The 123,358-nt window shown below is 45.7% G+C and overlaps 1 protein-coding gene across 3 annotated transcripts; it reads right to left on the bottom strand.

Annotated features, from left to right (window-relative positions):
• Window positions 1-13,237: 13,237 nt before the first annotated feature.
• On the bottom strand, window positions 13,238-113,545 carry DEUP1 (deuterosome assembly protein 1). Of its 3 annotated transcripts, none has more exons than XM_025182940.2 (14): window positions 113,267-113,545; window positions 112,452-112,522; window positions 108,239-108,410; window positions 102,615-102,710; window positions 92,265-92,399; window positions 90,694-90,807; window positions 84,769-84,981; window positions 75,787-75,932; window positions 74,027-74,132; window positions 69,149-69,346; window positions 65,628-65,714; window positions 45,621-45,820; window positions 16,769-16,994; window positions 13,238-13,461 (listed from the first exon to the last, which is right to left on the bottom strand). In XM_025182940.2, exons 2-14 carry the CDS (start codon window positions 112,493-112,495, stop codon window positions 13,288-13,290), a joined length of 1,911 nt encoding a protein of 636 aa, XP_025038725.2. In that variant the 5' UTR covers window positions 112,496-112,522; window positions 113,267-113,545; the 3' UTR covers window positions 13,238-13,287. The 3 variants fall into 3 exon arrangements, with proteins under 3 accessions (XP_025038725.2, XP_014427331.2, XP_075775414.1); XM_014571845.3 differs by having other exon boundaries at window positions 16,769-17,060; window positions 113,267-113,544; XM_075919299.1 differs by lacking the exon at window positions 108,239-108,410.
• Window positions 113,546-123,358: the final 9,813 nt, after the last annotated feature.

The raw sequence follows: 123,358 nt of genomic DNA, 5'->3' as shown, positions 1-123,358 counted from the left end.
GTTGGTCAAATGTCAGTTATTCTGAACTTGCCAGACAAAGGGTTAATTATATCTATGATTTTAACTGTGTGTAAATCCAAGTGTAATTAGACTTCAAAAATACTTTAGAAATAAGATTTCAAATAGTTTCCCAGCATATAGTGGCTTGCAGCAAAATTGAATGATTGATTACAAGTATTTTACCAGGAAACCATGCTGAGGTATTTCTTCCATAGTGTCTTATGATATGGTTTCCAAGAGTTCTCATTATCAGATGAAGTTGTTATAAACCTGGCACTGCCTTCTGATAAATCAAGTTATGGGAGCAATTTATTAGTAGCAGATTTTGAAAGCATAAATCAAATATAAGTAAAATACTTAAAGATCAAGGTTTTCATGCAGTTTTTATAAATGGCTTTGAAGTGTAAAGAAAATAAAGGAGTTCTATCAAACACTCATACAAAGGTGTAAATGGCTCTTTCTCAAAAAATATCTTAATCCCTATCACCAGAGCATATAAGACAACTGATACTGCAAGGGGTTTTGAGAGTAAAACTGCATATTTTTAGATGCTGGAACACTTGACCCAGTCTTTTGGGTCAATCCACACAATAGTCCTTTTGGTAAAGCTAAATAGAGGAAATATGAAATTGGCATTCATTTTTTATAAAGGAATAACGTGTGCTAGGATGCATGAATAAAAAAAAAATCTATGCAGACATGGATGAATAGAAATAGAAAAAAAGACTGAAACACAGAAAAGACAGCTGTTTCTGTAATTGGTGTTGAGATGTGTTGCTCATGTCTATTCAACATAGGTATGTGTGCTCGCCACATACACTGGTGCTGGAAGATTTTTCCCTCAGCAGTATCCACAAGGGACCGAGTCCCCCCTCGAGTGGCACACTCATGCTATATAGCAGTGGTCTCCAACCTTTTTACACCCAAGATCACTTTTTAAATGTCAGAACAAGCCAAGATCTACCATCCTTCCCCCAAACCCCGCCCTCTCTATTCTCTTCTCCATCACTTGCTATCCCCAGCCCTTATACACGCTACACTTCTGCTTTTTTTCCGATTCTTCTGTAGGAAGAGGTTTTTCCAACATTTGGCCTGTCTAGACTGGACCAAATGTCAGAATAACCCCTTCTTTCGGAAGCTCCCTTATTCCTCGTGGAACGAGGAATACAGGGGTTACCAAAAGAGCATGTTTGCTCTTTCACTAAAAAAAGCGGAAGAACAAACGTGTCCCTGGATGTGGAAGAATTTTTCCGGGATGTCTCTGGAATCCTGGAAAAACTGCAGTCTAGCTATACCCTCACTAGGTTGAGACCGGATGTGTGGGCTCTGGGGTGGGAATGAGGGATTTGGGTGTGGGAAGGGGTGAGTGGTGTAAGCTCTGGGAGGACATTTGGAAGCAGGAGAGGGTGGAGAAGTGGATACTGACTCGGGGAGGGGGCTTCAGGATGGGGAATGTTGGGGTCAGATGGAGGGTTGGAGTACTAAGTAAGTCACAGGCTTGTGTATGTGAGGGTGAAGGAAGTTGGGTTGGGGTATGTCAGGGGCTATGGGCAGGAGGTTCCAGTGTATGATAGGCTGAGATCGGGGTGGGGGGGGGAGAGGAAGGGGCATGTGCAGGAATGTTATGATGCTGTGGCCAGATGGGGGCTTGGTCCCAATTGGGGACTTGTTGGCCAGGCTTAATTTTTAAATAAATACTATGTCAAACACAAAAAGTTTCTGCATTGTCTTTATTTATGAGAAGAGCAGGGAACCTGTTTTGAATCAGGGTCACTGACCCACAGAAAAGTAATTTTGAGGCCACACAAGTGAGATGCAATAACCCTCCAAAACCTCCCCAAGCCTCACTAATGGGGCCCAACTGTGCTGGTGGGAGCAGAGGACATGGTACTGGGGAAGGGTGCTAGTGGGTGCTGGGGCAGGGGACAGGGTGCTGGGGTGGGGGCAGGGTGCCAGTAGGGGACAGGGGCAAGGTTTTTCAGCAGTGGACAAGGTGCCAGTGAGGACAGGGTTTGGCATCAAGGGATAGGGTGTTACTGGGGGCAGGGAGTCCCCCGCACCCACCTCCTGCCGGGACTCCTCCGGGGACAACTCCTCCCTCCCCCTTGCAGAGGAGGGAAAGCCCCAGTGTGTGCCTCCTCCAGGGATGACTCTCCCTTCCCCCCGCAGAGGAGGGAAAGCCCCAGTGTGCACCTCCTCTGGGGACTCCCCCAGGGACTCCCCCCCCCCCTCCACTCCACCCCACAAGTTCCCGGCACACCACAGACCTGGGGGAGGGGAACAGCCAGCACACTTCCGGAACCTCCAGAAGTGGCGCACAGCTACTGGAATTCTGTCCAGCCTGCAGGAAGCCAGCACTACCCCCATTGTTGCTGGAGGTAGGGAGTGGGGCTTCTTGGGAGAGGGGGGAAATTGAGGGGCCCCCGAACGTCTTGTGATCGACTGGTCAAGCCCTCATGATCGACCTGTCGATCGCTATCAATGGGTTGGTAACCACGGCTATATAGGACACTCCTGGGCACCCACCCTCTCCAATTCCTTTTTGCTAGAAACTCTGAGTGATGTTGAATGGAGATGAGCAACAAATCTCGAACACCAGTTATGGAAATAGGTTACTGTCTTTTCTTCAAGTGATTGCTCACGTCCATTCAGCATGGGTGACTGAGCAGTATCTGCAGCGGTGGGTAGGAGCTTACTTCAGTTCTCTCTCTTATCTCCTGTTTATAGACATACAGAAAAGAGGACGGCACTACCAAATGCCGTGTTTCTTCTGGCATGCTGCATAATAGCATTATGGGACATAAAAGTGTGGACTGAAGACCATGTTGCAGTCCTAGAGATATCTGTGATGGGGACATTCACCAAGAAGGCAATTGAAGAGACTTGCGCCCTGGTGGAATGCAATCACTTGAAGAAAATGCTTTGTGGCAGGTTTGATCCTGCTATTTTTACATATGTACATGTTTTTGTCATGAGGAACTACCGGTACACTGGAGCAAATAGGCTCCTTGAAGGTGCTGTAGTCTTCCATGCACGACAGACTGCAGGATTTAGCTCAGGGGTGGGCATTGGGCAATAACTTTTGAATGGGGGTCACTTAAAATTTTTTTGAAGTGGTTATTGGCCGCACCAGAAGGGGTGGGGCCTTTAAATAGCAGAAGATGAAAGGGTTTGTGACTCCACTGTGGTCCCAGGCATCACGTTAGGGATGAGAGCTTTAAGCCCTTTCAATTCCTGCTATTTAGAAGGGCTCGCTGCTCCCAGACTCACTGCCAGGGATGCTAGAGTGTTTCGTCTAAGATTTTCCATCCTTGGGTGGATTGAAATTTCTTATTTACAACACCAATATTGAGGTAGTGTGTAGAAGTGCACCCACTAGTACAAAAAAAACCCTAGATATATATTTTAAGTAGTCCATAGTTGTGGAAGAAAATATATTAAAACAAGGGATAATTAACAAGGAACAGTGCTTATGATTATTTAATATGAAATCAAATAAAAAGAAAATTAACACTAACTGTGGCTGAAGAAGTGGACTGTGCCCAGGAAAGCTCATGATATTATTTATATATTTTTGTTAGTCTCTATGGTGCTACAGGACCATTGTTGTTTTTAAAGTTTTTTTAGTTACAGACTAACAGGGCTACCCCTCTGACACCTTGCAGTGTATGTTTCATAATTCTTTCTAATAGACAGATGCATGTTCCAAAGAGCTTGCAAATAAGGTTTCATCACACAAAACAGCATCAGTTGCTACTTCATAAGAGCCAAAAATCGACCATATAGCAAAGATCTGGCCTTAATGCAATACAATTTACCATGTATTAATTAGTAACACAGGATTTTTTTAAAAAATCATTAAGATCAGAGTTTTAAGATAACTGCAATAGTAAAATAATTCTGTTAAAAGAATCTTTTTTTTCTTATCTTAAGCTATTAACACCTCTTTAAACTTTTCTTGAACTGTCATCATGCAAATGTGACACACATACCACATAGCAGGAGAGTGTAACACAGGGGATCCCAGCCCACCCAATTCCCCAACAGGAGGACAAGGGAAGAAGCAGGAAGCGGGGGCGTGGGGTGGAGGACTGCTACATTGTTAGCAGTTCACAGGGCAGGGGAGAGTTTGGGCAAGCAGAGAGAAGTTGAGCCCATCTGGCAGTGCTTGTAACTTACCCAGCTTTTCCCACATGACCAGTAGCAAGCAATGAAGCAAAGTTCCCTCCTCCCCTTCAGCTGAAGCTTCCATGCCTGCCAGGGGAGCTCTGAACCTTTCTACAGGCTCAGAAAAGGGCTGGGCAGCCACGCCAGGGCATAGCTTATAGCAGTGGTTCCCAAACTTTTCAGCATCATGCCCCCTATTTGATTTTTGAAAAACTTTCACACACCCTCAACAGCAAAACTTGTTGAGCAAAAAAAAGGAACGGACTAGGGCAGCAAAACTTGATGGGAGCACGGGGGAGCGGGGCAGGGTTGCCTTGCGTCCCCCCCTCGAATTTCTTCACGCCCCCCAGTTTGGAAACCCATGGCTTATAGGAAATCTTGCGCTATAGCCCTTTCAACTGCTTCTATTTAAAGTGCTCACGCCTTCCCGTGGCTTTTGCCTGACAGGTGTGGGAAAGGTGCAAGCCCTTTAAATAAAATTAATTAAAAGGCCTTGTGAAGCTCCGGCTCCTAGGCAATGCGCTAGGGGATGGAGCCTGAAACAGCTGCATGGGCCAGATCAAAGCCCAATGTGGGCTGGATCTGGCCCATTGAGAGGCTTTTGCCCACTCCTGATTTAGCGCCATAATATTCTTCATTGAATGTAGCTCATCTAGGGTCCCCACGAGCTACACTGTCAACTGACATCAGATTCTGGAACCAACTCAGCTTTTACTGACAACAACAACAAAAGTTTGTAGCCTTCATGGTGCAGCAAAAAGCTTGAAAATATGAAGCCTGAAAGTTCAAAAGCCAGAAGGTAAATTGAAAAAAAAGTATTTCTTTTTAAATTTCATTATATTTAAGCTGAATGTTTGAAAGTGGCAATATACAACTAGAGTAATTGCGCTGCAATCAGTGAAGTGACACTGTTGCATAATGTATAAATGATCGTCCAAATTAGGCTCTGTATGTTTACAGCACTCTAGCCTGAAGTTGGCTTGTAAATAGCACTTATAAAATAGCAAGGAATAGTTAAACCCTCATAATGAATGACTTGTTATTCATGAGAGGCAAAGTCGATGAGGTAATGTCTTTTATTGGACCAACTTGTGTTGGTGAAAGAGACAAGTGTACCTAGAGCTCTTCTGTTGCTGAAGCAACAAGCTTTTGAGTTTACACAGAAGTTGGTCCAATAAAAGATGTTACCTCTCTCGCTCACTTTGTGTCTCGAACATTCTGGGACCAACATGACTATAACAATAATGCAAAGAAAAGTTATTTCATTTTTTCCCCTTAGTCCTCAGAGTCTATGTAAATTTCAAATTGTTTTCCTTTCCCCAATCCCAAAAAACAGGCACCATTGGTTGTCTGCATGGTGTGAGAAGAGGGAGCTAGAATGACCATGGGTTACATTTTTTTAAAATGGTTTCTAATGTCTCTTGGCAAAGGAAAAATCAATCCCTCTTCATCTGCTCAAAGACATCATGCAGCCTTTCCCTCTCATGCAGAAAGGCTCATCATAGATCTCACCATGACCAGTAATGAGGAGCCCAACAAGCAACTCAGAATTAGGAGCAATGCAAGGGACATCCTTTGTTTCCCCAGAGAGCTGAGCACACTGCATCTCCAGAGATCACAAACACGGAAGGCCAAGGAGATGGCAATCAAAGTCCTGATCCTCCGACTGAATCTCTGATTAAGCTTGTATTTTGTATAGAATATGTAAAGGAAAATCTTGAAAATTTACATATTTACCAAATGATTTGAGAAAAGTACATTGGTCCTCATAAAGTTAAGTGTCTCTCAATTCTAAATGCATTTTCCCTTACTGTTAATTTTTTTTACATTTATTTTATTTTGCCTCAATGCAAATATTATACCCTTAAAGGCCTCATGGGACTTGGAAATATTGCTTACTGTGTCCATTTAGTGGTAAATACAGTAAAGCCCTTATCTCTATCTATTTTGGTTCTTCTTTTCCATTACTATACTGTGATATCTGAGTACCTTTAAGCAGATAAAATGCAAGTCAGTGATATTTAAGCATCTGGGGCTCTGACCTGCCTAATCTACACTGGGAGTTTAGGTTGAACTTAGTTACATTAGGTCGATTTTCTAAACAGTTAGTCCATACCACCAAGCTCATACCAATCACTTTAAGAGCCATTAAAGTTGATCTTAGTACTCCTGCTTTCATGAGAAGTAATGCTAAATTTGACCTCACATGGTCAACTTACTGTAGTGCAGTCCAATGCTGCACTGCTGCTTTGAAATGCAAAAGAGCTCCCGCTGGGGACATTTGTGCAGTTCAAAGCTGGCACCCACGTGCAGCCCGGAGTCAGCAGGACTTTCCACTGGCCCTGGGCTGCATGCGGAGTTCCACATTCCTCCTTTGAAATGTACAAGAGCCCCTAGTCAGTTAACCATTACTTAACATCCATAGCTCCTGCTGTATCGCCCACACCAAAGGTTGAATCCCTTGAGTGGTACTCTGTGATGCACTATGGGTAGGTGGCTAGGCAAAGTATCTTTGGGTATGTCTACACTACCCCGCTAGTTCGAACTAGCGGGGTAATGTAGGCATAGCGCACTTGCAAATGAAGCCCGGGATTTGAATTTCCCGGGCTTCATTTGCATAAGCCGGCCGGCGCCATTTTTAAATGCCGGCTTGTTCGAACCCCGTGCCGCGCGGCTACACCCTTCTGTGACGTAGTGGGGGTACTTGCTGGGCTGTGGTGACCTCTGCTGTCTGGAGCAAGACCCAGCAGGGAAAACCTCACTATGCAAAGGTGATGCCAAACTGGTTGAACCAGATACCCCCCCATGGAGAGGAACAAAGGAAGGTGGAGGCTGCCCTGGCTGGGGGGCAGGGCTGGAAGAGAGTGAGTTGAGTTGCGGGCTGGGAGCATGGAGGAGACAGCCTAGGGAAAGGGGCTGGAGTTTAGAGGCCCAGTCTCCCCCATCTCAAGGGGGCCTGAGGCATCCTAGCCCAGCTCTGTGACCAGATTCCATCTGTGCTGTGCTGTATCCTGGAGAGGCAATAAACTTCCTCTATTCCACCGGCTGGTGCAGTCTGTTTGTGCCATTTCGGGGTGCAGGAGACGGGGGACCCCCAACGCGCCGTCACACCTTCATACTCACCCTCTGCTTTGTGGGTGCCTGCTCCTCCAGTGCCAAGTGTATGGCAAATGGGGAAAGAATGGAAAGGAGAACAAGTGGCCAGGAGACATGCAATGATAAGGGGTTTCTGTCTTGTCCATAGATTCACTGTTTATACTAGCTTGTGCACTTCCTTTGTTTTTGGTGTGGTAATGGCAACTGGCCTGACTAATGTACTTTTCTAATGCATGTTTATAACTAACATTTATTGCTATTAATGGATCACAGCATAAAATGGTGTATTTAAATTAAAGTTAAACACATGATTATGGACAATTAGGAATTAATATGCAAACACTATTCTTCAATACAGTTATCTATATCAGTTCATACTTCCATTGCTTCTTTACATCAGTGCATATTGTGAATCATCCCTCTCCCCATTCCAGAAATCATCAGGCCATTCATAAGTATAATGCCTAGTACTCAACCCCCCACTTCCCCACCCCCCCCCACACAAACAATGAGTCCTATCTCCATTGCCCCCAAGTATATTCTTTCGTGGGGTCATTCAGTCCATAATGTAGGATCACATAGCATCTCAGACTTCTCTTGCCCAGGTCCATCCAGTTAGGTGCACTTGCTGATTGAGGGTAGCAATTTAGTGGCCCATTTCTGGGAGGTCCAGTCAGGAGAAACAGCTCATCTCTGGGTTCACAAAGATGGTGCAGAGCACAGGAAGCCACAGACAATACTGATATCCAAATTGTGTAGCCTATTTTGAGGTAAAGGTGCAGTGTAGACACTCTTGGGATAATTATGACTCACCAACACTGGTTGGTAATAGATGTTAGTAGTGTGGAGTAGGCAGCATTCTGCTGGTTATAGCAACCCACTTCTGGATGGGTAAGGCTGACCTCTGTTGTGTCTCTTTACAATGGAGGATCAGGGCAAACTACATAAATCTCCAATGTAGTTTTCTTCATGCAAATTTGTAGACTCAAGGTCTGACAAGCACTGGCCTACATAAGGATTATCAGCGGCTGTTCTGAGTGTTCAGCAGCATTGTACAGTTTGAGTTGGCCATGTCTGTGTTCTCCTCCTTCAGCTCCATCCTAAACTGAGTCCTAACCTTTGGAAGGTCAGAACACGCTGCTGCTATCCACCAGCATCATATGGAAGTGCTGTTTCTTTCCTGACATAGGAGTGGAAGTGCAAGCAAAAGAAGTTCTTCAAAAGGTGCCTCCTCCATATTGCTGTCTCTAATAGCTGGGAGTGCACAGACCAGAATGAATGTGGGATGGGATATGTTAATAATTAGTAGGCTGTTGAAGCTGCCCGTCACATGCAGGGTGAACGATCAAAGGGATAGAGTGGTCATGCTTCAGGAGGGAGCTATGATGAAATATAGTGAGTTTTACTCAGGCGTGCATGCTGCCGTGTGGACACCAGAGCCCTAGGTTCAAACTTTTGTTAGAAAATTCCTAATGTAGGGTTAACACTTACTGTAATATAGATGCTCAAGCCCTGGGTTCTTAAATCCGGGGTCAGCTGACTCAAGTCCCACTAACTCTGGGTTTATATTGCAGTCTAGATATGTCCTCAGAATCACCAGTACCTCTGTTCATAGCAGTGATGTACTAACTTTTCACTGGATAAACCAAAGTCAATGTTAAAGTCCAACATTCAGAGGTTTATAAAAAACGAGAAAGCTGCGATACGATTTTTTCATATTTATTTCATATTTGTTTGAGTTGGTAGGATTTTTGCAGCTCCTCCCTGAATGGCTTGCTAATCACTGAGACATAAGTGTCTGACTTGTTCTTGCATTCCTAGTAGGAGCCAGCTGCTTTTTACTTCCTGCCCTTAGAGTGGAATGGAATGTGGGGACAGAGCATTTCTAGCTTTAAATTAGCTCACATGACAAGTTAATTCTGTCACTTTACAGAGCTGGCCTTTGGGCCACATGCTCTTTAGGAATCTATAAAGAAAAGGCCCCTCTCACTTAAATGAAAGATGAATTTCATTTTGTTGCAAAGCTAACCTTCACATTGCAAGCCTATCACTGAGGGTTTTTTCTTGGTTCTCAAAATGGTTGTGTATGCCTGACCTTTGGAACAAAGTTTGTGGACTACCCAGGTTTTTGGAAGCTGTTGGACTGACTTGTAGGTGATTGTGTGGGTTAAATAGTCCCACCAATAGCACTAGGGAAGAGATGAGACAGAAACATAAATTTAAAAAAAAAATCCACAAAGGAGAAAATTGGGTAGGAAATGGAAGGTAAGAAAAAGAGGCTAAAGACAGAAGAGAAAAAAGAAAATACATACAAAGCTTTCAGGTGAGTGATTTTAATATATTTATACTCCATTGTTATTTCACTGACAGCTCTCACTTCCAATGTAAGGTCTTGGAAAAATAGATAGAATGGGCTAGCAGCCCCTATGTCATCATCTGTTTCAAAAGTATCCCTTAATAAAACAAGTTGATAACAGTAGACAATCTGGCAGCAGTCTAAAGCACCCTCATGTTTATTTAAAATGAGCCTTTCATCTGGGAATCTAAAAAATAGTTTGGAAGGCTTTTAAAAATGTTAAAATCAGTATTACTGCTTAGAAGTTCCATTGCCAATTTCCAGTTGCTCATACTCAAGTTTTTCTAGCATCAGGTCTCTGCTCCTGGTCCTAGCAACTTCTGAATGAATTTATGAATAATGCTTCTCTTTTTAATGTATATTGTTATCTTCAGGTATATATAGCCTCTGATCCATGTCCCCTTTTGAGTTTCCTTTTCTTGACTATTAAAATTTTTCTCCTGCTGTTGGTCATCACACATATTATATCTCAATCCTCATTATATTTGCTGGCCACCATAAACTTTCCTTATTTTTTCCAATAGCTTTCCTAAAATGTAGCAATTGGAGCACAAAATATTGTATTGTACCCAGCAATATATTCTCCTTTTCTTGCATCTCCGAATCAATCTGATCCTGGTTGAATGTTCATATTTTTATATACTTAATATTAAATGTATTTTGGTTTTTTAAATGGATCCATCCATAGTTTGTTGGTTCAGGTATCTGTACCTATCTCTTTTGACCCTTCTTGCATTTTCAAATGTTATCAAGTATAGCTGTGAACTCCTCACCGATTCACAGTATTTCCTTACCACTCCCTGATCCTCTCCTTCAGGGAATGGAAAGTAAATAGGCTTTACAGTGAGATAGCAGATTCAGAGTCAAGGTTCCTCTGATGAAATTGCTCTACCAGTAACCCCCTCATGTTTAAACTCGAGGATTGTTAAATCAGCAACCACAGCTGATTTCATCTGGGAAGTCATTACAAAAGGAAAAAGATCATATTTCAGATAACTGAGCCAAAACCATCACTTGGATTTATATGTAGAAATTAGAGGATGACTGGTGCATATCAGATGTAATGTGACCGGTGCAGAAAATATTGGTTAGAACAGGAGTGGGCAATAATTGTTGCAGGTGGGCCATTTCAATGTTGGTAGTGATTGTGGGCTGTCCCTGGAAGAGGCAGGGCCTCGAGTGGACGGGGAGGTTCTCTGTAGGCACTGCATGCAGGGGAAGAGGAGACTTTATGTGCTCACCTGTGGGATGTGGAAGCACGGGAGCTCTACTCTTAGCCCTCACCCTGCCTTGCAGCGGCACACAGCACCCAGGGAACTGCCAACTGTTTTGAACAGCTGGGTTTTCTCTTGTGCTCTGTGCCCCTGTCAGGGGGAGGGTGCTTCCCACACCCCCAGGTCTCAATTGGCCTGGGGTGGGGGAGCAGCAGGGTAAACACAGGCTGGATCAAATGGCTTGGCGGGCTGAATCCGGCCTCCGTGGCCATATCTTGCCCACCCCTCGGTTAGAAAGTAGGTTTTTATATACACTACCTGAAGTTTCCAAATGACATTCTGGTGCACTGTGTACCAAGAGTTCATTATATTGCACTGTAAGAAGGCAATGTTGAAGCTGAATAAGTATTTGTAGCAAACAAGGTGGGTTTTTTTAAATAAACGTGTTTGACAGCTTTCTTCTAAGTAGTCACATAGGCCCAGATATCCAAAGACATTTAGGGTATGTCTACACTACAGCGTTATTTCGAAATATCTTATTTCAAAATAGTTATTTTGAAATAGCTCATTTCGAAATAACGCATCTACACACAAAATTCATTTCAAAATAGCTTTTTGCTATTTCGACATAGTGCATCCACACTGAGTGGATGTTGAATCACATTTAAGGCCAGCTGGAACCAGGTCTGGCAGGGCATCAGGTCAGAAGTTACTTTGTGTGGCTGCTGCCTGAGGCTATCTGAAGCCTGTGCTTAAAGAGACCCCCCCCCACCCCGGACAGCCAATTCTCAGGTTTCCCTGCTTCCTTGCCTACCTTGATGAGGGACAGCAAAGCATTTTGTCTCTATGTGCTCTGGTTGCCCTCACTCAGGACACCACAGCACTCTACAACATGGAGCCAGAGCTGCCCCTGGGCACTCTGGTGCTTCTCTTGGACGTGTTGCGGCGAGCCTGGCTGCACTTTCCTCAGGCTGCCATCTGGGAGGTCCATCGGGGGGGAGGGGGTTGTCAGTATCCAGGAGGCCCTGTGGGAAAGCTTCCACCCTGAGGAGCACTAAGAGCCTCCCCGGTCTGCCCCACTGGGGGCTTGTGCCTCATTCCTCCCTCACGTCCTTCCACTTACCCCTCCCTAGCCCCCCTTCCTGATGTCAAATAAGATACATGTATTTTCATGAACACAAACGCTCTTTATTTAACAAAACTGGGGGGGGGGGATGAAACTCTGGTGAGACTAGGGAAAGGAGGCGGGAGAGGGGAGAAGAGAGGATGGGAAAGGGGAGGGGGGAACCTGGGAGGAGGGAGCTGGAAGGGGGAAGCAAGGTGAAGAAGGGAGAGGGGACGCTCAGGGCTCAGGGTTGGGGAGTCTCGCCGGACCGACTTGATTTTCATGTAAACCTGCTCCTAGGTTCGCATGTGGCCTTTGATGGCCAGGCTGGCAGCTATCCTGCCATTGATGGCTGCGTTCCTCCATCTAGTGCGGAGATCATGGACATTGGGGGCATCCCCCCCCAAACCTGAATAAGGTCCATGATCTCCACCCTGGACCAGGAAGACGCCTGCCTTCTCCGGGCCCTAGCAGGGTCCTGCGAGCTGGCAGACTGTTACTGGAGAGCGGTGGAGGGCTGGCTGCCAGTGGCTTGCTGGCTCATGTTTTGAGGCCACTGGATCAAGGGCAGTGACTGCTGGCTCTGGGCTGGCAGGCTTGGAGTTGGCACAGGCACTGGGGCCAGAGTCAACCCCTTTAAGGGCTTCAGGGAGAGGGGAGAGAGAGGAGTGTTCTTGGTTGAGGCTGGAGTGGCCACCAGAGCACCCTTGGAAGGCTGGAGGCTCCCTATTTCGATATAAATGTCTACATAGCACTTATTTCAAAATAGCTCTTTTGAATTTGGTGTTATTCCTCGTGGAATGAAGTTTACCAAATTCGAAATAAGCACTCCGCTATTTCAAATTAATTTCGAAATAGCAGTTTGGCTGTGTAGACACTAGTAAAGTTATTTTGAAATAATGGCTGTTATTTCGAAATAACTGCTGTGTAGACATCCCCTTAGATGCCTAGCTACCTAGCAATTGCTTATCGGATAGTCGACTAATCATTCACATCCATACTCCATACCCCATCAATTTTCATGTATCTTCATTTAATTTAAAGTGGTCAGCCAAATGGGTTTCTGGAGCACACAATTCAAATAGACAAAACAAAGTACATATTTATTATCTAGATATGACTTAGATTGCAAATAGACACTGTAACTAAAGCCATAACAGAATAATGTGTCATGTTAGTATAGGATTGTAAACTCCCTCCCCGCCCCCCCCCCCCCATTTTATTAGACGTTAGCTTCATTCTGTATAAATTCAAGAAAATGATAGCAGATTTTAGTTTTGAGAATCAGAAGGGTAACTATTTGGTAATATTTTTATTTTTTTTAAACTGCGTATAAAAATCTGAAAGGCTCATAAATGTCTGTTTTGCTTTAACTGGGCATATTTTTTTACAGTATTTTCAGAATGCCTTTGCAGTTCTTCAATGTGTGAATTTAAAATCTCTTCAAACTCTTTTTCTCTTTTTTCTTCTTCTTGAAAGAACTTATCTGTTGCAGTTGTAGTTAAGGACATCTCTGGGGGAATCTGAGCAAAACAGAGCAGGCACAGATAGTATAGTATTGAAAGTACAGCAATCATTTAATATTATTGAAGAATCAAAATTTATCTTAAGTTTTATGGTAACATTGTATATTTTCTATCTTTTAGCAAAACATAGACTTAGTTCTTAGGTGTGTCACTACATACTTAGATGTACTACAGGACATAATTTGGTTCATCTGCCACCCTCAAGACCCCTGGTCCAGTCACAGGTCACCTCAATCCCTTGTGCAATTTAGGGTAGCCTCTGGGAAAATACTGAAATGGTGGGATATATTGAATAAAAATACTTTTTTCATCTGAAGATGTTAGATACAATGTTAGATAAAAGATTAGATGTAATGTTAGAGACAAGGTTAGATACAAGGTCCTCTAAAAGAATGTTAATTCAGTAATACTAGCATCCAAGAAATTCAAACAAATCATTAGTATTAGCCTCAACATCGTGTAGATTACTTGTAGCAGTGAACTTTTATTTTCGGATCTCCATGTCAGATAGTCTTCACAGAGGGATGTTGCCCATATCCATGGCAACTGGAGCAGACCAGATCTTTGGTCTGAATCTGGACTTAGGGCTGCCTCTCAGGAAGAACTCCCCTGAAGAAACAGTTACAGGCTGGACCTCCCTGGTTCAGCACTCTTGGGACCTGACTGGTCCTGGATGAGGGACTTTGCTGGATCAGGGAAGGTCATTTCTGGCCTCCCTCCCAACACTGGTCCCCCCAGCCAAGGCCTGTCTAACAGCCTCCCAGCCAGCCCCCTGCTGCCACCAGCCCCTCCACACACAGGACTTCTGGTCCCACTGTGGCAGCCCCCCTGCTGGGGGTCCAGCTGTGCTGCCAGATGGCAGCTCTGCTTGAACTTCAGCCTGGCTGGGCAACCCCATTGCCTCCCGGCCTCACCAGGCAGCTCTGCTGAGTGATAGTGGGGCTGTCGGGCTCTTTGCTGTGCCACCGGGCAGCCCAACTTCCATGTTCCTGACCCCACCAGCAGGCAGCCCTCAGCCCTATGGGGTAGTCCTGCTGCCTCCCAGTTCCGCCACACAGCTGGGAGCCCTGCATCCATATGTGGATATATAGCAAATCAGTCAGGTGAAGCAACATTCCTGAAAAAGCTGCTAGGGAAGCCTAGTTTAAAGTAAATTTTATGTTTGTTTTTTTGTGCACACACACAGTGACCTCCCAGGTAAGCATAAACATCCCACATTAAGAGACTGCAGCCCATACTATCAATCCTGAGGCAGCAGTACCCAAGATTTGTTTGATTTTATTTTCCTGTCTGTATATTTGGCAGGAATGCTCCCTCAGTTAGTATAACTATGTCCTTTAATAAGGATGCAGCAGGTTTAATATGAGGCAGAATACTGCAATGAAGAAGTTGTAGTCCTTAGGTACGAGTAGGTCTCAAAAGAGAATTCTCACTCCACCTTAATCACACCTTTATAAGCCATCTGAGGAAGAATCACAAGCCTCTTCATTAACTTTCCAACTTTTATTTATCTATTTATTTAATTTTTTAATGTATTTAATTTTTTTAAAAAATAAGCACTTATGAAATTAAATTCCATTTGTGCTTAATTCTGGAAAACTTAAGTTGGGAGTCTGATGTACCTTGCTCAGAGCCTAAGTTTTAGAGATTTGTCTTCTTTATAAGATCTAAATGAGAGACTCTCTCTCAGTAGAGGATTTAAGATTTTATGCTGACCTTGTAAATGCTAAGATCCATCTCCAGTCCTTGGGCCAAAAATCTCTGAGAAAAGGAGGGAGGAATCCTGTGAAGGGAAGAGTGCTATTCCAGGGTAATTGTGAAGAAAGTCTACAAGCACGTATCCTGCATTTCTCCTTAAGGAAAATAATGACCATTTTCTGACCTCCTATAGAACTCTTGGAAGCTGGAAGGAGAGAGGAGGAAAACTAATCTACCAGGGTAGTGGATCTGAATCACTTCACTCCATGCTCCTGGCTGCTGGATGTGTGCTGACTTGGGACTGGCTGCATAAAATGAGGAATGAGCTGCAGCCATTGGAGACAAATTACTCCTTGGTATAAGAAAGGTCACAGGAACTGGCATAGAACTATAAGATTAGACAGGATCACAAGTGTCATTTAATCAAACTGTTCGAGGCAGTTGAGGCCTTACAGGTAAAATTGATTGTAGGAAGAGGGAATGTTTTGTGATCTTCTCAAGCACCTTGGAATAGATCTTTCTTATAGGTAGGCTGGGAGCAGAAATTATTCCTCCTGGTTACTGTGGGAACAACTTACCCTCCTACAAGATTTAGGAGGCTCCTTTCCTTCTATGACTGGGTGAGGATGGAAAGTGGAGCTGGGGTGGATTTGAAAAATTTACTTTAGGATCCATGCCACAGATACTGGCCTGATCTCAATGAAGGCAGCTTCCAAGCAGTCTGCTCAATTGTCACAACATGGACCTAGTGCTTACTGGAAGCTGGTTTTCCTTTAGACTGCTGTCTATGTCTGCTGTTTACTGGGAGAGGGGAAACAGGGAGGAGAGGTGCTGTACTTCAAACCCATTTCAGAGAGCCAAAAGAAGATATATTTTTTTCTGTTTTAACAATGTTGAGGACAAAAGCTAAAGCCAGTGAAAAAACCAACATGCGTGCATGTAGATGTGTGCGACGCGCACACACAGTTAAAAATTCTGCCAAAGTTCTGCTACAAAGGGAACCCTGAATGTGCAGTTTGGAGACAGGGAATTCTGGGCAGTTCTTCTTGATTGGCAGTCCTAAAGCCAGGCTTGCAGCAAAGAAGTGGTCTGCCCCCAGTTGCTATGGAGATGGGTAACACCCCACTGTGAAAAGTGTCAAGGAGAGGACTGAGAATGCTATAATTTTATTCTTTTCCTTTAAGAAAAATAGAAATTACAACATTCAGGTTTTTCTCTTTCATGTTTGGATACAATAGTTTACACCTAGAATAATAGGTACACACATTCATTAAATTTTATCCATAAATCTACTTTTAAATAATTTTTTCTAACAGCACGTTAGGATACTTATTAGCATAGTTATGAGAGTTTTAAACTGTGAGAGTGTTAAAGCAGGACGCCCCAGCTGAAAGCCATATTAGCAACTTGCTAAAAGCCTGATGGTCACACCTTATTTTCATAACAACAGTCGACAGCCCCCATCTTCATTAACACTGAAGTATGGCCTAACATCAAATAAATCATAAAAGCAAGTGTAAACTATATTGTAGGAATCCATGAATCACATTTGACCTGTAGACTGAACTTCATTCACCTCTGTGTTACAAGTAAAATAACTACTCACCACTGGGTTGACTTCAGCCACACTGTACACATGGCTCAGTAAAACATCACACCTGTGCTTTTCAGGAAATGGGCTCTTGTAGTGTGAAGGATGTAACATTGGTGGTGATGCAGATTTGCCATGCAGTTTCTGGTCATGATCTCTGCTAAGTCTCTGAGACGGTAAACTGTTGTCACTTTTAGTACCAATGATATCACCTTGACCATGTAGAGTAAGATTTTGGTTTCTGTAGTATTCAAAGATAGTGGGTTGCATCAATTTCATTTGCCATTCAATTTCATTTTGGAAAGTTCTAAAATAATAAAAAATAATGTTTTCAAAATATGAAGGCCAGTTAAAATTATGAAATAAGTCATGTGTTCTATTAATATAATTTTGTCCTTTTTGCTTCTTTATGTATGAGTCCCATCATGGATAATTTTAATCAATTTTAAACAGTAGTGAGTGTGGCACTTCCAGATTTTTCACTCTAATCTCTGAAATTTATTCCCCACCTTGATCTGACAGTCGAATGTAGCTGACCTGCGGGCCTGCTAACACATCTATTTCCTTATGCTTTCCTGAGCTACAATATGAGCCAGAAGGGGATACCTTATTTTTGATTAATTAGATTAAATCATTAGCATGTGGACTCCCTGATTCTGCACCATTAAACTCAATAGGAGCTTTGCCTTTGACTTCAATGAATGCAGGGTCAGAACAAGAATGAGAAAATTAGAAACATTAATTATGTATTTCAACAGAATAGGGCTATTTCTTTCTCTAACAATAACTGAAGAACTTCAGGCTGATTCAAGAATCTTTAAAGTACAATAATATGGTGCGCCATAATCTTTGGGCCCTATTGACAGTGTGAAATCATATTTTTTTATCCACCTGAAGCTCAGTCAAGTAAGAGCTCTTGTAATTAACTATTGAATGTGAAAAGAAATAAAATGCTTCCTAGTTCTCATAACTACTGTTCTTCAAGATGCATTGCTCATGTCCTTTCCAATAAGTGAGTGATGATGTTGTATGCACAATCTGTGGAAAGCTTTTCCTTAGCTGTACCCATTGGGTTGGCTGCGGGGCCCTTTACAGTGGTGCCTTCATGGCAGAGTATATAGAACACTGCTACCCTGCTGCCCCTTCAGTTCCTTCTTGTTGCAGTACTCTTGACAGACAGTAGGTGGATGGAATTAGGAAAGGACAAGAGCAACACGGAAGTCAGATACCGGGAAGAAACACAAGGAGGAATGAGCAACAAAGGAGATCCCCTGGTTCAAATGGAAAAGGTGGGGCCATCAACTGGTTATATAAGGTGTTTGTACACAAATGCAAGAAGCCTGGGAAACAAACAGGAAGAATTAGAAGCTCTGGCTCAGTCAAAGAATTATGATTTGATTGGAATAACGGAGACTTGGTGGGATGACTCACATGACTGGAGCACTGTTATGGAAGGGTATAAACTGTTCAGGAAGAACAGGCAGGGGAAAAAAGGAGAAGAAGTTGCACTTTATGTAAGAGAGCAGTATGATTGCTCAGAGCTCCAGTATATAGTGGGAGAAAAGCCTGTTGAGAGTCTATGGGTTAAGTTTAGAGGTGGAATCAACAGGGGTGATGTTGTGGTTGGGGTCTGCTACAGACCACCAGATCAGGTGGATGAGGTAGACAAGGCTTTCTTCAGACAACTGAGAGAAGTTTCCAGATCACAGGCCCTGGTTCTCATGGGGGACTTTAATCACCCTGACATCTGTTGGGAGACCAATACAGCAGTACACAGACAATCCAGGAAGTTTTTGGAGAATGTTGGGGATAACTTTTTGGTACAAGTACTGAAGGAACTGACCAGGGGCCTTCCGCACCTTGACCTGCTGCTTGACAGCAGTTGCAGCACCGGGGTGCCCAGGCCCGGTTCCGGCTGAGTCGCCAGCAATCGCGGCACCGGGGTGCCCAGGCCTGATGCCGGTTGAGATGCCAGCAGTTGCGGTACTGGGGTGCTGAGCCCCGGTGCCGGTCGAGTTGTCGCCAGCACTTGTGGCACTGGGGCACCGAGGCCCGGTGCTGGTTGAGATGCCAGCAGTTGTGGCACCGAGGTGCTTAGGCTCGGTGCTGGTTGAGTTGCTGCCATTGGCTGCGGCACCGGGTGCTCAGGCCCGGTGCCGGAAGAGACCACTACGTCGATGCCAGTACAGATGAAGGCACGGAGACGGACGCCGGCTCTTGGGTGTCCGCCATGGAGGAGAGAGGTGTCTGAGTGGACGTCACATGGCTACGGAGATACGGCACCGGTACTGCCAGGCGGGGGGCTGGCAAGGAGCTCAGCTGCAGCGAAGTTCGAGCACGGCTCGAAGCTACCTGAGACTGATGACTCGGCGTCGATAAGGGTGCCGTAGTAGCGATCAGTACTGACCCCACATGGGGTGGTCCCGACACATAAGCCACCTTAGCATGCCAACCTGGGCCATGCGGGGGCAAAGTCGTAGCCAGCTGAGCCTCCGACGAGGGTGACCTCGACCCTTCTGAGTCAACCGACGATGGAGGGGAGGTTGTGAGGCTAATAAGGTCCTGCACCACTTGAAACGTATCCGGCGTGGACGGGTGGTGTGAAGGCAAGCAACCAGAACTATCGAGGCCTCCTCGGCTCCAACGGTGCGCCGGAGGAGATACATGCACTGGTGAGCCCGCGCCGCGGTGCCCAACCGAAGTTGACTTCTTTGAAGGGGACCTTCCGCGGGACTTCTTCACCCTCTTGGATGGAGGTGAGTAAGGCTGGTGCCGAGACCTCGACGCCAACGCACGGTGCCGGTGTGGAGCCTCCCACGTGGAAGCCGGTGCGCTGCGCACCGCAGGTTGCTCCGGCGGCACTGGTTGAAGTGCTGTCTCCATGAGGAGAAGCTTCAGGCGGGAAACCCTTTCTTTTTTCGTACGGGGCTTAAAGGACTTACAGATCTTACAGGCAATTGCCAGATGGGCCTCACCCAAACAATTAAGGCAACTGTCGTGTGGGTCGCCCCTGGGCATAAACTTCCCGCAGTCAGCGCACGTCTTGAAGCCTTGTGGCCCTGGCATTCCTTACTCCCAAGGGGGAAGGAACAAAACAAAGAACCTAACTATCTAACTACAAGAACTATTTATAGACAAATGTGAGAACGGGAACTATTAACTAACTAAGAGACTAAGAGAAATAGAGACGCTCCAATGACCGTCACGGTGGTAAGAAGGAACTGAGGTGGGGCAGCGCCGGCAGGGGTACTTATGCACTCCAGGGGGTGCCCTGCCGGTGCTACGGGTACCGCTAGGGAAAACGCTCCGGAAGACGCGGTGCACGCAGTGCGCACACCTACTTCGAATGGACATGAGCAACCACTAGAAGAAGAAAAGCCTGTTGAGAGTCTATGGGTTAAGTTTAGAGGTGGAATCAACAGGGGTGATGTTGTGGTCGGAGTCTGCTATATCAGGTAGATGAGGTAGACGAGGCTTTCTTCAGACAACTGAGAGAAGCTTCCAGATCACAGGCCCTGGTTCTCATGGGGGACTTTAATCACCCTGACGTCTGTTGGGAGACCAATACAGCAGTACACAGACAATCCAGGAAGTTTTTGGAGAATGTTGAGGATAACTTTTTGGTACAAGTACTGAAGGAACTGACCAGGGGCCTTCCGTACCTTGACCTGCTGCTTACAAACAGGGAGGAACTAGTAGGGGAAATAGAGGTGGGTGACAACCTGGGAAGCAGTGATCATGAGATGGTAGATGATGGGCAGGATTCCCTGGGACGCTAACATGAAGGGGAAAGGAGTCCAGGTGAGCTGGCAGTATTTTAAAGAAGCCTTATTAAAGGCACAGGAAGAAACCATCCCGATATGCAGTAAGAAAAGCAAATATGGTAGGTGACCAGATTGGCTTACTGGGGAAATCCTTGATGAGCTTAAACAAAAAAAGGAAGCTTACAAGAAGTGGAAAGTTGGACAGATGACTAGGGAGGAGTATAAATATATTGCTCGAGAATTCAGGGGAGTTATCAGGAAGGTGAAAGCACAATTGGAATTGCAGCTAGTAAGAGATATGAAGGGTAACAAGAAAGGTTTCTACAGGCATGTTAGCAATAAGAGGGTGATCAGAGACAGTGTGGAGCCCTTACTGGATGAGGGATGTAACCTAGTGACAGATGATGTGTGAAAAGCTGAATTACTCAGTGCTTTCTTTGCCTTTGTCTTCACAGACAAAGTCAGCTCCCAGACTACTGCACTAGGCAACACACTATGGGAAAGAGGTGGGTGGAAAAAGATCAGGTTAGGAACTATTTTCAAAAGCTAGACATACACAAATCCATGGGTCCGGATTTAATGCAACCGAGGGTACTGAGGGAGTTGGCAAATGTCATTTTAGAGCCTTTGGCCATTATCTTTGAAAACTTGTGGAGATCGGGAGAGATCCTGGATGATTGGAAAAAGGCAAATACATTGCCCATCTTTAAAAAAGGGAAGAAGGACAATCCAGGGAACTACAGACCAGTCAGCCTTACCTCAGTCCCCAGAAAAATCATGGAGGGGATCCTCAAGGAATCCATTTTGAAGCTCTTGGAAGAGGGGAAAGTGATCAGGAATAATCAACATGGATTCACCAATGGCAAGTTGTGCCTGACCAATCTGATTAGCTTCCATAATAAGGTAACTGGCTTGAGGGACATGGGAAAGTCAGTGGATGTGATATATGTTGACTTTAGCAAAGCTTTTGATATGGTCTCCAACAATATTCTTGCCAGCAAGTTAAGGAACTATGGATTGGATAAATGGATTGTACAATGGATAGAAAGCTGGCTAGACTGTCAGGCCCAACGGGTAGCGATTAATGGCTCGATGTCAGGTTGGCAGTCGGTTTCTAGCGGAGTGCACCAAGAATCTGTTCTTGGACCGATTTTGTTCAACATCTTTATTAATGACCTGGATGAGGGGATGGATTGCACTCTCAGCAAGTTTGCAGATGACACTAAGCTAGGGGGAGAGGTAGATATGCTAGAGGGCAGGGATAGGGTCCAGAGTTACCTAGACAGATTAGAGGATTGGGCCAAAAGAAATCTGATGAGATTCAACAAGGACAAGTGTAGAGTCCTGCACTTGGGACGGAAGAATCCCAAGCATTGTTACAAGCTGGGGACTGAATGGCTAAGTAGCAGTTCTGCAGAATAGGACCTGTGGATTACAGTGGATAAGAAGGTGGATATGAGTCAACAGTGTGCCCTTGTAGCCAAGAAGGCGAATGGCATATTAGATTGCATTAGGAGGAGCATTGCCAGCAGATCTAGAGAAGTGATTATTCCCCTTTATTGGGCTCTGGTGAGGCCACATCTGGAGTATTGTGTCCAGTTCTGGGCCCCTCACTATAGAAAGGATGTGGACACATTGGAGAGGGTCCAGCGGAGGGCAACCAAAACGATTAGGGGGCTGGAGCACATTACCCATGAGGAGAGACTGAGGGATTTGGTTTTGTTTAGTCTGCAGAAGAGAAGAGTGAGGGGGGATTTGATAGCAGCCTTCAACTTCCTGAAGGGAGGTTCCAAAGGGGATAGAGAGAGGCTGTTCTCAGTAGGGACGGATGGCAGAACAAGTTGCAATGGGCCCAAGTTACAGTGGGGGAGGTCTAGGTTGGATATTAGGAAAAACTATTTTAGTAGGAGGGTGGTAAAGTACTGGAATGGGTTACCTAGGGAGGTGGTGGAATCTCCATCCCTAGAGGTTTTTAAGTCTCAGCTTGACAAAGCTCTGACTCGGTTGATTTAGTTGGGATTGGTCCTGCCTTGGGCAAGGGGCTGGACTTGATGACCTCCTGAGGTCTGTTCCAACTGTGTGATTCTATAATACATCTTGAAGAAAACACTTATGTGAGTTAGATCACAGTCTTTTCTTCTTCGAGTTCATGTGCATTCCAATAGGTGAGTCACCAGCAGTTTCCTTAGAGGAGAGTTGGAGTTCACCTGGTTGCTGACTGCAGAACTGACCTATAGGATGCTGCATTGTCTGTGGCCTGCTGAGTTATGGTATAGTGAGATGTGAAGGTGTGAACTGATGATCATGTTGCACCCCTATATATGTGCTGCATAGAAACTTGCACAAGGAATGCTGCTGAGGAAGCCTGTGTTCTCATGGAGTGGGCCATCAAAGCCAGGGCTGGAATCTTGGCCAGGTCATAACATATCCTGATGCGGGATGTGATCCACAGTGACAGGCACTGGGCCAACATAGGGAGGCCCTTATTCTCTCCGTTATTGCAATAAAAAGCTGTGTTGATTGGTGAAATGGCTTTGTGCATTCAGTACAGAAAGCTAGGGTGTGCCTGATATCCAGGGAGTGGAGTACCCACTCCTTATTGTTGACATGAGGTTTTGGGAAGAAAACTGGCAAAAAGATATTTATATGGAAATGAGAGACCACCTTAGGATGGAATACAGGATGAAAGCGTAGTTGCACCGTGTCCCTATAGAAAATTGTGTTCAGAGGTGAGGGCTCAAAGCATGGAGACCAGTCCAGCCGAGATTATGGCTTCCAGGAAGGCTACCTTCCAGGAAAGGTGGGATAAGAAGCAAGTCACTAGGAGCTCAAATGCAAATCCCAAGAGCTTAAAGAGGGTCAGGTTCAAATTGCACTGAGGGACCTAGTCTTTCACCCGAGGGTATAGTCTGTCCAAGCCTTTAAGAAACACCCCACAATGAAGTTTCCAAATATGGACCTAACTCCCTTTCCCTTTGTGGAAGACTGAGATGGCTGCTAGGTGGAATCTGCTGGATGAAATGGCAAGACCTTGCTGTTTTACGTAAAGGAGATAGTTGAGGACAGTGAAAATGGGGGATTACTGTGGGGGAATACCTTTTTGGTGGGACCAAAACAAAAAGTGCTTCCACTTCACCAGATATGTTGCTTGAGTGGAGGGTTTTAGGCTACTCAAAAGGACTTCCCAGATTGAGTCCAGGCACTATAGTTCAAGCTGAATTATTCACAGAGTTTCCACACCATGAAGTGGAAGGACTCCAGATTAGGGTGTTGCAACTGGCCATGAACATGAGCAAGGTTTCCTCTAAGCTGCACGGTAGCATGGCCCTGCAGCTACTTAATGAGCCCCGCCTAGCCAGGGGCTCAGAGCTCCACACACGGAGCTGCCTGGCTTGGGGAGAGGCACATGGGCAATCACCCGAAGAAAAACTACTTGCTACACATTAGTAACAAATTCTCCTCCTGGTAGCTGTATCAGCAAATGCTAAAACCATATTGAGAAATAGCATGCATTTCTGATTTCTTTTTACTTATACACACATGCTTTCTTAATTAGAAAAAATTCCAGTTTTCTATAAATTTCCATAAAATTCCATTCTTATTTCTAAAATGTACCAAAGTATGAAAAAGAGAAAAATCTGATAAACTCATTTTTTCTTATATAACAATTTTTCTGTTAGAATACTTTTTGTGGTGGTAAAAGTTTCCATTATATTAAAGTCTGACCTTATTACAAAGCAGGATTCTGCTTTTGTAGGTAAACTCAATACCTATTTTAAATAAAGACTTTATCAATCTTTAATTTGTATACCAACTTAAAGCCCAAAGGATCCCAAAGCATTTTACTAATATAATATACAAGTATAGAACATTTGACAATGATTATGTTATCTGTCACTGAAATACAAACACATTTTGTGGTAAAATCTGACAAGTGTTCAAAATATCTCAACAGTTTCCAGTACAAGGGAAATTGTCTTTAAAAATAATATGTAGGCATGGAGTGAAAGTGCCAGTTCCCATAACTATGTGCAGAAAGGAAAGAATTGAGACAGTTAAAAACCACATAGTCCTTGAATAATCTAATTTTTGTACTATGAAGGGATGTCTACACAGTAATACTAGACACTTTTAAAACAGAAGTTGACTGGTGCTGGAATAGAGAGGGTGGGGAGGATCCAACAAGTGGGAATATGTAGAGGTCACCTCAAAGAGGTAAAGATGAATATTTTCTTTAATTAAATGAAGCAGGGATTAAAATAAGCATAACATTATACTCAAGTCTAGAGCACCTGGGATGCTGTAATGTTATCCATTCCATGATGGGACATATTTGCAGAGCCATTTCATATTTACTCTTTCTTTAGCAGATTTTTCCACTTTACTCCATACCTCACATTGAATAGATACAGTTTGCTCTTTTGGACACAGAATAAATCTTCCCCATCCCACCATTTTTAAACCCATTTAGTCCACTGTTAGATTAAGGCCACAGTGAAGAAGCTGCCATGGTAAACAGAGCTGGCATGAATAATAACAATATGGAATTGCTCATTTTGTGTTTTGACCTTTTTAAAAGTAATTTCCACTAAAAGCTCTCAGCAAAGGTCTCTTTGATATGTTTTTTTTCAAACCTGATTATTTATGTATTTAATAATAGTTATTACTGATTTATATTGAAATTGACTTCACAAAGGCCAACATTTTCAAACCTGCATGTCTGCAGTTATGATATTTTTAGAGAGTAAAAACAAAAAAACATTTATATACCTAAATATAGATGGCTAATTTGTCCAAAGATGCTTTGCAAACCCAGTCTCTACTGAAGTCAATCGACCTGTGCTGCTCATTATCTTTGAGAAACAGACCACCTAAATTTTTTAGGATTTTGTAGCTTAACTTTAGATTGGGGTCTCAAACTTCATTGCACTGTGACCCCCTTTGGACCACCATAATTACTACATGACCTTATGAGGAAGGACTAAAGTGTAAGACCACCCAACCCCAGCTGCTCTGAGGGAGGACAGGGTGAGTAAAGTCCAAGAGCTTCATACTCAGGCAGGAACCTGTAAGCTGAGCCTTGCCATGTATGAGTATAGCTCTCAAGCATTGGCCTTGGCTCCAGATAGTGGGGCTCGAGCTTTGGCTTCAGCCTCAGAGTTGGGACTCGGGCTTCATCTTCAGCCCAGACCCCAGAAAATCTAAGGCTATGTCTATACTGCCTGAAAAAATGAGGAAGAACAGCTCTTGCGCAAGAGGGGGTTTTTGTGCAAAAAGGACCTGTCTACACAACTCCTTTTTGTGCAAAAGCCTCTTGCGAAAAACGGCCCCTAATTAATTATGTAAATAAAGCATGTCAATATGCTAATCTGTGCTTCATTTGCATAGGCTTTTGCGCAAGAAGGAAGCAGTATAGACATAGCCTAAGAGAGCCCTGGTGACCTCATTACAACAGGCTCATGATCCACTTGGGATCCTGACCCACAGTTTGAGAACCATTGCTTTACATATTCATGTTTGATCATTTTGAAGTTAAATTTCTGCCAAGTCAATCTATCATAAGATGTAAAAACAGAGTTATAATTTTAATACAAGATTAAATATATGAAAACATATGAAAATGTGTGAAAACATGACCATTTGTTTATATAGGCTAGTCAAATTCTCAAAAGATGCAGGTTAACCATGTATTAAATTGTTGCATTTTACTTTGTATTTTTATTACCATTTGGCCTAGGATAGAATCATTAATATATAAACACTAGAAGATTTACCCAGCATTCCTTGGGTTCTTAAGTCAAGTAATTTTTGGCTTTTGGAAAATAAAATGAAAATGTACGAGCTTTATTTAAATCATTGCTCTGTAGTGGGGCTGAGAATGAGAGTTTCAGTGTGCAGGCTTCCCCAGGGAGAGAGAACTACCCCAAACCTCTCTCACTGCAGCAGCTTGTGAGAAGTGCCCCTCCATAACTGCTGTAGCTCCTACAGGCTCAGCTGAGGGAGAGGTATATGTCTCAGAGCTGGGGAAGGTCTGCCCCTTACCTTCCCCAGCCAGAGTGAGGAAGGCAGCAAACTGTGCACTTTCCCCTCGTTTCCTCATGAAAGGGAACAGCCAGCAATGTTCTAGTATAAATTTTGGGGGTAGGAGGAGTAGAAGCTTCAGCCTGCCCTCCTCTCCTCCCCAGCTTCTTAAAGGGTGCCTAAGGAGTGGGAGGCTCAAGGTTGGGGCAGTCGCAAATAGGGAGAAGGGGTTGCCTGCCTGGTGATTCTGTATGGCTGTGTCTACATTGGCAAGATTTTGCGCAAAAGCGGCCGCTTTTGTGCAAAAACTTCTTGCCTGTCTATACTGGCCGCGAGTTCTTGTGCAAGAACACTGACGTTCTAATATATGAAATCAGTGCTTCTTGCGCAAATACTCTGACGTTCCCGCTCAGGAAGAAGCCGTCTTGCACAACTGTTCTTGCGCAAAAGGCCAGTGTAGACAGGCAGCCAAGACATTTTGCGCAAAAGCAGTCTAAACGGAAAAAAGACCTTGTGGCCGCTTGGACACTCCATACCTGCAGGCAGCTCCGGACTTCCTGGTAACCCAAGCCCCCTTAAAGGCAGACGCAACCTGCAGAGGCCACGAGGCAGAAGCAGCTTTACCACCTCTGCCCAGACCTCTGCCACGCGGCTCTGCTCCCTGCAACAGCCACCAGACCACCGAGGATGGCTGCTCCAGGGAGGGACAACCCGCACCCCCAGCGCAGGAGGCCCCAAGGGGCACAAAGCACTGTGCCCCTTCCTGGTCCGCAGGGGAGTTCGAGGCTCTCCTGGACCTCTGGGCCAAGGAAGAGGCCCTCCATGACCCATGGTCCCATTGGTGCAACGCGGACATTTTCTGCCGCATGGCCCAGGCACTCCCTGACCAGGGTCATCCAGCCCGGACCCTGGAACAGGTCAGGGCTAAGGTCAAAGAGCTGTGCCTGGGCTATGTCTGGGCCAGTGAGGGCCAGGGGGCAGGAGCCGACACCTGACCCCACTACCAACAGCTCCACGCCATCCTGGGCCAGGCGCCACCACCCCACGGACCCTCAGTGCTGGTGGACGCCTGCAGGCGCCCCCTGTTACCAGGCCCAGTGAGGTGGAGGAGGGACACAGCTGCCTAGTGGGTCAGAGGACGAGGCGGAGCAGGAGAGCAGCAGAACCCTCCAGCGGAACCCACCACTGATTAGCCCAAAGCCTCACAGCCTCCACTAGCAGGGAGTTCCACAGGTTAACACAACATGTGCCCTCCCACCCCCAAAGGGGCCAGGACACAGACTGGTGGTTACAATACATGGAGGAGATTCCTACTCCAGAGGCGATCCTGTATGCAAACATACAACACGGGAGAAGGGGGGTAACCGAGTGGGCCCAAGCCACACTACTGTGGTATCACTTGGGCTCAGGGGTGGAGGGCATGGGGTGTGGGGACAGTGGCCGGGCTGCCTGACTGATCCATCCTTTCTTCTGTTCCTTGCAGCAGGACCAAGCAGGAGCGGGGGACCAATTGATTCGGCGGCACGTGCAGGCCATTGAGCACGTGGAGGCAGCCATCACGTGCCGGGTGGAGGCGGAGCTGCAGAGGCGCCAGCCGGCCTGGGGCCCCTTCCAGGCCCATTGTGTGCTCATGGCAGATGCCATCTCTGCCCTCTCCGCACACATTGGCCATGCCATTCATTATGGCTTAGCATTGCCCCATGCACCTGCCATCCCTCCCATAGCAATGCCCGTGCCCCCTCCTGCTCCTATCCCTCCTGCTCCCGCAATGCCCACTCCTGCTCCTGTACCTCCTGCTCCCGCAATGCCCCCTCTTGCTCCTGCTCCTCCTGCCCACCTCCCCGTGCTGCCTGCCCCGACGCGGCCTGACCCCCATGTGCAGGTCCGCCCCCGCAGAAGCAGTTGCTGGGGCCACCCCTCTCAGCAGTAGCTCCCCCCTCCCAATTAAGAGCCTCCTCCCCCTCCCACCCTACATCTCCCCCATCCAAAATTGTAAATAAAAAGTTCCAAATGTAATGTTGTGTTCCCAAAAAAACTGTTGGTTGTTTATTGGGAGGAGAGGGGAGGGGAGGGGAAGGGAGGGAGATGTAAAGGGAGACAGAGGTGACCCTACTGTGGGGCCTGGGAGACCATCTCTGTCAGGGCCTCCCGGATGCGCACACCATCACGGTGAGCCTGGCGGACGGCAGCTGTGCAGGGCTGTTGAAAGGCCTGGCCCTCGCCTGCCATCCATGCCAGGAGGAAGGCCTCCCCGCTCCGCTCCACGATGTTGTGGAGCACACAGCACGCGGCCACTACCTCGGGGACATTCCGCTCACCCATCTGTAGACGGGTGAGCAAACACTGAAACCGGGCTTTCAGACGGCTGAAAGCGCACTCGACTTGGTTGCGGGCCCGGTTGAGGCAGTTGTTGAACCGTGCCTGGTTGTGGTCTGTCAGTCCCGTGTAGGGCCGCATTAACCAGGGCAGCAGGGGGTAGGCTGCGTCCCCCACAACACATGTGGGCATGGGCATGTCACCAACAGTAAATTCCCAAACAGGCTGGAGTTGCGTAGGATGTGGGAGTCATGTGCCCTGCCAGACCAACCCGCATAAATGTCCAGGAAGCGGCCACAGTGGTCCACGAGGGCCTGGAGTACGATTGAGAAATACCCCTTTCTGTTTATAAAATGGGCACGGACAGGGATATGGGTTGCATCCAGGGCTCCCCCGCAGTTGGGGAACCCCAGGGCAGTGAAGCCGGCCACCATAGCCTCCACGTCCCACAGGCGGATGACTCGCTGGAGCAGGACGTTGTTGATGGCATGGACAACCTGCAGAAGGGTGCACAGAAACACAGGAGAACGCATCACATAAGGCAGGGTGAGTGCATGCTCCCTTGGGGGCTTCCCACCCCCCCGTGATGCCCTCTGCCCTCACACTCACACACACCCAGGGCCCCCTTCCCCCCACGGTTTCCCCTCCACTAGCAGGCCTGTGCAAGGGAGGGATGGCCCAAATCCCTGGGTGACAGGGCATTCCCCATTGGCCCAACCTGGAGTCTTGCCTGCCCCTGGGCATAGAGTGCAGCACCCGCCTCTGCCCCCCCCCCCCCCCCCGTCCCCTCCCAGGACTTACCTGCATGACGACAGCACCAACGGTCGATCTGCCAACCCCGAACTGGTGTGCCACGGATCGGTAGCTGTCCAGGGTGGCCAGCTTCCATACTGCAATGGTGACCCTCTTGTCGACAGGGATGGGTGCCCGCAGCCTGGTGATGGTTCTATGGAGCGCAGGGGCGAGCCAGGCACATAGCTCCAGAAACGTCTGCTTTCGCATCCGAAAGTTCCGGAGCCATTGCTGGTCGTCCCATTGCCCCAGGACCAGCCGGTCCCACCAGACGGTACTGGTGTCCAGTCTCCACAAGGGCCTCTTTATGGTGGGGTGTGGATGCCACAGGTATGCCATGGCCTCCCTGGTGAGGGAGTCCAGAGTGACCTGCGCCTCGATGTCCAGGAGGAGGAGTGCAGCAGCCTGGAGCAGCAGCTGCAGGCACTCCAAAATGACTGGAAAGGTCCAGAGCAGTCACAAAGCTACCCCTGGCTCCGTGGCACAAAAAGAGAGCTGAGGTCCAAAAATAGCTAATGGCACTAAGGCACAAGGCAGTGGTGTCCAACAAGGCAGAGGGCAACCACAAGTAGAACTGCTACGGCTGTCAGTCCGTGCAAGAGGTCCTAAAGCTTATAGCAGGAGAGAAACGGCTGTCCGGGGAGATCCCTTTAAGCACGTGTCTCAAAGGAGCTCCAGCCCCTATCCCCGGAAAGGGATGGTGCCCTTTTGCCCTCTTCAAAATGGTTCTGGACTTCTGCTTTTGTGCAAAAGCGTCCTGTCAATGTAGATGCGCTTTTGCGCAAAAGCGCATCGTTCTTACGATGAGTCCCGGACCAATATAGACGCTCTCTTACGCAAATACTCTAATGCAAAAACACTTGTGTTAAAGAGTATTTGCACAAAATCATGCCAATGTAGATTTAGCCTATGGGTTTTTTTTAGAAGCAATCCCATTCCACGCACACCCCATTTTCCTGGCACAAGCAAACCCTTACCTTGCTTTAAGTTATGATAAGAGGAAGCTGTATACAGAATTTGGTGACCCTAGCTCTTACTGTCTAGGAGAAGCTCTTGAACAAACATATAAACAAACAGACAGACACAAATACAGACAAACTATCTCAAATATATAATAGATACAGCACAGGAATAATTTAATTATCATGGTGGACACAAAGTAACCCACATCCAACTGAAACTGCAAGGGAAATTTACACAAACAAAATGTAATAATTCAAACTGTAATTTGTAGCTTGATCCATTCCCACTAAAAGCAATTGCAAGATTCCTAGTAACTTCAATAATACAGGATCAAGCAGAGTTCTTCCATCCATTGGATGGCTTAGGGTGGTCATCCTGAGGCCCACACTTTGCGATACAGATGGCATGGGCCTTAGGGCACTGCAACTGGCTCCGCTTCCCCCACTTCACGGGCTCCTGGCATCAATCAGGAGAAGAGGAGTTTGGGGTTTTAGGGAAGGTGCAGAATGGGAACATGAAGAAATGGGGCAGAACAAGGGCCAGAGCGTGGAGGAAAGGGGGGAGAGAGGGTGGGTTGGGGATTGGGGTGGTGGTGGATTGGCTCAGGCTCCTCACCCCCTTAGGGATATCCCTGAGATCAAGCCCCTCCACAGTTTGTCAGGATTAATGAGTTGGGTACGTATACACTCCGCCACATACAGGAAATACATTTGCTCTTCTGCTTTTTTTTGCAGAAGTGCAAACACGCTCTTTTGGAAGCCCTGTCTTCCTCATTCGAGAAGGAAGCAGGGATCTTCTGAAAGAGGGAGATTTTCTGAAATTTGGCCCTGTGTAGATGGGCCAAATTTTGGAAAAGCCTCTTCCAAAAAAAATTGGAAAAAGGTACGCAAAATGCAGAACACATTTTGTGTAGCTTCCCCCTCTCTGCAAAAAGCTGTAGTGTAGACCTAGCAGACACTAAAGAAACAGAACCAAGGGATCTTTAATTCCCACAAATGGTCATACTTTGTTTTTATGTCTCAGTTGAAAGACAGTAGCATAATGCCCTTCACATTCCGAGACTAGTTAAAAGTTCACAGAGAAGAATGCCACTCCTAATTCATTAATATTACTTCTGTAATATCCTGGATTTCTTTGAGGGTTTCCCATTTAGCTACTGACCAAGCTCTTTCCTGGGGTTCTGGTGGAAATATAGAATATGGTGGAAAGTTTTAAAGAACACACTTGATTGAAGGCTCTTTTTTCCATTATGCAAACATTTCCAGAATATGAATGCAAATACTAAAAACAAACAAACCTCCCAAACCAAACCAAAAATACACAGCATGGCATCTGGAAATTACTACTTAAAAATAAGAATCTCACTAACAGGACCGCATGTTTCTATTTTTATTATATAAAAAATATCTTTTTGCCCTTTCCCCAATGCCATAATTACCATGGAAACAGAACAGCAAATTAAAAGAAAAATAACACAGTCATATGCACAATAAAATAAAACATGTCCTACCATCAAAATAAACCAGCAACAATTGTCTGATTTATCTGCATACATCTTAGACTGAAAATTTAACTGTAGATACCTGTGAAAATGTTGATGTAGTTCCTTCTTTGGGAATACAGAATTAGACGCATACAATGGACCTGATTTTCAAAAAGTCTGGTATGTTAATGTGCATACAAAATACATATGGTATTTGCATATTTGATCTGCATGGACAATTTGTAAACACAAATACGCAGATTTTACATGCATTTATGGCAACTGATTATGTAAATTAGACTTTAATCTGGAATATGTAGCTCCTTTACTTCTTGAAAACCAGATAAAATATTTATCAGATAAAAGCCTGCATATCCGAGTAGCTTCATGATCTAATCAGAAAATGTTCATCTGTCACAGAAGCCTGGCAGCTCTCAGCTCATGCAAATATGTTCTCTACTTTCATGTTCAACTACAAATTCCTGGCTCCTTTAACCTTGACAATGCACTGCTCCAACACAGAGGTATAAACAGGAGCTAATTCAGGATTCCCTCCTCCCCCTTTCTTGGAGTGCTACCTGAAGTGACCTCAGTTACAAACTTATCAGGCGGAAGTTGCTCATGTCACCCATTGGCCATTTCCTTTGCATTTTGAAATTCTAGTGAAAGTGAGGCACAAAGAATGATTCTGTTCTAAAACTATTCTATAATGTCAAAATTGATTATCCTTCTAAGTACTTAACATTGTTAATTAGAATTAGTTCTGTTTTATTCAGCACTATTTGTTCAGATTTCTGTTCTGAGATGGTAGGAGTATAAAAACCACAGGTCTATATGCCCACTGTGTTCTTCCATTGCTTCTAACACTTCAAAAGTGTCTAAAAGCCATATTTCAAAGGTGTGTTTGGCTCCTAAAGATGCAGATGTTTAGTGAGATTTTTAGAAGTGCTTAATGCCGCACTCCCATTGGGTGCCTAGGTATTAAAATATTATGAGTATGTCTACATTGCACGGCTATTTTGGGATACTGGAAGTATCCCAAAATAGCTACCCCACATCTACATAAGTCAAAGTTTAAGGGTTGGCTTGAAATATCACGTTATTGCAAAATTTGGTGCTGTGTAAACATGCCAAATTTCAAAATAAGCTATTTTAAAATAGATTCAAAATAAGATACGCAATTTGCATAGCACAAATTCCGTATCTTATTTTGAGTTTAGGGTGCTTTGAAGATGCACCCTATGTGACTATATACATTTATGGTGTGTGCACACCTTGAATACTCTGTGCAGGTCTTCTCATCTCAAAAAGAACATAGTGGAACTCGAAAGAGTTCAGAGAAGGGACACAAAATGATCAGGGCAATGGAATGGTTTCCATAAAAGGACAGACTAAAAAGATTAGTGCTGTTCAGCATAGAAAAGAGTTGATTGAGGGGAGCAAAGTCAATAAAATCATGAATTGTGTGTAAAAAGTGAATAGAAAAGTACTATTAATCCTTTCCCATTATAAGTGCTAGATTTAGAGGTATTAGAGGTGCCACCCACGCTCCCTGGCTTCAAATGGTTTCCATCATATATAAGGTTTAGTTGGTTCAGTGGCTCTTAGCACCTCTCTGTACAAATTACTCCAGTGCACCTGTTTCTCACAATACAAAAAAATCGGGTCTTCTGATGAAATTAAAAGACAGCAGGTTTAATACAAACAAGAGGAAATACTTTTTCATGCAATATCTGTGGGATTCTCTGCCAAAAGTGATGGCCAAAAAAGACTTAGATTCATTCATGGGGGATAGTTCCAGTATAAGTTCCTGTGCTGAAATAGAGAAATTACCAGCTGGCACAGCAAAGATTAAAGAAAACTTTGGGTTCAGCTAGCCCTGCCACAGTAGTCCTGCTGCTGAGGGGAATTCCTATTCTTCAGAGCCAGTCCAGCAAGATCAGATTCTGTCCCAACTTGATAAGGGACCCAGGCAGACAACACAATAAGCTGAACATATACACCGAGGTGGGGACAATGAACAGGGTGTCTGTCGAACCCCATCATTTTGAGATTCAGGGTGACCATCTCTATTGCATAGACAGAGCCTGAGAAACTGAGACAGTTTGGAATCAGCTGTTGGTGCCCTGATTTTACTGGAAGGTAGGTATGTGAATGACTCACGATACCCTTTGCTGTGCACTTTGAAAGGGCTCTCGCCTGGATTCTGGCCTGGTATTTTTGGCTTGAGGGTCTACAAAGACATGGTGGATTTCTATGCTTTATGCCTGAAGTGTCAGCTCACTGTATCTTGAATGAGAAAGCCTTCTTTATTCACCTCTTGCTTATGGGTGTACCATTTGTGTGGACTGGAATCAACATAGTCAGCCATTGAAGAAGAGCACTACAGGATACTAGTTTATTTTAGTTGTGGTAGACTATGCAACCTGGTGCCTGGAATCAGTATTATTACACTCCATGAACACCAAAACAGTTGCCATAACATAACTTTTGAAAATCTTCACTTGAGTTGGGATGCTTCAGGAGATCTTAACAGATCAAGGGACAAACTTTGTCGCAGAAAATGAAGCAACTTTACTGTTTACTGAAAATCATGATCCTAAGGGTGTCCGTATACTATCTCCAAACAGACAGTTTGGTGGAGTGCTTTAGCAAAACACTAAAAGATACTTCAAAGGTTCATCCTTATAGATGTCTGAGATAGGAACCATTTACTTTCTCCTCTTTTGTTTGTAGTGTGAGAAGCTACCTACCCTTCCTCTGGCTTCCCACCATTTGAGTTGTTATATGGATGGCAACCCTGAGGGGTTTTAGACCTCATTTGGTCAGAAGAACAGTCAGCTTGAGCTAACAATATAGTCCAATATATCTTGAAACTACAGAAGAAACTTGAAGCTCATTTGCCAGGGAGAATCTCCTATGTGCCAAAGGAACTAAGGAGAGTGTAATAAATAGGCTCATCTCGGGAAGTTTCAATCCAGTGATCAGGTACTTTTATTATTACCCAGCTTTGACTCTGCTCCTAGCCCTCTGGCAGGAGCTATATGAAGTGATCTGACACATAGGACAGGTGAACTAAAAAATCAGACAACCCAACAAGCAGAAGGTACAACAAATCTACTATGTGGACCTTTTAAAACCATGGAAAAGCCAGGAAAATCTACTAATAAATCCTTTCCCATCAGAACTCAAATTAGGCCTGCAGGCTGCCAAGGTCTGAGAGCTGGAAGTTGGTCAAGATTGAGAACAGTCTAATATCAGAATAGAGAATCCATGCTCAGAAATTGATTACTGCCTTCTCCTCAAAATTTGCTGCCCAACCAGAGAGAGCCCACCTGATAACCTTCAATATTCAGATTGAATCATGATGTAAAATCAAGGAAAATCCTCACACCTGTTCCCAGAAGTTAAGCAAAATGATGAAGTAAGAACTCAAATCAATGCTAGATTGGGAAGTGATAGAAGAATCATTTTTAACCAGAAAAGCCCTGCAGTGCTGGTCCCTATGTCTGATGATGCTGGTCCTTAAGCCTATTTTGCATCAGTTTCCAAAAAGTCAACACAGTATCAAAATCTGATGTGTACCTGATGCCGCATGTTGATGAACTGCTTGACTAGCTTAGGAAGGCAGAGTACATCACCATTCTGGATTTAACAAAAGAGTGTTGGTCAATCTCCCTCAAGCCTGACTTCAGATAAAAGACAGTTTTTTTTTATCACATTTGGGCTCTTCAGTTGCAGATAATGGCCTTCAGATTGTATGAGGCCCCAGCAACATTCCAAAGGCTAATGGAGGGAAGCCTCCAACTCCGTAGTCAGTATGCTGCCACATTGTAATGTGACAGTCAGGTCAGCCAGAGGGAATTAGAAGGCCCATATGCTAGTTGTAGAATGCTAAAGATCCATGAGAAGGAATTACGGCAGGTCAATTAGGATCAGCTGAATCCAATTAAGGTCTGAAACCTTCTTAAAGCAATTCCCTGTCGAGATAAGATTGAAGGGTGGGGGGTGGGGGAGAGGAGACAAGCTGCTACTAGACTAGTGGCAGCACAGGAATATGCATCTCTGGAAGGAGAGGCTGTGCTTCTTCCCAATAGGAGAAACAAAACAAGCCGGAGTGCATGTTAGAGGAAAAGCTTCAGAGGGGTAGCCGAGTTAGTCTGTAACAGGAAAAACTTAAAAAACAACAAATAGTCTAGAAGCACCTTAAAGACTAACAAAACATGTAGATGGTATCATGAGCTTTTGTGGACACAATTCACTTCTTCAGATGACCGGAGTGTAGGAAGTCCAGGTCCAAGAATAAATAAGGGAAGGGGGGAGAGGAGGCGGAGAAGGAAAAAAGTGTTCTCCAACAGGTTATTGTGTGTTGCCTTTTCCGATATCTGATTTGTGTCTATTAATTCTTTCCTATAGAGATTGTTCAGTTTGGCCAATATACATTCCAGTGGGGCATTGCTGGCATTTGATGGCATAGATCACACGGCTCCTACCTGTTGGAGAATACTTTAATCTTCCTGGACACTCATTAATGGATCTCCAAGTCACTGATTTGTTTCAGACCAATTCCACAAGCCAAACATACAGAGAAGGATTGAAACTTAACTTCGTTCACAAATTTAATTCTCATGCAAATGGTATGAATCATGATATCATATGGCTCGCACATTATCAACCAACCAAACAATGAAGATGGTAATGGTTCTTGATCTCTGTGTAGAATCTAGTATTGGTCATCTTCCTTTCCAAGTGCAATCTAACGGTTCTTATCAGCCTCTTGTAACTATTTAGTCTTTAAGGCGCTACTGGACTATTTGTTGTTTTTAAGTATTTCCTATTACAGACTAACTCGGCTATCCCTCTGAGGCTTATCTACACACTGTCTCCTTTTTCTTCCTCTCCTCCATTTTTTTTCCTTTCCCCTCCCCCCCCTTATTTATTCTTGGATCTGGACTTCCTACACTCCAGTCATCTGAAGAAGTGGGTTGTGCTCACGAAAGCTCATGATAGTATCTACATGTTTTTTTAGTCTTTAAGGTGCTACTATACTATTTGTTGTGGTTTAAGTTTTTCCTGTTAGAGAAAAGACTGACTGCCCAGTGTGGCAGATAGAAGTTGATTTCCCCAAGGCCTATCTTGCCAAAGGGTAAAGCACTCAAGCTAGTGAGGCAAAGAAGGAGCCTAGTCATGATAAACAACATTGTGATCTATAGTCAAGACTGGCAGACCATCTAAAACACATGACAACTGTGTTACTATCTGTCAAGCAGGTCAGTCTGAGGCTGAACACAGCTAAATGCCACCTCGGCAAAGATGAGATCACCTAGCTCAGGTTTACTTTGCAAAAAAGCACAGTATGACCTGAATTTTAGGACCCGTTGGAGGCTTGTCAAATCCCCAAAGCCCAGTTCTGCCAAGAACCTGTCTTTAACAGCCCTGACTTTTCCAAGGACTTCTTACTAGATGCCAATGCTTTAGTTATGGGCAGAGGAGCTGTTTTATCCTAAATAGTAGGTGTCAAATACCGCATTCTGTACATTATCTGGAAGCTGTTCCCAAGGGGCAAGACTTAATTTGTAATTGAAAAAGGTATTAGCAGTAAAGTGGACTATGAACTATCATCTTCTGGGTGCTCACTTCACTTTAGTCACTGTCCATGCGCCTCTCCAATGGCCATGAGGATATGATCCCCCAAATCATGAGGTAGTACTTCTCTCTCCAGCCCTTATCTTTCCACCTTAAACACTGGACTAGAAGAGCCCATCTGAATGTCAACTTCTTGTTGTGGGACGAAGGAGAGTATTGGAGTGGCCTGTAGGAATTATCCCAGGACAGCAGGTTCTGACTCTCACCAGAAGAGATATCAACTCCCTGACCCCACTTCAGGGGCTGATATACACAAGGCCCTAAGCTAGGAGAGGGAGGGAATGGATCCACCGATTCACCCTTAAGGATTAAGACTACTCAGCCCAACAGGGTGCTGAGAGCCTGGCAGTCTAACAACTAGGAAAACGGGCCACCCAAGCCCTGCTTGGACTGGAGTCCAGGTTCTAAGACCCTACCATCTTCCTCTGCTATTTTGAATTAATTTTGAAATAGTTTGGTTGTGTAGACGCTAGTAAAGTTATTTCAAAATAACGGCTGTTATTTTAAAATAACTTTGCTGTGTAGTCGTACCATTTGATTCTTATCTGCTTCATTTTAACTACCCAATCTTCAGATACTTACTGATTCCCTCTAGCTCACTGTCTCCTTCCCCCCCACATTTCCCCCCGCCCCTTCTCTCCTATTTATTTTGGGTCTGCGCATCCTAAACTCAAAACTCTGGTCATCTGAAGAAGTTGGCTGTGCCCACAAAAGCTCATGATACCATCTACATGTTTTGTTAGTCTATAAAGTGCTACCAGACCATTTGTTGTTTTTTCTGTACAGACTAACTTGGCTACCCCCTGAAGCTGATATAGCAAATGTTATGCTTAAAAATAGCCACAACAATACATTCACTTTGCAAAGGAAATTTTCGGCTGAAGAATATCAGAAGATAATTAAATATGTTTATTATTAGATTGCACCAGAATAACTTTTAGAAAGGAGACATGGTAAAGGATTCAATATACAGGTTCTGAAAATCTAAACCTTATATAATATGTGGCTGCAAATTATTCAGATCTTTGCTTCATGGAATTTTGCTGTTGTACATGTTCTTCAAATTGGTGATCACAATTTTTATCTTTCCATTCATTTTTACTTTGATACAGTACATAAAATATGCTAATAAATAGCTTATTTATCTTTTAATTAAGTTAATGTTCTTTTAGTTTTTAATTTAATATTATACTTTTTATGTTCTTCACTGGCTAAAATGAGTTGAGAACTATACCTGTATCTACAATATGCTTTTTTCTGAGTCTGAATTCACAATATCCTTGCATTTCTCATTATTTTCCCTGAGCAAAGAGTTTAACTTGATAATAATTTATTCAGGTAATCTGAAATGCTCTTTCTTTTAAAATCAGGTCACTGAAGAGCACCTAAATCAGACACGTCATTAAAGTGCATTTAATGAAACTTACAATAAATGAAACTGGCAGGACACAAGGCTCTGCAGCAGGAGTTGTAGTTCTAACTGCTTATTAAGATAATCTCCTGTAGAGCAGTTTACCTCTCCTGTTGGTTAGTATATCACCACACTGTATTATCAGGCAATATTAATAAAACCTGTATTATTTTGAAAAATGAATAGCAAAATAATACAGCAGAATACCAAACAAGGTTTTAAAATAACCATTAAAATATGTTATATTCAACTTTTTCTGTAAATAATACAAAACACTATTAGGAAGTTTCTAGGACATTATTTCTTATCAAATTTTTCCAGTAATCAAGAAAGAGGTAACAATTTGACTCAGACGTATTGAATGGGGTAACTGATATTGAGAAATGAAAAAAGGTAAGATAAAAGGTAATTTCTGTGGATTTAATGGGAAACTATTAATATGACAATAAAGAAACTTATCCATGCATAACTAGAGTTTAATTCCATAACTGACATTGTGTAATGAAGGAAGTTATGCAGCAAAAAATTTCTGAGGCCTTTTGAGCTCTGCAGGCTGCAAAAGGCTATGGGTACTTCTGGTGATGTAACAGTAATAAAACCTGACATCCCACAAGAGTTATTATGTATGTGAAGGGAGCCAGATAGCTCATATAAATGTGCCTCTGGCTCAGGAACCCTCTGGTGCCCACTGATAAAGGGCACAGGGTTGCATAGGCTTACAGGGATTCCCTGGGTCCGGTTTCTAAATAAGAGTTTGTCAAAAGGTGTCATGTAATGTCTATATTGAAAGTCTGTGTCACACCTTGAAAAATCTATGTACGGATTATATGTAAGGAGTTATAGTATGTTTATACTGAAAATTATATTCTTAAAGTGATAAATATCCTTTAGGCAGGGAATATATAAACTGAGTATGAAGGAGTTAATCACTCTGTGCAGTAATGATGGTTTTTTGAGATGTGTGTCCCTGTGGGCGCTCCACTCAGTTGTCAGTACTTCCTTGCACCGGCGACGGGAGATTTTTAGCCTAGTAATGCCTTCCCGTGCCATGCATGCACAGCAGCCATCTCATGCTGTTTTTGTCCATTAGCTGCACGTGCAGCATGAATGTCCCTCTGTTCCTTTTCTACCAGAAATCCTGTAATGGACTCCAAAGTAGAGGGAACATAGTGGAGCACCCCCAGAGACACACATCTTGAAAAATCATCATTACTGCACAGGGCGAGTAACTTCTTTTCTCCTTTGAGTGATGTCCCTGTGGGTGCTCCACTCAGGTGAGTAAAAAGCAGGAACCACTGTTGTGGAGGTGGGACTTTGGAGTCTTACTCTGTGGGGCAGAGGCAAGGACTGTGTCACCCACGGAGAAGGTAGGTATTGGTCCTCACAGTAATGCATAATGTTGTACAAAAGTATGTGTGGAGGACCATGTAGCCACCCTGCAGATGTCAGCTAGCAGGGCATTATGTAGAAAGGTGGTAAATGCAGCCATCATTTGGGTGGAGTGTGCGGCAACCACTTGTGGTAGTTTCTTGTTTCTGAATCTAAAGCAAGTATTTATGCAACTTGCTATCCACCTGGATATGTGCTGTGCAGAATTGGCTGTTCCCTTGGCAGTACTGGACATGTTCTTCTTCCATTGAATGTATGCTGTGCTGCCTCCTTAGGGAGGCATGTGGCTTAAGGTAGTAGGTGGGCAGATAAATGGGCTAATTCAGGTGAAAATTGGAAATAATCTTTGGGAAAATCTTTGAATGGAATCTGAGAATAATGTTATCTGTAGAGAAGAGCATATATGGTGGGTCGGCCATCAGGGCAGTGATTTTGCTTATTCTTATTGCTGATGTGATTGTGACAAGGAAGGGAGATGGGTCAGAAATAGGAGGGAGCGTAGGCTATAATGGCAGAGAGAAAGGAGGGTCAGGGCAAAACTGGGAGGCAAGGTCAAATCAGTATCTTAGATGCCTATCTACAAATGCGAGAAGTATGGGTAATAAGCAGGAAGAACTGGAAATGCTAATAAATAACTACAATTATGACACTGTTAGCATCACAAAAACTTAGTGGGATAATACATGATTCGAATGTTTGTAAAGAAGGGTACAGCTTGCTCAGGAAGGATAGACAAGGAAAAAGGGAGGAGGTGTTGCCTTATACATTAAAAATGAATACACTTGGAGTGAGGTGGAGATGGACATAGGAGACGGAAGTGTTGAGAGTCTCTGGGTTGGGCTAAAAGGGGTTAAAAACAAGGGTGATGTCATGCTTGGAGTCTATTACAGGTCACCTACGCAGGTGGAAGAAGTGGATGAGGCTTTTTTTAAACAACTAACAATATCATCCAAAGCCCAAGATTTGGTTGTGATGGGGGACTTCAACTATCCAGATATATGTTGGGAAAATAACGCAGCGGGGCACAGACTATCCAATAAGTTCTTGGACTACATTGGAGAAAACTTTTTATTTCAGAAGGTTGAAAAAGCTACCATGGGGGAAGCTGTTCTAGATTTGATCCTAACAAATAGGGAGGAACTGGTTGAGAATTTGAAAGTGGAAGGCAGCTTGGGTGAAAGCGATCATGAAATCATAGAGTTCACAATTCTAAGGAAGGATAGAAGGGAGAACAGCAAAATAGACACAATGGATTTCAGGAAGGTGGATTTTGGTAAGCTCAGAGAGCTGATAGGTAAGGTCCCATGGGAATCAAGACTGAGGGGAAAAACAACTGAGGAGAGTTGGCAGTTTTTCAAAGGGACATTATTAAGGGCCCAAAAACAAGCTATTCCACTGCGTCAGAAAGATAGAAAATATGGCAAAAGACCGCCTTGGCTTAGGCACGAGATCTTACATGATCTAAAAATAAAAAAGGAGTCATATAAAAAATGGAAAGTAGGACAAATTACAAAGGATGAATATAGGCAAACAACACAGGAATGCAGGGACAAGATTAGAAAGGCAAAGGCACAAAATAAGCTCGTAGAGGGGGCGGGGGAGTGCCGACTCCTCGCAGAACCCCTACTTTCACTTTGCGGAACCCCAGGGTTCTGAGGAGCACCAATTGGGAAACACTCATCTACAGCCTCTCTTTCATGACCAGCTTCCCAGCCATGATGAGCAGACCAGACCCTCCCGAATCTACATGCCATGGCTCCTTCTGCAACCCATATGCCTGTGTAAGTGCCTGAGGGCAGGAATGAATGTGTGTGAATGAGTGAATGAATGGAGGGGTGTGTGTTCTTCTTTGTGTGTGTGTGAGAGAGATAGCTGGTTCCCTCTTTAGTTTAAACCTTTGGTGGCAGCTCTATTTTTGTTGTGCATACAGTGGAGTGCTAATTCCTCAAACAATAAACCCATACTAGTGTAACCCTGGGTGGTCTCCAGTGGGAATTTTTGGGGGTAACAGTTATTTTGAAATAATGTCAGTTATTCCAAAATAACAGTGCTGTGTAGAAATACCACAGTAACCTCCAAGTAACCCCTAAGTAGACACTCCACCACCATATGCATGGGTTTGGAGGTTTTGTTGTTGTTGTTGTTGTTGTGTTTGTTTTTGTCGTTTTTGTTGGGCAAACTGTTTGGTATAAAAGGTATGGGTCCCAAGTAGCCTGAACTCAATAATATTCAGGATATTCTGAAAAGCTTTTTTCACAGAAATTCAAAATTTGGGGGAAGAAATGTCACAGTGAGGAATTGTTAGAGGGAGATTTAAGCTTTTGAATTCCTTCATTTGCTAGTGGTGGGCCATACTAAATCATACTGTTGCACTTTAGCAATGTTTCAGTATTTTATATATATTTATAGATAGGTTAGAAGATTTACAGTGTTGCTTGGGTCCTTCAGGACAGAGGTCTGGGAATGTGGGGAGTACAGCAGCCAGGGCAGAGGCTTGGGGATGTGGGGCCTCAGAGCAGGGGGCTGGAGGTCTAGGGGATGTAGGAGTCAGGGTGAAGGGTGAGTAGGGACTCAGGGCAGAGGGTGGGGTGCAGGAGTTAGAGCAGGGGGTGGGGAATTCTGAGAAGATATGTGGGGGGTGTAGGAGTCACGGTAAGAGGTTGGGTGTGGGGACTCAGAAGAGGGTGAGGATGTGGGGGTACAGAAGTCAGGGATGGGGTTTGGGAGATATGGGGGGCTCAGGGCAGGGTGTGAGTGTGCAGGAATCAGGGCACAGAGTGTGGGGGGGTTCTGGGCAGGAGGTGGAAGTGACCAGGGTTGCTCCTGGGGTTGGTCATGGTGGTGGGGGCTGTGTGCCCAGCTGGTGGCTGCTCCCCAGGGCTGACGGGGGGTGGCAGAAGTCATACTGCCCAGCTGGCGGCTGCTCCCTGGGTCTGGGGTGCTTGCTGCCCTATGTATCTGGGGCATAACTGCCCCCTGAACTTGCTGCCCCCTTTGGTCATTCTGGAGTATAACTAGCCCTGGTATCAGACCCCCTCCCTTTCTGGATGATGAGGAACAATCGGATTCCAGGCACATCCCATGGTTTTGGCACAACCAAACCCTTATCTTGCTTTAAGTTATGATAAGAGGAAGCTGCATACTAGTTTTACTGTTTAGGACAGGGGTGGCCAACCCGTGACTTGCGAGCCACATGCGGCTTTTCTCCCCCAAAAGTGCGGCTTGTGAAGCCGCTCCTGCGCTCTCCCCAAATCACCCCCGCCCTCAGGATCCCTCATGCTCACCAGGGCGGCGATTCAAAACAGTACCCAAGATGGCAGCTGTCAACAGGAGCCTTATAAGGCCAAAAAGCCTAAGCTTGTCTCTTAAAGGGGCAACGTTCTTTTTTTTTTTCTCCTCGACAATTCTCTTTGCATTTTTTCTGCCGCTGTTTCGGTTCTCTTTGTTAAATGGGTTGGCCACCCCTGGTTTAGGAGTTCTTGACTAAACGGACTCACAGACAGACAGACACACAAGCTTTCTAAAATACATAGTGGAAGATATAAATTTCAGTTATGATCGGGGTCCTCATAACAAATGGATAGTTGTTTAGTGTATATACATATCTAAACACATATATAACTAATGAAACCATAATTTCCCTCATATTTGAACAACCTAAGATGTACAGGTTATGCATCCCCTGGAGTCATAAAAATGTGTTCCTGACTAACCTATCTCTGTGACTTCAGGATGACAAAAAAGCTGATGAAATGCCAACTTTTATTGCTTAGAACAAACAAAATAGTTTCTACTATTATATTATCAAAGAAGATTGAAGTACAAACACAAGTTATGGTTGTGTAAATTTTGATAATAAAGTTCATATAAATGTCTAAGAAAATTAAGTTTAGTACTTAATTGGCTTGTAAATTGCCTCTGTTCTCTTCAGTTAGGTACCCTAGAACAGAATGAAGTTCCTGTGGACAAACAAAAATGACATTTTTTTGTATAAGAGCAGATATCCCAACCCTAACATTATAATTATAGTCCTGATTTATTGCTAAACTTATTGTACCAGATTTTTAATCTACTATATATTTGAGAGCATCTGCCAGTCTATCCTTCCATCTGTCTGTGAGTCTCTGTTCAAGAACTCCTAAACAGTAAGAGCTAGGGCCACCAAAGTTGGTATGCAGCTTCCTCTTATCATAATTTAAAGCAACATAATGATTTGTCAGGACAGGTGCAGGGACAATGGGATTTTCCTGGAATTCAATTGTTTCTCATAAAATGGAAAAGGAGGGCTCTGCTAAAAGGCACATTTATATTGCATAATAATCATAAGGGGGCAGCAAGGAGGCAGAGATAGGGACTGAGGCAGCTATAGCCCCATTGAGGCAGCAGAGGGTAGAGGACGGGGGTAACTATCTACTATATATTTGAGAGAGTTTGTCTGTGTGTTTGTCTGTCCTCCCAACCAGGGGACATGCACCCTCCCCCACCAGTGCCCATTGCAGCTGCAGCAGCCATGGACATGTGCTTCTCACATGGCCCCCAGGATGCTGCGGTGACAGAGGGTTGGGGTTGTCCTTTCTCCCCAGGGAAGCTTGCATACTGAACTCCTCAACCACAGCCACACCCCAGAGTAATGATTTAAATGAAGAAAAACAAAAATTACGTTAGTTAAGGACCTCAGCAACACCGGGCAAATACTCTACTGTTGTTATATTGTAATATTGGCTTCAAGTCATAAATGAGGGTTTATACCTGGGTACAATTCTGCAATATTAAATAGTTGCAGATTTCCATTGGCTTTCATGGCTTTCAGGTGCTAGTGTACTTTGTTTTCTTCAAAATTTTTACTGAATTGAGATAAAACAGCACAAAAATAATCTATAAATAATACACAGATATTTTAATCATTTAAATTCGGGCCTAATTATGCAGCCTTCCTTGCTTTCTAATTGGCTAAATATCTAATGAGGTAGTGGGAGTTTAAAATGAAAAATAATTGAGTAAGGACTTCAGGATTTGATTCTTTGAGAAGACTTACAAAATGCATATGGAAATAATAATGTATCTTTGTAGCTTATATTTTACCTGTCTTCTTTTTCTTGCATTTCTAATTGGGTTTCCTTAGTGTGCCTTTTTTCTTCATATGTACCCAGAGCATCCAGTATTGATGTTTCTGAATCACTCTGCAATTTATCAAGATCATTTTGTAACCTTTCATCCTCACACTCCAATTCATGAACAGAAGCTATGTAACACTCATGTTCTGTGTCCGATAAAGCTGTGGTCTGTGGAAGAAAATAAAATCACCATTGAATGGGCATTTTGTCCACTGTAACTAGAATTAATATTTTTAACATGAAACACAAGTCAACATTGTTTGCTAGATACTTAGTTACTGCATGTCAAAGGGTTCTCAAATGTCATTGCACTATGACCCTGCTTCTGACAACAAAAATTACTTCATGGTCCCAGAAGAGGGGACTGAAGTCTGAACCCAACCAAGCCCCACCTCTTCAGGTGCAGGAGAGCAAAGTCAAAGACTTCAGTGCCATGTGGGGAGCCTGTAACCTGAGCCCCCCAGGACTGATATAAGTTCTGGGTAAGGCTGTCAATTAGTGGGCGTTAATGCCTGTGATTAACGCAGAGCAGAATTAACGCGTTAAAAATATTAACGCACAAAAATCACAGAGGGCAGCAAAACAGCATTAGCTGCTCTCTCTGGTAAGGCGCAGTAATGCAAACTGCCACCAGAGGGTGCATGAAAAAAAGAAGCTGCCAGAAAGAAAAACAGCAACTATGAAGTCCCAACTCCAACAGAGAAATAAACAAGAAGCAAAGACCCGGACACCCTTCCCTCTCCCCTCCCAGGTGACCATATTTTTAAAAATAAAACAGGCGCCCAAGCCGACCTCCTTCCCCCGCAGGGCTCAATCTCCCTTCCCAAACTCTGCACTGCCCATGGCAGTGTCTACCCCCCTCCTGCCCTGTGCCACCCGCAACTGAGGCTTAGCTAAAAAAGGACTCTTTTGAATGGGACGCAAATACATTGATTATACAGAAGAATTTAAGTTCAGCTTTCATGATAGAATTTGCACTACAATACTTAGTGAGGTGAACTGAAGTTTTTTTTACAATGTAAATGTTTTGTAATAAAAAATAAATATAAAGTGAGCACTATATACTTTGTATTCTGTGATATAATTGAAATCAATATATTAGAAGATGTAGAAAACATCCAAAATATTTAAATAGATAGTATTCTAATTATTGTTTTACGGTGTGATTAATTATGTGATTAATCATTATTATTATTTTTTAATCACTTGACAGCCCTAGTTCTGGGCTTTGGCTGGCTTAGACTTTGGTTTCTGCCCAGAATGGTGGGGTATGGGCTTGGGCTTTGGCACCAGAAAGCTAGCTTTGGGGAACCTATTAAAATAAGGTCATGACACATTTTGGGGTCCTGAGTCACAGTTAGAGAACTGCTGCCATATGTAATCACACAGCATTCATAGTTAAGGCTAGGATTGTGTCATGGAAGCCCTGATCTGCCCCTGAATTTTACTAAAAATATCTGGGACAAAATGGGGATCTGCGAGTCCCCACACTGCCTGCAATGGGGCAGCTGCGCAGGGGCTAGGATCTACCTGCAGCAGCTGGGGTCTGTGGGTTACCTCTGCTATCTGCAGATCTGGCAGTTCTCCAGCTGCCCATGGGGGACAGAAGCAGTTGGGTGCCCCCACCTCCTCTGTCAGCCAGGAGCTGTGAGATACTCCTGCCACCAAAACCTCCAGCAACCTACAGACACTGAGAGCTTAGGGGTTCCCCTAAGTCCACGGCATCAGAAGCTGTGGGAAATCTCTGTTATCTGCAGGGGTTGGGAGCTGCAAGGTAACCTTGCTTTCATAGCCGCAGAGGCCCATCTGGGACATTGGGGGTTCCCCCGCAACAGCCGGGAGTTTAGGGATTACCCAGCTGCCCGTGGCAGCTGCAGGTTTGGGGTTTACCATGCTGCCCTGGGCCTTTAGGAGCTTTAGGTGTCCTTTTTTATAGTTTTGAATATTTTCAACCTCCATTAACTTCCACAGACATTGAGGAAGCTCAGAATCCTACCAAAGGTGTTTAGTTCATCGAAGAATTGGACTCTTATTTAACACAAATGAAAATCCATGATGGAAACATTTCAAAATAAGCATCTTTTTATGCATAATTCATCATAATCATGGTAATTAAAGTTGCAAATAATGTTTGTTTTCTGCTAATGAATAAATTCATCTAGTTCTTAAAGGGGGTAAGGCCTATAAATACCACGGATAAATGTATAAAATAAGTGTGTGCATGAGAAACAAATTTATTACTAGAAGATTTACCTGGCATTGCTTGGGTTCTTAACTCAAATATTTTTTGTTTTTCCACATTTAAATCATTGCTCTGGGGTAGAGCTGTGGATGAGGGGTTCAGTATGCAGGCTACTCCGGAGAGAGATGACAACCCCACTGCAGCACCGCAGGCGCTTCGTGCCAAGTGAGGAGCAACTGTCCATGGCAGCTGCAGCTGGCACAGCCAAGAGAGGGTGCCTGTCCCCTGGCTGGGAGACAGACAAACACACAGACAGACAAAAACAGGCGCACACTCTCTAGTTCTTTTTTGAATCCTGTACTTGGCTTTCACATGATTCTCTGTCAAGGAGTCCTACAGGTTGACTATGCATTGTGTGAAGAATCACTTCCTTTTGTTTGTATTAAATTGCCTATTAATTTAATTTTGTGACCCCTTGATCTTGTGTTATGAGAAAGTGGGAATCACAGAATACTAGAACTGGAAGAGACCTCGAGAGATCAAGTCCAGTCCCCTGCCCACATGGCAAGACCAACCACCGTCTAGATCATCCCTGATAGATATCTATCCAAACTGCTCTTAAATATCTCCAGTGATGGAGATTCCACAACCTCCCTAGGCAACTTATTCCAATATTTAACCACCCTGACAATCAGGAAGATTTTCCTAATGTCCAGACTAAACCTCCCTTGCTGCAGTTTAAGCCCATATATTCTTGTTCTATCATTAGAGGCCAAGAACAATTTTTCCTCCCTCCTCCTTGTGACACCCTGAAAACTGCTATCATCAGGGCTCACCGAACCGCGGCGAGCCCCGCTCGCCAGCCGTGCTGTCCGGCGATCTGCGCATGTGCAGATAGTTCTGTGCATGTGCAGATTGCCTGAACCCGGCTCTTTCGGGTTGCAATCTACTCGCCCCGGGCGAGTAGATTGCATTATTTGTCAGGCCCTGACTATCATGTCCCCTCTCAGTCTTCTCTTTTCTAAACCAAACAAGCCCTATTTTTTTCAGCCTTCCCTCATAGCTCATGTTTTCTAGGGCTTCAATCATATCTGTTGCTCTTCTCTGGACCTTCTCCAATTTATCTACATCTTTCTTCAAATATGGTGCTCAGAACTGGACACAATACTCCAATTGAGGCCTAATCAGTACAGAGTAGAGTAGAAGAATGACTTCTCATGTCTTGCTCACCACACTCCTGTTAATGTATCCCAGAATCATGTTTGCTTCTTTTGCAATAGTGTCACACTGTTGATGCGTATTTAACTTGTCCACTCTGACCCCTAAATCCTTTTCAGCAGTACTCCTTCCTAGACAATCACTTCTCATTCTGTATGCGTGAAACTGACTGTTTCTTCGTAAGTGGAGTACTTTGCATTTGTCCTTATTAAACTTCATTCTGTTTACCTCAGACCATTTTTCTCGTTTGTCCAGACCTTTTTGAATTTTGATCCTATCCTCCAAAGCACTTGCAACCCATTCCATATTGGTATCACCTGCAAACTTAATAATCATACTCTCTATGCCATCATCTAAATCACTGATGAAGATATTGAATAGAACCGGCCCAAAGCAGATGCCTGCAGAACCCCACTTGTTCTGCCTTCTAGCAAGATTGTGAACTACTCTTTGAGAACAATTATCTAGCCATTTATGCACCCACCTTATAGTAGCCCCATCTAGATTATACTTCCCTAATTTATTGATAAGGTCAAGCGAGACCATATCAAATACTTTATTAAAGTCTAGGTATCCTATGTCCAGTACTTCTCCCTTATCCATAAGACTTGTTACTCTATCAAAGAAAGCTATCAGATTGGTTTGACATGATTTGTTCTTTACAAATCCATGCTGGCTATTACATATCGCCTTATTATCTTACAGCTGTTTACAGATGAATTCCTTAATTATTTGCTCCATTATCTTCCCTGGCACAAAAGTTAAACTGACTGGTTTGTAGTTTCCTGGGTTGTTCTTATTTCCCTTTTTATAGATGGGCACTATATTTGCTTTTTTCCAGACTTCTGGAATCTCTCCCAACTTCCATGACTTATCAAACATGATAGCTAAAGGCTCAGATACCTCCTCTATCAGCTCCTTGAGTATTCTAGGATGCATTTCATCAGGCCCTGGTGACGTGAAGACATCTAACTTTTCTAAGTAATTTTTAACTTGTTCTTTTTTTATGTTATCTTCTAAACCTACCCCATTTCCACTAGCATTCACTATGCTAGGCATCTCATCATCATCAATCTTCTTTGACCAAAAATCAAAACAAAGAAGTTGTACCTCTGCCATTTCCAAGTTTTCTGTTATTGTTTCTCTGACTTCATTGAGCAATGGGCCAACTCTGTTGTTGGTCTTCCTCTTGCTTCTAATATATTTGTAGAAAGTCTTCTTGTTACCGTTTATGTCTCAAGCTAGATTGAACTCGTTCTGTGCCTTCGTCTTTCTAATCTTGCCTCTGTATACTTGCATTATTTGTTTATATTCATCCTTTGTAATTTTACCTAGTTTCCATGTTTTAAACAACTCCTTTTTGATTTCTAGATCATGTAAGATCTCCTGGTTAAGCCAAAATTGTCTCTTGCCATAGCACTTCCCTATCTACTTTCTTTACATCAATCATGATTTTACAGAACTCAATCATATTTAGTTGTCTCTTTTCCAAGATGAAAAGTCCCAGTCTAATTAGTCTCTCCTCAAACAGAAGATGTTCCCCTAATCATTTTTTTTCCTATTTCTGAAAATTTTCCAATTCCAATATATCTTTTTTTCAGATGGAGCAACCACAGCTGCACACAGTATTCAATGTATGGGCATACGATGCATTTATATAGAGGCAATATGATATTTTCTGTTTTATAATCTATCCCTTTCTCAATGATTCACAACATTCTGTTCATTTTTTTGACTGTCACTGCACACTTAAGTTTATGTTTTCAGAGAACTATCCAAAAGGACTCCAAGACGTTTTTCTTAGGTGGTAACAGCAGTTTAACCACCATCATTTTATATGTATATTTGGGATTATTTTTTCCAATATGCATTACTTTGCATTTATCAAGATTAAATTTCATCTTCCATTTTGTTGCCCTGTCAGCCAGTTGTCTGAGATTCTTTTGTAGCTCTTTGTCGTTGGCCTTGGAATTAACTCCTGAATAGTTTTGTATCAACTGCAAATTTTGCCACCTCACTGTTTACCCCTTTTGCTATATCATTTATAAATATGTTGAATAAGACTCTTCCCCAGACAGAATCCCAGGGGATTCTCCATTCTGAAAACTGACCTTCTATACCTACCCTTTGTTTCCTATATGTTAACAAATTTCCAGTCCATGAAAGGACTTCCCCCTTATCTCAAGACAACTTATTTTGGATAAGAGCTTTTGTGAGGGAGCTTGTCAAAGGCTTTCTGAAAATCTAAGGATCCTATATCCACTGAATCCGCCTAGTCCACATGCTTAATGACCTTTTTTTTTAATGAATTCTAGTAGATTAGTGAGGCATGATTTCCCTTTACAAAAACCATATTCACTCTTCCCCCTACAAATCACGTTCATCTATATGTTTAACAATATTGTTCTCTATGGTAGTTTCAACTGGTTTGCCTGGCACTGGAGTCATACTAACCAGCCTGCAATTGCTGGTATCACCTCTGGAGTGTTTTTTAAAATTGGCGTCACATTAGCTATCTTCCAGTCATTTGGTATAGAAGCTGATTTAAAGTGCAGGTTACAAACTAGGGTTGGGAGTTCTGCAATTTCATAACTGAGTTCCTTCAGAACTCTTGGATAAATACCATATGGTTCTGGTGACTTATTGCTGTTTAGTTTACCAATATGTTCCAAAAAACCTCATCTTATCACACCTCACAGTTGCTCAGATTTGTCACCTAAAAAGAATGGCTCAGGTTTGGAAATCTCCCTCACATTTTCAGCTAATGCAAAGAATTAATTTCATTTCTCTGCAGTGACTTTATCATCTTTGAGTGTTCCTTGAGCATCTTGATTGTCCAGTGGCCCAACTGTTTGTTTAGCAGGCTTTGTGCTTCTGATGTTCTTTAAAAAATTGCTATTACTTTGAGTTTTTGGCAATCTGTTCTTCAAATTCTTTTTATGGTCCTTGTAATTATATTTTTATACTCCATTTGTCAGAGTTTATGCTTCTTTCTATTTTCCTTACTAGGATTTAACTTTCACTTTTAAAAAGATGCCTTTTTGTCTCTAGTGGCTTCTTTTACTTTGTTGTTGAGCCACAGTGCCACTTTTTTGTTCTCTTTTTATGTTTTTAAATTTGGAGTACACAGTTTAGTTGAGCCTCGAGTATGGTGTCTTTAAAAAGTTTCTATGAAGCTTGCAAATATTTCACTTTTGGCACAGTGCCTTTTAATTTCTGTTTAAATAACTTCCTAACTTTTGTATAGTTTCCTTTCCCAAATTAAATGTTACTGTGTTACCAGTGTCAAAATAAAAAATCTTTGTTATGCGTTTTCTGAAAAATGCTTACAGTCTAAAATTAATAATAACTTGACATATTCTGGAGGATATGTTTTAATTGCTAAAAAGAGGGATTAACTGCTTGCTGTAAAGTCAAGAACCTTACTACTAACTACTGTCTCTTTATTCCTAAATTGATAATGGAAACAATCAAAATAGTGTCTTTCAAGTGCATAAAGATTTATAAAATTACCTGTGGCTCAAACCTTTGTAACTTCTAATCAGACAAGGTCCTAATCTATATTCATAACTGTAAAAATATATTTATGTAAGATGGGGTATGTCTACACTACAAAGTTAATTCGAACTAATAGCCGTTAGTTTGAATTAACTTTCATAGGCGCTACACATACAAACCGCTAGTTCAAACTTAATTTGAACTAGCGGAGCACTTAATTCGAACTAGGTAAACCTCATTCTAGGAGGACTAACGCCTAGTTCGAATTAAGTAGTTTGAATTAAGAGCTGAGTAGCCACTTAATTCGATCTAGTGGAAGGCTAGCTCTTCCCAGCTTGCCCTGGTGGCCACTCTGGGCCAATCCAGGGAAACTCTTCTGCCCCCCTCCCGGTCCCAGAGTCCTTAAAGGACCACGGTCTGGCTACGGTGCCCATGCCAGGTGCAAGCCTGCCAGCATCCAGCCAGCAGACCCTGAACCTGGCACGGCATGAGCCAGCCACCTGCTGCCACCCAGCCCTGTGCCTCTTCCCAGGACCAGGCTGACGGCTCCCAGGAGCTTGCCCAGGGCCATAAGAGGCGGGTGCCCGCCTGGTCTAGTGTGGAGATCGTGGACTTCATCCTGGTTTGTGGGGGAAGCCTCCAATATCCACAATCTCCGCACTAGGCACAGGAAAGTGGCCGTTTAGGGCAGGATAGCTGCCAGCCCGGCCACCAAAGGCCAACCCAGGAGCAGGATTGCATGAAAATCAAGTTGGTCCAGTGAGACCCCCGACCCTGAGCCCTGAGCTAGGAACATAAGAATATAAGAATGGCCGTACTGGGTCAGACCAAAGGTCCATCTAGCCCAGTAGCCTGTCTGCCGACAGCGGCCAACACCAGCTACCCTGGAGGGGATGGACTGAAGACAATGACCAAGCCATTTGTCTCGTGCCATCCATCTCCAGCCTTCCACAAACAGAGGCCAGGGACACCATTCCTACCCCCAGGCTAATAGCACTCCATGGACCCAACCTCCATAACTTTATCTAACTTCTTTTTAAACTCTGTTATAGTTCTAGCCTTCACAGCCTCATGTGGCTAGGAGTTCCACAGGTTGACTATTTGCTTTGTGAAGAAGAACTTTCGCTTATTAGTTTGAAGCCTGCTACCCATTGATTTCATTTAGTGTCCTCTAGTCCTTCTATTATGGGAACTAATGAAGAACTTTTCTGTATGTACCCTCTCCACACCACTCATGCTTTTATATACCTCTATCATGTCGCCCCTCAGTCTCCTCTTTTCTAAGCTGAAAAGTCCCAGTCTCTTTAGCCTCTCTTCATATGGGACCTGTTCCAAAGCCCTCATCATTTTAGTTGCCCTTTTCTGAACCCTTTCCAAGGCCAAAACAAAACATCTTTTTTGAGGTGAGGAGACCACATCTGTACACTGTACTGAAGATATGGCGTACCATAGTTTTATACTTCCCCTCCTCCTCCTTCCCCTGGCTTCCCCCTTCCAGCTCCCTCCTCCCAGTTTCCCCCTCCCCTCTCCCACACTTTCTCTTCCCCTCTCCCACCACCTTTTCCCAGTCACCCCAGACGTTAATGCCCCCCACCCCCAGTTTTGTTAAATAAAGAGAGTTTCTATTTTTGAACACACGTGTCCTTTATTTTTTACATCAGGAAGGGGGGCTAGGGAGAGGTAAATGGAAGGAGGTGAGGGAGAAATGGGGCATGAGCCCCCGATGGAGAGAACTGGGGTGGCTCCTCAGGGTGGAAGCTCTCCTGCAGGGCCTCCTGGATCCTGACAGCCCCCCCGACTGTTCCCCGCCCCCAGATGGCAGCCTGTGGCAAGTGCAGCCAGGCTGATGGCCGAGTGCTGTGATGTGCCGAGTGTGGGTACTCAGGGCACTCCGGGTATGTCCACACTACAAAGTTAATTCGAACTAACAGACGTTAGTTCGAAATAACTTTGGGTATGTCTACACTACAAAGTTAGTTTGAACTAACGGATGTTAGTTCGAACTAACTTTCATAGGCGCAACACTAGCGCTCCGTTAGTTTGAATTTAATTCGAACTAACGGAGCTCTTAGTTCGAACTAGCTAATCCTCATTCCACGAGGATTAAGCCTAGTTCGAACTAGCTAGTTTGAATTAAGGGGTGTGTAGCCCCTTAATTCGAACTAGTGGGAGGCTAGCCCTCCCCAGGTTTCCCTGGTGGCCACTCTGGCCAACACCAGGGAAATTCTTCTGCCCCCCTCCCGGCCCCGGACCCCTTAAAGGGGCATGGGCTGGCTACGGTGCCCGTGCCAGGTGCAAGCCTGCCAGCACCCAGCCAGCAGACCCTGCACCTGGCACGGATCGAGCCACCCACCCGATGCCCCCCAGCCCTCCTCCTCTTCCCGGGACCAGGCTAGCGACTCCCAGGAGCTTGCCCAGGACCGCAAGAGGCGGGCACCCGCCTGGGCTAGTGCGGACATCGTGGACCTCGTCCACGATCTCCGCACTAGGCACAGGAAAGTGGCTGGCTTGGGCAGGATAGCTGCCAGCCTGGCCACCCAGGGGCAGGTGTGCAAGAGAATCAAGGGGGTTCACTGAGACCTCTGACCCTGAAGCCTGAGCTTACAATGGCCGTCCTGGGTCAGACCAAAGGTCCATCTAGCCCAGTAGCCTGTCTGCCGACAGCGGCCAACCCTAGGTACCCTGGAGGGGATGGACCGAAGACAGTGAACAAGCCATTTGTCTCGTGCCATCCCTCTCCAGCCTTCCACAAACCTTGGGCAGGGACACCACTCCTACCCCCTGGCTAATACCACTCCATGGACCCAACCTCCATGACTTGATCTCACTTCCCTTTAAACTCTGTTCCAGTTCTAGCCTTCACAGCCTCCTGCAGCAAGGAGTTCCACAGGTTGACTCTTTGCTTTGTGAAGAACAACTTTCTGTTACTAGTTTGAAGCCTGCTACCCATTCCTTTCCTTTGGTGTCCTCTAGTCCTTCTTTATGGGAACTAATGAAGAACTTTTCTGTATGCACCGTCTCCACCCAACTCCTGCTTTTAGAGACCTCTATCCTGTCCCCCCTCCGTCTCCTCTTTTCTAAGCTGAAAAGTCCCAGTCTCTTTAGCCTCTCTTCATATGGGACCTGTTCCCAACCCCGGATCATTTTAGTTGCCCTCCCCTCTCCCAGCTAGGGAGGACTAGGGAAGGAGGTAGGGAAGGGTAAGTGGAAGGAGGTGAGAGAGGAATGGGGCACGAGCCGGCGATGGGGAGGACTGGGCTGGCTCTGCGGGCTTCTGGGGGTGGAAGCTCTCCTGCAGCCTCCCCAATTGCCCCCTCTCCCCAGATGGCAGCCTGCAGCAAGTGCAGCCGGGCTGATGGCCGAGTGCTGTGATGTGCCCAGTGTGGGTAGTCCGGGCACTCCAAGCCAGGACTGCTTTGCAAGCGGGGCACCCTGAGAACTGTCTGTCCGGGGTGGGGGTCGGGACCCTTTAAGCACAGCCCTCGGCTAGCCTGAGACAGCAGCTCCACGCTCTAAGTCCTCCTCTGATGCCCTGCCGGCACTGCTTCCGGCCATCCTTAACCCCGCTTCAGGGTCCACTCAGTGTGGACGCGCTAGTTCGAATTAGCAAAATGCTAATTTGAACTAGTTTTTAGTTCTAGATGCGTTAGTCCGAATTAGCTTAGTTCGAATGAACTAATTCGGACTAAGTTAGTTCGAATTAGCGCTGTAGTGTAGACGTACCCTTTGATAGGCGCTACACTAGCAAACTGCTAGTTCGAACTTAATTCGAACTAATGGAGCACTTAATTCGAACTAGGTAAACCTCATTCCACGAGGACTAACGCCTAGTTCGAATTAACTAGTTCGAATTAACGGCTGTGTAGCCATTTAATTCGAACTAGTGGGAGGCTAGCCCTCCCCAGCTTTCCCTGGTGGCCACTCTGGGCACCACCAGGGAAACTCATCTGCCCCCCGCCCAGCCCCGGAACCCCTAAAGGGGCACGGGCTGGCTACGGTGCCCGTGCCAGGTGCAAGCCTGCCAGCACCCAGCCAGCAGACCCTGCAACTGGCACGGCTCGAGCCAGCCACCCGCTGCCACCCAGCCCTCCGCCTCTTCCCGGGACCAGGCTGGTGGCTCCCGTGAGCCTGCCCGGATCCACAAGAGGCGGGCGCCCGCCTGCCTAATGCGGACATCGTGGCCCACAGGAAAGTGGCCATCTAGGGCAGGATAGCTGCCAGCCTGGCCACCCAGGAGCTGGTGTGCATGAAAATCAAGTTGGTCCAGTGAGATCCCCGACCCTGAGCCCTGAGCTTAGAATAGCCGTACTGGGTCAGACCAAAGGTCCATCTAGCCCAGTAGCCTGTCTGCCGACAGCGGTCAACACCAGCTACCCTGGAGGGGATGGACCGAAGACAATGACCAAGCCACTTGTCTCGTGCCATCCATCTCCAGCCTTCCACAAACAGAGGCCAGGGACACCATTCCTACCCCCTGGCTAATAGCACTCCATGGACCCAACCTCCATGACTTTATCTAACTTCTCTTTAAACTCTGTTATAGTTCTAGCCTTCACAGCCTCCTGCGGCAAGGAGTTCCACAGGTTGACTATTTGCTTTGTGAAGAAGAACTTTCGCTTATTAGTTTGAAGTCTGCTACCCATTCATTTCATTTGGTGTCCTCTAGTCCTTCTATTATTGGAACTAATGAAGAACTTTTCTTTATGCACCCTCTCCACACCACTCATGATTCTATAGATCTCTATCATATCCCCCCTCAGTCTCCTCTTTTCTAAGCTGAAAAGTCCCAGTCTCTTTAGCCTCCCTTTATATGGGACCTGTTCCAAACCCCTGATCATGTTAGTTGCCCTCCCCTTTCCCACCCTCTCTCTTCCCCTCTTCCACCTTCTTTTCCCAGTCTCCCCGAGTTTTGTTCAATAAAGAGAGTTTCTATTTTTGAACACACGTGTCCTTTATTTTGTACATCAGGAAGGGGGGCAAGGAAGGGGTAAGTGGAAGGAGGTGAGGGAGGAATGGGGTATGAGCCCCCAATGGGGAGGACTGGGGTGGTTCTGCGGGCTCCTCACGGTGGAAGCTGTCCTGCAGTCCTCCTATTGATACCCCCACCCCAGATGGCAGCCTGCGGCAAGTACAGCCAGGCTGATGGCCGAGTGCTGTGATGTGCAGAGTGTGGGCATTCAGGGCACTCCAAGCCAGGACTGCTTTGCTGTCCCTCATCGAATTAGACAAGTGAGTGGGGAACCCCTGAGAACTGTCTGTCCGGGGTGGGGGTCGGGTCCCTTTAAGCACAGCCCTCGGCTAGCCTGAGACAGCAGCTCCACACTCTAAGTCCTAATCTGATGCCCTGCCTGCACTGCTTCCGGCCAGCCTTAATCCCGGTTCAGGGTCCACTCAATGTGGACATGCTAGTTCGAATTAGCAAAATGCTAATTTGAATTAGTTTTTAGGTCTAGATGCACTAGTTCGAATTAGCTTAGTTTGAATTAACTAATTCGAATTAAGTTAGTTCGAATTAGTGCTGTAGTGTAGACATACCCATGTTTTTTGGAGATATTTCCTCATAATAGACTGTTCTGTGATAGACAGGGTAATTTTCAAGGTCAACAAGGTTGTAATTTCAATGAACCTCTGGAAAGACATGCTACTGAAGATCCATGAGGGCCATTTAGGAATTGAGAAATGCAAATGAGCACAAGAAATGCTGTTTTGGCTGTGGATAAATCACAACATTGGTAATGTAATAGGAAACTTCTTTTATGCTTGAAATATAGGTTGAACCTCTTTAGTCTGGCTCCCTTAGGACCTGACCGATGCCAAACCAGAGAATTTTCCAAACCACAGGAGGCTAATATTGTCTAGCAGCATTACTAGCACTTCCATTGCTTACTGAGCTCTTAGAATAGATTTAGGGGGTAAATTAGAGCTAAATAACAGTAAAGAACACCGAGAGCCAGGACTGTTGACTATAAACAAACTTTATGGGATCATGGGTAACTTGGCCAAATCCATGATAAGTGGACACCTGGCTAACGAAAATCATGGCGGCTCCTGGATGTTGCTGGACCAGAGAGTGCCGGACTAGAGAGGTTCAACTTATACAAGTCATGCCAACAGACAGAGCCACTCATCCAGTTCCACAAAGGCCTTATAAGATAAGTACTGACTTATTTACCTGGCAATCAGAGGATTATTTAGTAATTTTAGATTATTATTCCCTGTATCCATAAATTTGCACCCTCTACAGTACTAACTTAATGATAGCTGGCACAAAGATAATCTTTTCCAGATATGTAATGCCAGATGAAGTCTTTAGCAATAATGGCCTGCGATTTTCCAATGTAGATTTTAGGCAATTTGCCATAAATTGGGATTTTCATCATAAAATATCAAATCCAAATAACCCCCAATCAAATGGACTTGTGGAAAGGTCTATATGAACAGTAAATAATCGTATTAAAAAGACTTCTGACAATACAATGATTTGTATAAAGAGTTACTGGTTTACTGAACAACATCCCTGGAGAATGGCTTTGCTCCAGCTCAGCTGTTAAGAGGAAGAAGGATCAGCTATAATTTACCAATTACTGATAATCTGTTGAAATTTTATAACAATGAACTATATAGAAAATGAAAGAAAATCAGAAATAGAAGCAGATATATTTTTTACAGAAGTGCCCATCATCTTCCATCACTTAATCCGGGTGATAGAGTGTGTCTGAGGATCAACACTTCTAATATTTGGGGCTAAATGGATACTATTAAAGAACAGCAGGATCCAAGGTCTTGTGTAGCCCAGCAAGATCAAGAGGACAAGTTTTGATATAATCAAAAGGATCTATGAGTAATCACATTGACAACTGAGGTAGGCTATGGCATTTCTCATCTGGGTGATCCTTTACCATTAATGTACAAAGGAGAAACTGTTAAGGAACAAATGAACAGTTCAACAAATGAAGGTTGGGTGGTGTCTCAGGATAACATTGTCCTTGTTGAAGACAGTGTACAGAGGCGATGCCATCAGTGCAGAGATCTCGCTTTCTCGGCACGCCGATATGATGGCGATCGGGAAAACCAGCTTCTGGGTGAGGGTCTGGAGAGGTATGGTAGCCAGAGGTTCGAATGGTCGTGTAGTCAAGGTGGAGAGTACCAAGTCCAAATTCCACAACGGCATGGAGGAATGTACAGCAGGGTTGAGATTCATTAAACCTTTAAGAAATCGCTTTGTTAGAGGGTGAGCGAAGAGCGAGGTTCCCCCTATTGGCTGTCTAAATGCAGTTGGTGCCACGAGATGGACCCTTAAAGATGCTAAAGCCAGTCCGTTTTCTTGTAGATGCATCATATAGTCCCAGATGAGAGGGATTGGGACAATTTGAGGATCAAGGTTGCGGTCAGAACACCACGAAGTGAAGCAATGCCATTTTGACAGGTAAGTGACTCGTGTGTTTTGTTTTCTGCTACGTATAAGAACATTCTGAACACTATCAGAGCAGAGGGCTTCTGAAGCATTCAGACAGCTAGGTACCAGGCTGACAGATGCAGCGTGTGTGGTTGAGGATGAAGGAGGGAACCTCGCGTCTGTGTTAGGAGGTTGTCCATTAGTGGTAGCCGATATGGTTGATGTTGTGCCAGGCGCAACAGAATCGGGTACCAATGCTGGCGAGGCCATTAGGATGCTATGAGGATGACCGAGGCTTTGTCGGACTTGATCTTCTGAAGGACTCTGAAGATAAGTGAGATATGGGAAAAGCGTACATGAGGGGACCATTCCAGTCCAGTAGAAAGGCATCCCCTAGTGAGTGGTGCCCTAGGCCTGCCCTGGAACAGAAGCGGTGACACTTCCTGTTGGCGGCCATGGCGAAAAGGTCTATTTGAGGAAATTCCCAGTGGTGAAATACAGAGTGAAGTACACGGCGGTCGATCTCCCACTCATGTTGTGTAGCAAAATTCCTGCTGAGGGAATCGGCCATCGTGTTGTTGGCGCCAGGTAAGTAGGAGGCCATGAGTGTGATGCCTTTGGCAATGCACCAATTCCATAGTCGGGTTGCTTCCGCACAAAGAGAACGGGATCGCACACCCCCTTGGCGGTTGATACAGAACATGGTGGCTACATTGTCCATGAAAACGGCCATGGTGGAATTGCGGAAGTTTGTATGGAAGTGTCTGCAAGCATTGGCAACGGCCCTCAGATCAAGAAGGTTTATGTGTAAAAGCGATTCCTGAGGAGACCAGCGACCTTGCACGGCTAGGTTGCCCATGTGAGCACCCCAGCTGATGAGAGAGGCATCAGTGGTGATATGGACACGCGGTGACGGGTACCGGAAAGGTGTGCCAGAGAGTAGAATGTCATCTACGGTCCACCACTGGAGGGAAGACTTGATGGTGGTAGGAACGGATACCCATTTGCCCACATTGTGTGTTATAGGATCGTATATTGTGGTTAGCCAATGCTGTAGAGCACAAAAGTGGAGCCTGGCGTGAGGAACGACGTAAGTAGTGAAGGCCATGTAACCCATTAACTTGAGAACTGTTGCTACTTGCACTGAGCGACTGTAGAGAAGCTGATCCAGTAAGTTCTGCAGTGTTTGAATGCTGGGTAGAGGTAAGTATGCCCTTGCTGTGACTGAATCAAGGTGCGCACCTATGAACTCGACTCTCTGGGTAGGTACTACAGTGGATTTGTCCTTGTTGAAAAGAAGATCCAACAAGAGGAAAGTGTCAATCGTGATCCGTACCATGTGCGAGGCCTCCAAAGAGGAGCGTCCTTTTATCAGGCAATCGTTGAGGTAAGGATAGATGATGACCGACATGTGTCACAGTTAAGAGGCCACAACTATGAATGTTTTAATAAAAACTCATGGTGCGGTGACGAGACTGAATGGGAGTACTCGATATTGGTAGTGGTCCTCCCCTATTGTGAAACAAATAAATTTCCTGTGAGCAGGATGGATTGTCACGTGGAAATAGGTGTCCTTGAGGTCGAGAGCAGCAAACCAATCTCCGTGCTCTAGCGCAGGCAGAATCATGGTTAAAGTCACCATCTTGAAGCGTAGTTTCTGAATGTGTTTGTTTAACTGACGAAGATCCAATATGGGCCTCCATCCACCGGTCTTTTTCTCAACAAGGAAATAACGGGAATATAATCATTTCCCTTGAAACTGAGGTGGCACTTCCTCTATTGCTCCTGTGTGGAAGAGATGAGAGATTTCAACCCAAAGCAGATCCTTGTGAGAAGGGTTTCTGAAAAGGAACAGGGATGGGAGGGTTGTGGGGTGGGGAGAGTCTGGAATGGAATGACATAACCGGAGCAGATAATTTCCAAGACCCACGCGTCTGTGGTGATCTTTGCCCATTGGTTGTAAAGATCCAGCAGGAGGAGATTGCTGACTCTCGAACAACGCGACAAACATGTTGCTTATTGGTGGATTGAGCTTGCGCCCGGTTACTTTGGTTTTGGCGCCTTATGGGTCTCTGTCTCTGAAATTGGCGTGGTTGGTCAAACTGACTGTGTTGTGGTTGCCAGTGTTGTCTGGGATGGTAGTAGTTGTTACGCCTCTGAAAGGGGGAGTAACGTTTCCTCCTATAGGGAGGGATGTACATCCCCAGTGATCTCAGGGTTGTTCTCGTGTCCTTGTTGGAATGTAGGACTGAGTCCATTTTGTCGCCAAAGAGAGAATCTTTCTCAAATGGTAAGTCCTCTACTTTGGACTGAAGCTCTTTAGGTACTCCTGCGGACTGGAGGAGCGAGGCCCTGAGCATAACAACTGTGATGGCTGTGGTATGCGCTGCAGTATCTGCCATGTCCATAGCGATCTGGAGGCTAGTACGAGTGGCAGCATAGCCCTTCTGGACTATTGACTTAAGAAGGGGTCTCTTAGCCTCTGGGAGTACCTCCATAAGATCTGTAAGTTTCGCGTAATTATCAAAATTATGGTTTGACAAGTGCGCCAGATAATTTGAGATCCAGAAGAGTAAAGTTGAAGAGGTGTATACTTTCCTCCCAAATAAATCGAGCCTCTTTGAATCCTTGTCAGCGGTGGCAGACTTATATTGAGGTGTCTTTGTGTGCTGCTGGGCTGCATGGAGCACCAGATAATTTGAGTGTGAATGAGAAAACAAGAATTCAGAACTTTTTGGGGGCACAAAGTATTTCTTATCAGCCCACTTGTTAGTGGGGGTAACAGAGGCAGGAGTCTGCCAGAGCTCACTAGTCACCTCCAAGATCGCCTCATCCAGAGGTATGGCTAATTTAGTAGAGTGAGCAGACTGTAAATTCTTTAAGAGATGATGTTGTTTGTCCTTAACTTCTGTTAGTTGGATCTCCTGAGAGACTGCTACTCTCTTGAAAAGGTCTTGAAACTGCCTCAAGTTGTCTGGTGGTGAGGTGTCTCCAGGGATAACAGCATCGTCGGGAGAAGAGGATTGGTCTGTGGGAGAAACCTCGGGAGGTTGGGACTGAGTGGAAGGTTGTTCTTGGAGAAGAGGAGACAGACGAGTGGATGGCAAGGCTTGGCCGGCAGATGGAATAGAAGGAGAATATCTGGAAGGAGAGCAAACCGTTATCAAACATGGAGGCAATCCAGGTGAGTAATGACTCGTGCGGTAGTGAGGCGATGGATCTCTGTGATAACGGGAATGGTGGTTATGGTCCCGGTAGTAATGGGAGGAGTGGGATGGGGAGCGAGTATAACAACGATGAGCCATGTAGTCATAGTGCGAAGAAGACCTTCTCGATTGAATAGCTGGAGAAGGGGAGTATGATCTGTGCTGTAATGGTGAAGGCGAGGCTGAAAAATAATGGAAGGAACCTCGATGATGTCTAGGAGGCGTCAAAAAGGAAGGTGACAGTCTGTCTGGTGAGGAGAACCTCGTAGATCACCATGGTGATCTCCTGCTCGATGGAGAAGGAGGAGATGGAGACGGTGCAGGCAAGAATACAGGTACTGGAGAGGCCGGAGGGGGGCTACGGATGTGATGCGTCTTAGTACGTGCTTTGGTAGCTGTGCGTTCCAGTGCCGAGGCCGGTGCCGTATGCGTCGGTGCCGAGGCTGGTGCCGAGCGATGTTTCTTGGCACGGGAATCACATGCCGGGTGCGTGGAAAGTGGCGCCGTTTGGATTTGAGTCGGTGCCGGCGTGTCCCGAGGCGATGCTATAGGTTGTCGGTCCTGAGAATGTGGGACCGGTGCCGGAGTCTAATCTCGAGCTCATGAAGGTAGAGAATGGTCCCCCACGGAGCTCAGTGCCGGTTGCTCCTGCACCGGAGTTATCAAGTCCCCTGAAGAGGACGATGAAGTAGATGTGGCGCGTAACGGTACCGAGGGTGGCCTCGGTGACAGTGAAATAGCCAGAGTCGACGGATTCGGTGCCGGGAGAGCTTTTCATGCCGGAAAAGTGTCAGTGGCATGACGGGGTGCTGAGGATACCGTTTCAGGACGAGCGCTTGAAACTGCCATATAAGACTTAGATCTCTGAGTAGCTCTGCCCTGAGACGTTAGAGGGAGAGATCTACTTGGCGACGGTCGGGGCCTCTTAGAGGGAGCCCTTGATGGAGAGGAGGTGCTTCGTTTCTGAGGCTGGTGCGTGTCCCAAGTTGGGGAGGCTGGCGCAGGTGGTTGAAGGGCCTTATCAAATAAAATCATACGGAGCTTCATTTCACGGTCTCAGCAGTCCCTTGCCGTGAGCTTGGAGCAATGTGCGCATTTTTGCGGAACTTGACTCTCGCTGAGACATCATATACACACCGCATGGCCGTCAGAGACAGGCATGGGGTCTTTGCACGAGGAGCGTTTTTTGAATCCGGGAGAGCCCGGCATCTTGAGGGTTCTAATACCCGCGGCTACGAAGTTTATGCCACTGGTCCGTGCTTTCTTATTTTGTTCTTTTATTTATCTCTTTCTTTTCTTTTCTCTCTTTTTTTTAAACTATGTACTTGGTAAAAGGAGAAGGGAGAACTTGGAGCTAACAACGAACAGTTTTTTTGGTTTTTTTTAGTAGTAACAAAGAACTTAATAAGGAACTTCGTATAACACTAAAAACTGAAAGTAAAGCTGAAATTTTTTTCTCACAAAGGTTGGACAAGAAGGAGAGATGATTCTTCCATCTGCAGCCTGAGGCAGTTGAAGAGGAAGTGCTTGAGACCGGATCGCGCAGTGCGGAAGAGCACGAATGCCGCGAGACGCCCCTCCCCGTGCATGCGCGTTCTAGCTGACTACGGCTTTAAAGATCTCCATCTTCCAGCGCCAGGGCAAGTCCAGCACCTAATGTGGAGCACCCACAGGGACATCACTAGAAGAAGAACCTCTCTTCATTAGGTAGTTGAACATTGGATTTATGGAAATTTACTAATTGGGTAGAGAATGTATATGTATTATTAGAAGCTTCTGGGGGCAGCTGAGTTAGTCTATACAAGATAAACTTAAAAAACAAAAACTGGTCTGATAGCACTTTATAGACTAACAAAACACGTAGATGGTATCATGAGCTTTCGTGGGCACAGCCCACTTCTTCAGATGACTGGAGTTTTGAGTTTAGGATATGCGGACCGAAAATAAATAGGGGAGAAGGGAGTAGGGGGAAGAAAAAAAAAGAGGAGGGGCAGGAAACAAGTTTTTCCCTTTGATTTTTTCATAACATCTGCTCATTTCCCACCTCCCTTCCTTTTTTTTCCTTCCCTCCTCTCCCCTATTTATTTTGGGTCTGCACATCCAAAATTCAAAACTCAACCAGTTTTTGTTTTTTAAGTTTATGTATTATTAGATAGTTGCTAAATGTTTATATATAAAAGAGTTGATTAAAAAAAAGATATAGAAATATATGTATGAAAGATTGATTGTGATTTGGAGATATTACCACATAAGGGATAATGTTGTGAGTATAGGAATTTAGAGATGTGTCTCAAAGGCCAGGATTGGAAACATTTCATGGCTGTGTGCAGCACCTCACTATAGAAGCTCTCCAGTTTCTTTTATTAATGTTTTATTTCTTTCTCATTCACTGGTTTGTTATTTAATGAACCCTGAGATCATTACAACAACCAAATATCAATAACTATTTAGATATTTCACAGCTACAAAAATTACCATGTATCTTCCAGACTCGAAATTTTCCATCATCTTCTTCAAATGCATGTTTTCTGATAAGATAGCTTCATATCTTATCTCTGACAACTGGGGAATTGGAGAAAAACTAAATTACTTGTTGAACTTAACAATATTAGCTACAAAATACTGAGTATAATTCTTTATAAGTTTAATTTATGCTTTACTGAAAACATTCATAAAGAACCATGACACTAGTATAATGGACATTTTTCTTTAACACAAGAAACTAATTTTTTCAATGTACAGGCAGTCCCCGACTTACACGGAGCTGACTTACGTCGGATCCGCAGTTACGAACGGGGCTTTTCTCGCCCCTGAGGACACGGACTGCGGGACCTCGCGGTCCCGCCGCCCGTGTACTCCGGGGCGAGAAAAGCTGCTCCGCGTCTCCCTGGTCTGCAGACCAGGAAGACACGGAGCAAAGCCGCGGAGGGGCTCGGGCAGTGGGGCAGCCCAGGCGCTCCCGGGCTGTCCCGCTGCCGGCTTCCCCCGATGCTTTGCAAAGCCTCGGGGGAAGCCAGCAGCGGGACAGCCCGGGTGCGCCTGGGCTGCCCCGCTGCCCGAGCCCCTCCGCGGCTTTGCAAAGTCTTGGGGGAAGCCGGCAGCGCGACAGCTCAGGCGCGCCTGGGCTGTCCCACTGTGGGCGTGCTCCAAGGCTTTGCTCCCCGTCTCCCTGCAGACCAGGGAGACGGGGAGCAAAGCCGCGGAACACGTCCGCAGGGGGACAGCTCAAGCGCGCCTGGGCTGTCCCGCTGCGGGCGTGCTACAAGGGTTTGCTCCCCGTTTCCCTGGTCTGACTTGTAGATCAGGGAGACGGGGAGCAAAGCCTCGGAGCACGCCAGCAGTGGGACAGCCGCAGCGTGCCTGGACTGTCCCGCTGCCCGCGTGCTCTGCGGCTTTGCTCCGCGTCTCCCAGGTCAGCAGACCAGGGAGACGGAGTAAAGCCGTGGAGGACTTGGGCGGTCCCGCCACCGCCGTCTCCCTGGTCTGTGGGGGGGAGGGGTGCAGCTAGTGCCCCTCCCCCAGCAGACCAGGCTTTTCTTGCCTACCCCTGGGGTAGAGCAGCTGGGGGCTGCCGGGTTGGTCCCGCAGCGCCACTCCGGACCAACCCGGCAGCACTCCAGCTGCTCCGCCCCAGGCGTCCTGATTCAGCCGCTGCTGGTCAGTTTCAGCAGCGGCTGAATCAGGATGCCTGGGGCAGAGCAGCTGGGGTGCTGCTGGGTTGCTCCAGTAGCGCTGGAGCCGCGCTACTGAAGCAACCCAGCAGCACCCCAGCTGCTCTGCCCCAGGCGTCCCCAAGTCAGCCGCTGCTGAAACTGACCAGCGGCTGACTACAGAAAGCCCCAGGCAGAGTTGCTCTGCCCCAGGCTTCCTGGAATCAGCCGCTGATCAGTTTCAGCAGCAGCTGACTTGGGAACGCCTGGGTTTCTTAAGTTGAATCTGTATGTAAGTCAGAACTGGCGTCCAGATTCAGCCGCGGTTGAAACTGATCAGTTTCAGCAGCGGCTGACGCCAGTTCCGACTTACATACAGATTCAATTTAAGAACAAACCTACAGTCCCTATCTTGTACGTAACCCGGGGACTGCCTGTATACAGAAAGGAGCATCTCTAAATTTCAAGGGTTTTGGTAAATTCTGTTTCTGCTCTCCAGACATTTTCAAATATATAAGGAAGGGATGGAGCTTTTTTGTTTTTAAAACTGAAGTTTACAATTATTTACAATTCTGCAAGATTAACAATCCATCTTTACAACTGACTGACTTCTTGACTTCTCCAAGCAGTTTCATAAAAGGTTAAAAGAAGCTGTCAAAATTAGATAAAGTTTCTAGATATAATGAATAATTTTAATTATGTAATAGGTATAATAAGATAACTCCTCACTTAACATTGTCCTGGTTAATGCTGTTTCATTGATACATCCCTGGTCTATTTGAATATGTTTACACTATGGGACAAAGTCAAACTAAAATATGGAACTTCAGCTACGTTAATTGCATAGTTGAAGTCAAAGTAGTTTAACTTGGCTTTTGGTGATGTCTACACTGCAGGAAGTCCAAAGAACAGCATTCTTCCTTCAAATTCCCCTACTCATTGTGAAAGCAGGGATACCAGCACTGACCGGAATGCCCCTCTCACTTCGAATCTTCGCTAGACCCGCTACTTCGAACCCTGGAAGATTGACAGCGGCAGCTTCAATCTTCCTCTGTTGTGTAGACATACCCTTAGAGAACATATTTGTTTAAAGCTTCACAACGTTTGCTTATAACATTGCTTGGCCTCCTGTTAGCATGTGGAGGCTTGAAACCAGGGTGGGCCAGTGGTCTCATCATCTCCTCACCCACAGCAATCAACTGTTTGGCAAGTGTTCAGGAAACTCTGGGGGAAGAGAGGGAGGAAGTGGCACACAGCCTCCTCCTCCTCCCTCTCCAGAATGCCCTAAAAGAGCTGATTTCTGCAGATGGGAGGCATGGAAAGGAGGGATGTCTGAAAGCCTCATCCTTGTTACTCTCCCCTGCCTTCCCTGACTGCTGCAGGAGGGAAGCATGCAGCTTCTCTTTTATCTTTCAGCTCCTCCTACCCACAGCAATCAGCTGTTTTATCACATTCAGTCAGCTAAGAAGAGGGGAGGTACTAGGATACTCTGGAGTGGAGGAGTGGGAGCAGGCCTGGGGCAGAGCTGGGGGTTTGAGTACCCACAGCACTTTAGCAAGTCAGCAACCATGTAGAAAGGCATGCCCTAGGAAATATCCCACTTGAAATAAACACCAATCCTCTGATTAGAAGTTGTTTTATACACATATACATATACATATACACAGGGCTCGACAAATTAGTCAATCTACTCACCCGGGGCAAGTAGATTTTAAGCTGGCACGGTGCCGCAGTGTGATCAGCGCATGAGCAGCACAGTCTGTGAATGCACAGTGTGCCAAACCGTGTGGCTGGCGAGCAAGGCTCACTGCCGCTTGTCAAGCCTTGCATATACATGTCAAGGGTTTTGGTAAACTGTGTTTCTGCTCTGTATACACACAGTATAATTTTTAATGTCTTTTGTCTGGTGAAAAAAATTCTCTTCAATTTAACATTATTTACATGAATTCTTTTGGGAAATTGCATTTGCTTAACATTAATACGCTTAAAGGAAATTTTTTCAAGAACATAACTACAACATGAACTGAGGAATTACTGTAAAAATAACCTTGAATTTTTATATGCTTAAATGAAACTACAGTACTGATGATCAGAATGGACTGTACGTTAAAGTTGGATGTTGCACAATTTACATTTACTGGTTCTTTATTGTTCTGATACAAAACTAAAGGCAAAATAAATGGTATTATTATTTCATTAAATATAATAGCAAGCTGATTACAAACAAAAGCACAAGATGCAATCCTTTTTTATTTTTAATCAGAGAATGTATGTCATTATCAGTATTGATCTAGAGAATGAGCTTGTCTTTTATTTCTTTTTTATTCATTTTTTTTGCTTGCATACCTGTTGTTTTGCTAACAATTTTTCTTTTATCTCCAACTCCATTTTTAACTTTCTTTCCAGAAGAGTAGCTTTCTCCATGATAGTTGCTATAGTGATCTCCTTCTGATGAAGCTCTTCTGTCAGGTCAGAGATTTCTGTCCTCATTCTTTCCTGCTCAGAGCTATGGGACTGCTCCTCGTGATAAAGATGATCCCTTATCTATAGCAAATGTGTTCCAAAAAGACAATGTTTATGAAGTATATTAGATCACATCACTTATCACCTACTAGTGGCTTTTCTCTCCCCTGTTCCATCCTACCAAACCTTCTAACCATATTAGTAATTTTAATGCAATTTTAAAATAAAATGTCTTTATGATTCAACACAATTAGCTTTTTTCTTTATTTAGTATTTTTCACAAATTATTATTCTTTAGTTAATTTTCTATTTAACTGGTGTCAAAGGAGGTAATAATATTTAGATTCACAACAACAAACCAACAATAAGAACAAGTTTTGTAATTATTAATTTTAATAATTATAACAAGACGAAATATATCTATTGAAAGGTGTTATTTACTAAGATGTATTTACCTTACCTCTAAATTAGTTTAGGCTGTCTTAAAAGCATTCATTTCACTTAAAATGAATTCACAGAAGCTCTTTGTTTGTGACTGTTTCTCATTAAAGAGCGTATACAGCATTATGGAACAAAGCTTTATTAGTACTAAGTATTACAGAATACAAAATATGCCATTAAATCACTTTATGACAGTAACTGCTGCTATAATACATAACATTTAAGGGCATATTTTCTGCAAAATCTTCCTTTCTCTGGTACTCCAGAAGTCTCACAATGCCAGTAACAAATAATGTAGCACCAGAGATCATCATATTACTTAAAAGCAAGAACAAAAGCCAGCCAAACTATGTCTGAATTTATTTTAATAAGTTTCCCATAAAAATGCACATGGTGGACAGCTAATGATATTTTCATTTTATTAGAAACTAGCAGATTAACCTGGCATTGGTTGAGTCTTTAACTCAGGTAAGAGGGGTTTTTTTTAAATAAAAGGAAAATATACATGATAGTATTTTTCAAAAACACAGTATTATTTTTATGAAGTTATTTTTTATTTCAGATTTCTTTAAAAAAGGGATTATTAACATTTTCCAATACATTTTTAGTCATTTTTAAAAAATGGGAATTCCATCAAGTGTATTTGTTTTACTTCAGCACTACAAACTCTTATAGTTTGCTATATTTTAACAAAGGGCTATAGTTAATGTGATTTGCAATAACATTTTCTTATAGTTTTCAAACTTAAAGCATGTATCTGAGCCAAAATAGGGCACTATTCCAAATTTCGTTTTTATCTCTTTTCTGTGAGGTTAACTGAGAAGCAATCCTATTTTGGGTCCATCCTATTTTTCTGGTTTATTGTGGTTCAGTCATTTGCTCAGTTATGTCAGTTTTGAAGACTGTACTTGATTTGGTGAGTGTGTCTCTTTTCTGTTGGGTTTTAAGAAAAGCAATCCTATTCCAGACATATCGTCTGTGTCTAGACTGCATCCCTTGTCCGTAAAAGGGATGCAAATTAGACACATCGCAATTGCAAATGAAGCGGGGATTTAAATCCCCCCGCTTCATTTGCATAAACATGGCTGCCGCTTTTTTCCGGTTTGGGGCTTTGCCGGAAAAAAGCACCAGTCTAGACAGGGATCTTTCGGAAAATAAAGCCTTTTCCGAAAGATCCCTTAGTCCTCTTAAAAAAAGGAATAAGGGATCTTTCGGAAAAGGGTTTATTTTCCAAAAGATCCCTGTCTAGACTGGCGCTTTTTTCCGGTAAAGCTCCAAGCCGGAAAAAAGCGGCAGCCATGTTTATGCAAATGAAGCGGGGGGGATTTAAATCCCTGCTTCATTTGCAATTGCGATGTGTCTAATTTGCATCCCTTTTACGGAAAAGGGATGCAGTCTAGACACAGCCATCCTGTTTGCCTTGCACAACCAAACCCTTACATTGCTTTAATTAATGATAAGAGGAAGCTGTGTACCAAATTTGGTGGTCCTAGTTATCATTTATGAGCAGTTTTCAGTCCATAAGCATTCATTTAGCAGTGCCAAAACAGAGCGCTATTCCAAATTTCTCTTTTATCTCTTTTCTGTAAGGTTTACTGAGAAGCAATCCTATTCCACATTCATCTTCTTTTTCTGGCTCATATTGTTTCAGTTCAAGAGTGAAAATAGTTTTCATTCCTTACACTGGGATGGAGGTTTTTTGGGGAGTGGGGACAGTTGTGATAAAACAGTACCTGTACGAAATTTAAGCATGAGATGGAGTGAAGGGGGCTCAAGGCAGGGGACTGGAGAGTGTTAGTCAGGCATGAGGGTGAGAGAGGGTTGTGGGGGATGCAGAAGTCAGGGCAGGGGCTTGGAGATAAGGAGGATGGTGGTGTGGGTGATGTAGGAGTAAGGTTCGGGGGGTGAAGATGGGCGCAGAACAGGAGGCTGGGGGTGTGCAGGAGTCAGGTTTAGGAATGAGGAGGGGCTCAGGGCAGGGGGCTGAAGGTAGGGGATGCAGAAGTCAGGGTTGGGGGATGAGAGGAGGTTCAGGGTATGGTGTGTGGGGGTACCAGAGTAAGAAATGGGGGTGAAGAGAAACTCAGGCTAGGGGATTGGTGTCGGGGGGGCATGCAGGATTCAGGGAGAGAAGGTGAGAAAGAGCTCAGGGCACAGGATTGGGGGGTGAGGTGCAGAGGTCAAGGTTGGGGGTGAGGAAAGGTTCAAGAGGTATAAGGGGTGCAGAAGTCAGGGTTGGGGGGATGAGTAGGGGTTTAGGGCAGGGTGCATGGGGATGCCAGAGTAAGGGTTGGAGGGCAGGGCATGTGGATGATGTGTATGTGTGTGTGGGGGGGTAGAAGTGTATGTTGGAAGGCGAGTGACTCAGGGCAGAGAACTGGGGGGAGGGGCTGCGTCTAGACTGACGCTCTCTTGCTCAAATACTTTTAAAGCAAGAGTTCTTGCTTTAAAGTATTTGAGCAAGAGAGCAGCTATACTGGCCAATGTAGACACAGCCGGGGTGTGTTGGGTGCAGGAGTCAGAGTTGGGGGATGAGAAAGGGCTCAGAGCAGGCGGGTGGAGGATGTAGGAGTCAGGGTTGGGAGTGAGAAGCTTAGGGCAAGTGAGTAAGTGTGTGTATAGGAGGTAGGAGGGGGGTAAAGCCCCCTCCCCCTGAGATTTGTGCTAAGGTTGTTTGCTCTTCCCCTTCCTGTCCCTGTCAGGGAGCAAGAACAAAGTGCACAGCCCAACCAGAGTGAAGAATGCAGCAAACTGTGCACTTTCCCCTCGCTCCCTGACAAAGGGGAACAGCCAGTGGGACTCCCTGTACCAACTTGAGGAGAAACAGCTTCAGTCTCTCCACCCTCATTAAAGGGTGTCTGGAGGGTAGGAGGCTTGGGGTTGTGGCAATGCTGGTCAGCAGGGGAAGGGGGAGACAGGAGGATGATTCTGCCTGCCTAGTGATTCTGTTTCCTTTCTATATGATTTTATGAGAAGCAATCCCATTCTGGGCACATCCCATTTTTCTGGCACAACCAAACCCTTATGTTGCTTTAAGTAATGATTAGAAGAAGCTGTACACTGAATTTGGTGGTCCTACCTTTTACCATTTAGGAATAATCCTTGAACAGAGAAACAGATAGACAAAGAGACAAATATATACTGCATCTCAAATATATAGGAGATATAAACTAGGGCTGTCAAGCAATTAAAAAAAATTTAATCACACAATTCAACATGTAAACTGCCCCCTTTGAAATGCTGTGGCAGCGTTTCAAAGGGGCAACACTGTAGAAGCGTGGGATCAGCTGATCCCCAGCTCCTAATGCACTGCCCCTTTGAAGCTCCAGACTGGCACTTCAAAAGGGCAGTGTAACACGGAGCTGGGCACTCCAGCTGATCCCTGGCTCCACATTACACTGCCCCTTTGAAGCGTTGGACCGGCACTTAAAAGGGGAAGTTCTGCATGGAGCCCAGGGTCAGCTGGGGACTCTAGCTGATGCCAGCTTTCTAATGCGCTGCCCCATTGAAGCACCGGAGCGGTGCTTAAAAGGGGCAGTGCAGCGTAAACGCTTGCTATTAACATGTTTATAAAATTGTGTTAATCTTTCCCTGTGTTAATCACAGGCATTAACATCAATTGACACATAAACATTTGAAAGCAATTAAATTTAGATATAACCATTTAAGGGACAGGCCATGACCTCATGACAAAGTTAAATCTGCTTCAGCAACCTTTTAGGCTTCTCCCAGTTGCACATGATGCTGTTCACATGCCTGGTCAATAGTATAAGGTTTGTGTGTGGAGAAAGAGCTGGGCAGAACCTACACACCAAAAATAACATGGCCATATTTGATACCAAGTTATAGGTCACCTCATTCCACTGCTATATTGCCTTCACCAGGGGCCTATATGAGCAGTATGGCACACAGGTAACCCGAAGAACTTCCGCACTGAGCCATGCATTATATTCCAAGGTGCCCAGGATAACCTGTTCCAGTTGTTCATCCATCACAGGTTATGTCTTGTGTGTGTGTGTGTGTGTGTGTGTGTCAAGGGGGGGAGGTATTTTCATGACTATGCCCCTCGGCCTCTAGTTGCATGTTTCACCCAATTCTGTTTGCCCAGTTCACTTTAGTATTGAGTGTACAACTATCCTATTCTTTCTGGGAACACAGTATACAGATAAGCCTCCTTCCAACATGTAAAAATGCAGCTACTCTCTTATGTGCGTTTTTGCAGTTCTGTAAGTAAGGTCACGTTTTGCCTTAATTCCTTTTTCTTTAAAAAAAAATCTCTATTACAATTAAGATTTCAAAATATTTATAAATGTGAAATACCTTGTTTAGCTCTTTTTGCTGACTTTCCTGGTGTTGTTCCAACTTTAATAGTTCAGCATTTTTATTTTCGAGTTCCTCAACACATTGTGCATATGCTGATTGAAGCCTTTAAGTAAAAAATTATTAATAATAATAATAATTTCTGAGGATCAAATTGTTCCCTGCATGAGTAAAAAACAAACATGAATTGGGCAGAGAATGCCGTGAGCCACAGTTTATAGAATTTTCACCTCACCATTCAGTCAGGGAATTTTGCCTCACCATTCCACTTAGGAAGGAACAATCAGCTTCACACATACAGAATGGGAAACGACTGTCTAGGAAGGAGTACGGCAGAAAGGGATCTAGGGGTTATAGTGGCCACAAGCTGAATATGAGTCAGCAGTGTGATGCTGTTGCAAAAAAAGCAAACATGATTCTGGGATGCATTAACAGGTGTGTTGTGAGAAAGACATGAGAAGTCATTCTTCCGCTGGTTAGGCCTCAGTTGGAGTATTGTGTCCAGTACTGGGCAACGCATTTCAAGAAAGATGTGGAGAAATGGGCGAGGGTCCAGAGAAGAGCAACAAGAATGATTAAAGGTCTAGAGAACATGACCTATGAAAGAAGGCTGAAAGAATTGAGTTTGTTTAGTTTAGAAAAGAGAAGATTGAGAGGGGACATGATAGCAGTTTTCAGGTATCTAAAGGGTGTCATAAGGAGAAGGGAGAAAACTTGTTCATCTTGGCCTCTGAGGATAGAACAAGAAGCAATGGGCTTACACTGCAGCAAGGGAGGTTTAGGTTGGACATTAGGAAAAAGTTCCTAACTGTCAGGGTGGTGAAACACTGGAATAAGTTGCCTAGGGAGGTTCATCTCTGGAGATATTTAAGAGTAGGTTAGATAATATCAGGGATGGTCTAGACAGTATTTGGTCCTGCCATGAGCGCAGGGGACTGGACTTGATGACCTCTCGAGGTCCCTTCCAGTCCTAGTATTCTATGATTCTATGATTCATTCTTATGGAAAAGGTAGGAGCTTTGGTAACCTAAACCAAGGTGGAATTTGATTGATCTATGGATCATCTGTCTACATTAAGAATCCTGAGATCACTTGTGAAACCTTATGCCATATAACATCACATGGCTACAGCAAAACACATTTTACCAACGTAACTGTAAAAATTATACAACTTGTTGTCATGGGGTGTAGTGGTGTTAGAGCGGAGGTGTGCCATGGAGAACAGAGTTCAAAATGGCTGCCCTTAAAGGGGCAGGCGACTTTTTTTTTTCCTCAATAACTTTCCCCCCCGACCCTTTTTAGTTTTGGTCATTAACTTTTCCCCACCCCCTCCTCTTTTTTTTTTGCTCAACAAAAAATCCCTGGTGTTCCTCAAAAAAAATTTATTGTTTGGTGTTCCTTGGTTTAAAAAGTTTAATAAACACTGTGTTAGAGGCTTGTTTTTTAACCAGTGTATTTTTAAAATGTGTTAGAATACCTAGACCAAAGGAAAGGCATTCTTTTTATCAAATAAGCACGTAAAGTCAAATAAAATAAAATATTTTAAAAGAATTGGGCTTCATGAAAACTGTTTCATAGAATGTGTATCTAATGATTATAATCTTATAATATAAAATTACTAAAATATTAATTCAAACATGAATTTGATTTTTCTAAACTATATTATCTATTAAAAACAAACAATATAAACCAAAAGAAAGAGAAAAGTTATTCAGCTTGCAATTTTTTTACAATGTAAACGATGTCTTTCAAATACATACTTCATTTGATTTTCTTGGATGCTTTTACATTCTGCAGTTTTCAAGAATTCTTTACGCAGCTGCTGGAATTCAACTTCCATCCCTCTCCAGAGGGCATTATGTGACTGCAGTTCATTTTTCATCCCTGAAAGTTCTGCCTCCATGCTCTAAATAAATGAATAAATTAATTAAATAAAATGACTCAATAGTGCCTTAAATTCCATGGTTTTGTAGCATATATATTGTCATATCCTTTATTTTACATATTTAATATGAATTTAAGAGGCAATTTGTATTGTAAAAAATGCTTTTATTCTGAGGCCAGTTGCTACTTTGGAAAAGGTATTGCTTTTGTAAGGTTTTCTATAGTTAGTCTCTCCCAGGGTATGTCTACACTACAAAGTTAGTTTGAACTAACGGACGTTAGTTCGAACTAACTTTAATAGGCGCTACACTAGCGCTCCGCTAGTTTGAATTTGAATCGAACTAGCGGAGCGCTTAGTTCGAACTAGGGTAAACCTCATTTTACGAGGTTTAAGCCTAGTTCGAACTAGCTAGTTCGAATTAAGGGGTGTGTAGCCCCTTAATTCGAACTAGTGGGAGGCTAGCCCTCCCCAGGTTTCCCTGGTGGCCACTCTGGCCAACACCAGGGAAACTCTATGCCCCCTTCCCGGCCCCGGACCCTTTAAAGGGGCACGGGCTGGCTACGGTACCCGTGCCAGGTGCAAGCCTGCCAGCACCCAGCCAGCAGACCCTGCACCTGGCACGGCACAGAGCCACCCATCCGATGTCCCCCAGCCCTCCCCCTCTTCCCGGGACCAGGCTGGCGGCTCCCGGGAGCTTGCCCTGGACCGCAAGAGGCGGGCACCTTCCTGGGCTAGTGCGGACATCGTGGACCTCGTCCACGATCTCCGCACTAGGCACAGGAAAGTGGCCGTCTAGGGCAGGAGAGCTGCCAGGCTGGCCACCCAGGAGCAGGTGTGCATGAAAATCAAGGGGGTCCACTGAGACTCCCGACCCTGAGCCCTGAGCTTACAATGGCCGTCCTGGGTCAGACCAAAGGTCCATCTAGCCCAGTAGCCTGTCTGCCAACAGCGGCCAACCCTAGGGACCCTGGAGGGGATGGACCGACAACAGTGACCAAGTCATTGGTCTCGTGCCATCCCTCTCCAGCCTTCCACAAACTTTGGGCAGGGACACCACTCCTACCCCCTGGCTAATACCACACCATGGACCCAATCTCCATGACTTGATCTCACTTCCCTTTAAACTCTGTTCTAGTTGTAGCCTTCACAGCCTCCTGCAGCAAGGAGTTCCGCAGGTTAACTATTTGCTTTCTCAAGAACAACTGTCTCTTACTAGTTTGAAGCCTGCTACCCATTCCTTTCCTTTGGTGTCCTCTAGTCCTTCTTTATGGGAACTCAGGAAGAACTTTTATGAATGCACCCTCTTCACCCAACCCCTGCTTTTAGAGACCTCTATCCTGTCCCCCCTCCGTCTCCTCTTTTCTAAGTTGAACAGTCCCAGTTTCTGTAGTCTTTCTTCATCTGGGACCTGTTCCCAACCCCTGATCATGTTAGTTGCCCTCCCCTCTCCCAGCCTTTCTCTTCCCCTCTCCCACCTCCTTTTCCCAGTCTCCCCCAGTTTTGTTCAATAAAGACAGAGTCAATGTTGGAAGAAACGTTATCTTTATTTTGTACATCAATAAGAAGGGGGGCTAGGGAAGGATAAGTGGAAGGAGGTGAGGGAGGAATGGGGTACGAGCACCCGATGGGGAGGACTTGGCTGACTCTGCGGGCTTCTGGGGATGGAAGCTCTCCTGCAGCCCCCCGATTACTCTCTCTCCACAGATGGCAGCCTGCGGCAAGTGCAGCCGGGCTGATGGCCGAGTGGTGTGATGTGCCCAGTGTGGGTACTCCGGGCACTCCAAGCCAGAACTTCTTTGCAAGCGGGGCACCCCTTAGAACTGTCTGTCCGGGGTGGGGGTCAGGACCCTTTAAGCGCAGCCCTCGGCTAGCCTGAGACAGCATCTCCACGCTCTAAGTCCTCCTCTGATGCCCTGCCGGCACTGCTTCCGGCCATCCTTAAGCCCTGTTCAGAGTCCACTCCATGTGGACTTGCTAGTTCGAATTAGCAAAACGCTAATTCGAACTAGTTTTTAGTTCTAGACGCGTTAGTTCGAATTAGCTTAGTTCGAATTAACGTTGTAGTGTAGACGTACCCCCTGTCTCTAGAAATGTTACTCAACTATAAGAGTACATCTATACTGCTACACTATTTCAGGATACCGGAGTATCCTGAAATAGCTAACACGCATCTTCACAGCAAGCCCATTAAATCAGGCTTGCTATTCCGATGTCCCTGTTTCTATGAGGAGTAAGGGACATTTTGGAATAGTGCTTTATTTAAAAAAATTGGCATTGTGTGGACACCGCCAAATGACAATATAAGCTATTTCAAACTAGGGGGGCAAAATCAAATCAGTTTCTTAGATGCCTATATACACATGCAAGAAGTATGGGGAATAAGCAAGAAGAACTTTAAGTGCTAGTAAATAAACACAACTATGACATAATTAGTATCAGAGACTTGGTGTGATAAAACACACAATGGGTATGTCTAGACTATATGCCTCTGCCGACAGAGGCATGTAAACTAGGCTACCCGACATAGTCAAAGAAGCCAGGATTTAAATATCCTCAGCTTCATTAAAATAAATATGGCTGCCGCGCTCTACTGGCTCATCTGATCATCGGCACAGTGTGCGAGTCAAGACGCGGATTGGTCGACAGGGAAGCCTTTGTCGACCGCTCCTGTAAACCTTGTTTCATAAGGCATAAGGGAGTGGTCGACAAAGGCGTCCCCTGTTGACCGATCTGCATCTTGACTCATGTGCTATGCCGATGATCAGCTGAACCGGCACAGCATGGCGGCCATGTTTATTTTAATGAAGCTGGGGATATTTAAATCCCGGCTTCTCTGACTATGTTGGGTAGCCTAGTTTACATGCCTCTGTCGGCAGAGGCATGTAGTCTAGACATACCCAACTGAAATACTGAATGTATAGAACAGTGTTTCTTAAACTATGTTCTGTGGAACACTGGTGTACTGTGAACAACTCGCAGGTGTGCCGCGACCTCTTCTTTGTTTTTGTTACTTCTTTGTTTTTGTCTTTTTTTGTCTGACGACAATTTTTGTTTTTGTTAAGAAAATTTTCATAGGTGTTCCACATCAAAAAATATTATTGTTTGGTGTACTGTGGTCTCAAAAAGTTTAAGAAACACTGGTATAGAAGGTGTGCCTATTGGAGTCCAGGAGGTGGGCAGGCATTAGCCTGTCCACACCTAAAGGAGCTCCCCCCAGCCTATGGGGAGGGTCCACTGAGCCTAGAAAACCAAGTAATTACTTAGGAAAAATAAAGATAAAACAGGGACGGGTGTGAGGGTCAAAGGGCTAAAACTAGGGAATCGGATGGGGACACCGAGCAGAGAACCCCGGACAGCATCCATTGCCCCTTGAAGGTCTTGAGAGAGAGCCAGTGGATGCCGCCAAGTGGAACTCTGCCCGGATGCATGAGCGGATGCAAGAACGGAAATAGGCCCCACAGTCGCAGGCCCCTCCCTCGGCCAATCTCTGCTCCCTGATCTTATAAATAGCTTGGCGATAGCTAGGAGGAGGTTGATCAGGAGGTCCGCAAATTTGTGGGGCCACGGATGGGGTGTGCATAGATTAGTAGGTGAGGGGAGAAGTGCAGCCAGAGCCTCCACAAGAGGTTCTGGAGGAGCTGAAAGCGGGGCTGTAACCTGGTGCACTTGTAGACGTGCACCAGGGTCTCCCTCTCGTCACTGAAAGGACAAGTGTCAGGAATGGGGGTGAACTGCACCAAGTACATGCTCGTGCTCACAGCTCTGTGCAGGATTCTCCAGCTAATGTCCCTGGTGGGCCGTGGAATCAAGGTGGAATAGAGACTGGCCCACTGGGGCTCCTCACCCTCTACTGGTGGTAGGTGGTCCCGCCGCTTGGTATCTGGGTGTGACACAAGGGTGGGGAAATGGAATGTGTGAAGCATGAGCGTGTACAGATGGCTCTTTGGCATGGTTCAGAAGGGGAGCAGCTACAATGTATGCAGCCAGTTCGGGAGACAAGGGAGAGGTGGTCGGGAAGGTATGTGAACCTTGGGGCTGATGGATAGATCAGGCATGCCAGGGGTGAAGGGTGGGCGGGGTGCACCCTCTCACAGGACCTTGTTAAGATAAACTTGAGCAGTAGGCAGCAAAGCGTCCTTCACCTCCTGAAGTATGTGCCGCAGAGTACATAGGGTGGAGAGTCCCATGCACTGGGCAAGAGCCCGAGGATCCGCCCAGTCTCCCTAGTCATAGTCCAGGAGGTCTCTGATCCTTGTGACTTCTACCAGGACCAGTCTTTGGCACACTGAGGGGGACTCTGCCACCTGCACACATAGATGGGGATTGTGTAGCAGGGGCTCTGTGAGGAGGTCTACCCCCACGGTGGCTCCTAAGGACCCGGTCACTGCAAGTAGCTTCCAGGCCCAGAGGAGGTCCCGGTAGAAGGCCAGCAGCTCGAAGAGGTCTTGCGGAAGACCTCTCAAAGGAGCTGCCGATCATATCGGAACCCTCAGAAACAGTGAAGGAAAGTGTGCGCCAGCATGCTCGACACCAGACTACCTGAATCATATAGGAGCCTCTGCAGGGCCTGGAGGCGGAGGACATGGACCTGTGTGCACAAACACGTCAGACCCTGCCCTCCCTCCTCAAGGGGAAGATGGAGAACCCCTGCAGAGACCAAATGCAGTCCTGGCTAGAAGAGCCACAGCATCAGCTGCTGGATCTGATCCAGAAAACCCAGGATTGGGACCAGGGTGCTGAGACGGTGCCAGAGCATGGACAGGACCAGTTGGTTAAGCACCAGTGCCCTCCCACGCAGGGAAAGGCACTGGAGCAGTCGCGTACATCTCCACAACCGCTCAGCCACCCTGGACTCTAAACCTTGCCAGTTTTCCAGTGGAGAGGTATGCGTGGCAGAGAGAAAAATGCCAAGATAGAGCAGTGGACCCGTGCTCCACCTAATGGCCTGAAGCACGGTTGGGAAGGAGCTCGCCTACCACCCGGCCCTACCACCAGGCCAGAGCTTTTTACCCAGTTGACCTGGGTTGAGGAGGCCACCAAGTAGACAGTTTGGCAGGCCTCCACCTGCACCAGGTCATCCGGGTCCTGGACCATGAGAAGCATGTCATCGGCGTACGCTGATGGGACCAGCTGCAACTCCGGCTCACAGAGCACTAACACCGTCAACCTCTTGAGAGGGAGATGGAGGAAGGGCTCAATGGCCAGAGTATACAACTGGCCCGACAGCAGGCAGCCTTGACGTACTTCCCGCCCGAAACTGACAGGTGCAGTCAGGGTCCAGCTGAGCTTGACCATACACTCTGAGGAAGCGTACAGCACCTGGAAAAACCCCACAAAGTGGGGCCCAAAGCCGAAGGTCTGCAGAGTGCCCAGGAGGTACCTGGTGTGAATAACACACCAACCCTATCCCCTAGCTCTAGGAGATCCTGGACCAAATAAAGGTTGTCGAAGATGGTATGGCCTGGGACAGTGTAGGTCTGGCCTGGATGGACCACATCCGCCAGCACAGACTTCAGTCTCAGGGAGATAGCTTTGGCGATGATTTTATAGTCCATGCTGAGGAGCGAGATGGGATGCCAATTCCTCAGATCACGGAGGTCTTCCTTCTTGGGCAGCAAGGTGAGCACAGTTCGCCTGCACAATAAAGGGAGGACCCCGCTCTCCAAGGACTCAGCCCAGACACTGGCAAGGTCTGGGCTGAGGACATCCCAGAACACATGGTAGAACTCCACGGTCAGCCCGTCCATGTCCGGGGACTTGTTGGTGGGCATGATATGGAGGGGTTCCAAGAACTTGGCCAGAGAGAGATGCAGCTCTAGCCGGTTCCAGTTGCCCGTGCTGACCGTCCATTCCAGAGAACTCTGCGGGCATCGGTCAGATCCAGCAAGAAAAGGGAGGCATAGAAGGCACAAGCCCTCTCACGCATCTCCACCAGATCCGTGAGGGGGGTGCCATCCTCTGCCAGAAAGCAGACAATGTGCTTTTTAGCTCCCTTCTTTTTTTCCAGGATGTAGAAGACGCGGGAGCCATGATCCATCTCCCTGAGGAGGTGGATGCGAGAACAAACAAAGGTACCCCGGGCCCGAAGGTTGTTGAGGGCCCAGAGTTCCTCCCACTTCTCCCGGTATGTTCTGTAGAGGGGTGGATCTCTGAGGCCAGTGGCCAGCCGCCTCTCTAGCTCTAAAACCTCCCGTTCCAGCTGCTCTATCACTGCATCCCTCCGCCAGCTGGCCACCCGGGTGTAGTCGCGGCAGAAGAGCCACATGCGCATCTTCCCTACATCCCACCACCGCCGCACCAAGGGAAAGGCACACTGCCACCTGCACCAGGCTAGCCAGAACTCCTGGAAGGATGCTACAGAGCCCACTTTCTCCATCAAGCTATTGTTGAAATGCCAGGAGGTCGGCCCTGGCCTCTCCAAGGAGAGAGAGGCTGTCACAGCCACCAAGTGGTGATCTGAGAACAGAGCCGGACAAATGTTGGAGGAGTGGGCTCAAAAGAGATGATGACATGAGAGAGAAATGCAGTTCAATCGGGAGTGAAATGACGGTTGACCCTCCACCTGAACAAAGGTAAACGCTGCATCCTCGCCCGGGTGGAGGTCACACCAGACGTCCACCAGGGAGTGTTGGTCTATTATCTCCCTGAGGATGTCCGCGGCGGCTGGGCATCACTTGGTCCCCGTGTGGTCTCATTCCTCGAGGGTGCAGTTGAAATCCCTGCCCAGGACCAGGCATTCGTGACGATCCAAAGGGCCAAGGAAGGCAGACGCCTGCTGGTAGAAGTGAAGCCTCTCTGAGCCGGACATCGAGGCATAGATGTTAATAAGATTTAATGTCAGCCCCTCCACCCGGACCCTGAGATGCAGAAGGCAGCCCTGCACAACCTCGGCAGTCTCCAGCACCTCAGGCTGCAGGTTCAGGGAGAATAGGGTCGCCACCCTGGTTTGATTTGCCAAAAGGTGGCTGAACTACACCCTGTCCCCCCACTCCAGCTGCCAGCTAGCTTCCGTGGCCAGAGCAGTGTAGGTCTCCCACAGGAAGATGACAAAGTACCCCTTCTCCTGGAGGAAGGCGAGTACCTAACACCTACAAAGACCCAGCCTGCAGCCCCGGTGTTCAGAGTGGCAACGACAAATGGCAGCATTGAGAGGGCTGGGGAAGATCCTCGCTGGCAGGTGTGCTGGCAGTCCTCATTTGGCCCTGCAGAAAACTGAGACTGTACCCAAATATAAGCAAGGCATCATGGAAGCTGCAGGCCCACCAGTAGGCCACAGCCTCCTGCCACCCAGTCCCTTTACCCTCCCCCCAAAATGGCCCTTATGGTCTGGAGAATGAGATGGAAATCCCACCAGCGCTGAAGGGCGAGAGCCACTTGGTTCCTGGAGCCACAAATGTCCTCCAAGAAGTCATGCATCTCGCCCCTCAGCGTGTCGAGTGTCGGGGCTTCGGGCCAGACCCCTCCGTGTGCCCTGCGACCGATTGATGTGGGAAAGCAGAGACTCTGAAGTCCTTGCTGGGATGACAGCAGGGGTAGTGGCAGAAGAAGAACAGCCCCAGATGTGCTGGGAGCGGGAGAAACAAAAACCGCCTCCCAGGGCTTAACTTCTGAACTGAACGTGGCAGCCCCAGGGGCGGCAGTAACAGTATAAGGGGAGGAAAAGATGTCAGGGAAGGGATCAGGGAAAGGAGGAAAAGGAGGAAGAGGAGTAGGGGGAGGAAAGGATGGGGGATTAGGAAAAAGATAAGGAGGAGGGGGAGCAGAAAGAGGAGTGGGAAATTCAGTTGGGAGAGGGGCTGAACAAGGAACAGGAGTGGGGCAGAGGACAGGAGTAGAAGCAGGGTCAGAAGCCTCAGCGGAACAGGCACCAGGATGCGGTGTCTCCTCCGAGGGCTGGGGATCGGTGGCAGTGGTGGGGGAAGTTAATATCTCCCTATAGCCAGCCTCCAGCACTGCCGAGAGTGCAGCAACAGAGGCCCCAGCACCAAGGGGGATGGGGAATGATGGGAACTCCCGCCTGCTAAGATTCCCCCAGGGGTTTGGTGGCCAAAGTGTTGCTGATGGCTGGGCAGTTGGTCGCACCCTGGGGCTCCCCGCTTATGCAAATGAAGCCCGGGAAATTCAAATCCCGGGCTTCATTTGCAAGTGTGGTATGCCTACATTACCCTCCTAGTTCGAACTAGGAGGGTAGTGTAGACATACCCATAGTGACTATGAAATGCCAAGGGAGATTAGAGAGGCTATCAAAATAAAGAACTCAGTAATAGTGGGGGATTTCAACTATCCCCATATTGATTGGGTACATGTCACCTCAGGACAAGATGCAGACACAAAATTTCTTGATACCTTAAACAACTGCTTCTTGGAGCAGCTGGTACAGGAACCCACAAGGGGAAAGGAAATTCTTGATTTAGTCCTGAGTGGCGTGCAGGATCTGGTCCAAGAGGTAACTGTAACAGGACCGCTTGGAAATAGTGACCATAATATAATAACATTTAACATTCCTGTGGTGGGAAGAACACCTCAGCAGCCCAACACTGTGGCATGTAATTTCAAAAAGGGGAACTATGCAAAAATAAGGAGGTTAGTTAAACAGAAATTAAAAGGTATAGTAAAAGTATATATATAGGAAATAGTGACCATAATATAATAACATTTAACTTGCATTTCATTTGAAAGACGGCACATGTGTCAGCACATTATGGTTTGGTAAAGGATGTATTTTACATAAGTCATCCGCAAAAGCATTCCAAAGGAATTTTGAAAATGTATTCCTAAATAATTAATGCTTCAACATTTACTCCTTTAGCTTTATTCCAAATAACTACAGAGAAGAAATACTGTTACTAGTCATTACCTGGCATTGTTTTTGGTACACTTTTAGTTCCTGTTGGAGTTTTAGATTTTCCTCTTGTAACTTATTCCTGTTTGTTGCTATTTCATTCACAGTTGACTTTAGTTTTTCAATAATGTACTCATCCCTCTCAGTGCTGGATTGGCTGGAAGTAGCTGCAGCTTCCTGTTTCTGGTTCTTACTGCTGATTTGGAATTGATAATTCTGTGTCTGTTTCTATAGAACAAGGAAATCTTCAATAAAATTCAAGAACTATATTTCATCCTCTTGGATTAAATTCTCTACCATTACAATCAGTCGTGGTCTTTTCATTAACTACAATGGAATATGGACAGAGCACCACAGAGACGCTGGTGCACGCTTGATGATTTCCTTGCTGTTTCTCCAAAGGATATTTTACTTATTGGGCCTCAGATCCCTTGTCCTCAATAGAAAAATGTGGCAGAAACTCTGACAATTTAAGTTTGCAGAATTTCTCAATAAGTTTTCCCTTCTTGTGCCTATTTTCCTAGATATATGCTATAATGTGAGTAAACATGAACATGAATGTAATGACATATTTGGCCCACATAGCTATAAAAAATAGTTAATGGAGGGAAATTTCATCCTCCAATACAATGACCTCGATAAGAGCTGTGTAAATGCATTTCAGGGCAGAAATTTGCCCTTGAATTTTAAGCTAACACCACACAATCCATATATTAAAAAAAAAACCAAAACAGTTACATAATAACTGTACTTCTTTGAGATGATTGCTTACATGGATCCACTTGACTACGGGATAACTGCTAGAAAACACTATTATACAGGGATCTGAGTCAAGGGTATAAAAGGATTGGCCTCCAACCATCTTGTAGTTCCTTTTACTAATTAAGAAATCCTTGAACTGATTGTTGGTGAAGGTGGACAATATTTATTGGATCCATAGTCACCTTGGAAAATCAGTTACTACAGCAACCACTTTTACTGTTTCCAGAATTGCCCATGTGGATCCCCACTCCTGTGATATTAACAAGCAGCAGTCATTATCCAAAAGATGGTTCTAAATTAGCTGAAAAATGACAGCAGGACTGCTCTTTCAAATTAGACAGCAGGTCTAGAGCTCACTGGAAGGAGTAATGCTGCATTAAAAAGTATTCAAAGCTACAAGTAGCATATTTCATTGATGGATATAGTGAGAAGGCATGCTATGGATTATCTTAGGCTCTATTTTTAGAGCCCTGCAAATTTGCAGATATATGTTTTATATCCTCAGGTATCTGCATCCGTTGATATGGATGCAGGTATCTGGAAATCATTTTTGCAGACACAGGTGCAGATACCAATTTTATATTCACGCAGGGCTCTACCTATTTTGTATGTTTTCATATTTTTTGGTGGCTCAACATTGATCTAAGATGAGATAAACTGATCCATGGTTTTATCCCCATATTACACAAAGTGCTAGATCAACAAAAGTATTTATATGCCTGTTTTTATATGCCCTGAACAGCATGCCCACTTATAGAATTGATTGGTGCAGCACTGACTCTGCCTCTGTTTCTCTCAGGGTCTTCAGCTGATGTATCCAGCTTCCAATACCTTTCAGGTCATTTAACCCTCCAGTTAGGTCACATGACAGTTCCACCCCTTTGAACTCAAAGTTCAAAATAAACACAAAGAAATGTAAACTATTCCCTTCTCTTAGGGAGGCCCTGACAGCGAACAGTCCACTCTAGATCCTGGTCCCAGCAAGGCTTTTCCCCAGGACTTACAGAATGAAGCCTATCTCTAGGATGGCATAGAATCTCTCTTTAGGCAAGAAGGCTTTTACAGTTGGATAGGCTATCAAGGCTCCAAGAAATCTACCTTTTGTGCTGGGATTAAAGTGGATTAAAAACTAATAACTGATTGACCAAATAACTAACCAGGAACTCCCAACGCCAGTTAGGAGAATACAGAGGACAATGTTCACAGTCTTTGGTGGTCAAGGGGACCGGACAGTGTGTCAAACCACTTGAACTGTTATAATTCCAGAAATCAGTGCAACAGGAGAAGGATGAGTGGACACATCAGACATTACTTTCTAAAGGATTTTTGAGCTTTCATTCTGGGGGTGCACTGTTCTCATGAATGGGGCTCAATATAAACAATTATTGAATGAACACTAATAGTTTGCACAATTTACTTTGCAATTTTTCTTGCATTATGGATTATCCTAATGAATTATCATTAATAAATAAGGGTATGTCTACACTACAGCGCTAGTTCGAACTAACTTAGTTCGAATTAGTTAATTCAAACTAAGCTAATTCGAACTAACGCGTCTAGAACTAAAAACTAGTTCGAATTAGCGTTTTGCTAATTCGAACTAGCAAGTCCACATTGAGTGGACTCTGAACAGGGCTTAAGGATGGCCGGAAGCAGTGCCGGCAGAGTATCAGAGGAGGACTTAGAGCGTGGAGATGCTGTCTCAGGCTAGCCGAGGGCTGCGCTTAAAGGGTCCCAACCCCCACCCCGGACAGACAGTTCTAAGGGGTGCCCCGCTTGAAAACCAGTCCTGGCTTGGATTGCCCGGAGTACCCACACTGGGCACATCACACCACTCGGCCATCAGCCCGGCTGCACTTGCCGCAGGCTGCCATCTGGGAAGAGGGGGCAATCGGGGGGCTGCAGGAGAGCTTCCACCCCCAGAAGCCCGCAGAGCCAGCCCAGTCATCTCCATCGGGGGCTCGTACCCCATTCCTCCCTCACCTCCTTCCACTTATCCTTCCCTAGCCCCCCTTCTTATTGATGTACAAAATAAAGATAACGTTTCTTCCAACATTGACTCTGTCTTTATTGAACAAAACTGGGGGAGACTGGGAAAAGGAGGTGGGAGAGGGGAAGAGAAAGGCTGGGAGAGGGGAGGGCAACTAACATGATCAGGGGTTGGGAACAGGTCCCAGATGAAGAGAGGCTACAGAGACTGGGACTGTTCAGCTTAGAAAAGAGGAGACGGAGGGGGGACAGGATAGAGGTCTCTAAAAGCAGGGGTTGGGTGGAGAGGGTGCATTCATAAAAGTTCTTCCTGAGTTCCCATAAAGAAGGACTAGAGGACACCAAAGGAAAGGAATGGGTAGCAGGCTTCAAACTAGTAAGAGACAGTTGTTCTTGAGAAAGCAAATAGTTAACCTGTGGAACTCCTTGCTGCAGGAGGCTGTGAAGGCTAGAACTGGAACAGAGTTTAAAGAGAAGTGAGATCAAGCCATGGAGGTTGGGTCCATGGAGTAGTCTTAGCCAGGGGGTAGGAGTGGTGTCCCTGCCCAAAGTTTGTGGAAGGCTGGAGAGGGATGGCACGAGACAAATGGCCCAAGAGTCACTGTTTTTGGTCCATCCCCTCCAGGGTCCCTAGGGTTGGCCGCTGTCTGCAGACAGGCTACTGGGCTAGATGGACCTTTGGTCTGACCCAGGACGGCCATTGTAAGCTCAGGGCTCAGGGTCAGGGGTCTCAGTGGACCCCCTTGATTTTCATGCACACCTGCTCCAGGGTGGCCAGGCTGGCAGCTCTCCTGCCCTAGACAGCCACTTTCCTGTGCCTAGTGCAGAGATCGTGGACGAGGTCCACGATGTCCGCACTAGCCCAGGAAGGTGCCCACCTCTTGCGGTCCAGGGCAAGCTCCCGGGAGCCGCCAGCCTGGTCCTGGGAAGAGGGGGTGGGCTGGGGGACATCGGGTGGGTGGCTCTGTGCCGTGCCAGGTGCAGGGTCTGCTGGCTGGGTGCTGGCAGGCTTGCACCTGGCACGGGCACCGTAGCCAGCCCGTGCCCCTTTAAGGGGTCCGGGGCCGGGAGGGGGGCATAGAGTTTCCCTGGTGTTGGCCAGAGTGGCCACCAGGGAAACCTGGGAAGGGCTAGCCTCCCACTAGTTCGAATTAAGGGGCTACACACCCCTTAATTCGAACTAGCTAGTTCGAACTAGGCTTAAGCCTCGTAAAATGAGGTTTTCCTAGTTCGAACTAAGCGCTCCGCTAGTTCGATTCAAATTAGAACTAGCGGAGCGCTAGTGTAGCGGCTATGAATGTTAGTTCGAACTAACGTCCGTTAGTTCGAACTAACATTGTAGTGTAGACATACCCTGCCATAGAAGAGCTACTAGCTAAACTAGAACCTAAAGAATGCTCTATATGCATCACGGTTTTTTTCAAAGCTTTTATACTTATTGATACTATATGGGTACGTCTATACTACATGCCTCCGTCGATGGAGGCATGTAGATTAGACAGATCAGCAGAGGGAAATGAAGCCGCGATTAAAATAATCGCGGCTTCATTTAAATTTAAATGGCTGCCCCGCTCTGCCGATCAGCTGTTTGTCAGCAGATCGGGGCAGTCTGGACGCGCCGCGTCGATAATGAAGCCTTTCTTGATCGGCACAGGTATGCCTCGTGAAACCAGGTTTACCTGTGCCGATCAAGAAAGACTTCTTTGTCGACGCGGCACGTCCAGACTGCCCCGATCTGCCGACAAACAGCTGATCGGCAGAGCGGGGCAGCCATTTAAATTTAAATGAAGCCGCGATTATTTTAATCGCGGCTTCATTTCCCTCTGCCGATCTGTCTAATCTACATGCCTCCGTCGACGGAGGCATGTAGTTTAGACGTACCCTATAGGAAAAACTTAAAATCCACTCCAAGTATCAAGTATTAGTTGTTTTAGAGAGGATTCTTCTCATGGATTAACAGAAATATGTGCATATTAATTCTTCTTTAGAGTTACTATAAATTTAGCAATGTTTTAGAGAAATAAGATGGGGAGGTAATATCTTTAATTGGACCAATTTCTGTTGGAGATGCAAACAAGCTTTTGAGCTTCCACTAAGTAAAGAGCTCTGAGAAGAGTTCACAGCTACATAGAAAGTGGTACAGATTGTTTAGTATAAAGAGTTCACCTTGAATTGTCTCTTACATGTTAAGAGGGCAATTAATATCTCTGCAGTCATTGAACAAAGGAGGTTAGTGGGTTATAGACTGTTGTAATGAGCCATATGGCCAATGTCTTTATTGAGTCTATGATATTTATGTCTAACAAAGTTATGAATTTAAGCTCTCAGGCTCATCTTTTTAAGATGATGAGGATTCTGCTGAGGACTTGCAAAGTATGGATTGATCATTTTCTGAAAAGTGGTCACCCAAGGGCAATATGATGCTTTTTTCTTTTAAAATTTTTTCTGTGTAAATTCGTTTGAGAGTATAGTCTTATTTCACCCACATAGTTTTATTAGTGCACTGGGATGACAGATACTGCATGTTGTGATAGGCATATGTAGGAACTTTTGACAAACAGAAATTAGTCCTATAAAAGATAACACATTACCTAGAGTGTCTCTGCAACACTCTGCGTATGTCTACACTACAGAGTTTTGTCGTAAAAACGGCCATTTTTCTTACAAAACTTGAGGAACATCCACACTGCAATTGTGTTCTTCTGAAAGAAAATTGAAAGAACAGAGGGTTTTTTCTGGCACTGGTAATCCTCATTCTACGAGGAAGAAGCTTTTTTGTAAAACAGCTCTTTCGCAAAAAGGTGTGTGTAGATGGGGGAGAGGGAGTTCTTTCGGAAGAAGAGGAAAGAAGAAAAAGCACAGGTGCCCTGGAGGCCATTCTGTCCATAGGAATCACAGCTTACATGAAAGAGAGGTCCATTCAGTCTGGATGCTCTCTTTCAAAAAAGCAGATCATTTTTTCAATGCACTTTTGTAGTGTGGATGTTCTCTTTTGGAAGAAGTTTTTTCAGAAGATCTTTTCCGAAAAAAGTTTATTCCGAAAGAAGTCTGTAGTCTAGATGTAGCCAACATGGTTACAACACCACTGCAAACAACAGGGTTTTAGAAACATTTTAGCATTAGTTAAACCAACTCTTTAGTTGAGCTTGTGCTTTATTTTTTTCTGAAACAGGAAGGTAGGAAATATACCTGAAACAAATTATACTTCTCAGATAGTAATTTTTGTTGAGCATCTAAAGAAACAAGATGGTTTTGGTATAGTATCTCCTTCTCATCCCATTCTCTTGATTTTTGTTCAAATTCCTGGGGGGGGGGGGGGGGGAGAAAGGAACACAAGGTCACTAAGACTTGAAATAGTTTTTCTCCACTTAGAACTAGTATACTCATAATAATGAATGCTTATTTGTTTATGTTTCTAAGAAAAATCATACGTGTAATTAATTATATTCATTATTAATAACAAGGGACAACCAAATCCGTGGAAAGAAAAGAATCAGCAAATATAAAACCAGATTTTTCATTTTTTCCAACAAAAGAAAATTCTTTCTTTTGGAAAAAGCTATTCTTCTGAGCAAGCTGAATAATGTGGACAATAACTGAAGTAAAATGTTTGAAATATTTTTAAAGTTTCATACTTCTTCAGTTGTAGATCTTAGTGGCCTGATTCACCACTGTGTTATTCTAGTTGTATACAGTGTAACTCTTTTGATTTCAATGAAGTTACACAGTTATAGTGCTGGAATTATATTTTTTCTTAAGAATGTGAGAGAGCAGCTACGCTGCATCTATGTCCTATGATTGATCATTTTTCTACATTTTTACTACTGTCTGTTTTTAAATTCTAAGCAAATATAAACTTTTATTTTCTTCTTTGCCACATCAGATAGACTGCTTATTCATCTGACTACCAAGTGAAGACTACAGATTCAAGGCCCTAGTAAAGTATTGCTGAACTTTAACAGATTTTCAATACAGTAGTTATTTTCTTAAAACTAAACTATGCTGAACACATTCCAAACATTCATTTTTCATATTGCATAATTTACCAACTGGTAGCACTGTGTTACATTATATTCATGTTCAAACCTTGGATAAGATTGTGTACAGATTAGCAGGTTCTGAGATTGTCCCGGAAAAGATATATTTAGCCCTAGGTGAATGCATAAATCATACATTACTGTAATAGTAACAATTGTTAGCTACTCTGGTGGGCTCCAAGGCTTGACGAATTTTATAACATTGTGGGCTTTTCCATGTGGAAGAGATAACCGCACGTCTACTGGAGAGTAGGTGTTTTGCCCTATCAAGCTGGAACAATCCTCTGTAGGTGGGAAGAGTTAATTCTATGCACTGTTATGCAAAAAGTCAAACGAGAGAATGAGAATGGTCCCATCTAGTCTTGAAATCCATTAAAACAAATTAATAGTGATCATGATATGAAAATCCTAGAACTTTCTCCTATATGCAAAAATTCTCCTAAATCACTGGCTTATTGAACAATGTGTCCCTCAGTGATTAGGATCAGAGTAATTGTCTCTTTCAAATTTAAATTTATGAACTGGCTGATCTGTATTAACAGATCTAAACAGCATTAATACAATTAATGCCTCTGAAGAACAGAAAACATTGTCAATACTCAGTTCTTTCTGTATTGTACTCAGAACACTGTACATGCTTATGGGATTTAAAGCCTGAAACTGTAAACCAGGTATGAATCCTGAAGATGTGCTAGGTGTACTATAATAGTAAAATATACTTACTTCCAATTTCTGGTTTAAATTGCTCAGTTCAAATGGAGCTTCCAGCTTTTCTGCACATATTTCTTTACTGTAAACCTTATCTTGTTTAATCTGGTATAATTGTAGTTTTTCATAACTATGTGTCAGTTTACAAAACTGGAAATGAAAGGAGATAGAATGTTAAGAATGTGTGATACTTTTCTATGTCAGGTAATTATTTATTTGAGTCATAATTGGCAAATGCATTGAAGCTTAAACATTTTAATTAGCATATCTCTGTAACAAATTACTAGTTACTAAAACTAAATTATTAAAGATGAACAGGACCAAGATTTCATATAACCCTGAGTGTTGCCCAGTTAAAAACAGATTTACTTTATGGTTGTTGGTTTTTTTCTGTTGAAAATTTGTATGGCACTTGAGTTTTTAACCATGTAAAGTAAATTTTTGTACCGTGTTTATATGAAATGTTTTACATTTGTTTAGTGCCATCTTGTGTTGACAATATTTAAAAGTACTTCAATAACAAGAATAACAGATTAACAGATGGAAACAGGTAAACCAGACTAACACGGCTACATTTCTATCACTAAGCAGTAGAAGGCATTGGTGACAGGGTAGAGGGAGGGAATCAGGCAATCGGAGGAGGATTCTTGGAGGTATTGAAGTGGAATGAACTGGACCATACTTAAAATGGCCATTGTCACCACATTTATCAACATTTCACAATTTTTACCAAGGACAATTCTCCAAATAATCTGGGAGTGTAGTATCTGCTAGTTCCTCTGACACTGTTTACATTCCAGTGAATTTTAGCCTTGAGTTACTGGTAATCTTAATTGGCAGGACCTCAAGACTAATACCTTATGGCCTGGTCTACACTAAAGGGGAAAGTCGACTTAATATATGCAACTTCAACTATGTTAATTATGTAGTTGGAGTCAAAGTACCTTAAATCTGGTGTCATCCAGACAGGAGGGGTTGATGGGAGCACATTCTCTTGTTGACTTCCCTTACTTCTCATAGGAGCAGGACAACCAGTGCTAATGGGTTTCAGTTTCAGGCTTCACTAGACTCACTAATTTGAACTACAGAAGATTGACGGCACCAGCTTCGATCTTCTTTGTAGTGTAAAAAAGCCCTATATTATTATATGTTATTTTTCAGTGCTCAAAAGTATGCTAGACCCCATGCAGAATAAAAATCATGTTTCAAACCTGAAGAATACACAGTATAGTTTAGGTATGAAACATAAGTGAGGGTAATAAACAAAGGAGAGAAGGGGAACAGATGAGGTAGGACAAAGATTACACTAATCAGACCATATGGTTTGGGCATGTGTAGAAAATGATACATCTGGGTAGAGAGTCTTTATACTCATCTACTTCAGACAGAACTGTGCTTTTAGGAGGGATCTGAATGAGCCAAGAGTGAGCAGAAACTTAGTCAAATAAGAATTTGAAGGATGTTCCATAGAAAAAGATGCACGAAAAAAGCAAAGAAGCAGAACGAGAATGTAATGAAGGGGGCATCAAAGCAGGCATGTATGGTAGAACAAAAGAGGTTTCAGGAAGCAAAAAGGGCAGGTGGCAAGTGAAGCCAGGAAAGAGTGATGCACAGCTTTACAAAACAGAACACAAAATTTGCACTCCATACATATAGAGCAGTAAGAAATCAACGAGGAGATTCAAAAAGGGGTTGAAATGGTCTGAGTACCAGGTAGCAAAGAGAATTTTGGCAAGGTGGGTCCCTAGACCAGACAGACTGAAATTATGGTATTCAGTGTGGAAGATGTGCAGAATGTAGACAAATGATGTAACTGTTAAGATGGATAGGTATGGTCAGATTTAAAAATATATATATATAATGAATGGAAAAGATATGATTTGCTCATGGCCTGGATATGCAGAAGAAAGAAAAACACTCACGAGCACTATTGTCATGAAAGATTGCATATCTTATTCTTATTTTCTTCTATGGCCTATTTTATATAGGAGGTCACACTAGATAATCACAACAGTCCCTTCTGGCCTTAGAATCTATGCATCTATGAACACCAAGTTGTGAGTTTCAGTAACAGTGAGGATGGTGAAGTTGTTAGCAGCAACAGAAAATGAAGGCAGCAGAGAATTTTGGAGAAAAAATTAGATCATGTTTAACTTGAGAAGACAGCAAGCCAGAATGATAACAGCAAATGTGAGAACGTGAGGCAGGATTTAGATCTGATTAAATGTATGAACTATTTAATTGTACAAAAATCCACCCCAAAACTAGGTTAAAACCATTTACTTACTGGTACAGTAACTATTGTTCTTCAAGATGTATTGTTCACATATATATTCTGTTGTAGATGTAAGTGCACCGAATGCAGTTGAGCCAAAGACTTTTGGCAGCACTCTCACCAGGAAGCATAACAGGCAGCATTTGCTCTTGTGCTCAGAACAATGGCATAAAAAGGGTATGATCACAGCTTCCTTTTCTGTTCCTTTACAGCATGGCCTATCTAATATATGAAAGAGTGGAGCAAGCAGGAGGGTTGTAGAATGTATATGTACACAAAACATCTTGAAGAACTACAGTTGCTGTACAAGTAAGTAACTTTTCTTCCTTCTGTGTGATTGTACACATATGCAATCCATTGTAGGTAGTAGCCATGTGGGGCAAATTTCAGGAAATGGGGTGTCTTTCAGAGATCATGGCCAAGGACTATTCTTTGTATTCTTCATCCAATTTTGTCCCCCAATTTAGAAACTATTCACCAATTAATAAACACATATTGTAACAATAGCACCTCTAGCACCTGATAATTCAACACCTTCCTTTGATAGGCTGATTGATAGTGCTGGAAAGGCACTCTGCTCTAGATCAAGTCTTTTAACCTCATCTTTTGGAGCAGCCTTAGGATGAGACTGTTTCAAACCCGCTCATTGGCTACCATAACCGCAAGGTTTTCTGGGACAGGATGGGTGAAGACATAATCAAATTCCTGCTAGGGAATCTAATATCACCTGTCCACAAGTTTAGGAATGAGGGGGACACAGGCCAACATCTGCCAGAGATTCTTCACAGGTTCCAGAAAGGTTTCATTAATGGGTTGGGTAACCCTTCTTGTGGCAGGTATTTGTAAGATATCAAAAAAATTGTGTGGGCCGTCTTGCACAAGCTCTATCTGCAATCCTAGAGGTGTGGCCATGAGGTCCTGAAACAGTTTAAAGCCTTTCACTGGGGATGGGGTAAGGAGGAAGGTGATGGCCTTATGCAGGGAAGGAGTTGAAATATGATGGTGACATCAAGGTGTTCTTCTCTTGCCTCTTCTTCTGTGGACTCCAGCAAAAGAGGGGACTACAAATGGTAGGGGGATCCTCCTTTGAAGTCTCCAGAAAGGGAGAAAGCAACTTTCTCCTGCACTGAGAATCCATAAGTGGTCTAGACACTCTTGGGGTAGCCTAAGATGCACAAGAAAGCCAAGGGGACTGCTACTCTTTTAACTGCCCATGAGGATGATGGGCATAATACAAAAGCTTCCTTGTAAGAATTCTAATCTTGCCCCTTGATTCTGGCATCACTGAAGTGTGACTTAAGAGAAGATGTGAAAGACTGTGGAAGAAATAAAGGCCGATCATGGCGCAAGTGTGAAGAAGAGGTATAACTCTCCTTATTGAATGAATGAGCATTCCAGTTGGCATTTGAGGGGTTTTTGATATCAGCAAAACTTGGTGCTGTCCTAAAAGTACTGACAGAAGTATCGAACAGAGCTGATAGAAGCAGGTAAAATGATCAGAAGACAAAAGAACCAATCAGTGCTAGGGATACTGACAGTGCCATCATTCAGAGTTGTGACGAAGAAACCAGTGGGAATGAGGAATCTCAGACTGTAAGGGTAAGTTTACACTGTACACTTATTTCAGAATAATCTATTCAGAAGAAATACTCCAAAATAGCTTAGGGTATGTCTACACTACCCCGCTAGTTCGAACTAGCGGGGTAATGTATGCATACCGCACTTGCTAATGAAGCCCGGGATTTGAATTTCCCGGGCTTCATTAGCATAAGCGGGGAGCCGCCATTTTTAAATCCCCGCTGCTTCGAACCCCGTGTAGCGCGGCTACACGGGGCTCGAACTAGGTAGTTCGTACTAGGGTCCTATTCCGAACTACCGTTACTCCTCGTGAAACGAGGTGTACCGGTAGTTCGGAATAGGCACCCTAGTCCGAACTACCTAGTTCGAGCCCCGTGTAGCCGCGCTACACGGGGTTCGAAGCAGCGGGGATTTAAAAATGGCGGCTCCCCGCTTATGCTAATGAAGCCCGGGAAATTCAAATCCCGGGCTTCATTAGCAAGTGCGGTATGCATACATTACCCCGCTAGTTCGAACTAGCGGGGTAGTGTAGACATACCCTTATTTCAAAATAGCATGTCTACATTACAGGGAAGCTTTGAAATTAGTCCGAGGCAGGCTCCCCTAATGTGGATATGCTACTGTGATTTAGAGCCCCGGGAAGCATTAGGGTGTAATTACTTTGAATGGCCCTGGGGAGGAGCTATTTCTAAATAGCAGCAGTGGAACATCCACATTACAGTTATTTTGAAATAGCAATTTCGGAACAGGCATTGCTTGTGGACTGAGGTTTACAGAAGTCGGAATAAGCTTTGCTGTGTAGATGCTTGCATTGTTATTTCAGAATAACAGCCGTTATTCTGAAATAATGTTTCTGTGTAGATACACCCTTAATGATGCTGGTGGCACTGACTTGCTGGAGACTGCTATTGGCGCACAACAGTAAAATTTCTGGATACCTTAAATCACAGCTTCTTGGGACAGCTAGTGCTGGAACCCACAAAAAGAGAAGCAATGCTTGATTTATTCCTAAGTGTAATACAAGATATGGTCCAAGAGGTGAATATAGCTTTGTAATTGTGACCATTATATAACTAAACTTAACATCCCTTTGCCAGGGAAAACCCCACAGCAGCTCAAAACCCCAGCTCCCACCCAGTCGTCCACTGTGCCTCTTTCTTCCCTGCTGAGATGATGCTGGGTGGAAACCGGCTTTTAATCTGGCTCCCCCCCAGCACCAGTTCCTGCTGCCCTCCACCCTTGCTGCCTCTCTCTGAAAGAGGCAGCAAGTGAGGGAGTGGGGAAGCAACTAGTTGACTAGTCACTTCCATCCCTAATACCTACTTACACTTACAGGCAGTCCCCGACTTACGCGGATCCGACTTACGTCGGATCCGCACTTACGAACGGGGCTTTCTCGCCCCGGAGGTCGAGGTAGCGGATTGCTACCTGCGAGCTCCGGGGCGAGAAAGCCCCGTTCGTAAGCTGCTCCGGTGCCCCTGGTCTGCTGGAGACCGTCTCCAGCAGACCAGGGGCACCGGGCAGGTTCCCGCGCTTCTGAGGCTTTGCCAGAGCAAAGCCTCAGAAGCGCGGGAACCCGCCGCTGCTGCCGCTTCAGTCGGGGTGCCTGTGGCCTGCTGGGGACGGTCCCCAGCAGACCACAGGCACCGGGACTGAAGCCGCAGCCGCGGGGGGTCCCGCGCCTCTGAGGCTTTGCCAGAGCAAAGCCTCAGAGGCGCGGCACCCCGCTGCCGCTGCGGCTCTGCTCCCGTATTCCTGGTCTGCTGGGGGGGGGTGGCGCGGCTAGTGTGCCCCCCCCCCCCAGCAGACCAGGCTTTTGTTTTGGACCCTGGAGCAGAGCAGCTGGGGCGCTGCCGATTGGTCCTGCAGCGCCTTCTGGGCACTACTGGACCAACCTGGCAGCACCCCAGCTGCTCTGCCCCAGGTCCTGATTCAGCCGCTGCTGGTCAGTTTCAGCAGTGGCTGAATCAGGACGCCTGGGGCAGAGCAGCTGGGGTGCTGCTGGGTTGGTCCAGTAGCGCCAAGGAGCGGTGCTACTGGAGCAACCCAGCAGCACCCCAGCTGCTCTGCCCCAGGCGTCCCCAAGTCAGCCGCTGCTGAAACTGACCAGCGCTGACTACAGGAAGCCCGAGGCAGAGTTGCTCTGCCCCAGGCTTCCTGGAATCAGCTGCTGATCAGTTTCAGCAGCAGCTGACTTGGGGAAGCTTGGGGTTCTTAAATTGAATCTGTATGTAAGTCAGAACTGGCGGTCAGTTTCAGCAGCGGCTGAATCTGGACGCCAGTTCCGACTTACATACAGATTCAACTTAAGAACAAACCTACAGTCCCTATCTTGTACGTAACCCGGGGACTGCCTGTACATATCGCGGAATATATGTGTACAGAATCACTCAAAGGAAAACTAGAATTATTTATTCACTGTCAAATGCTTAACTTCTCAATTACAACAAGATGTCAATCTTCTAGCTATATTAGGGTACGTCTACACTACAGCGCTAGTTCGAACTAACTTAGTTCGAATTAGTTAATTCGAACTAAGCTAGTTCGAACTAACGCATCTAGAACTAAAAACTAGTTCGAACTAGCGTTTTGCTAGTTCGAACTAGTAAGTCCACATTGAGTGGACTCTGAACAGGGCTTAAGGATGGCCGGAAGCAGTGCCGGCAGGGCATAAAAGGAGGACTTAGAGCATGGAGATGCTGTCTCAGGCTAGCCGAGGGCTGCGCTTAAAGGGTCCCGACCCCCACCCCGGACACACAGTTCTAAGGGGTGCCCCGCTTGCAAAGAAGTTCTGGCTTGGAGTGCCCTGAGTGCCCACACTGGGCACATCACACCACTCGGCCATCAGCCCGGCTGCACTTGCCGCAGGCTGCCATCTGGGGAGAGGGAGTAATTGGGGGGCTGCAGGAGAGCTTCCACCCCCAGAAGCCCGCAGAGCCAGCCCAGTCCTCCCCATCGGGGGCTCGTACCCCATTCCTCCCTCACCTCCTTCCACTTACCCTTCCCTAGCCCCCCTTCTTATTGATGTACAAAATAAAGATAACGTTTCTTCCAACATTGACTCTGTCTTTATTGAAAAAAACTGGGGGAGACTGGGAAAAGGAGGTGGGAGAGGGGAAGAGAGAGGCTGGGAGAGGGGAGGGCAACTAACATGATCAGGGGTTGGGAACAGGTCCCAGATGAAGAAAGGCTACAGAGACTGGGACTGTTCAGCTTAGAAAAGAGGAGACGGAGAGGGGACAGGATAGAGGTCTCTAAAAGCAGGGGTTGGGTGGAGAGGGTGCATTCAGAAAAGTTCTTCCTGAGTTCCCATAAAGAAGGACTAGAGGACACCAAAGGAAAGGAATGGGTAGCAGGCTTGAAACTAGTAAGAGAAAGTTGTTGTTCTTGACAAAGCAAATAGTTAACCTGTGGAACTCCTTGCTGCAGGAGGCTGTGAAGGCTAGAACTAGAACAGAGTTTAAAGGGAAGTGAGATAAAGTCATGGAGGTTGGGGCCATGGAGTCCTATTAGCCAGAGGGTAGGAGTGGTGTCCCTGCCCAAAGTTTGTGGAAGGCTGGAGAGGGATGGCACAAGACAAATGGCTTGGTCACTGTCTTCAGTCCATCCCCTCCAGGGTCCCTAGGGTTGGCCGCTGTCGGCAGACAGGCTACTGGGCTAGATGGACCTTTGGTCTGACCCAGGACGGCCATTGTAAGCTCAGGGCTCAGTGTCGGGGGTCTCAGTGGACCCCCTTGATTTTCATGCACACCTGGTCCTGGGTGGCCAGGCTGGCAGCTCTCCTGCCCTAGACGGCCACTTTCCTGTGCCTAGTGCGGAGATCGTGGACGAGGTCCACGATGTCCGCACTAGCCCAGGAAGGTGCCCGCCTCTTGCGGTCCAGGGCAAGCTCCCGGGAGCCGCCAGCCAGGTCCTGGGAAGAGGGGGAGGGCTGGGGGGCATCGGGTGGGTGGCTCTGTGCCGTGCCAGGTGCAGGGTCTGCTAGCTGGGTGCTGGCAGGCTTGCACCTGGCACGGGCACCGTAGCCAGCCCGTGCCCCTTTAAGGGATCCGGGGCCGGGAGGGGGGCATAGAGTTTCCCTGGTGTTGGCCAGAGTGGCCACCAGGGAAACCTGGGGAGGGCTAGCCTCCCACTAGTTCGAACTAAAGGGCTACACAGCCCTTAGTTCGAACTAGCTAGTTCGAACTAGGCGTTAGTCCTCGTAAAATGAGGTTTACCTAGTTCGAACTAAGCGCTCCGCTAGTTCGATTCAAATTCGAACTAGCGGAGCGCTAGTGTAGCACCTATTAAAGTTAGTTCGAACTAACGTCCGTTAGTTCGAACTAACTTTGTAGTGTAGACATACCCTTAGGGAAACACTGCAAGTTACAAAAACAGCTTCTATTTCATAATTGTTTTCTTAAATGAAAATGGTAAAGGGAGTAAGGGAAATGAAAGTTTAAAAAAGTTCATTTTATGAACTGGTGAGGAATGTTGTCACCAAAATTATAATTCTTAACCAGGCCAAATCTGAGGTCCAGATGAGGTATGACTAGAATTCTGATTTGGTGAAGAAGTCTGGTTGTTGGACAAACTATGTCTACATTACAGATCGTATATAGGCATAGATGAAGATGCATCTTGCACTGACAGTTTTTCTGCTGGTGTAGGAATACTACGTCCTCAAATTACATTATCTGTACTATCAGATAAACAAGAAAAGATTAAATCCAGGACTGTCCAGACTACTTTGTTAAAATCTGAGAAACATTATGGACTGAAGTTCAGAAAACCTGATACCCATTAGTTTTGTAGCTTGGAGTGGAAAACAGAGAAAAACTAAGAAAAAGGACAGACACAGAGCACAAACAAACAAACAAACAAAAAACAGGTTGAACCTCTCTAATCTGGCACTTTCTGGTCTGGCAACATCCGTGGTCCAGTATGATTTTAGTTAGCTGGATGTCCACTTATCACTGGTGTGGCCAACTTTCCCACAGTCCCAAAAAAATTGTTTACACTCCCTGTCCTGGCTCTCAGTGCTCTATGCTGCTATTTAGCTCTAATTTACCCCTAAATGTCTTCTAAGAGCCCAGTAAGCAGCTGAAGTGGTAGACAATATTGACCTCTTGTGGTTTGGCAAACTCTATGGTTAGCACCGGTCAGGTACCGAGAGTGCTGGATTAGAGAGGTTCAACCTAGGGGTGTGAAAGTGTAAATGTTTACATGGTTAATCAATGAGCCTGGGTTCATCAGTTAACAGGCAGGGTTACACACAGGACTCCCCCCACTTCCTTCATGCTGTTGCCTCCATGCAGAATGCAGTGGGGTAGGAAGCAGCTTTATGGAAAATTTTCAATGGTTACAAATTTCCTACAGTTACACATTTACTTGAATAAACACATTTTAACAAATTCAGACTTCAACCTGTAGTCACAAAGCAAAAAATGAATCCAATCTGATGCCTCCTCCTTCCAGGTTCCTCTTGTTTTTATACCTCCTGTCTCATGGAAAATCATCAACCTATTCAGAGCTGGAACTATGAACGTAAAAACTATGAGACTGTTTCCAGAACTTTCCAGTAGTCTTCATAACACAAATAATCTTAACTTAAAAACAAGACAACCTTGAGCCATCTAAAACATGTCAACAGAAAGACAGTTCTTAAATCAATATTTCCTGTGTGCATCAGCTTCTAATTATCATGACTCTGATTAAGTGATTTTAGCCATTTATTGTACAATAAAACCTGTGTTATCCAGCCCGCTCAGGGATTAGGGTGTTCCGGTTATCTAAAAATTCTGGTTATCTGAGGGTCCCATCAACCTAGGAAAAACCAGAAAGGACAAGCACAGTGGTGCACAACCTTTTTGGATCTGCGACCCCTGTGCTGCAGGGGCTGCCAGCTGCCCGGCCCAGCCTCACGCAAGCTGGATCAAAGCATCACGCCGCATGGCCGTGCCCAGCCTCACACCAACAGGATCAAAGCGCCATGCAGCTGCACACAGCCCCTGGCTGGCTGGATCAAAAGCGCTGCGCTGCACTGCACGGCCATGCCCAGCCCCCGGCCGGCCGGCCGGCCAGATCAAAGTGCCGCGACATGTAGTCTCACCAAGCCCCTACGAAATTTGCCGGTTTCTAAAGTTTTCCGGATAGTTAAGTGCCAGATAGCGCGGGTTATACTGTACCTAGTCCATAACCCACAAGTCTGACAGAGGCTCTCTCCATGTCCTTTGGTCGCATTTTGTCACAATAAGTCCAATGCGGAGAAGTAGATTCAGAGTTCTCCTTATAGAAATAATAACTACACCCATGAAAGCAGATATGGTTACCAAAGTTTAAAAGTGTGACATAAATTACCATTCATAAATCCATAAAGACACATCTATTAAATTATACATTAGAAACATTTTTAGAAAATAGCTATGGAAAGATAAAATGATAAAGTAAGTTTGGAAAACAGTTCAAAATCTACTAAACTAACCTGAAAATACTGAACCAGTGTAAAATACGGAATCTGACTTTGTCCTTACTTGAGACTTCAGTGCTTGAAGTTGAGCTTCAAAATCCTGAGCCATCTCATATTTAGTCTTCTGCAAGGTGTCTAATTTCTGTCGAAGTATCCCTACCTACATTTAGAATAAATATTCATTTTTACAACAAATAGTCCTGTGGCATCTTAGAGACTAACAAAAATGTATAAGATCATGAGGATACGTCTATACTGCAACCTTTTTCCATAAAAGCTTACGCAAATGATGCGCGGAGTAGAATATCACCACACTTCATTTGCATAATTAATTAGGGGCCATTTTTGCACAAGAAGCTTTTGCGCAAAAAGGAGCTGTGTAGACGGTTCCTTTTTGCTCAAAAAACCCCCTCTTGCACAAGAACCATTCTTCCTCATTTTTTCAGCTGTGTAGATGCCTCATCAGCATCTACACAGCTCCTTTTTTGCGCAAAAGCCTCTTGCACAAAAATGGCTGCTAATTAATTATGCAAATGAAGCATGGTGATATTCTACTCCGCGCTTCATTTGCATAAGCTTTTGCGGAAAAAGGCTGCAGTCTAGACATAGCGGATGCAGAGGGATGCAGATTAGGCAGGTCGACATTGCAAATGAAGCGGGGATTTAAATATCCCATGCTTAATTTGCATAAAAAGGGCCGCCGTTTTTGCTGACTCAGCACTTTGTTGGCAAAAAGCGGCAGTCTAGAGGGGGATCTGTTAAGAAAGAAAGCCTTTTTCCACAGATCCCTTATGCCTCCTGCAAGGAGGTTTATAGGATCTGTGGAAAAAGGCTTTCTTTCTCAACAGATCCCCCTCTAGATTGCCACTTTTTGCTGACAAAGTGCTGAGTCGGCAAAAACAGCAGCCATTTTTATGCAAATTAAGCACAGGATATTTAAATCCCTGCTTCATTTGCAATGTCGACCTGCCTAATCTGCATCCCTCTGCCGACAGAGGGATGCACTCTAGACATACACTAAGTGTCCTATTCATAGCTTTTGATGTAAAAATGCAAATGTCAAAGACGGAGAAAATCGGCTTTGTATCCACCTTTATTCAAAGGTGATAGTGTCAAATTTGTAAATGAATTCTAGTTGAGCAGTCTCTCTCTGTAGTTGGGTAGTAAAATTCCTTTGTAGAATGGCTACTCTTAAATCCATGATTGAGTGTCCAAATAGGTAAAAATGTTCCCCTACAGATTTATGTGTATTACCATTCTTAATGTCTGATTTGTGCCCATTTGCTTGGCTGTAGACAATGAATTCTGTGATGTTCCCTGGATGGCAGCTAGAGGCATGTAGGTAAGAATAGTGGTCAGTTATTTTCTGGTATAGGGTGGTGTTTATCTGACTGTAGTGTCAAGGAAGTGGATCTCTTTTGTTGACTGGTCCGGGCTGAGATTGATAGTGGGGTGAAAATTGTTGCTGAGGTAGGTTGGTGTTATGTGACTGTAGAGTCAAGAAAGTGTATCTCTTGTGTGGATTGATTTATTTTTACTGTTTTCAATTAATTTCTACGTCCCTCTTACGTGCTTCCAGGTAAGGAAGGCAACCATTGTTATATTTCATGTTAATATTTTAGAAAGACAAAATTGTAAATAGGACTGTTGCAACTTAAGATATGTTTTATTGTAATTATTTTAACTAAGGTTGTGAATTAACTCACGTGATTAACTAAAAAAAAGAAATGTTATTAATCATAGTTTTAATCACACTGTTAAAATATATATAAAATTTTTTTTAAAAGACAATCTTTCTAAAAGCGCACCAAAAGAGTAAAAATAAAGTTTTCAGCTACCAATTTAGGAGAAAGATTAGATAGCTAACAGTTAGCAACTACCTTGAATCATACTTAGCCATCTAATCTTTCTCCTAAATTGGCAGCTGAAAACTTTATTTTTACTCTTTTGGTGCGCTTTTAGAAAGATGGTCTTTTAAAAACATTTTTATATATATATTTTTTTCTTTTTGGTCTTTCTCCTCCATACACACTGTGGGATTATTGGCTCCCCTCCCATACACACATACTCTGGGGATGCTGCCCTTCCCCCAACTCTGGGGCTTTTGCCCTCTTGGCTCTGGGGCTGCTGCCCCCCCTTGGTATTGGACTTCTGCCGGTGGGCTGGAAGCCGGAGCCGTCGGGTATGGCCCACCTTGTTGGCGGCCTGCCAGGGGGGCCGGGAGCCGAAGCTGCCAGCACAAAGGCACTTAGGCCGCCTGGAGGAGCTGGTGGGGGTGGCCTGGTGGGGGATCAGGGAGCCGGAGCTGTCGGGGGCAGCCTGCCGAGGGAGCTGGAGCTGGTGGGGACAGCCTGCCAGGGGGGTAGGGATGTGGAGCTGGTGGGGGCAACTTGCTGCGTCATCCACAGCTGAGCCAGGTGACAGAGCATGCCTGCGAGAGCTTGTGCGGGCAGCTGGTGTGTGCGAGGAGGGATAAATTGAAAATCCCATGACAGACAGACAAGAACGGTGATGGCTTAATAGAAAGATTGTCTAAAAAGATTGTCTAATAAAAATATAATATACAGGCAGTCCCCGGGTTACATGGATCCGACTTACATCGGATCCCTACTTACAAACGGGTTGAGGCAGCCCCGCACTAGCTGATTTCCCCCAGTAGACCACGGAGACGCGAAGCTAGCGCGCCCCCCAGCAGACCAGGGAGACGCGGAGCGGCTTTTCTCAGCAGACACCTCAGCTTGAGAATAAAGGACTGAGGGAAGTGAGGTGTGGGAGAATAAAACTGAGCTCTGGAGAAATGTTTGGCTAGAGTTTCCCCTACAAGATGTACCAGTTCCGACTTACATACAAATTCAACTTAAGAACAAACCTACAGTCCCTATCTTGTACGTAACCCGGGGACTGCCTGTACTTCGAAATTTATTAAATATTTTGGATGTTCTTCTAAATTTCCACATATATTGATTTAAATTATAACACAGAATACAAACTTTATAGTGTTCTGTGGCCAGGTCTCTGGCGGCTGAGTAGCCTCGTGACTAGGTTATTAAATAAGCAAGTGGAAGAGGGGGTGGATGCTGGCCCTCTGCACCCTATGATCCTGGCTTAGGAACACTGAGTCACTCCCTGTTCAAGTCCTTAAGTTTGGGGCATGGCACCAAGAGTCCAGATTCCTCTTAGTTGGGGCTTTTTAGTAGTTTCCCCCCTTTTCCCAGAAAGTAGGGTGGGGTCTTACTTGCTCCCATGGCTGCTGAGTGGACAGGCTCTGGTTCATGTCCTTAGACCACTGAACTGGGTTTCTGCCTTCTTGTTAGTTAGCTTCAAACTGAGTCAAGCTCCTCCCTTTTCTCCACCTATCCATGCCTGGCATTGGTTGCAGGTAAAGCAGGGTGAAAGTAGCTGAGCCCAGAGGCTTTCTTTAATCCTTTGGACACTAGGCCCTCCTTTCTCTGCTCTCCTACATGCTCACTTTATATTATTTTTATTACAAATATTTGCACTGTAAAATGATAAAACAAATAGTATGTTTCAATTCACTTCATACAAGCACTGTATTGCGATCTCTTTATCATGAAAGTGAAACTTAGAAATGCAGACTTCTTTACATAACTGCACTCAAAACAAAACAATATCAAACTTTAGCATCTACAAGTCCACTCAGTCCTACTTTTTGTAAGTTTGATTACATTTATGGGAAAGAATGCTTCTTGCTTCTTATTTACATTGTCACCTGAAAGTGAAAACAAATGTTCACAAGGCACGTTTGTAGCTGGCATTGCAAGGCATTTACATGCCAGATATGCTAAATATTCGTATGCCCCTTCATGCTTTAGCCATCATTCCAGAGGATATACTTCAATGCTGATGACACTCGTTAAAAGAAAAATTGCATTAATTAAATCTATGACTGAACTCCTTGGGGGAGAATTGTATGTCTCCTGCTTTTTTACCCACATCATCATCATCATCATTATCATCAACAACCATGGGCTCAATGCCTGTTGGGGTCCGATACCTCCCTCACTATTTCCTTTCATCTTTCCCTGTCCAGTGCACAGTAGCTTAGTTTCTGTAGACTAGCTCCGCACCAATCTACTATATCATCTACCCATTCTCTGTGGGGTCTGCCTCTCCTATTCGGACCATCCATTATGCCGAATACCAGGGTCTTAACTTTTCGCTCGTCATTCATTCTGCAGATATGCCTGAATAGCTGTAACTTCCATTGTATAACCTTCTGCAGTAGGTTCTCTTTCAGATGTTTCTTCCTATATAATTCCTCGTTGGTGACCTTCTGCATCTATCCTATTCTCAGGTTATTTCTATAACAACTCCTCTTGAATGCCAATATCCTTCTCTTTGAATTTTTTGTTATCACCCATGTCTCACATCCATGCAACATGCTGCTAAATACACACGTTTTCAAGATGCTCAGCTTCGTTCCTAGCTAATTGCTTTACTTACCCATCGCCTTCAAACTCACTCTTGCTTTCACTATTCTAGTCACTATTTCCTTCTTACAGTCTAGATCATATGTCATGCTGCTCCCCAAATACGTGAACTTCTCTATGTTCTCTGCATGCTGCCATATATTTCATGTTATAGCAGTTTTGGATAATGACCCCATTACGTTTGTTTAAAGAACACTTTCACTGCACATTTGACAAAACACAAAGAAGATGCCATTGTAAAATTTTTAAAGATAGCTCTAGCACTCAACTCAAGGTTTAAGAATCTGACATTACTTCCAAAATTGTAGAGAGATAAGTTCTCTCAGAAGGTTTAAAAGAGCAACACTCTAATGCAGAAATTACAGAACCTGGACCACCAGAAAAGAAAATCAGACTTCTGCTGGTGGCATCTGAATCAGATGATGAAAATGAACATGTGTTGATCTACACTGCTTTGGACCATTATCAAGTAGAACTCATCATCAAAATGGATGCATGTCTTCTGAAATGGCAATTGAAGCACTAAGGCACATATGAATCCTGACTGCGTCTGATACATAAATATGACAATGGCTACAACAATGCAATGTAAACACATGCTTTAACTTCCATGTGACATTATAAACAAAGGACAGACAGCATTATCTCCTACAAATGTAAACAAACTTGTTTGTCTGAGCAATTGGCTGAACAGGAAGTGTAGGACTGAGTAGTCTTGTAGGCTCAAAAGTTGCATATTGTGTTGTTTTTGAATGAAGTCATTTTTGTGTACATATTCTACATTTGTAGGTTGAACTTTCATGATAAAGAGATTGCACTACAGTACCTGAAATGAAGGAACTGAAAAATACTAAAAGCAAAGCAAAACAAAAGCAAACAAACAAAAATTCCAGTAAAATTAAACTCATAAACATTGTGGCAACAAAATGTAAGTAAGTAAGTATCCCACCCTGGGCCTGTCTAAATGACAGGCGGCATTTTAATTGTGGATAGTGAAAAAGGTAAAATTGCACCTTACTGCACAAATCATCTTTCATGTATGTATAGAAAAATCACATCTTTTCATTAGTGACAAAAATAATTTTTTGTTAATTTTTACTCCTATTAATTCTGCAGAGCTAACATAGCCAAGAGTTTGCGGGTTTGTATTCTGATGTGATAAACTGAACATTTGTAAAGCATGCTATTAACTAACTCATACCGTTAAATGCTTTCTTATAGGAGATGGTGTTATTACCTCTTGACCTTTCAGATCCAACTTGCTTTGGGCATTTGCTAATTCTTTATCCCGGATATCCATTCTTGCCTCTAAAGATTGCACCTTCCTTTCCCATTCAAGTTTCTTGTTGTTTACCATGATGTCAATTTGATGAATTAATTCCTGAAGCTCAGCTTCACATGGAGAAGCTCTAATAATATAAGCATACATATTTTTCAAATACAGATTTAGAGAGAAAAATATTTTTATTCCAATTACTGTAACTTGTTATTTAGTATCCTATAAAACATCAGGTCTTTAGGGTTAGGGGCAGGAGAGGAAGAGCCTTAAAGCTAAAGGGTTACTTCAAACAGACAGAAACCCAGTTTATGATTCTTGCCTTAGCTTCAAGTTAGAGTTGGAAGCCACAGTATTTTTTTTAAAAGCCCTAATGCATGGCAGTTCCAACATTTATTTTGGACCTCATTCCAAGTCCACCATCAATTTGGCATGTTATTTGAACATAGACATATGTTATTTGGACTACTGTCAAAAAATCAGTGCAACAATACTAGCCACACAATAGCTCTGCCGTATGAAAAAAATAGTTAAATTAAAATTGCAATTTTGTCAGTGTGATTAAAATTATTTTTGTCAGAGTGATATTTTACCCTGCATATCTGATAGTAGGTCAAAAAATAATATACTTTGGTAAATAGTAAACTTTCATTTCCACCGAATTCCAGCTCTCAAAATCCCAAATGTGGAGACTGCCAAACTAGATCCTATCAGTCCAGGCTTTGATTATACAACCATGATAGCGGTTTTCAAATATCTAAAAGGGTGTCACAAGGAGGAAGGAGAAAATTTGTTCCTCTTGGTTACTGAGGACAGGACAAGGAGTAATGGGCTTAAAGTGCAGCAGGGGAGGTTTAGATTGGACATTAGGAAAACGTTCCTAACTGTCAGGGTGGTCAAATATTGGAATAAATTGCCAAGGGAGGTGGTGGAATCTCCCTCTCTGGAGATATTTAAGAAGAGGTTAGATAGACATCTGTCAGGGATGGTGTAGACGGAGCTTGGTCCTGCCTTGAGGGCGGGGGGCTGGACTCGATGACCTCTCAAGGTCCCTTCCAGTCCTATTATTCTATTATTATTATTCTATTATTAACCTATAGCTAATATAATGGTTCCCAACCTTTATTTGCTGGAGCTCTGAGGACTCTGAGGGTATGTCTACACTACCCTCCTAATTCGAACTAGGAGGGTAATGTAGGCATACCGCACTTGCAAATGAAGCCCGGGATTTGAATTTTACAATCAATCTTACAATTTGAAATCCCTTCTCGTTCGAACCCTGTGCCGCGCTACACGCAGCACGGACTAGGTAGTTCGGACTAGGCTTCCTAGTCCGAACTACCGTTACTCCTCATTCCACGAGCCTAGTCCGAACTTCTGAACTACCGTTACTCCTCATTCCATGAGAAGTAATGGTAGTTCGGACTAGGAAGCCTAGTCCGAACTACCTAGTCCGTGCCACGTGTAGCCGCGCAGCACGGGGTTCAAACAAGCAGGGATTTAAAAATGGCGGCACCCAATTTATGCAAATGAAGCCCGGGAAATTCAAATCCCGGGCTTCATTTGCAAGTGCGGTATGCCTACATTACCCTCCTAGTTCGAATTAGGAGGGTAGTGTAGACATACCCTCAGATAGTGCTCCCTGCTGCTCCCATTGGCTGGCATTCCAGTCCTCCCCACCACTATCCCACCCTGGGGCTGGAGCACACAAAATCTACTAGCCTGGGGCCCCCAAAGCTTTGGTGTGCAAGGAGAATGTGGGGAGTGGCTTTGTCTTTCTCAGTCAGGGGCCACATCAGGGAGGGTTTGGTTTTTCTTTTTTGTTTCTCTCTTGTACACGGCTCCTAACTGATTTTTATGTGGGTCAGCGGCCCCAATCCAAAAAAAGGCCCCCATCCCTGTTCCAGAAGTTTGCAAATGGGGCCCTTAATTATTTGCTCCACTATCTTGCCAGGTACAGAGGTTAAGCTGACTGGTCTGTATTTTCCTGAGTTGTCCTTATTTCCCTTTTTTTAATAGATGGGCACTATATTTGCCCTTTTCCAGTCTTCTGGAATCTCTCCCTTCTCACTCATTGCGCTACAATTTCCCAGAAATTGAAAATCTAAATTGATTGTAAAATGCTTAAAACACATAAGTTTGTATAATCATGAAAATGTAAATAGATACAAATGAAATGTTTTAAAATAAACAACAGCATTATCTGTCAAACTATAAAAATCATGAATTCTCAAAAACCTAATTACATTAGTCAGAGCTCAGTTATTTAACAGTTACACTCCTTCCATTATCAATATACATATGTGAATAGGTGATTTGTGTATTTTGAGTGATTGTAGCAGTGAAATAATCTTCATTATTTTGCTAACTCTTATATAATTTGTCTTGCTAATGTTGAGGGAATATTTTTCCCTAAGATATTAATGGCTAAATGTATGCAGTGCTAGTCACAGTAACTATACATATTAAAATCTTTAAGAAAGAGTAGTATCTATTTATTAAACCAGCAATATTTTGGCTGACTGATTTTTTTTATTGCCAAAGGAATTAGTCTATCATATGGCTAAAAATTTACAAACTTCCAACTTTTAAATCAAAACTGCTTTTGATGCAATGTGAATAACTGCAAACATGTCTGAAATCTCATTCAAAGCTGTTAAACCACCAGTTGATAAAATAAAGTAAAAAATTACGGATATGAATGAGAACAAATTTGACCCTTAAAATATCCTTTCAATTAATTTTAAAATACAGTCTAAAACAATATATTTGATTTAAAAAAAGTTGAGGTTGTTGTGTGACATCACTATACTTGCCTATCAGATCATTTACAAAATCTAAGCATATATAAGCAAAGAACAATAATTCAAGATATATGGAACCACATATGTAACTTAACGGATTTTAAATATATTCTATAAAAACATAAATGTTATTCTTTTCAACCATAAACAATCACTTATTTCAATACAACAAAGCAATGTTTATTCTTATCTATGTCATTTTTAATGTGTAATATTTGTATATTTTTTTACATTTAAAATACTATCAATTATATTTGTAGATAGAATATTTTTATAAAATACCTATACATATTTGAGATTAACAATGCTATATATGTTGCTTTATGGGTAATCATATAGCTTTTTTATTTATAAATTATCAGCCAGATCATTAGTTTGTTCTCTAACCCATAATAAAGGAAAGTCAAAATCTCTTTCTTGGTTTTCCTGTTGCTTTGGAAGGGAGTAAACTATACCAGGTCTCTATATTTGTCATAATGTATTTTTCCTGATGCATCAACAATACTACTCCATGTTTGGAAACAAGTTTATATGCACTTTGAGGACAGGGACAGAGTAGTTTTGTGAAGCCTGCTTCCCTTGCATACAGAAAGCAGAGATAAATGGCACTGTAGAAAAGAGAGCAAGGATGCCTTACAACCCCTCTGCTCTCTTCTAGCAGTGAGCAGGATGAGGCATAATCTGACTGTATGTATGTAGATTTGTATTTGAATGTGATGAATATCTCATTAATGTGTACATATTCAAAGCCAGATTTTGCCAACCTTATGTTAAGTAGTACAGTGCTTTGCAACAAATCTTATTGTTTTAAATGGTACTATTTGTGTCAGTAACTAAGGGGCTCACGATCTAACACATTTATATTTCTTCTTTAGAAAGGTTGTGTACTGAGATTAGAGATGAAAGAATGCTATTTATTTTGTGTCAGAGGTAAGACTGTTCTATGTGATGAAAAGTGCATTTCTTAATACTTGATAAAAATGTGTTTATATTTATTAAGAGTTTGGATTTTGTGAGCAATTAATTGGATATCTATACTTTAAAAAGCAACTTTAACTGCTCTTTTAAAAAAAAATTTCAGAAAATTTGTAGGTCTTCAAAAAAATAGCTCACACATCTCTCTTTTGTCCATATAAATTAAAACAGTTTTAAAAATCGAAATAAATGACAGACAGGAAGTAGATTATTAAATTACCATGGAGTGATCTGTGCTGCCCTACCTAATAGTGACTACTAAACCATAACAGACATCGAAAAAAAAAAAAGAAAGGCACAGGAAAATAATCATCTTAAAACTTTACCACTGTAAGTTCTACATTCTTAAAAAAAAAAAAACAATTCTAACCCCCAAAACGGAAGTCAGTGCTTACCGAACCACAGATTGTTCCTGCAACACTTGCAATTTCTGTTCCATTTTTCCCTCTGTATTATTTTTTTTAATCTGCCAAAAACAAACATGAAATACAATAATTTAGGCTTGTATGTGTATAATTATACAGCCATTCACTTCATGTGGAGTCCTTCAACTTCTTTTAGATTTTGTAACTTTTAAGTTACAAATATCCCATGCACACTGAATTGTGGAGTAGCTCTGTGGAATAGCTCATATTGAACATGGCATTGGAATTTGAAGTAACACAAATTCAGTTGACAGCAGCTGTGGGAGTTGATGAAATATTGGGATTTAGAGGAGCACTGGCTCTGTTGGGTCAGGTGAGGAAACTGTAGGGATAGAGCAGTCACCTCTCTATGGAAGAGAGGGCATGTCAGTTGGGGTTGAAAGCTACTCAATCATGTGGTGGCAATAAGTGGAGAAAGTGTGAAATAGGGGCTTGGAGGAGTCCTAGCTCTGTACTAATCAGTTGGAGAAATCCTGTCAATAGGGGTCAAAGCATCCATGGATTCACAGGACACCCAGGTTCACAGAGGTTCTGGATTGATGGTGAGGACATTAATGGGGGGACAGGCACCAGTCAGGGCGGGATGGCACTGCCATGGGAGGAAGCCCCAGGTCTATGGTGGCAAGGCCGAATAAAGGTGATGGAGGCACTGCCTGGCAAGCGGCCCTGGCTCTGTGGGAGCAGGGGCTAGTGGAGGGGAGTCTGGCGTGGACACAGGGGCAGCCTGGCTCTGTTGGGGCCAGGGCCGGTGGAGGTGAGGCTGGCACCGACGTGGGGGCGGATACCTGGACTGTGGCAGTATCGGGCGGGACATTCACGCCGGGCGGTTGAGTCACCTCCAGCCCCGCAGCCTTCCTGCGCTGCTTCCGACCCAGCGCGGACCAGCTCTCCGCTCTGCCTGATGCGCTCTGCTCCCGCGGGCGGGTAGGCGCCGGCCTCAGCCCAGCCCCAAAGCCCGGCGCTCCCCACCCACCCGCGCCGTCCCGCCCCGGCTCCCGCCACCCCGCACCCCGCGGCGGTTACAGGACAGGCCCGGCGGCTTCTCCCGTTACCAGGGAGACGCGGAAGGCGGCAAGAGGCGCGTGAGCGGGAAGGGGAGGGGGGGGGGGGGTCCAAAGGGGCGGGCGGAACTGGGCTGAGGAAAGAAGCTGCGACGGGATGGGGAGAGGGTCGGGCTCAAGGTCAGAGAGGCGGGGCCGGGGCCGGAGCCGGTTCAAAGAGTGAGGGCACCGGGCGGTGACAGACCGAGCACGCTGGGGATGAGACAGGCCCAGAGCATCCGTACCCGGCGTGGGGAGCAGCCGGCTTCATCAATGAACATCTAGGGGGCCACTTGACTCATTTAGAGGTGCACGTGCCCCCCTCATGCCACCCCTCCAACATGCCTCACCAATGAGCAGGGCTGTGAGAGGACGGGGAAGGGATGGGCTGAGTGTGAGGGGACGGGGCAGGCAATGGCAGGGTTGGGATGGGGAAGGGATGGGCTGGGTGTGAGGGGATGGGGCAGGCAATGGCAGGGTTGGGATGGGGAAGGGATGGGCTGAGTGTGAGGGGACGGGGCAGGTAATGGCAGGGTTGGGATGGGGAAGGGATGGGCTGAGTGTGAGGGGACGGGGCAGGCAATGGCAGGGTTGGGATGGGGAAGGGATGGGCTGAGTGTGAGGGGACGGGGCAGGCAATGGCAGGGTTGGGATGGGGAAGGGATGGGCTGAGTGTGAGGGGACGGAGCAGGTAATGGCAGGGTTGGGACGGGGAAGGGATGGGCTGAGTGTGAGGGGACGGGGCAGGCAATGGCAGGGTTGGGACGGGGAAGGGATGGGCTGAGTGTGAGGGGACGGGGCAGGCAATGGCAGGGTTGGGATGGGGAAGGGATGGGCTGGGTGTGAGGGGATGGGGCAGGCAATGGCAGGGTTGGGATGGGGAAGGGATGGGCTGAGTGTGAGGGGACGGGGCAGGTAATGGCAGGGTTGGGATGGGGAAGGGATGGGCTGAGTGTGAGGGGACGGGGCAGGCAATGGCAGGGTTGGGATGGGGAAGGGATGGGCTGAGTGTGAGGGGACGGGGCAGGCAATGGCAGGGTTGGGATGGGGAAGGGATGGGCTGAGTGTGAGGGGACGGAGCAGGTAATGGCAGGGTTGGGACGGGGAAGGGATGGGCTGAGTGTGAGGGGACGGGGCAGGCAATGGCAGGGTTGGGACGGGGAAGGGATGGGCTGAGTGTGAGGGGACGGGGCAGGCAATGGCAGGGTTGGGAAGGGGAAGGGATGGGCTGAGTGTGAGGGGACGGGGCAGGCAATGGCAGGGTTGGGATGGGAAAGGGATGGGCAGAGTGTGACGGGACGGGGCAGGCAATGGCAGGGTTGGGATGGGGAAGGGATGGGCTGAGTGTGAGGGGGCGGGGCAGGCAATGGCAGGGTTGGAATGGGGAAGGGATGGGCTGGGTGTGAGGGGACGGGGCAGGCAATGGCAGGGTTGGGATGGGGAAGGGATGGGCTGGGTGTGAGGGGATGGGGCAGGCAATGGCAGGGTTGGGATGGGGAAGGGATGGGCTGAGTGTGAGGGGACGGGGCAGGTAATGGCAGGGTTGGGATGGGGAAGGGATGGGCTGAGTGAGAGGGGACGGGGCAGGCAATGGCAGGGTTCGGATGGGGAAGGGATGGGCTTAGTGTGAGGGGACGGGGCAGGCAATGGCAGGGTTGGGATGGGGAAGGGATGGGCTTAGTGTGACGGGACGGGGCAGGTAATGGCAGGGTTGGGATGGGGAAGGGATGGGCTGAGTGTGAGGGGACGGGGCAGGCAATGGCAGAGTTGGGATGGGGAAGGGATGGGCTGAGTGTGACGGGACGGGGCAGGCAATGGCAGGGTTGGAATGGGGAAGGGATGGGCTTAGTGTGACGGGACGGGGCAGGCAATGGCAGGGTTGGGATGGGGAAGGGATGGGCTGAGTGTGAGGGGACGGGGCAGGCAATGGCAGGGTTGGGATGGGGAAGGGATGGGCTGAGTGTGAGGGGACGGGGCAGGTAATGGCAGGGTTGGGATGGGGAAGGGATGGGCTGAGTGTGAGGGGACGGGGCAGGCAATGGCAGGGTTGGGATGGGGAAGGGATGGGCTGAGTGTGACGGGACGGGGCAGGCAATGGCAGGGTTGGAATGGGGAAGGGATGGGCTGAGTGTGAGGGGACGGGGCAGGTAATGGCAGGGTTGGGATGGGGAAGGGATGGGCTGAGTGTGACGGGACGGGGCAGGCAATGGCAGGGTTGGGATGGGGAAGGGATGGGCTGAGTGTGACGGGACGGGGCAGGCAATGGCAGGGTTGGGATGGGGAAGGGATGGGCTGAGTGTGACGGGACGGGGCAGGCAATGGCAGGGTTGGAATGGGGAAGGGATGGGCTTAGTGTGACGGGACGGGGCAGGCAATGGCAGGGTTGGGATGGGGAAGGGATGGGCTGAGTGTGATGGGACGGGGCAGGCAATGGCAGGGTTGGGATGGGGTAGGGATGGGCTGAGTGTGAGGGGACGGGGCAGGTAATGGCAGGGTTGGGATGGGGAAGGGATGGGCTGAGTGTGAGGGGACGGGGCAGGCAATGGCAGGGTTGGGACGGGGAAGGGATGGGCTGAGTGTGAGGGGACGGGGCAGGCAATGGCAGGGTTGGGATGGGGAAGGGATGGGCTGAGTGTGATGGGACGGGGCAGGCAATGGCAGGTTTGGGATGGGGAAGGGATGGGCTGGGTGTGAGGGGACGGGGCAGGCAATGGCAGGGTTGGGATGGGAAAGGGATGGGCTGAGTGTGACGGGACGGGGCAGGCAATGGCAGAGTTGGGATGGGGAAGGGATGGGCTGAGTGTGAGGGGACGGGGCAGGCAATGGCAGGGTTGGGATGGGGAAGGGATGGGCTGAGTGTGAGGGGACGGGGCAGGCAATGGCAGGGTTGGGATGGGGAAGGGATGGGCTGAGTGTGAGGGGACGGGGCAGGCAATGGCAGGGTTGGGACGGGGAAGGGATGGGCTGAGTGTGAGGGGACGGGGCAGGCAATGGCAGGGTTGGGATGGGGAAGGGATGGGCTGAGTGTGAGGGGACGGGGCAGGCAATGGCAGGTTTGGGATGGGGAAGGGATGGGCTGAGTGTGAGGGGACGGGGCAGGCAATGGCAGGGTTGGGATGGGGAAGGGATGGGCTGAGTGTGACGGGGCGGGGCAGCCAATGGCAGGGTTGGGATGGGGAAGGGATGGGCTGAGTGTGAGGGGACGGGGCAGGCTATGGCAGGGTTCGGATGGGGAAGGGATGGGCTGAGTGTGAGGGGACGGGGCAGGCAATGGCAGGGTTGGGATGGGGAAGGGATGGGCTGAGTGTGAGGGGACAGGGCAGGTAATGGCAGGGTTGGGATGGGGAAGGGATGGGCTGAGTGTGATGGGACAGGGCAGGCAATGGCAGGGTTGGGATGGGGAAGGGATGGGCTGAGTGTGAGGGGACGGGTCAGGCAATGGCAGGGTTGGGATGGGGAAGGGATGGGCTGAGTGTGAGGGGACAGGGCAGGTAATGGCAGGGTTGGGATGGGGAAGGGATGGGCTGAGTGTGATGGGACGGGGCAGGCAATGGCAGGGTTGGGATGGGGAAGGGATGGGCTGAGTGTGAGGGGACGGGGCAGGTAATGGCAGGGTTGGGATGGGGAAGGGATGGGCTGAGTGTGAGGGGACGGGGCAGGCAATGGCAGGGTTGGGACGGGGAAGGGATGGGCTGAGTGTGAGGGGACGGGGCAGGCAATGGCAGGGTTGGGATGGGGAAGGGATGGGCTGAGTGTGATGGGACGGGGCAGGCAATGGCAGGTTTGGGATGGGGAAGGGATGGGCTGGGTGTGAGGGGACGGGGCAGGCAATGGCAGGGTTGGGATGGGAAAGGGATGGACTGAGTGTGACGGGACGGGGCAGGCAATGGCAGAGTTGGGATGGGGAAGGGATGGGCTGAGTGTGAGGGGACGGGGCAGGCAATGGCAGGGTTGGGATGGGGAAGGGATGGGCTGAGTGTGACGGGACGGGGCAGGCAATGGCAGGGTTGGGATGGGGAAGGGATGGGCTGAGTGTGAGGGGACGGGGCAGGCAATGGCAGGGTTGGGATGGGGAAGGGATGGGCTGAGTGTGATGGGACGGGACAGGCAATGGCAGGGTTGGGACGGGGAAGGGATGGGCTGAGTGTGAGGGGACGGGGCAGGCAATGGCAGGGTTGGGATGGGGAAGGGATGGGCTGAGTGTGAGGGGACGGGGCAGGCAATGGCAGGTTTGGGATGGGGAAGGGATGGGCTGAGTGTGAGGGGACGGGGCAGGCAATGGCAGGGTTGGGATGGGGAAGGGATGGGCTGAGTGTGACGGGACGGGGCAGGTAATGGCAGGGTAGGGATGGGGAAGGGATGGGCTGAGTGTGACGGGGCGGGGCAGCCAATGGCAGGGTTCGGATGGGGAAGGGATGGGCTGAGTGTGAGGGGACGGGGCAGGCAATGGCAGGGTTGGGATGGGGAAGGGATGGGCTGAGTGTGAGGGGACAGGGCAGGTAATGGCAGGGTTGGGATGGGGAAGGGATGGGCTGAGTGTGATGGGACGGGGCAGGCAATGGCAGGTTTGGGATGGGGAAGGGATGGGCTGGGTGTGAGGGGACGGGGCAGGCAATGGCAGGGTTGGGATGGGGAAGGGATGGGCTGAGTGTGAGGGGACAGGGCAGGTAATGGCAGGGTTGGGATGGGGAAGGGATGGGCTGAGTGTGATGGGACGGGGCAGGCAATGGCAGGTTTGGGATGGGGAAGGGATGGGCTGAGTGTGAGGGGACGGGGCAGGCAATGGCAGGGTTGGGATGGGGAAGGGATGGGCTGAGTGTGACGGGACGGGGCAGGCAATGGCAGGGTTGGGATGGGGAAGGGATGGGCTGAGTGTGACGGGACGGGGCAGGCAATGGCAGGGTTGGGATGGGAAAGGGATGGGCTGAGTGTGAGGGGACGGGGCAGGTAATGGCAGGGTTGGGATGGGGAAGGGATGGGCTGAGTGTGACGGGACGGGGCAGGCAATGGCAGGGTTGGGATGGGGAAGGGATGGGCTGAGTGTGACGGGACGGGGCAGGCAATGGCAGAGTTGGGATGGGGAAGGGATGGGCTGAGTGTGAGGGGACGGGGCAGGCAATGGCAGGGTTGGGATGGGGAAGGGATGGCTGAGTGTGACGGGACGGGGCAGGCAATGGCAGGGTTGGGATGGGGAAGGGATGGGCTGAGTGTGACGGGACGGGGCAGGCAATGGCAGGGTTGGGATGGGGAAGGGATGGGCTGAGTGTGAGGGGACGGGGCAGGCAATGGCAGGGTTGGGATGGGGAAGGGATGGGCTGAGTGTGACGGGACGGGGCAGGCAATGGCAGGGTTGGGATGGGGAAGGGATGGGCTGAGTGTGAGGGGACGGGGCAGGCAATGGCAGGGTTGGGATGGGGAAGGGATGGGCTGAGTGTGAGGGGACGGGGCAGGCAATGGCAGGGTTGGGATGGGGATGGGATGGGCTGAGTGTGATGGGACGGGGCAGGCAATGGCAGGGTTGGAATGGGGAAGGGATGGGCTGAGTGTGACGGGACGGGGCAGGCAATGGCAGGGTTGGGATGGGGAAGGGATGGGCTGAGTGTGAGGGGACGGGGCAGGCAATGGCAGGGTTGGGATGGGGAAGGGATGGGCTGAGTGTGAGGGGACGGGGCAGGCAATGGCAGGGTTGGGATGGGGAAGGGATGGGCTGAGTGTGACGGGACGGGGCAGGCAATGGCAGGGTTGGGATGGGGAAGGGATGGGCTGAGTGTGAGGGGACGGGGCAGGCAATGGCAGGGTTGGGATGGGGAAGGGATGGGCTGAGTGTGAGGGGACGGGGCAGGCAATGGCAGGGTTGGGATGGGGAAGGGATGGGCTGAGTGTGAGGGGACGGGGCAGGCAATGGCAGGGTTGGGATGGGGAAGGGATGGGCTGAGTGTGAGGGGACGGGGCAAGTAATGGCAGGGTTGGGATGGGGAAGGGATGGGCTGAGTGTGAGGGGACGGGGCAGGCAATGGCAGGGTTGGGATGGGGAAGGGATGGGCTGAGTGTGAGGGGATGGGGCAGGCAATGGCAGGGTTGGGATGGGGAAGGGATGGGCTGAGTGTGATGGGACGGGGCAGGCAATGGCAGGGTTGGGATGGGGAAGGGATGGGCTGAGTGTGACGGGACGGGGCAGGCAATGGCAGGGTTGGGATGGGAAAGGGATGGGCTGAGTGTGAGGGGACGGGGCAGGTAATGGCAGGGTTGGGATGGGGAAGGGATGGGCTGAGTGTGAGGGGACGGGGCAGGCAATGGCATGGTTGGGATGGGGAAGGGATGGGCTGAGTGTGAGGGGACGGGGCAGGTAATGGCAGGGTTGGGATGGGGAAGGGATGGGCTGAGTGTGACGGGACGGGGCAGGCAATGGCAGGGTTGGGATGGGGAAGGGATGGGCTGAGTGTGACGGGACAGGGCAGGCAATGGCAGGGTTGGGATGGGGAAGGGATGGGCAGAGTGTGACGGGATGGGGCAGGCAATGGCAGGGTTGGGATGGGGAAGGTTAATGGAGGGATGATAGGAGTTACTATAGAGAACTTTCTGGGTGTCTGGCTGGTGAGTCTTGCCCACATGCTCAGGGTTTAGCTGATCGCCATATTTGGGTTTGGGAAGGAATTTTCCTCCAGGGTAGATTGTCAGAGACCCTGGAGGTTTTTCGCCTTCGTCTGTAGTATGGGGTACAGATCACAGCTGGAGGATTCTCTGCATCTTGGGGCCTTCAAAGTATTTGAAGGCTTCAATATCTGAGGCATAGGTGAGAGGATTATTCTAAGAGGGGTGGGTGAGATTCTGTGGCCTGCACTGTGCAGGGGGTCAGACTAGATGATCATAATGGTCCCTTCTGACCTTAAAGTCTATGAGTCTATGAGTCTAAGAGATGGGCTGACTGTGAGGGGACAGGGCACGCAATGACAGGGTTGGGATGGGGAAGAAAGCGGCTGTGTGCGGGGACGGCAACAGGATTCCTGGTCTCCTGGGTAATATTGGGGGAGGCTGATACCCTGTTCCCAGAAGAAGTGGGATCTTGATCTGAAGGGGCAGAGCTGGGGCAGCCAGCCTCTAGTGCCTCCTGGACAATGTGACACCTCATCCCCATACTTACTCTCAGAACTTGCAAGATGGCATGGCATGGGGTTTTGCTGCACACTACGTGGTGCTGCAGCGGCAATTCTAAAGGGGCTACTGCTCCAGCCACCATCTCTGCCACCCCAGGCCATTTAGAAATGTTTGGGCCCAGGGCCATTTCCCCCTTGACATCCACACGGCAGGCCTGTCTGAATGTGAGGTGATAAAGCAGGCAATGACAGAGTTGTGATGAGGAGAAGAAGGGGTTGAGTGTGAAGAGACAGAGCAGAGTTGGGATGGGGAGGAAAAGGGACTGAGTCTGAGGGGATGGGAAGGATTCTGACAAGGTTGGAAAGGGGAAGAGAGGGCTTGAGTGTGAGGATACATGAAGGCAATGACAAGATTGGGATGAGAAAGGAAGGGGCCGAGTGTGAGGGAACGGGATTGGCAATGAAAGATTTGGGATCGGAAAGAAAGGGGCTGAGCATGGGGGTCGGGGCAGGCAATGGCAGGGTTGTAATGGGGAAAGAAGGGACTGAGTGTATGGGGAGTGGGAAGGAAATGTCAGGATTAGAAAGGGACCGAGTTGTGATGTGACAGGGAAGTGAATGACAGGGTTGGAATGGGGAAGGGAGGAACTGAGTATGAGGGGATGGGACAGGTAGTTACAAGGTTGGGGTGGGGAAGGAAGGGCCTGAATGTGAAGGGATGGGAAAGGCAATGACAGGGTTGGGATAGGGAGAGAAAAGGGCTGAGGGTGTGGGAATGTGGAGGGCAATGATAAGATTGGAATGGGGAAGGGAAGGGTTAAGTGTGAAGTGAAGTGGCAAACCATGGTAGGGTTAGAATGGAAAGGTGAGGGGGCTGAGTGTGAGGGCACAGGGCAGGCAATGCCAGGCTTAGGATGCGGGAGGGCGGGGGGCTGTGTGAGTGTTTGGGGAAGACAGTGAGAAAACTGGGATGGGGAAGGGAGCAGCAGAGTGAAGTGATGGGGTAAACCATGATGAGTTTGGGATGGGGAGGTGAGATGGCTGAGTAGAACGGTTTGAGGAAAGCTTCATTGCCTGCCCTGTCCCCTCACCATACCGATTCTGTCATTGCCTGCCCTGTGCCCTCACATCACAGGGTTCAGATGGTGAAGGAATAGTTTTGAGTGGGGACAGGGCATGGTAGGCTTTGGGCTGAGAGGTCAGGGAATGTCAGGGCTGAGAACCTCAGTCTTTGGCATTTCAACCTCATATTTGTCCTCTGTAATGCAGCCTGTTACACAGAATTAGTAGCCTGACCCTTCACACCCTGCACAGTTGGTACTGGGTTGGGATGGGGCATGAAAGGCAGGGGCAATTTCAGTTCAGCAATGACTAGCCCATAGTTAAGATGAGTTTTTCTCTCTGTGCCTGTGCTGTGGAGAATTTCATTTTGTTATAATATGTAAAATCCTCCCTCTCTCAATTAAAATATGTTTACTTTCAGCTTCAATGTGCGTAATGAAAAGGGAAAGTAAAAAGACAAAGAATGCTGTTATTAGTGGATATTTTCTTTCTCCATGAGTAACTATGCTACTGAAAAATAACCGGAATTATTTTTCAGCTAATTATGCAAATAATTTATTGTTGGATGTTACTTATTTTTACATTTTTATGGAATTCAATTGGATGTAATAGCATGTCTTTTTAGTTTGAAAAACACTTTCAGAATCATGTTTCAGTTTTTTAAAATATATGATTTTCACTTTCAGATTTAGTTTTTATGTCCTTCCAAATTCCAAGGAGCCTTACTACAAGTGAATGTCCAGTTTACACTATATTTCTAGCAAAATTTTTGGTAATGTTGGCAAAGTGATCTGTAAAATAAATGCACCCAGCTTTTGTTTTGCTTTGTTTAATCTAAGTTTATCTAGCTGTCTTTCACATTTTCTGTCAGTTCAAGGGATGTTCTGTTTGGTTTATTTTCTACCAGTTTTGTAGAGGCTGGTAGTCCTTCAGGTCCTTAATCAAATCACTTCCTTCCTAACCATGTTTTTTATGAAAAAGTCAATTTTTAAAGACTGGCTAATATTAAAATAGATGCAAAACTTCCAAAATATTTGCTTCACCCCTCCATCCCAATCTTTAGCTCAATGTTCACTAACAATGTCTCATGGGACCATTAATTTTCTTTTGAAGCTTCCACAATGGTCACTAAAAATTATATTTCCACTTCAAAAATTAGAGTTCACTTAGTTTTTCTATTTTAAAAATGTATTTTCATCAATATTCTTTTTAAATAATGTCTTAGAAATGCCTCATGCTACTATCATGTACCACTTTTGACATATTTACATAGTGCAACAAAATTAGTTTCAACTGACCAAATCAAGCTGCTTTTTTTACTGCATAATTGAAGTGTTTGAAATATTACTAGTCATGGCTCAAACTCTGGCTTTTTACATTCGTCTTGTTTAAACACCTTTAGAACACCTTTAAAAACACTTACATTCAGAAAGATTTCAATTGATGCCTGGAAATAATTTCACAAATTTAAATGCCAGCAAACGTTAATTATTTAATTATCGCTTGTTTTTGTTATTTATTTTAATGCTCAGTTTTCAACCCACACATATGAATTTCTTTCCAAAGTAACCAATCATTCCAAAATTTCATTATCGCACTTTCTATTTGGATATAATTTTTCAGGGAATTTTGAGGGGCAAACAGAAAAATAGTGTTAAAATTATAAGATGAGATTTTTCAA

Source organism: Pelodiscus sinensis, chromosome 1 (assembly GCF_049634645.1).
Source record: "Pelodiscus sinensis isolate JC-2024 chromosome 1, ASM4963464v1, whole genome shotgun sequence".
Classification (NCBI taxonomy): Eukaryota; Metazoa; Chordata; order Testudines; family Trionychidae; genus Pelodiscus; species Pelodiscus sinensis.
The sequence above is the reverse complement of the archived record's forward strand: the minus strand, read 5'-3'. Positions and strand labels throughout refer to the sequence as shown.

Coding starts and splice junctions, on each gene's coding strand:
- DEUP1 (XM_014571845.3), bottom strand. CDS start 112,495: ATGGAACAGAAATTGCAAGTGTTGCAGGAACAATCTGTGGTTCG. Junction 92,400..102,614: donor TTCAAGCACTGAAGTCTCAA/GTAAGGACAAAG, acceptor TTTCATTTCCAG/TTTTGTAAACTGACACATAG. Junction 45,821..65,627: donor TCGAGTCTGGAAGATACATG/GTAATTTTTGTA, acceptor TTTCTTCCACAG/ACCACAGCTTTATCGGACAC.